The 139,287-nt window shown below is 52.7% G+C and overlaps 5 protein-coding genes across 6 annotated transcripts; 3 read left to right on the top strand and 2 right to left on the bottom strand.

The window, feature by feature from the left end:
* Window positions 1–5,830: 5,830 nt before the first annotated feature.
* On the bottom strand, window positions 5,831–14,968 carry PRPF19 (pre-mRNA processing factor 19). Its single transcript, XM_004585267.3, has 16 exons — window positions 14,794–14,968; window positions 13,211–13,360; window positions 13,024–13,100; window positions 12,367–12,508; window positions 12,214–12,287; window positions 12,037–12,099; window positions 10,430–10,471; window positions 10,258–10,332; window positions 9,988–10,063; window positions 9,758–9,867; window positions 8,632–8,787; window positions 8,442–8,511; window positions 8,144–8,229; window positions 7,735–7,905; window positions 7,518–7,623; window positions 5,831–6,336 (listed from the first exon to the last, which is right to left on the bottom strand). Exons 1-16 carry the CDS (start codon window positions 14,810–14,812, stop codon window positions 6,239–6,241), a joined length of 1,515 nt encoding a protein of 504 aa, XP_004585324.1. The 5' UTR covers window positions 14,813–14,968; the 3' UTR covers window positions 5,831–6,238.
* A 7,692-nt stretch (window positions 14,969–22,660) lies between these two features.
* TMEM109 (transmembrane protein 109) lies at window positions 22,661–33,669 on the top strand. Its single transcript, XM_004585265.3, has 4 exons — window positions 22,661–22,989; window positions 31,294–31,537; window positions 32,668–32,770; window positions 32,994–33,669. Exons 2-4 carry the CDS (start codon window positions 31,301–31,303, stop codon window positions 33,383–33,385), a joined length of 732 nt encoding a protein of 243 aa, XP_004585322.2. The 5' UTR covers window positions 22,661–22,989; window positions 31,294–31,300; the 3' UTR covers window positions 33,386–33,669.
* A 1,806-nt stretch (window positions 33,670–35,475) lies between these two features.
* TMEM132A (transmembrane protein 132A) lies at window positions 35,476–46,406 on the top strand. 2 transcript variants are annotated; one of them, XM_004585263.2, is made up of 11 exons: window positions 35,476–35,679; window positions 38,049–38,263; window positions 38,457–38,675; window positions 39,246–39,577; window positions 40,559–40,708; window positions 41,666–41,861; window positions 41,973–42,116; window positions 43,408–43,610; window positions 43,986–44,265; window positions 44,698–44,889; window positions 45,322–46,406. In XM_004585263.2, the coding sequence occupies exons 1-11, from the start codon at window positions 35,580–35,582 to the stop codon at window positions 46,372–46,374; spliced, it is 3,084 nt and encodes a 1,027-aa protein (XP_004585320.2). In that variant the 5' UTR covers window positions 35,476–35,579; the 3' UTR covers window positions 46,375–46,406. The 2 variants fall into 2 exon arrangements, with proteins under 2 accessions (XP_004585320.2, XP_004585321.2); XM_004585264.2 differs by having other exon boundaries at window positions 41,663–41,861.
* A 103-nt stretch (window positions 46,407–46,509) lies between these two features.
* SLC15A3 (solute carrier family 15 member 3) lies at window positions 46,510–58,399 on the bottom strand. Its single transcript, XM_004585461.3, has 8 exons — window positions 57,572–58,399; window positions 53,703–53,992; window positions 51,410–51,557; window positions 50,533–50,643; window positions 49,718–49,886; window positions 48,347–48,505; window positions 47,205–47,360; window positions 46,510–46,811 (listed from the first exon to the last, which is right to left on the bottom strand). Exons 1-8 carry the CDS (start codon window positions 58,109–58,111, stop codon window positions 46,657–46,659), a joined length of 1,728 nt encoding a protein of 575 aa, XP_004585518.2. The 5' UTR covers window positions 58,112–58,399; the 3' UTR covers window positions 46,510–46,656.
* Window positions 58,400–77,368: 18,969 nt separating this feature from the next.
* Window positions 77,369–119,034, top strand: CD6 (CD6 molecule). The gene is given in 14 exon segments (XM_058662979.1): window positions 77,369–77,770; window positions 107,923–108,033; window positions 108,649–108,969; window positions 109,309–109,620; window positions 110,249–110,551; window positions 111,651–111,716; window positions 113,059–113,199; window positions 113,576–113,674; window positions 114,949–115,071; window positions 116,853–116,924; window positions 117,133–117,387; window positions 117,500–117,549; window positions 117,551–117,602; window positions 118,090–119,034. Coding segments are annotated over 14 exon segments (2,031 nt in total). The 5' UTR covers window positions 77,369–77,709; the 3' UTR covers window positions 118,155–119,034.
* Window positions 119,035–139,287: the final 20,253 nt, after the last annotated feature.

Genomic DNA, 139,287 nt, shown 5'->3' with positions numbered 1-139,287 from the left:
TCACACAATTAAAAAAAAAAAAAACTTTCGGGCATGGCACAGTAGCCTAGCAGCTAAAGTCCTCACCTTGAATGCGCCGGGATCCCATATGGGCACAGGTTCTAGTCCCGGTGGCCGCGCTTCCCATCCAACTCCCTGCTTGTGGCCTGGGAGAGCAGTCGAGGACGGCCCAAAGCCTTGGGACCTGCACCTGCATGGGAGATCCAGAAGAAGCTCCTGGCTCCTGGCTTTGGATTGGCTCAGCTCCAGCCATTGCGGCCACCTGGGGAGTAAATCAGCAGAAGGAAGATCTTCCTGTCTCTCCTCCCCTGTGTATCTGACTTTGCAATTAAGAAAAACAAAACACCTTCTGAAATGCAGGTTAAAGATCTGCTCTGAATTGTCTACCGGTGGGATCTTCGACTTTCTGCTCCCATCTGCCATGCGCACTCTCCTGGAAGCTCCTCCCCCTACCCCGCTGCCCTACTGCCCGCCCAGCCCAGGGTCCCCGGAACCTGCCCTCGTCCCTCACCGCAACACACAGGATGTGTGGCTGCCGGCACCTCTTCCTGGCGTCACTCACCCCACTGCATGTGTCTGCCCTGTGCCCACCTAGGGAACTTCTGTTTCTAAACGCTGCCGCCTCCTCCCTGCTACCCTGATCTTCTGGTTTTCAAACCAGCTGCAGGAGCGCCCTCCAGCCCCACGCTGTTTGTCTGCAGACTTCTGCTTCCCCATCTAGCTAGGTCGCAGCCACTTTGTCATCCCGGCATAATGACGAAAGACAGAGCCAGTCCAAACCTTTATGTCATGGATGGGAAGCACTGAAGGCCGCCGTAACCCCTCACAGGCGCAGGGGCTACCAGTCCAGCCAGAAGCAGGGAGGGCAGTCGCCAGCGTGCACGGCACACGTCAGTTCACGCAGTCCTCCACAGCACTGAGCGCGTCTTCAGACGCAGAAACAGCCAGACACACACTCCAGCGAGCTGCAGAACAAGGCTTGCAGACTCCACGCAGAGCCCTGACTCTCCCAAGAAGCTCCGGAGAGGCTAGCAGCTGCCCACACCTCTTAGCTGATGACGGGATAACCAAGTGGCTTCAAGTCCCAGCTCTGTGACTTCCTGGGTGGTCCTAAGCCCATTTCCTCACCCAGAAAGGGTGGATAACAACACCTTCTGGCAGCAGCACCCTGCGTCCCCAGAGGAGCTCCGCCACTCAGGCTATTAGGGACATGGGTGTAGCTACACTGCCCCCCAGGGGACCTCTTTGGTTAGTACCCCAAAGCCAAGAACAGCACCTTCAAGAGGGACAGGGTGCCTGTAAGATGCCAATAAGCACACTTTCCCTTTGGTCCCTCAGGACTACCGCAAAACTCATTAGCTTAACAATGAGTCTAACAAGGTGAGCCCTTTAACATCTACTAATCCCAGGGTTCTGATATTGTGGCACAGTGCGCTAAGCTATTGCCTGTGATGCTGGCATCACCTGTGGACACTGGCATTTACTTATGGTCATCTCATGTGGTCATTTGCTGGTTTCTGCTTGGCCCAATCCTGACTATTGTGGTCAGTTGGAGAGGAATGAATAGGTGGAAAAACTGTCTCCTCCCCTCCACCTCTTTCAAAACAATTTTTTAAAAAACAAAACAAAACTAACAGTTCAACCAAGAAATGGTATCTGTCCAATCAATTATACAGAAAATATGGCACTTGTTTACAATGGAATACTACACAGGCATGAAAAGGTTGAAATGTTGGCACTTGCAAAAACACGGATGGACCTGCAGGTCATGATGCCAAGTGAGCCAAGCCAAGCACGGACAGGCTCCATGGGACTAACACTCTAACGCAGCCGTACCGCGGGGTGACCGTGCTGCTCAGGCACTGTGTGTGGCATTCGGGGCGTTTTCACTACAAAGCAGTGTTCAGCGCTGGCAGAGGCACACTGTCGTGACCGTCACTGCATCACACACACAGGTACAGTTCTTGAACACCTCCCTTGGCGGCTGTCCTGAAACGGGAGATCTGAAGAACGGGCATTTCTAGCTCTGGAGCCTCGGAGGGCGTCGGGGGTATGCTGGCACTGGGGTCTCACAGCCCTACCCCTTGCCCCAGGCCTCCCCGCCACCACAGCGCCCTTAGCCAGCCTCTGCTGTTGTCACAACTTTGCCTACTGCCTCAGTGGAACTGAATAATGGGCCTTTTCTTAATTTTTTTATAAAGATTTTATTATTATTATTGGAAAGCCGGATATACAGAGAGGAGGAGAGACAGAGAGGAAGATCTTCCGTCTGATGATTCACTCCCCAAGTGAGCCGCAACGGGCCAGTGTGCGCCGATCCGAAGCCGGGAACCAAGAACCTCTTCCGGGTCTCCCACGCGGGTGCAGGGTCCCAAAGCTTTGGGCCGTCCTCAACTGCTTTCCCAGGCCACAAGCAGAGAGCTGGATGGTTAGTGGAGCTGCCGGGATTAGAACCGGCGCCCATATAGGATCCCCAGGCTTTCAAGGCAAGGACTTTAGCCGCTAGGCCATGCCGCCGGGCCCTTTTCTTAATTAAAAAAAAAAAAAAAAAAAGATAGTACCTTAGAGGGACTGGCACTGTGACATAGTGGGTAAAGCCACTGCCTGTGGTGCTGGCATCCCTGTCTGCTCCCTGCTGATGAGCAGCAGCAGATGGCCCAAGAACTTGGGTCTTTGCACCCATGTGGGAGATCTGGAAGAAGGTCCTGGCTTTGCAGCCCAGCGGTGTGGCCTAGCGGCTAAAGTCCTCGCCCTGAATGGCCCGGGATCCCATATAGGCGCCGGTTCTAATCCCAGCAGCTCCACTTCCCATCCAGCTCCTTGCTTGTGGCCTGGGAAAGCAGTCGAGGACAGTACAATGCTTGGGGACCCTGCACCCACGTGGGAGACCTGAAAGAGGTTCCTGGTTCCCAGCTTCGGATAGTCACAGCACCGACCGTTGCGGTCACTCGGGGAGTGAACCATCAGACGGAAGATCTTCCTCTCTGTCTCTCCTCCTCCCTGTATATCTAACTTTGTAATAAAAATAAATAAAAAAAGAAAAAGCTCCTGGCCTCAAATTGACCCAGATCCCACCACTGTGGTCATCTGAAGAGTAACCCATATGATGAGGAGCTCTCGTCTCGTCCTCTCCGTAACTCTGCCCTTCAAATATATATATATATATAATTTTTTTAGAGTACTTCAGAGGGCCCTGTGCTATAGCCTTGACTAAATCCTCACCTTGTATGCGTCAGAATTCCAGTTCTAATCCCAGCTGCCCCACTTCCCTTCCAGCTCCCTGCTGTGACCTGAGAGGGCAGTGGAGGACGGCCCAAAGCCTTGAGACCTTGGTACTTTCACGGGAGACTCAGAAGCAGCTCTAGCTCCTGGCTTTGGATGGACTCAGCTCTGGTCGCTGCGGCCCCACGAGGAGTGAATCAATCAGTGGATGGAAGATCTTTCTGCATCTCATTATCTTTGTAAATCTGCCTTTCAAATAAAAATAAGCCTCTTTAAAAAGTTACTTTAGGGCCCGGCGCGGTAGTGTAGTGGTTAAAGTCCTCACCTTGCATGCCCGGGATCCGTGCTAGTCCCGGTGGCCCCACTTTCCATCCAGCTCCCTGCTTGTGGTCTGGGAAAGCAGTTGAGGACGGCTCAAAGCCTTGGGACCCTGCACCCACGTGGGAGACCTGGAAGAGCTCCTGGCTTCAGATTGGCTCAGCTCTGGCTGTGGCGGCCACTTGGGGAGTGAACCATTGGATGGAAGATCTTTCTGTCTCTCCTCCTCTCTGTATATCCGCCTTTCCAATAAAAATAATTACTTTAGAAATGGCATCTAAAATACATAAAACTGGTAAGACTATGGGCCCGACACAGTAGCATAGTGGCTAAAGTTCTCTCCTTGCACACACTGGGATCCCAATAGGGCACCAGTTTGTGTCCCCCCTGCCCCGTTTCCCATCCAGCTCCCTGCTGATGGCCTGGGAAAGCAGTGGAGGATGGTCCAAAGCCTTGGGACCTTGCACCCATGAGGGAGACCCGGAAAAAGCTCCAGGCTCCTGGTTTCGAATCAGCTTAGCTCCAGCTGCTGCAGCCTCTTGGGGAATGAATCAGGGGGTGGTAGATCTTCCTCCTCCCTGTCTCTCCTTCTCTCTGTATATTTTTCCAATAAAAATATTTACATCTTGAAAAAAAAAACCCCTGGTAAGACTATATATTAAACTGGTATAGCCATAAAAAGGGGGGGTGGTGGTGGCCAAGAATTGGTGTTGTGGTAAAACGTTTGAAGCCAGTGCCGCCAACACTGCCTCCAGTTCTGAGTGCCAGCTCCTGCCCCAATCGGCCCACTTGTGATCGGCCTGCTCCCAGCGTGTGGGGAAGAGCAGAGCCCTACACCCGCGTGGGGGCCCTAGCGAGTTCCTGGCTCCAGCCTTCAGCATGGCCCAGCATGGCTAGTGCAGCCTCGCTGAGAGTGAACCAGTGGACGACTTCCATCACTCTTTCAAATAAAAAAAGCCCCTGTGTCCAAACTGGTCCAAGGTAGGCTGGCTGGAAACCTGTCCGTACTCCCAATAGCTCCTCATAAGCCCATCTGGGGCGTTACCCAGGGGACCCAAGAAGTTACATGCACACACCATTCGGTGAAGCTATTCACAAATGGCTAAAACCATGACTCGGAAGTGTGCATCCCAGGTCACATGCACCTGCAGGGAAAGCCCTCCCTGGTTAAATAGTACAGAAAACTGGGCTACAAAGTTAAATGGCTTCTTTAGTTTTTTCTTTTAAGTATTTATTGAAAAGGCAAATTGGAGAGACACAGCTCTTCCACGAGCTGGTTCACTCCCCCAGTGGCTGCAATGACTACAGATAAACTGAAGCCAGGAGCCTCTTCCAGTTCTCCCTCAGGGGTACAGAGTCCCAAGGACTTGGGGTTACCCTCTACTGTTTTCCAAGGCTATAAGCAGGAAGCTGGATTGCAGGTAGAGCAGCCAGGACTAGATTCAGCACCCACATGAAATGCCAGCACTGGCAGATTATCCCATTAAACCACCATGCCAGCTCTATAAAGTTTCTTTCCTTCAAGTTTTTCCAGCACTTTGGCTGTTCAACATCCTGACCCAAAGGAAACCCGGCCCAAGCTCCCTTGACCATGGAGCACTGACCAGCAAAGCCCCCAGCACCACCCCCACAGTATGCACTCACTACACCTCACCCCACGGCCCCTCCCAGGTCCCTCTCCCAATACTACCTCTAACCTAGAATCCCAGACTCCCACTCTGTCACCTCATACTCTCAGCCCACACCAGTTCCATATCCCCCGGGGACAGTCCTTTCCAGGTGTACTTACAGCTCCTTGGTCAGCACCCAGTAGTCACCCACCCTGGGCAGAACTTCAGCTACCTGGGCCTCCCAGTTCCTCTCTACACCGTCCACCCCAGCCTCAGAGCCTCCCCATTTGTTATCTGACTGTCCACGGTCCTTAGCAGCCAGCCAATGACGTCATTTTAGTCCAGTCAGCAGGGGACGGGTTTCCTGGCACCTACGGCTGAAGAACCCCACGGACAGGCAGGCCTACACCAGCAAGGGAAGCTCATCCTCCTTGCTCCTCCCCCCACCCGCCTTCCCTCTCAGGCCAGGGGCGGGGGGAAGCTAAGCCCATGAGGCAGGCAGTAACACGGCTGACCCAAGTCCTGGATCACACGTCCAAGCCTGGTCTTTTGATAAATGGATGACAGGTTTGTGTTTTATGTCTGCAATGCAGTTTAAAAGAAAGTCTGAGCAGTGCCAACTGCTGTGTCAACGTGCCCGAGCCCTGCGGCTCCCAGCCCTCACACACACAGGGAGGTCGTCAGGCTTATTGTCTTTTTTTAATGAAACTAGATCACTGCTTACAAAAACCTTCAGGGGCCCTCACGCCCACCCCCTTCACAGTTCCCCTGGGCCAGCCTCTCCTGCTCACAGGAACTGGAACAGTGCATGAGTGGAACGACCACCCGCTCAGAGGCCCCGGGCTCCGACCCCGAGCCTTCGCAAGGTGACAGTTCCTGCTCCCAGAGCCGGTCCAGTCAAGCTTGGAGGATGCACGGATGCGGGTGGTCCCTGCCGCGGTGGCTCTCAGGCCACCACCCCGACCAGAGTGACATGATGTGAAAGTCCCATCCCAGGGATGCCCCCCTCCCAAAGCAGCTACCCCCACCCCCCACCCTCACTCTACCCCACTACGAGATGAGGCCACTTCCGTCAGAAAGGACATGGCCTACAGGCTGTAGAACTTGAGGCTCCTGTCCATGCCTGTAGAAGCAATGAATTTGGCGTGGTGTCCGAAGGCAACCCCTGTGGTCAGGCCGCTGTGCTCTGAAGAGAGAAAGGAGAGGCAGCTGTGAGGTTTCTCCTCCTCAATGTACAACCCTGCGCCCTGAGGACAGGCTCACACGTAAGCACTCTGCCCTGTCCAGCAGTGTTCACCTGTGGGCTTTCCCTGCTGCCCACACTCGTGAGGGATCACACCCACCTGCCCTGCTCACCGGTCACCTCCCGCTTCCCGCCGCACTGGCACACAGCAGGCACACCATCACTCAGGGCAGGAGGAGCAAGGACAGGGATGTCCGCCTCCTCATCTCAAGTTTCTGGGCAGATGCACTTGGGCTCCACCTGCTGGTCTGGATGGTCCTCACTACACTTGTAACTAAACGCCTGTGCCCCTAGCAGGGTGGAGATGACGGGCACACTGCTCATGGCACTTGACGAATCCATGAACCTTAGGCCACAACCAGCTCCTCCACTAAAAGGTAGCCCTGTGCTACCAACAGGCCAATATACCCGAAGACCAGGTCAAACCAGCTGACCTCGTAGGCAGGCTCAGGCAAAGACGGCTGTGGGAGCAGCATTCACATCCTGCCCGAAACATACTACCAAACCAACTCCCCTACCACAGAGCAAGCAGCCACCTCCGGCAGCGGAGTGAGCACCAGCCCCCAGCCTGGCCCCTCAGCACCTGCACTGAGCGCTGCCAACAGCACCATGGAAAACATGAAGGAGTGAAGGTTTTGAAAACCAAGTAGGCCACATGACCACAAGGTTAACAGCCCTGTCACCCACCACTTTCAGCTTCTCACGCCTTTCTTCTCTAGCACTCCTCACTGCATCTCGCCAAGCACTTCAGAAGTCATCCTTCAGCCCTTCCTAACCTGACCAGATGCCGTTTCAGGGCAAAGGTCTATGAATGTGGTGCGGAGTAACAGACAAGTGCTAGCTGTGTGCTACACATCAGTGTAACCCACAAATGCCGCCATCTGACTCACAACACCACACTCAGGCAGCCTAGACAGCGGGAAGGCTGGTATTCACCAGCATTTACAACCACACAGTCTAAGTCCTGAGTCCGTTTCCTCAGCCACATGTACTCCAACCTCAGGCAGTAACTGACAGCTGACTCCACAAATCCACAGCCAGTCCTGGAGGTTCCTAAGCCAGTGGCTTCCCCATTCCCCTCGGCCCGAAAGCCTCAAGCCCCCAGGAGCAGGGCTAGCCTCTACCTGTGAAGTGCAGAATCTCCGTCCACTGCTTGCAGATGTAGATCTGGACGTCTGTGCCCCCCAGGGCCAGGTAGGTGCCACTCTGGTCAAAGATGAGGGACTTCACCTGCCAGAGCCACAAGGACAGTGGGTCACACAGGGCACAAACTGTGGGGCCAGAGGGGAGAGTGCTTCAAGTGGGGAGGAGCAACAGCCAGGAGCTGAGGGAGGGACACACCTCAAAGTTGTTGTCCAGCTGCAGCGTCTTGAAGTTCTTCAGCTTGCGCAGATCCCAGAGTTTGACTGAAGAGTCATCAGCTGCCGTGGCCAGGTAGTAGCCGTTCTCGGAGAAGGCAATGCTGGTGATGGGGCCTGAGTGACCAGGGAAATTGGCCACATTGGTGCGCTCCTACAGGTGGGAGGTGGCAGCAAAATGCATCACACTGGGCCCGACAGGAAGAAAACAGGGCTCGCCCACCTTCCTCCTCTGTCCTCCAGGGAAGGCCAGCGAGCAGAGCACACACACGCAGCCAGCCTCTTGGCGGCCCCAGACACCCCAGGACTCGGGGTTAGCAACAGTGAAGCAGCCTTTGTGTCACAGGGATGCTCCCCAGCCCTGGGCCTCAGCTAGAGCCCGCGTGGCCTACCTTCAAGTCCCAGATCTTGATCTGAGAGTCCATGGTTCCTGTTCCGAAAATGAGGCCATCAGGGTGGAACTGAGCACAGGTGAGAGCTGGGAAGGAGGGAGAGGCACCTCAGGCTGGTGCACAGCACTAGGGGGAACCGCCCCCCGCCTCATCTTCCTCACTGGGCCCGGCAGTCAGACCCCAAGCGGTACTGGTGCTGAAATTTTTCAAACGGACTAAGGAGCACAGGCCTCCACACAACATAAGAAGAAATGATAAACGGCGAACACAAGGGCTCAGCGGCCCCGAGGCAACTTACAGCAGCCGGAGGTCTCATCCGTCACCTTGGTGAGCACACGGCCTGTCTGGATGTCAGAGAAGGCCCAGTACTGAAACAGATAACAGGCCCAGTGAGAAAGTGGGGCCCCCCACCAAGACCAGCTCCCACGCACAGCGACCATTCTCCTCCTTCCCCGCGCCCAAGCTCAGGGCCCTAGCCGGGCTCACACCTGGTCGTCTGAAGAGCTCAAGAGGTAGTCCCCGGTGGCATGGAGGCTGAGGCCTGTCACAGCGCTCTCATGCGCCCGTACAACCTGAACGCAAGAGGCGTTCGGAACTGACCAAATCCTGATAGTGGCATCTGGAGAGGCGGAAAACACCAGATCCTAAAAGGAAAAGTAAAGAGACCAAAGATCAGCAATGAGGACAAAGGCGAGACGACAATCTCACAAAAGGAGACAGACCGGCCATGGCCACCTGCTTGTCAGTCCTGTCCATCCTGGAACCATTTACCCACCCGATGGTACCTAAGAGAACCAACCACAAACATTGTTAAAATGGCCAAGGAGGGGCCGGTGTTGTGGTGTAGTAGGTTAAGCTTCTGCCTGCAAGGCCACCAGCCTATATGGATGCTGGTTTGAGTCCTGCCTGCTGCACCTCCCAATCTAGCTCTCTAACACATCTAGGAAAGCAGTGGCCTAAGTGCTTGGGACCCTACACCCATGTGGGAGACTGGATGAAGCTACTGGCTCCTGGCTCCAGCCTGGCCCATCCAGTCAGTGACTGGCATAAATGAGGGACTAGATCTTTCAAAATCTACTTTGAACTGAAGGAGCCACCGGCAGCTAGCTGCTGGCCATGTACTGCGTGAAGCAGACCCAACACTGCTCAGGCGTAACTCACGCCCCGGAGCGTCTCTCCGAGGAGCTTCAGGGGCAAGTGACTCTCCCAAAGACCCGGGACAGGAAAGCACTCACACAGCAGCCTGACTAACCCAGGCCTTAAGCGCCGGCAGCTGAAGACAACTGCCCTTCCTCATAACACCAAGGAAAGAGAAAAACAGTGCTTTGGAGCGCTCTGAAAATTTACATGCATTTCATGGAAAATCCAGTATTACTCTTAAGGTCCAAGGAAGAGGCTGACTCTCAAGTTATCCTTCCTTTTTTCCTCTAGGTTCCAGAACACAGCTCTAGGAGGGCCCAAGTGAAGGGCAGTGCCCAGGACACCCCTCCAGTCGGCTTTCTCGGCCCCACCTTACAGGGTGATGGGGTGGGGGAGGATTTGTTCCAGGACCCTAAACCACTGAAATAGGGCACAGGAGAGAGGGCCACGGGTGACTAGCAGGAACCTCCATACCTGGGAAGGGTGGAACACCACACTGGTGACTTTCTTAGTGTGGCCTTTGAGGGTGGCCAGGATTTGTTCAGAGCTCTTATCAAAGACAACGACGTTTTTATCCGCCCCACCTGAGGAAGACCCAAACAAGATCCAAAAAAAAAGGTACAGTGTCAGGCGCACCAGGATTTCCCATGCACCTTCCCTCTGCTCCCCAAGCCGAGCCCCACTGCGCAGGCTCCGACTCTTACCAGTGAGGATCTTGTTGGTGTCTGAGGGGCAGAGATCCAAGGCGAGGATCCCAGGAATGCTGGCACTGTGCAAGCCCTGTGCAGAGAGAGCCACACCAAATCCAGCTGCCCTCCCCTCACTGCCCACGAGTGACTGCTTGCTTTCTGCCTCACTGTCGCTACCTGGAAACCCAGAGCTGGGCAGGAAGAGCAGGTCTGCTCAACTCCACCGCCGAGGCTCTGGGAGCCCCCAGGGACTGCCCTGGAAGGAAGGGGGCCGCAGCCACTTACCACATGGGATGCCACCTGCCGGTATTTGCTGAGCTCCTCTGGCTTCACCAGCTCCTCAGGCACAGTCTTCCCTCTCTGAGCAAATGAACATAAGCCAAGATTCAGTCACCCAGTGCGCCTAAGGTGTCAAGAGCCTCACAACAACCCCTGCTGGCTCTAGCACAGGACTCACCTTCTTACGCTCCGTGGTCAGTACAGTGGCCTTGTCTTGAAGCTGGGGGAGAAAGAACGGACTCAGTGTGAGACAAATCAGCTTGCCAGGATGCTGGCATGCCTGTGGGAGCTTTCATAAGCATCACGGGGAACTGGTGCCCCAGGAGACTCCTGCACCTCATTAGCGTGCCGGTTCAAGTTCCGGCTGCTCAGGCATGGCGATAAGCTCAGCCACTCAGGGATACACCAACAAGCCTCACGAAGAAGGATCCCCTAAGTAAACAGAGCCCTGGACATGCAGCCATGAGCCTCGCTCTGCCTCACAGGAGCCAGATCTTTTGAACCCAACTCTCCAATTCTTCATCTGTCTAACAAATCTAACTCCTATCCTGTCTCTCTCATGGGGAAAAACAAAACACAATGAATTTATAACAAGGGCTCAAAGTTGTACTTTTCAGTAAACACATTCCTTAAATTCCCGTTAGGTCTGGGAAGGTGCTTTGACTCCCATTTTAAAGGCAAGGGGGTGGGAGGGCCTGATGTGGTATCCTAGCAGACAAAGTCCTCGCCTTGAATGCCCCAGGATTCCATACAGGTGTCAGTTCTAATGCGGGTGGTCCCACTCCCCATCCAGCTCCCTGCTTGTGGCCTGGGGAAGTAATAGAGGACGGCCCAAAGCCTTAGGACCCTGCACCCACGTGGGAGACCCAGAAGAGCTCCTGGCTCCTGGCTCCTGGCTTAGGATCAGCACAGATCCAGTGGTTGTGGCCGCTCAGGGAGTGAATCATTGGACGAAAGATCTTCCTTCCTGTCTCTCCTCCTCTCTGTGTATCTGACTTTCCAATTAAAAAAAATAAATAAATAAATCTAAAGGCAAGGGGGCATTGTGGCATAGCATTTCAAGCCTCTGTCTATGATGCTGACACCCCCTGTTGGTAAATTCGAGTCCCGGCTGCTTTACTTCCTGATCCAATCCCTGTTCATGTGCCTGGAAAAGAGTGGGATACGGCAGATGCCTGGGCCCCTGCGCCTACATGGAAGACTGGCAAGATGTGGTTCCCAGCTGCGGCCTGGCCCAGCCCTGGCTATAGCGGCAATCTGGGAAGTAAAACAGCAGATGAGATCCAGGCATGACGACCCTATAGCTAAATCCTTGCCTTGCATGTGCCAACATGCTTATGGGCACTGGTTTGTGTCCTGGTTGCACCACTCCCATCCAGCTCCCTGCTTGTGGCCTAGGAAAGCAGTAGAGGATGGCCTAAAGCCTTGGGACCGTGTGCCCACGTGGGAGACTTGGAAGAAATTCCTGGCTCCTGCCTACAGATCAGCGCAGATCTTTCTCTTTCTCTCCTACTCTTGCCTAGTCCTTTCTGATAAAACAAATAAATCTTTAAAGAAACAGCAGACAAAGGATTTTCTTTCTCTTCCTTCTTCTCTCTGTATTTCTGCCTTTCAAATAAACATTTTATACAGTTAAAAATTAACAAAATTGAAACATAGGCCTTGGCAGTTCCAGAATTTATACCATGTGCAACTCCACTAGAGTCCCAGATAAAGCGAATTTCATCCACATTGGATTCAAGGTGTGACAGGTGACAGCCATTAGCATTCCTGCCAACATCTTACCTTCTGGATAATCTCCGGGGTCATGCCCACCAGCTCACCCAAATCCATGGGCTCGCCTGCACCCTAGAAAGAACAAGGCGGTGTAAGAGCAGAGAATGGCAGCAACACCTAGCTGGAGAGCTGGGCGGGCAGCCACTGTGCACACAGGGACGGCTGGCAAGCAGCAGGGACACTCACCACCACACTTGGCTGCGAGCTCGGCACAGCCTGGGGCACGATGAGACCGGCCTGTGGCTTCAGGGTAGCCAGAGCTGAGGGAGAAGGTCACGTTAGAAAAGGGCTGTGACAAAGCAGGGCCGCCGTGAGCAGGGGAACAGGCAGAGACCGTACCTTCTCGGGCAGCAGTGACTTCCTTGGTGAGGCGGGCAATGACACGGCAGGCGGCATCGTGCTGGTAGAGCGCGTGGGACAGCTCCTGTCGGGTGGTCTGCAGCTGCTGGCGCAGGGTGAAGCTGTGCAGCATGACCGCATCCTGGGAGAGGGAAGCACACGGTGAGGGCCGGGAGAGGTGGCCTCTGTGAGGATGCCGTCTCCTAGCCTGCTGCCCAGACCAACACCAGCGACCCGAGCCACACGGGAGTGGCCCTGGATGTGCTGGCAGCTCTCCTGAGCTCCCACCCTCACCAAACATGGGCACACACAGGAGTGGGAGCCGGCTCTCACCCTTCTGGCAAAGCATGGATGTCACACCGTGGCCCCTCTACAGGGGCAATGCTGCTTCTATGGATGGACCACACTCCCCGAGGCAAGGACCACTGCTGAGGAAAACTGGCCCTGACATCACCAGACTGGAAACCCCAGAGGTAAGGACTACTCCGTGCAGAAGGAGCACTACACTCAGTCACCTGCTCATGAGCACGGGGACCCAGAGCAGTGTGATGCCAAAGCCAGGCTCCTCCTGCGTCCTCCTCCCACCCCTGCCCCCAGGGACCACGCAGGGACACACTCTTCTCCCAGTGAGAAAGACTTTAGCTTTCTCCCACTTACCCACTCGTCCTGCAAGGCTTTCAGGATGGCCGGGATGCTGGTGGCTGAGGGAGGCTTGGGCCGGATCGGGTGAGCAACTGCCAAGATAGGTCAGTCAGGTGTGAAAATCGGCCACTCAGGTCCCCGCTGCCCCGCTCCCCTCCGATCCTGAGCCAGGAAGCCCCATCCGCGGCTGAGCAGCGGGCACCTTTGATGTCGATGAGCTGCTCCTCAGACAGAGGCTGGTTGTTAATAGGGTCTGTACCATTCTCAGCAATGTACTTCTCAATGAGCCGCCGTTCGTAGACGTGATTGGACACGGGGGACACGCACGGGTGCTCCGGCACCTCGTTGGAGACTGCGGAGACAGGCAGGCAGCGGGCTTTGGGTGAGAGGCAATCTTGGGTCAAGAGCATCCCTGCTCCACACAGGCAACTACGAGGATGCACCTGACACCAAGCCAGTTTGGGGCAAGCCCCTGAAAGTTCTGCAGCTACACCCTAGCTTCCCCATTAGTCTCCCAAGTCTGATGGACACCAAATAACTCCCACACAGCTGCTGTAGCTCAGCCTGTAAGCCCAGCAGAGAGCTGCGCTCAGTCACCCTCCACACCATGCCAAGTCACGTCTGTGCTACCCACCTGTCTACAGCCCTAACTGCATCAGGACACAAAGGGATTACACAGTTCGCAAGGTGTTCACTGTGAGCCAGGCAGTTCTAAGCCCCTCACACGAGCCCGCCCTCCCATCACAGACATTATTAGTACACCTGGTTAGCACTGAGGGAGGCAGGGTGTAAGGAGGTCTAGGGGAACACTGTGCACTAACCCCACACGCAGGGCCTCAGGAGCAGGCTGACAGGCAACGCCTCCTGGCCTCATCTCTCCCAAACGAGGCAGCAACAGAACCAGCTCATCTACCCAAACACCTTCCCGAAGCACTGGAAGGCTCCAGAACGTGTCCTCCGGGATCCCAATCAGACCGGCTCCGGCCAGGGGCCGGGGCGGGTCTAGAGGCTGGAACACTCCATGTCCTGAAAGCGGCTCTGTGACAGCCTGCACTGTCACTGCCCTTTCTTCATCACACGCCTGTGCGGGTTCTTCTGGAACCTGTGCACTCCTCGCGGGTGCGCGGTGGGATTCCTGCTGCACCCGGCTCTGTGCCTGAGCGCCTGTGGGCTGCCAGCGTGTCTCACCGACTCCATAGCTGGCCCCTCGGCTACCAGAGGACCATGCTGAGCGAGACACGGGGCGCCTAGCGGGACTGAGAGCCAAGGAGCCGTCACCGCGAGCTCTAATTCTTCCAGTGGGCGGGAGTCCCTGGTCGGCTCCCTTCCCTTCTCTTTGAGCTAATGCGGGTGAATGCTGAGAAGGAAAGCATGCCAACAGAGAGGGAGGGAGAACGGGTGACCTAGATTGCTCTGAGGGGGGAGGGACACCTGCCGGCCATAATAAAACACCCGGAAGCGCTGGGAGCACCCAGCTCCATCACCCAGCCCTGGCGGGTTACTAACTGTGCCCCTTGCCGGGTCTCAGGTGTAAAGCCCGGATCTTTTCCTTCTCCCGGAAGGAATGCCACCTTGCGATTACGGCAGCCCGTGCACGGAGGGCTTTCCAACAGGCGTGCTGTCCGTATCGGTCGCGGGGCGCCCTCGGCCAGCCGGGCCAGCCTGCGGCGCGAGGCCTCTCCCCCACCACGCCGGCCGCCAGCTCTCCCGGCTGCCCGGCCCGAGGCGCCCGGGCGACTGCCCCGCGGAGGCCGCCAACCGGCCTGCGCACGAGCGCGCACTCACTGGAGCAGATGAGGGACATGGCGCCGACGCAGCGCTCCGCGGCGGCTCTTCACGGGCCTCCGCACGCCCCACGGGCCCCACGCAGCCACCCCGCGGAGCGATGCCCGCGCCCCGCGTGCCGTTTCACGTGCGAATGTGGCCGCTCGCGCCCGAGCCAGCAGCACCTAACGGAAACTGCCCTCTCCCGGCGTGCCACGGGACAGGAAAGAGCCCGCCCCGGAAACATCGGCTCTTTCCGGATCGACTCGGCTCCGTCCGGGAAGCGTTTGTGGGAGGGGGCGGGTCGCAGGGAGGCCAGCCGAAACTACACTTCCCATACTGCATCGGGAATGTGGCGGGCTAGCCGTTCGGCGGCAATCATCAGTATTTGACAGTCACGCTGCCCCGACCCATAGGAATACAGTCTTTGGTAAGATGCAGATTGCTCGGGTCGGCGTTAGGACAGGTCCCCACGTAATTCCGAGGCAGGTGTTTTCTCGGCTACCCTGAGACAGCGAGAGAGAGAGAGACTGTGCCCGCAATCTCTTGAAGACAGCGCAGGATTGTTGCAGATAGCTGCAGTAACACTGGCCAGGAAATCGCTCTGCTCCTACTCCTGCTACCAGTGTGTTCTGTGATCTTAGATAAGTTATGGGCTTCATTGCCCCTGTGTGTTCCTGGTGCCTTGCAGCTAGGAGAGTGCACGATTCCTCGCAGGAATCAATAAGATTATTCTCAGGAATCATGCAGGGCACCAGACAAAACAGCAAAATGGCAGGTGTGGTCGATTAAGTGTTCTGCGCTGAGCTTTGACAGGTGGGCACGGTTTCAACTGCCTCAACTGACTAATCCTCCAACTGCAAGCGCCAGCATCCCATATGGACCCTGGTTCAAATCCCGGCTGCTCCACTTCTCATCCAGCTCCCTGCTTGTGGCCTGGAAAAGCAGTCGAGGACGGCCCAAAGCCTTGGGACCCTGTGCCCGTGTGGGAGAGACCTGGAGGAAGCTCCTGTCTCAGGATCAGCTCAGCTCCAGCTGTTGCAGCCCTTTGAGGAGTGAATGAGCCAGTGGATTGAAGATCTTTCTGTGTCTCCTTCTCTTTGTAAACCTGCCTTTCCAATAACATAATAAATAAATAAATATTTAAAGATAGAAAGGTATTCTTGGAGGAGCAACTGTGTAAACAGGCTCAAGGAGAGGCATGAAGCTACGGGCACAAGGTACTGTGGCAGAGGGACGAAGAGTATGGCTCTGCTATGAGGGAACCTCAGCTCCACCCAGCTGGCCCACAATACGAGCTCCTCTTGGCCTTGGTTTCTTCCCCTCTGAATAGAAGGAGTGACGACAAGGGTATGCTTCTTGTTAAAGATTTGTTTGTTTTCATTGGAAAGGCAGAGTTGTACAGAGACAAAAGCGAGATCTTTCATCTGCTGGCTCACTCCCCAGATGGTTGCAACAGCTGGAATTGGGCTGGCCCAAAGCTTCTTCCAGCTCGCTCATGTGGGTTCAGGGATCCACGAGCCATAAGCAGGGAGCTGGATAGGAAGTGGAGAAGATGGAACTCAACTGGCACCTATAAAAGGATGCTGGTACCTGCCACTTGCAGAGGCCTAGCCTGCTACTTCCTCCCCCCCTCTTTTTTTTTTATAATATATTTTACCTATGGCTCAACTAGCTAATCCTCTACCCGTAGTGTCAGCAACCCATAAGGGTGCTAGTTCTTAAAACAGCTGCTTCACTTCTGACTTAACTCGCTGATACTGAGAAAGCAATTGAGGAAGACCCAAATCCTTGAGAGCCTACACCCAAATGGTTGACCCGGAAGAAGCTCCTGATTCCTGGCTTCAGATCAACTGAGTTCTGGCGGTTGTGGCCCCTCGGCGTGAATCAGCAGATGGAAGATCTTTCTCTCCGTGTCTCTTTCTCTCTAAATCTGCCTTTCCAATATAAATAAATAAAAAAATAAATACATAAATAAATAAATAAATAGGCATATGTTTAATATGAAGATGCCAAGGCTTCTGCTGTGGGCCCTGACAAGCCAGAACAAGCAGAAGCCTTTTTTTTTTCATTTTTATTATATTTTTGACAATCTTTACATAGTTAATTAGGGTAAAAAGGTTCAAGGGCTATAGGAAAGTGGGTAAGACTATTATTTCCATATTGTTTCCTTCATGTATCTGAGGTAAAGGGGGATATTAAGGGAGAAGCCAGTTTCCCACCCACTCCAGATCCTGGATGTGGGGCATGCTCTGAGATACTTGCTCAAGTGGTTTTGATAGTTCAACAGTTATGAATTGCTGCCAGTCTTGCCACTCCAAGCACAATGAGATCGTTGAAGAATACACTGATGACAGTCCATCATAGAGTCTCCGTTTGCCCAGTATTTCACTGCCAACATATAGCTGAGGTGGTTCATTGACCTGTTCTGTCCTCTGTCTTTTGATGGTTAGGGTTCTGAGTCTGGCAGTTCAATTGGGGGGATCCCCAAAGAAACTTTGTCTGAGGTGTTCCCAGGTCAGATTCTTCTATGTACTAACAAGTACAGGGCACGGTACAGTCCATCGCCCTGATCAGCTGGTGGTTGTAATTGCTGGGTTGGTTCTGTTTTCAGCCCTGACTTCCACTGGAACCAATGGGTGTTGCAGTTCAGCCTGGTTCTGCCCAGCACATACTCAGCCCTCACATAAACCAGTGGGTGCTGCAGCCTAGTCAGAGCGACCCACAGTAACCCCCACCAGGCCCGCCCCCTACCCTGGTTTGCCAGTATGTGTAGCAGACTAGTCCAGTCTGTCCCACATCCCATTTGGCTCTCATACATGTCAGTGGGTATTAAAGCCTAGTTCCATCTAACCAACTCAACTATCCAGCCCTCACGGATGCTGTTGGGTGCCTCTCTGTCTAGCCACCCCTGCCTCTGTCCTAGTTTTCGTGCCCTCCTGTGGGAGTGGTGACCCAAGAGGGAGGAGCCCACTATTTCCCTCCCAGGTCTCTCTCAATCCCAGTTTATGCACTCTCCAGGTGGTTCTGTGGTTTGACTTGACAGAATTAGCCCCCAGTGCCAGCTTCTGCCAGCTGATGCCGTGGCTAAGCCCAAACAACCCTCACCCACTCTAATTTTGTTTGCACCAGTAGGAATAATCAGCCTAGTCTGGCTTTTCCCTGATCTAGTCCACATGAGGCGCACAGGTGTTGTAGCCCTGTTTATCCTGGTCTGCCCCCATCCCAGCTCACACTCTCCAGTGAGAGTAGCTGCCGAGCAAGGGAACCACCACTTATTCCCCCTGCCGGCTCTGCCCCCTCCCTTCCTGGTTCTCATGCATGCTGGTTGGGCGCTGCGGCCACATCCGGTACAGGTAACCTCGCCTTGGTGTTCTGTATTGTGGACTGGTTTTTGTCGCGACCGAACCTGGCTCAACCCACACTCTGTTCTGGTACTCGGATTTGTCAGTGGATGATGTGAACTGATTCAGCCTGGACAAGCAGAAGCTTTTATGATGAGGTTTCATGTTGCTAAAACCAAACTGAATTGTGATCTGATCTTCCAGGCCATCACAGGACTGACGTTACAGCCATGGCCCCAAACAAACCAGTTTGGTTCCTAAACAGGGCAAGTTCCCAAACAGGCATGATGAGAATTCCAAAAATCCTTCTGCTTTTCTCCTTACAAAAAGCAACCTGCTAGTGAATCAGTTATTTTGTTGTTCAGTCTCCCTGTCTCCGCCCTCAAAGGAAAGTGGGTGGACCATCCCCTCTTTATCCTTTGTTTCTGTGTTTTTTTTTTTTAACTCTATGAAGCTGACTTCCTCTACCCAGTCCCTTGAGATTTTGTTCCAAAGACAATTAAAAATCTTTGAGCAACATTGTACTCTTGTCCTTAAGCCCCTGGGTTTGTAATGAGTTAGTGCAGCAAAAGTGGAACTCTGCCCCCACACAGATAAAAGAACATCCTGATTAGCCTCCCTGCCTCCAGCCTGGTGGGTTTCTAAATGGGTTCGCCTCCTCCTCCGGGTTTCTTTTCCTTCATTAGCTGCCTCTGGCTTTGTCAGGCCGTGTTCTGATCACTGGAGCCACAAAGAGGGGGATCAACAGGATGCCTGATCTTGACACATACATGGTCTGCAGGAGGAGAGGGCACCCTGACAATCAGAAAGTGTTGTGAATAAAGCAAACTTGAAGGCGCAGCATTGTGGCAAGGCACGTTAAGCTGCTTTTTGAGACTCCCCACATTCCCTGGCAGAATGCCAGTTCATGGCTTGGCTGCTCCACTTCTGATCCAGCTCCCTCCTAACTGCACCTGGAAAGGCAGCAGATGATGGCCCAAGCGTTGGGGTCCTTACCACCCATATGAGAGACCAGGCTGGAGTTCCTGGCTTTGCCTTGGCCCAGACCTGACTGCTGCAGCCTTTCAGGGAAGCGAACTGTTATGGGGTGCAGCCAGTGATAGCCAGCACCCATTGACAGTGGGCAAATGAAATTTGGCTGTGTTCTGTACCCTCTGTCCTGAAGGTGGGTCCTAACAGCAATGGAATGTTCTGTCCAGCAGGACAGTCAACGGGGTCGCAGCCAACCTAGGAGAGAATGAAGGGACAAGAGACACCAAGAATGGACAGCAAGACAGTAGGTCTGATCAAGCTGTCAGTTTATTGATTTCAACTGAGGGTTTTTATATTCTTCAGTAACTAAGGCTCAGGGAAAGAGAAACTGGGACGCAAGCCATGGCCTCAAGACCGATTGTTCTTGAGCAGCCACCATATCAACAATAGTAACCAACATATCGACAATAGCATAGGTAATCAGTAACAAGATGTTGGTAAGTACAGCATCAATCACATTCTGAAACAGTTGCTAGGAACAATTGAAGCTAAGCGTGTGATTAGTTTCATAACTTCTTTCCCAAGCATCTAGCCAACCGGGGGTTTTCCACTGTCCCATAGGTCTATATTCAAAATGGCTTCAGTGTGGCTATAGTGCATGGCTCCTGACAATGGAATGTTAATTCCATCCTCAACCACCCCACTACATCCTAAATTAGCCAGGATGTTGGAAGTTCAGTTAGTCTAGGTGTTTTTAGCTACAAGCCCAGTTCCTGTTCCTGTCCATCCCAATAAGCCCCTTTAAAAGGCCTGTGAAGCAGGGGCTCGCTCTCTTTCTGGCCAGGTGCTTCCATTACTCAGGCACCTTGACTCTTGGCTGACCCAGGACAGGTAATCCCCTGAGCATGGTCCCTGTGTACTGCTTAGGTGGGACAATGGATATAATAATGTTGTTTCTGGTTTGTGTGCTATCGGGAGTTCCAGGAGAGGTGAGGCATAGCAGTGGTGGAATGTGGGCAGAGAAGCCAGGGAAAGGTGAATGACTGCAGCTTTGTAAGTGTGTCCAGGTTATTTGATGCATGTCTCTTACGATAACTTACATTGTCAGGGAAGCTGGAACATAGGTCTTCAGCTTAACGGAGGGACTTAACGTAATGACCATTTGTTCCTCTTAGGGTTATGATTGGTTGGATTGCTGTATGGACTTGTGATCTGCTATTGTGCTCTATTATCACCAAGCTTGATTAATAAAGACTCCTTAATAAACCTTAGACATGTCTGGTATGATCTCACTTGCACCCTGCAACAGAACCAGCAGATGGAAGACCTCTCTTCCTCTCTCTCTCTTTTCTCTCTCTCAAGACACACACACACACACACACACACACACACACACACACAGAGAGAGAGAGAGAGAGAGAGAGAGAGAGAGAGAGAGAGAGAGAGAAAAGAGATACATTTTCCATCTGTTGGTTCACTCCCCAAATAGTGCAATAGCTGGAACTAGGCCAGGCTGAAACTAGGAGTCAGGAGCTTCTTCCAAGTCTCCCACATGGGGTGCAGGGGCCCAAGCAATTCAGCCCCACTGCTTTTCTCAGGCTCATCAGCAGGGAGCTGGACCAGAACTGGAGCAGCCAGGACTCAAATAGGCAGACAACCAAATGGGATAGGAACATTGCAGCAAGAGGCTTAACCTGAAATGCCAATCCCCTCAGAAAAAAATGAATCTTAAAAAATATAATAAAACTAACAGCAAGTTAGCTAGGAGGTACTGGGTAGTGGATGACTATTCAGGCAGTTTGGGACGTGCATTTCTTAGGAGGTAACACTTTCACTGAGACCCAGATGAGATAATGGAAGTCAGCCCTAACATGATGGGAGAGTGTGTTCCTGGAGAGGAAACCTGCCCCAGGTCCTGTCCCACCTGGCTCATGCCAGTCTCCACAGTCTCCCCTCCCTTCTCCAGCTTCACTGGACATTCAGTCCCCAGACAGACCCACTCTGGAAAGTTCCAGAATTTTTGCCTGGAACACTTTTCTTCACTCCCTTTCTTTTCTCCCTACCTTGCTGAAGTCTGTGATTCAAACTTTGGTCTCTCCTTGAATGTCAGTTCCTAAGGAGCCCTTCTCTGTTAATGCTCCTTCAAGCCAGTTTGAAAACAATGGTCACTGAGTGAGTGAGTGATGTGTGTCGGAGTTCTTGGCCAGGCTGTTGAGTTCCAGGGTGGCATGTCTGGTCACCTTCACTCTCACACAGAGCCTGGCACACAGCAGGAACTTCCTAACAGTGCTGGTTTCTGACAGACTGGCAGGGTAGGCGTCTCAAGTCATTGGATGTGTGGTAGGAAGTCAGATGGATCGGCTTGGGGTGGAGGGGGTCCCTTACACCTGAAGTGCTTAGACTCAATCGGGCTGACAGCAGAAGGGCATTTGCTTTCACTGAAATTAGTAAAATGCTAACCAGATTTCTAGAAGTTTCCGCTGGAAGATACTGGATGGGTTAGGATGAGATGGAATAGAAGAAAAGAGCCCACAAGTGTGTTGGAAACTTAGTCCCTCCCCAGCGCTGTGGCATGAGAGGGGAGACGTTTGAAAGGTGACTGGGTCTCAAGGGTTCTGTCTTTGTGGATAGGTGAACCTGGGCATGGGTTAAAGGATCCTGCTCTCATTTTCCCTGACATTCTTACTCTGTCTTGCCATAAGGCGCCCTCTACCATGTTGTGATTCAGCTCTCACCTGAGGCTGGTACCATGTTCTTGAACTTCCAAGGCTCAGGATTATGAGTTAAACTATTCAGGCATAGGAACAGAAAACATGGACGAGTGTTGTTGTATAGCATTTGAAGCTGCTGCCTACAATGCCAGCTTCCCATATGTGCACTGGTTTGAGACCCTAATGCTCTACTTGAAACCTGGCTCTCCTCTAAAATGCATGGGAAAACAGTGGAAGATGGCCCAATTGATTGGGCCCCTGTGCCCATGTGGAAGATCTTGGCATCTACCTTCAGTCTGGCCACTGTGGCCGTTTGGAGAGTAAACCAAGACAGAGAAGATCTGTATCTTTCTTTCAAACAAACAAATCTTAGAAGCAGAAAACAAAGATGCCTAGGAATTAATTCTTGGACAAAGTTTAATTACCCGCTGTAGGATATGCAGCCACTGTATACTGGGCATTGGTGACAACAGCAAAGCCAGAGGTGTACCTCCACTGGGCAGCTTATGGCTGAGACAGCAAGGAAGGACCTCTTCCAGGCCGTCAGTGTCATGAACCCGCTGCTCAGGAAACGCACAGGTTTCAGGTTGTACAGAATAACTTTGTGTCCTCCTTACGTCTAGGAAATAAACTGACAGTGGGTGACCAGCAGAAAACCACTTTCATCACGGTCTAAATACACAAAGCCTTGCACTGATTACGTCTCTGTGGGAGAGATGGAAACATTGTTCCCTCTTTATGCCTTTGTAGAGCGGAAAGTTGAAGGAAGTCCTGGATGAGAACTACATTTCCCTCCGTACCCCGGAGGGGGCGGGGAGCACACGCCGCTTGGCAGCTTCGGGGCTCAGGGGGCGGCGGGACGTCGACCCCAGTCCAGGACCCAGTGGCCCTCTCCACAGCCCAGACCTGACTAGCTTCGTTCCCCTTTCGTGCCACAGCCTTCCGCTGCCGCCCGGAGCTCCCGCTCGCATTCTTCCCTCGCTGTGGGAACCTCCGGCGGGCGGTGCAGCGGGCCGGGAGCCAGCGAGCTCGGCGCATGCGCCCCCCACGCCCGCTCGGCCTGCTCATCTCCCGGCGCCTCCCGCCTTGCGCACGCGCACACTGCAAACCAACGCCCCGGACTTGAGGCGCGGTTTTGGTGGCGCGTTTCAGCCAAGTCGCACGTGAAGGAAAGCGGTGGCCGGAGCTCGGTGAGTCCAGCCCGGGATCGGGGCTGCGGGGGTGCAGGCGGGACCGGGAGGCGGCAGCGGTGGCGGCCGCTGTCACGGTGGAGCGGCGAGGCCTGATCCCGCCGGACTGGGCAGGGGTCGGACGTCCGCACGGCGGGCCCTGCGACTTGGGGACCCGATCTCGTTGCTACGCAACCGGGGGCGTCGTCACTAAGTAACCAGGGAGGCGCGCGTTTCCGGGGAGAAGAGGGTTCCACGAGCGTCCCGGAGGTCCAGTGGAGGCGGAGCGGCTTTCAGGCTGGGCTACGAGGCCGTCGGTGACCCTCGGCGCCTGCGGCCCCTGCCCCACGGCCCAACCTCCTGGCAGCCCTGCAGGTCCCGCGTCCCCCACCCACCCCCGGGGATACCCCAAAGTCTCGGGCCGCGCCACGTCCCTGGCCAGCGGCGATGCCAGCCTGCAGCCCTTGGCTGGGGACGCAATGTTGGAAATAGCACTCGCGACTGATACCCTGTCTGGAGGAGGCCTCGACGCGCCAGGGGAGCTGCCCCCAAGCAGTTGACGGGCAGCAGCTGTCACGGGGCTTAGCAGCGGCTGCCCCCGACCTGCCAGATCGCTGACCACCGTCTGCTCCGCGACGGCTTCGCCCCGTTTGCACTCAGCTGCGCTTCTCCAGTGACTGCTGTATATTTAGATCAAGTGTCAAAATAATCTCCCTCTCCCCACCTCTAGTTGTCTCTTTGTTTCTACTCTCACAGCTGCTTGGTGGACCTCCAATGCACATTGAACAGACACTTAGTTCTGAGTTAGGCGCTGGGCATTGCAAGAGAAGTGAGCTGTGAGGTCTGCCTCGAGGCGCTCCTGAGCGACACACCGCTCAGTGTTACTAAGGTGTAGCAGCTGTGAGCGGCACTCCGGCAGGTTGAGTGCTGCAACACCTCTGTAGTGTTTCCAGTTTAGCCAGGGTGTGCAGCAGTTCTTGGCTCGTCTTCACCCCGTTTGACGTTTGAGGAGTTCTGGGTTATCTTAGTTAGCAGGCAACCTGATGGGTTTGATGTGGCAGGATTGAACCCATCCTCTGTACACTGCTGTGCCTTGGGGGCTTTGCCTAGAACCAACTCGTCCATTTGCGGCAGCTGTTGGAAATCCCCAAGGTGCTTTAGAAACTCGGTCTGGGGAGTGTGAAGGAGTAGCCCCGGGTGGAGCGGACATGCGTGTTTCCTGGGCTGCAGAGGCAGTTCTGCTGGGTAGCCAGGGTTGAGAACCCGCTGCTGCTCCAGGGCATTTCGGAAGCAGGGATGGGGACCACCAGGGCTGGCTACTACAGCAGCTGCCCCTCCTGCTGTGGAGTGATTCAGAGCAAGAAAAGGAAGAGGAGGAAGAAGGCTGGCTGGGCAGGGGTTGTGTGGGCTGCCCCACCCTAGCCTTACAAGGCAAACCACAGCTAAACATATAGTGCCTCCCCCCACCCCCCACTGTACAGAAAGCAGCCGGTTCTCTTGGCCCCCTGCCTGAGCCACATTGCCGCCCAGCAGGGGGGGGGGCCCTCTCCCTGGAATGCAAGGGTGTCCTCCCACGTTGTGCTTGTTGGCAGGGACCAGACTGACCTGGGCCTGTGGCAGTGCAGGATGAGCCAAAGGACAGGCTGAGATCTATGCTAGGAGTTCTGGGGGCAAGAGCTGGTGTGCTGGGCGACACTGGCGAAGTCACTTGATCTCTCAGCGGCCATACTCTTCTGAGTATGGATAATGATACCCTACAAAGTTGTCCCCAGAGTTAGATGGCAAAGAAACAAGCGCTTCGTCAATTATAAAGCACTCCACCCAAATCAGAATTTATGTATGTGAGGGCATTTCCAAAAAAAATTCCTGGAAAATGGAATTTTAAGAATATACTATATTGAGCCCAGCATGGTAGCCTAGTGGCTAAAGTCCTCGCCTTGCACACGCCAGAATCCCATATGAGCGCCGGTTCTAATCCCGGCAGCCCCACTCCCCATTCAGCTCCCTGCTTGTGGCCCGGGAAAGCAGTCAAGGATGGCCCTAAACCTTGGGACCCTACACCCATGTGGGAGACCCAGAAGAGGCTCCTGGCTCCTGGCTTCGTATTGGCTCAGCTCAGGCTGTTGCAGCCTCTTGGGGAGTGAATCAGCGGACAGAAGATCTTCTCTGTTGCTCTCCTCTTTGTATATCTAACTTTCAAATAAAAAAAAGTATACTTTGAGTTTATTTCGGTGCACTCTCCTAAAATCCACGTGCAGGGTTTTCATTGCACACACTTATACAATGTTATTGAAAACAAAAATTTCACCAAAACAAAAATTTGTTTTAAAGATGTATTTATTTTTATTTGACTGTTAGAGGGAGAGATTTTCCTTTTGCTGGTTCACTACCCCAAATGGCAGCAATGGCCAGAGCTGGGCCCATCTACAGGGTCCCAGGGACTTCAGGCTATCCTCTACTGCTTTCCCAGGTCATAAGCAGAAAACTGGATTGGAAGTGGAATAGCCAGGATTTGAACTGGTGCTCATATGGGATGTCAACACTTGCAGGTGGCAGATTAGCCAGTTGAACCATCACATTGGCCGCTACTTTTGTTCTTGATTGCAGTGGCCTCTTTCTGTTTTAAAAGTAACTGATCTGGCTGAAGTGAGGAGGCATCCGAGGCAGGTCAGATTCATATTGAAAGGGATTAAACTAAGAAATTGGAAGTAACTTGAAACAGACCAGCTAGTCATTGGCGTTTGTTTTCTCCTTGCTCCTAAGTCTTGCATGTGGTTTCTGATACACCAGCGACAGTCGGCAGGCAGGGTCATGCCAGTCTCATCGAGGAGGGTTTATTTCAAGGTCCCCCCCGCCTCCTGGGAGTCAAAGCTGGCACGAGGGCCGCAGGCTGCTGTGGGAGGAGGAGCACGTGGTACCCTGACCTTCTGGGGTGGAAATGTGACATCCGATTCCTCCTGGTGGAGGTCCTTGGATAAAGGATCCAACCCAAGATAGCAACCATGTACTTCAAGGCCCCAGTTTGGTTATGGCCCAGATAGCTCAGGAGCTGGCCATGCCTTCCCGTCTCCGAGCACTGGCAGGCAGGAACCATCTGGCACTACATGTGTGCCAGGAAATGGAGAAGGCTTTCCTAGCCTGAGTTCCCTGCACACAGATTGCATGTCCCACAGCCCTGCTTGATCCTGCAGGCCTCAGAACGGGCTTGGGCAGCTGTTTCCGGGCCAGCAAGTACCCCCAAAAGCTTATTTTTAGAACTCTTTCCTGGACCCGCCTCCTTTCCACTAAGCGAGAGTGAGAACCTATTTCTCTTCCCTCCTCCACCATCTGGATTTTTGCCCAACTCCCTGTGTGCCTTGGTAACTGCAAAGAGCTTCAGATACCTGTCTGCCCATTGCTCAGGGCATGGCTTAGAGCTTCAGGTGGACCATGGGAATGCCTTGGAGCTGCAGCCCTGAGCCAGGAGGAGCACAGGGGTTGGCAGGTGTTTCGGGACATTTCTCAAGTGCAGTAGCGAATGGAAGGGCGACCTGCAAACACCATTCTTGCCTGCTGAGATGAGTCAGTACTTGTCGGTCCTTCACTCGCGTGTAGCTTCACGTTGTGGGGAAGATTAGAGCACAGAGCCTGGGGTGGGAAGGTGACCTTTCACCCGGAGGTCGCTGAGATCATTGATTGGTAGTTTTCAGTGTATCTTAGTTCAGGATAGTCTATTAAAAAAGAAGTTTTATTCATTTTTTTAATTGGAAAGGCAAATTTTCAGAGAGAAGGAGAAACAGGAAGATCTTCTATCTGCTGGTTCACCCCCAAATGGCCACAGTGGCCACAGCTGATTCAATCCAAAGCCAGGAGCCAGGAGCTTCTTCTGGGTCTCCCACATGTGCACAGGAGCTCAAAGACCATCCTCTGCTGCTTTCCCAGGCCATGACCAAAGAGCTGGATGGGAAGTGGAGCAGCCAGGACTAGAACCTGTGCCCTTATGGGATGCTGGCACTGCAAGACGAAAGATTAGGCTGTCGAGCCATGAAAGTGTATTTTGGCATGACTTTCTAAATCACTCCTGAGACTCAGGTTAGAGAAGGTACAGCAGAGGGACTGTGAGGAAGGGTCCAGTGTGGATGTATCTGGATTCAGGTCCTGGTTTCACCATTTCTTGCTTAGCCTGTCTCAGTTTCTAGTCATCCCTCCCCACTGTCCGACCCCAAGGCCGTAGTGAAGACCAAATGAGATAGTCCTAGCCAAATCTCACTTTTCAGAGTGTCTTTTTTTAAAGTCTTTGCCTACATTGAGGGTGGACGGTCTGTGGTTGTGATCTCTCTCTCTCTCTCTCTCTCTCTCACACACACACACACGCACACACACACACACACAATCACACACGAGTTGTTTTGGATTTCATCCACAGTTCCTGGCTCACAAGTCCCATCGCCTGTTCCCTAAGTGGCTGAAGCAGGAAGAGTACTTTTGTTAAAACATTTGTCCTTTTGTCCTTGTGGCTAGCAATAACTTAGAACAGTGGGGGAAAGTCTGTAATAAACTCTTTCAAACACGCCTGAGCTTGGGTTAATGAGGCAGTCTTTGGAACTGGTCTCTAAATAGCCCCAGGCACCAATCTGACCTCCTGGAATTGGGACTTAAAACCTCACTTCCCAACCTCCAGGGAGAGAAGGAGGGTTCAAGGGTTGAGTAGCTCGCCAGTGGCCAATGACTTGGTTGGTCCAGTTTTTATGAGGCAGCTTCTTTGCAAATCCAGAAAGCACTGCGTTCAGCAAGCTTCCAGAGGGCCAAATGCGTGGAGATTCCTGGAGGGGGATGCTTGGGAATGGGCCTGGAAGCCCCTCATCCCTCACCCCATACCCTGCTCTATGCAGCTCTCATCTGGCTTTTATTTTTTTCAGCATCCTTTGTGCTATCTTTACAATATACCAGGAAGTGTAAGTAAGTGTTTGCTTGGGTTATGTGAGCTGTTCTAGCAGATTAAATAGCCCAGCCCCAGGAGGGGTCTGTGGCAATCTCAGTTTATAGCCAGTAGGTCAGAAACCCGATTGGCATCTTTAACTTGCCACTGGGATCTGACCTGGTCTCCTGGTGGATGGTGGACGTCCACTCATGCTCTTGGCAGAATTGATTGCTTGGTGTGTGCAGAAACCCATCTCCACTCCAGCACATTTAGTCTTCTGTGTTGTTGAGTGAGGGTACGAGAACAGGGCCTGGCATGATAGCATAGTGGTTAAGGTCCTCGCCTTGCACGCGCTGGGATCCCTTATGGATGCCAGTTCTAATCCCGACGGCTGCGCTTCTCATCCAGTTCCCTGCTTGTGGCCTGGGAAAGCAGTCGAAGACAGCCCAAAGCCTTGGGACCCTGCACACCCGCATGGAAGACCTGGAAGAGCTCCTGGCTCCTGGCTTTGGATCGGCACAGCACCGGCCGTTGTGGCCGCTTGGGGAGTGAATCATCGAAGGGAAGATCTTCCTCTCTGTCTCTCCTCCTCTCTGTATATCCACCTTTCCAATAAAAATAAATAAATCTTCAAAAAAAAAAGTACAGGAGCAGCTAAATGTGGGACCTCCTCTTTGCACAGAGGAAGCCCTGTGTACCTTGACTTTGAGTGAATTTGCGATTTGGAAGCTAAAGCTTGGGTTCAAATCTTGGCCTTTCTACTTCTCAGCCCAGTGACTTTAACTTCTCTTGATTCTTCCTGTCTGTCCCAATAGGATGAGGAGGAGTAAAATAGCCACTTCTTGTGACGGTCCTTCAGGGTCAATGACAGGTGCTCAATTGCTCTTATTTGAGCACACAACCAACCACTTTTCCTTACCCCCATTATATGGTGGTAATCCTCCCTGTCTGTGCTAGCCCCAAGTGGCTTTTTCTTTTTTAAGATTTATTATTATTGGACAGGCAGATTTACAGAGAAGAAAGACCTTGTATCTGCTGGTTCACTCCCTAAATGGCTACAACAGCCTGAGCTGAGCCAATCTGAAGCCAGGAGCCAAGAGCTTCTGGGTCTCCCATGCAGGTGAAGAGTCCCAAGGCTTTGGGCCGTCCTCGACTGCTTTCCCAGGCCACAAGCAGGGAGCTGGATGGGAAGTGGAACAGCCAGGACACAAATCCATATGGGATGCTGGTGCTTGTAAGTAGAGGATTAGCCAATTGAGTCATCACCCCAGTCTCCCCTTCCTCACCCACACACAAAGCCACTTTTTATATTAGTTTTATCTTTTGTATTTCACTTTAATTTTTGTTTTCCTCTTGTGTCTGCAGGAGGCAGAGGAGACAGGGCCACTCTGTGTTGTCAAACTACACTGGAGCCCAGATATGGGGTACAGTCTGATGACACCTTAGAGATGCTGATGTAGGGAAGACTGTTCCGAGGGTGTTATTTCAATGGTTTTGATAGTTCTGAGACACTGATGGATTCATTGTACCAGGGCTGAGAAAATCTTTCCAAGGTCTGTTGGCTGACCAAATCCACCTTATTGCATCCAGAGACCCAGGAACATGTTACAAGGTTTGGCCAGCAGAGTGGTCCAACTGGTTTTATTCTCTATCCTCTGACAAAGCCCTCAATGTCCTCTACTGGCTTAGGTGAGCTTGCTCTCCACTGCATAGGCGTCAGCAACTGAGGAGACCCAATCCTAATATTTGCACTCCAAAGACAGACCATATATATTGTGATTTTCCCCATGCCAATGTTTGAGTCCATCCATTTAGTTGGGGAGTCCTCCAAGAAACCTCAACTGGAGTGACATTGGAGTTGACTCTTGTGTGCGCCAGCCAGTGTAGGGTCAGGTGTGATCTGTCACCTGTACCAGCCAATGCACATACTGGTGGATGCAGCTAGCTGCCTGGTCAGTTTCACCCATAGGCCCAGTCTTCACGCACAGTAGCAGGTGCCACAGCCAAATTGGGGCAACCTCCAGTAACCCCCACCAGGCCCACTCCCAGCTTCGGTCTCTGGCATGTATTGCAGCTTAGCTTGGTCCATCCCACATCTCATCTGACTCTCATGCATACTTATGGGTGCTTAGCTCAACCTAACCTACCCCCATCTGTGGCTCACATGCCCACCAGCAAGAGCTGCAGCCCAGCAGGGAAGTGCCCACAGTTCCCCTACTAAGCTTGTTCCCAGCCCTGGATCTTACTGTGGCCCAACCTGAAATAATTTTTACCAAGTCCCAGCACTTGCCAGCTGGTCTGCAGCCTAGCCTGGCTGGCCTGCTTCCATTCTGGCTATCATGCATGCTGGCAGGTGCAGCATCCTAGCCCAGCCTGGGTCACCCCTAGACTGGCCCATCATCAGTCTCAACTATCATGCTCAGCAGTAGAAACAGCAACCCAGTTAAGGGAGTTTTCAAAGTTCCTCTACCAGGCTCACTCCCAGCCTGGGTTCTTGTGCGTGCCAGCAGGTGCTGAGGCCCAGTCTGAGATGACCCACCCCTAGTCTCAGCATTCACCAACAGGTACTACAGCCTTGCTTAGTCCAGCCCGCCCCTAGTCCCAGCTCTCGTGGGTGCTATAGCCTACCCTCCGACCCAGCTCTCATGTGAACCAGTGGGTGCTGCAGCCTTGCCTGGCCTGCTTCATACCCATTCTGGCTCTCATTAGTGCCAGTGGGTGCTAGAACCCAGTCCAGCCTGGCCCAGCTTGGTCCACCAAACTCAGCCCACATGCCAGTGTGTGCTACAGCCTTGCGCATCCTGGTCTGTCCCCAGCCCCAGCTCTCACACTTGCCAGTGGGAGTTGCAGTCTAGCAGGGGAGTCCCCAAAGTTTCCCTACCAGGCCCATTCCCAGCCCCAGATCTTGCACATGCTAGAGGGTGCTTCAATCCAGCCTGGCATAGCCCACCTGCAGTATCAGCTCTTGTTGGTAGCGGTTGTCGACTAGCCCAGCCAGGTATGGCTCACACCCTGTCCTAGGTCTCCTGTGTATCAGCTTTATCTTAAGTAAATTATATACTCCTTGGGACAGAGCCTTAGAGGTTTATAAAATTCTTGTGTGTCCATAGCACCTAACACAGAGGGCTTCAGGTAACTGGCCCACAGAGAGCTCTTGTGCTTTTGAAGGGACTGAATAATGCTCACTAGTTATATGTGTGTGGTGAGGGATGTGAAAGAGGACCCGCTAAATCAGATGACTAAGTACTTCTGACATTGGAAGTCTCAGTTCCTCCTTTCTCAGCTAACAGCCCTTTCCTTCTTACTTTAGCTTGGGTGCTTGCTGGGGTAGGGGTGGAAGGTATTGGGGCAACTCAGAACCCGGGGAGTAGGTGTGTTTGCCGAGCCTGGCCTTCAGCTCTCACCCTGTGCCTCTCTCCTGGCAGATCCAGTATGGCAGGCTTGGGCAGCAGTGCCCCATGGAGCAAGTATCTGTTCAAAGCCCTCCTCATGGTCCTGGTGGCCGTGCTCCTGCTTCACTCAGCCTTGGCCCAGTCCCATCGGGACTTTGGACCTCCAGGTCGGCAGAAGAGGGAGGCTCCAGTTGACCTCCTGACCCAGATTGGTCGCTCCATGCGGGAAACACTCGATACCTGGATTGGGCCAGAAAACATGAACTTGATTTCAGAGGTAAGGAAAACGGTCTGTGTTAATGTGCCCGTTAGAGGAAGATAAGAGAAGCTGTTAGTGACCTTGGCCTCGTATCTTCCCCGTGGTATACTCCCTGGTGTAGAACCCAGGGAAGCCAGACACCACCTGCCTTTTGCCTCCTTATTTGATTCATCCCCTCGGGCCTTTCTGATCCACCCCCATCTTACCCTGACTTTTCCTTTTCTTTGCCAAAAAGATTGGGACATGAGCCATTTGTATAATCCCATGCCATTGCGTGACTACAAAGTCTGACTTTGGCATAAAGCAAAGTGTAAAAATTATTATTTTTGGATTTATTTATTTAAAAGAGAGATAGAGAAAGCTCTTCCATCCTCTGGTTTGGGACGCAATCCAGCTTTCTGATATTGGAATACTAGCATCACAGTGAGCAGCAGCTTAACTTGCAGCGCCACAACACCAGCCCCCCCCGCCACACACACACACACACACACACACACACACACACACACACACACCCCGTCCCTGAGTCTCGAATAGGCACAGTATCAAGAGGCGAGTCCATGCCTTCAGCTGTAGGTGTGGGGCTGCTCTGCCGCTTCACCCCGGTCCTCTCTTCTATTCACTGCCAGCTCAAGCCTGATGTCGTATCCCTTTGGTTGATCATGCTGAAGGGCTAAGAGGGTCAACTATAAAATGGTTAAATATGGGACCCCTGACAGACCTTGTTTCACTGAAATGTTTTAGCCCTTACAGATGTCCCTCATGCTCCTTCCTGCTATGTCAGGGACTTGCAGGATCCCAGTTTTTTTGGGTGACAGGTAAAGGGATTTGTTGACCCATACTCACATAAGTGACACGAGTACCCCTACTACTACCTCCAGAATAGCCCAGCAAATTGGTTGAATTAGATTCCAGTTATCCTGGGATCCAATTCAGGATCTTCTGCCTGTCCCTGTGTCCTGGAAGGTGGGTGTGGAAGGGCCCCTTAAGCTAGACCCAGGAGCTCTAAACCTCTGTTGTGGGCCCACCACCCTTGGCCACAGAGCAGGCCGGACATGTTCCTGCAGCCTGGCCTGGGCAGTGGACAGGCTTGGAGGAAGGAAGCGTGGTGAGTTGTGGACTCATCTCACCTGGTGCTGTTTCTCCAGACCCTGTCTCAGGCGATGTGGGCCATCTCCTCTGCCATCTCCGTGGCCTTCTTTGCTCTGTCTGGGATCGCTGCCCAGCTGCTCAATGCCCTGGGACTCAACGGTGAGTGATCTAGCTGGCCAGCCAGGGCTGCCCTGCATGTCCCTGTGTGTGCGAGTTTACCTTTGTCAGGATTTAGACCTTTTCCCCATGTCTCTGGGAGACTCGGAGAACAGGCTGCCCCTGTGCCAGGGGCTCAACACCTCCCTCCTTGGGCCTCCCGCTCCCCTTTCCCCTTTGCCACTTCTCTAGGTTGCCTGATGCTATATCTCTCCTCCTCTTCCAGGTGAACACCTCACCCAGGGCCTGAAACTCAGTCCCAGCCAGGTCCAGACCTTCCTGCTGTGGGGAGCAGGGGCCCTGGTCGTCTACTGGCTGTTGTCCCTGCTGCTCGGCTTGGTCTTGGCCTTGTTGGGGCGGATCCTGGGGGGCCTGAAACTCGTCATCTTCCTGGTGGGCTTTGTGGCCCTGGTGAGGTCGGTGCCTGATCCTTCCACTCGGGCCCTGCTACTGCTGGCCTTGCTGACCCTGTACACCTTGCTGAGCCGGCTCACAGGCAGCCGGGCATCCGGGGCCCAGCTGGAGGCCAAGGTGCGAGGGCTGGAGCGCCAGGTGGACGAGCTGCGCTGGAGGCAGAGGCGAGCGGCCAAGGGGGCTCGGAGCGTGGAGGAAGAATGAGGAAACCCCCCCGAAGGCCACCTTCGCCATACCAAAGAGCTGAGCTGTTCCAGGCTGGCACAGCCTTCCCGCCGGCCCCTGCCCATCTTGCCTTGTCCGAGCCCCAGATGAGAGAGGAAAAGTGTTGCTCTGTCCTCTGAGGGTCTCTCTCTCTCTGGGGCTGGCTCTCTTCAGCCGTTCTCTGCCCCAGCCAGGGCAGGTTGGAGCGGCCTCCCCTCTCGCCCAGCCTCTGCATCTGTTCTCAGCTCTCATCACTGCCATTGGTCTCCCCGTGACTAAACCAGCTTCCCACTGCTGCTGCCTGGCTTCCCCCGCTGCTGCCTCCTGATGCTCTCCCAATCCCTGGACTTCTACAGCTCCTGTTTGGCTAAGCCCAGCTCCTTCCCATTCTCCTCCTTCCGGCCCTGCGTGCCCACCAACCCACAGCCCTGGCAGCCTGCTCCTGTCCTTTTCATCGCCCAGCTATAGGGTAGAGGCAGGGGCTGTTGCGGGGGGGCGGGGCTGTTGGGGGGTGGCGGGAGCAGGTCCCCTGAGGCGCATGGGACTTTGGGAAGATGTATGGGGAGTCTTACAAGTGCCTTAATCCGAGCCAGCAGGGCCCTCTGCTGCTTGCCCACTCCATGCTGGACAGAGCAAAGTGTGTGGAGCCGCTTTCTTGTTGGGAAGAAAGCAGCCTCTCAGCATCTCCACTCGCCCAGGCAAAAGCTGGCTGCTGCTTCCAAGGCTTGTGTCGGCCAGCAGGGAGCCGCAGTGGCCCTCCCCCTGTCCTGTGGGGATGTCAGAGACCCTGGGGGAAGGAGGCCTGGGCTTCTCTCCCTAGTCCCTCTGACTGTAGTTGCTGGTCAGCGCCCACCCTAGGTAAAGCAGCAAGGCTACCCCACTGGCTGGCCTCTCCCCACCAGAGTCTAGCACCTGCTGGTTGGAATCCACTTCCTTCTTGAAGTGGAAATGGGTTTCCTCTGCCAGGCCTGGCACACGCTGGGAAGGAGACATGCTCGGTTCTGACGATTAAGATTTGATGTGGAATCATGGCCGCAGTGATACGTATTTTTTTTTTCCCAGCGCTTGGATGGTTTTAAATAAAGTGCACGCTATTTTATTATCTTGTTCTGAATAAAGAGTATTTACTCAAAAAGTCTGGATTGCTCTCCTGTCTCCCTCTGCTGACTGCCGAACCCGGTGCTGTAGCGCAGCTGCATTCTCGGCTTCTGCCGATAGGGGCAGTGTGCAGCTGGTAGATGCGGAGGGAGCTGAAAAGACAGGCTGGGACCCAGTACCTTCCCTCCTGCAGGGAGGATGTGCAGGGCCTGGCCTCCGGGTCGCAGCCCTTCCTGGAAGCCACCAGCACCGTGGGAACCTGGATGTGTGATAGCTGCTGGGTTGTCGCAGCCAGGAGAAGCTTTCCCTGCTCCCACTGGATTGCTTTTTGTACCCAGGAGATGGATTCGGGTTTTTTTTTTTTTGGAGGAGGCAAACTTGAGCCTCCCCACCCCCATAAGCTGCCCGCAGGGTTGCCAGGGTGCAAGCACATCTCCTGTTAGGGACTTCCCTTAAAGCTGCCTGGCAGGCATAGCTGGCAGGCCCCTGCTCCAGGCTTTCTCCAGGGAGCAGGGAGCAGGGAGCTTGGCCAGCCCTCCTGCCAGGGCTCCTGGGCCTCTCCCAGGGTGGGGCTGGGAAGCCAAGAGCCTTCCCTTCCAAACGTGGCCCAGCGCTTTGTCAGGGCAGGCCCTGGTGCTTGTCATTTGGCCCTCTTTTTCTGTCCTAGCAGCTCCCTTCCCTTGAGTCTTCGAATTCTGGTTCTGATTCAAGTGTTAGATGCCTTTACAGGTGAGCTGCCTGTGACACAGAAGAAGTGGTTTTTTCCTCCGTGGCCGAGAGCTTCCGAGGGGGGGGACATGGAGCTGGACACCGTGTGTCCCTCCTGGCTGAGGCGGGTCCCCTGGGAAAAGTGGAGGGGACGCTCTGGGCTTCGGGATCCGCGGGGCACTAGGACCCGGCGGGGCGGAGGGGGCAGCCCATGTGCTGCGCTCTACTCCCTCCCATCCCACAGCTCCCTCTCCATTGTCTGGGAACTGCAGCCGCGGGGCGGGCGCGCGGCTGGCTGGCTGGCCCGCGCGGGAGCGGGCGTGGGAGATGCCGCGCTGCACTACGGACACCTGAGCCGTCCGCCTAGTCCCCGTCTTCCGCGGGAAGGATGTGCGCCCGGATGGCGGGGCGCGCGGCAGCGGCACCCCGGGGGCCCTACGGTCCCTGGCTCTGCCTCCTGCTGGCCCTGGCCCTGGACTTTCGGAGAGGTCAGCCGGAGGGGAGGAGAGGGGCGGGGCGAGGGGCGGCAGGGCCTGGGCGAAGGCCGAGCTGGAGTGCTGTCCGGGAGCCTGGTGCCTTCGGGATCTCGGGCTGAGAGCCGGGTCACCTCGTAGCGTGCCCTCAGGGCTTCAGAGATTTACAGCCCCCCCCCCCCAACCTGAGGAACCTGACCCCAGCCGCCTGCCCCTATGGCTTCCTTCACTTCGCACCATCCGACAACTCCCGAGCGAGGCCAGCCTGGCCCAGCGACTCTGCTCCGGGTCTGCGCACCCTTGGCGTGCGCCCGCTCCGGCCGGGGCATCCAGCCGTGTGTCCCCTGTCCGAGGCGCGCCAGGGTCTCCACTGCATCCTGAAATGCCGAACGTAGAGCTGCACTCCTGTGGCTCCTTCTCGCTCCCCACCCCGTCCCCCCTTGCCTCGTTGCCCTACGGGAAAGGAACGCAGCTTCTTTTGCCAGGGATTTGGCGAGCTGGTCCGCCCCTTGCCCCAGGAGCTCCCCGACCTTGGAGACTCCCGGGCTGGCCCCATCCTCATCTTCCGGAGCCCTGGTGGGGGGTTATGCCCTTGAGGGAAGGGGCAGCGACTTTCCTGTGCCTGAGGGTGGTGGTCGGACCTGGGGGTCTTAGGGGTGGGAGCGAGGTGAATGATGAGGGGTGGGTGGAAGCGGGGCGGGAGGGGACAGTGAGACTTTCTCTGCCCCCCTCCCGAGTCCTCCCCTGGAGCTGAGCTCTGGGTGATGGGAGTGCGTGGGAGCCAGGCTCCTGAGCTTCTGGTAATTACAGAGGCTGTGGAGTAGGAGGACCCGGGGCCAGGGGCTACTCCAGGGGGCAGGAGTCCCTCACTTGTTACGCCTGGGGGGAGGGGTCAAAGGGAGCAGCTCAGACACTTTCTCCTGGGGGCGGGGGTCAAGGAGGAGATTAAAACCGGTTCCCAGCCTCCCACAGCCCCGCTGTGTGGCCCGCTCTGGGCTGCTCTCAGCCACCTGCTCTCCACCCGGAGGGACCCCAGGGGAGCCCTAATAACTGTTGCCATCAAGAGAGGAGGAACGCCTGGGCAGGTCCATTAGGCGACTGCCATCATCCCTCCTCCTGACCGCCTGTGGAAAGCCTTCCCCCCGGCCCCAGGGTTACCCAGTGCCTGTTCTACAGGTGAAGAAAGCCAGGCTCAGGCGTGGGGATGAGCAGCTGAGACCGAGGACAGGCCTCCACACTCCCAGGAAGTCCTCTCCCGGTTTGGGGAATTCCAGGATGAGTCAGACAAGCCCCCAGCTGATAGAGAACTGATCCAGAGGAAGCAGCGAGGGCTGCACGGTCTTAGGCAGCTGTCTGCCTCATGCAAGCGGGCTTCTGGAGAAGGAAGCAGCTTTCCCTCTTGGTCTTGCAGGAGGGAGGCACATTGGGGGTGGGAGTAGGGGGCAGCCGGCAGGGTGCAGGATGGAGAGAGACAGGTGGTGGCGGGAAAGGCAAGGTAGTCTGGTGGGTGGTGCCTGGCTTGTCTCCCTGCTCTGAGACCACAGGCAGCCAGCCTCAGCAGGACTAACAGTCGTGGAACCTGGTTCTCAGAGTTGCTAGTAATGAGAGAGCAATCGAGGCATGTAAAATGTTTCAGGTAGTATCTGCTTACAGTTCAAAGAAGCTCCTTACTATTGTTGGGTTCTAATACAGGCTCGGTGCTGCTTGTCCTGAGGGGGGACTGTTTTGACTCCCCGCCCCCCAGCCTTGTAGTTCCCACTTTAACCCCAGGACAGACGAGTAGCTTGGAGGACCTATCCAGCACCCCCTCTGGTCCCACCGGTGCATCTTAGTACCCAGTCAGGGCAGGGGATAAGGAGGGAGGCACACCTGAAAAGATGGTGTGGCTTGACTTGGCAATGTCACGGTGTGTTGGAGGGTGTGGGGGGAAGGGGTTAAAGGAGGAGAGGATGCCCAGCCAGATCAGGTCAGGGGGACCCAGGTGCCAGGAAAGGGTGTCTGCTCCTACGAAACCCACCTCCTTGCCATCTTGCACCACACAGACCCTCTCTGGGAGAGTACCAGAGACCAGTGGCATCCTGCCTCTGGGATGGCAGGGGGCTGTGTAGAGCAGACACTTAACAGGCTATGCTGCCAGGGAGGCGGCCAGGGCTGTGGATGGCGGCAGGAGTGGTTCGGCAGCTTGCATCTGGTCCTGGACTCAGATTCATATCGTGACCATGTCCCATGTTATATGTATAAGGCTGTGTGAGCCTTAGCTACATTGCCTGTGATGGGGGATGCCCCCCCACCAGTCTTTTTCTTGCTTGCCCACCACCCAGTGCTCCCATTCAGCCCCTGCCAGTTCTGGAACTGTCATCCTCTCTATCCCTTGTGCCTCACAGTGGGCTGTGACCAGGACCCCTCGGACCCCTTGTACCTGCCAGCAGCCCTGGAGCTCTTTGATGCCCCTGGGCACTTCCGTGTGCAGCAGCTAGGCCACTACCCACCAGCCAACTCCTCCTTGGGCTCACGTTCTGAGACCTTCCTACTTCTGCAGCCCTGGCCCAGGGCCCAGCCACTTCTCCGGGCCTCCTACCCACCGTTTGCCACGCAGCAGGTAAGGTGGTGGGGGTGGCTGAGAGGGGTTCTAGGGGCTCCCAGGCCCAGCTGTGCTCTCCTTTCCCAGCAGACAGAGGCTCACACATGTGGCAGGTTTCTCCTGCCCGGCTGAGGTTAGAAACCTGATGTTGCATGTTCGCAGATCTGTTTCCCCCCTCTTCTTGCTTGATCATTCCTCATTCTCTCTGCAGGTGGTCCCCCCTCGGGTCACTGAACCTCACCAACGGCCAGTTCCCTGGGACGTGCGGGCCGTTTCAGTGGAAGCCTCTGTGACCCCCACACAGCCCCATGCACGTGTCCTGTTCCACCTCAAAGGGCAGGATTGGCCACCGGGGCCTAGCAGCCTGCCATGTGCCCGGCTGCGTGCCACCCATGATGCTGGCACTGCCCACCGAGCCTGCCGTTTCCAGGTAGGTGGGCTGGCCCTGCTGCTTGCTGCTGCTGCTGCTGCTGCCAGAGGGTAGTTCCAGGGTGGAGACGAACAGGAACACCACTCCTGGAATGTGGGGCTCCACTTGCTTGCATTCGCATTAAAGCTCACTGTGTGTGATGTCGGGCAAGGGAATCCATCTCCAAAATTCAGTGTCCTCATCTGTAAAATGGTATAACAGGAATCCTACCTCTCCTGGTATCAGAATAGGAAATGAGACGAAGGCATGAGTAGCTCCTGCCGCTGTCTTGGAGTCTGGCCCAGGAAGCCATGGGAGAGAAGTGTTTCTCGGGCTGGGAAGACTGAGTTCCGGCTAGAGCAGGCCTGGGTTATCAAGCAGGGCTAGGATGAGGTGCTTTAGAGTGAAACTGTTCCCAGTGGTGCAAAGAGACGGTGATGGAGTCTAAGACCTAGGCCTGGTTGCACGCATCACCTGCTGTAGGTTTTAGCTGTGCCTTTCTTGGTCCCCTGGTACTCTGAGATTCCATCATGGGTGCTGGGACATCTCCCTGTCCACTCTGTACCATTGACGGCCTCTGTGTCTTTGCAGCCATCCCTGGGTGCCTGCGTGGTGGAGCTGGAGCTCCCCTCACACTGGTTCTCCCAGGGCTCTGCCACGCGGGCTGAACTGGCTTATACACTGGAGCCAGCCAGCGAGGGCCCCGGGGGCTGTGACCCCGATGGGGAGAAGGATGCTGTGGAACAGGCCCTCCCAGTGGGCAGTGTGGAGTTGCGGGCAGCAGACCCTCCGCAGCACCAGGAGGTACCTTTGGATGAAGCAGTCACTTTGCGGGTACCTGATGTGCCAATGAGGCCTGGCCAGCTCTTCAATGCCAGTGTCCTGCTCCGGCACAACTTCACAGCCAGCCTACTGACTCTGCGGTAAGCACTAGGACCTGGGGTGTGGGGAGGGACTGGGGACCTCTGCGGGACCACACCTGCTCTTCTTGGTGACCTTGCTGGAAACCTTGACCTCTGCAACAGGGGAGACCACCAGATCCCTCCAGGCCAGGCTGTGAGGGCTGGGACAGTCCTTGTGATGGCACAGCCCTGAATCCCGGGTCCAAAGTGGGAAGCCTCCCCTCACCCTGGGCCGCTCCATGAGATTCCTTTGTGCAATAGGGCTGCCATTGCCCACCCTCCAAGAGTGACTGCAAGGCTCCGGCCAAGGGAAGCAGGAAAGGCCAAGTTCTAGAAATGAGGAGGCAGGACAGAGGGTGGGCTCTTGCTCTCCCACCCCCCAGGAAGGATGCTGGCCCCAGGCATTTGCTGCTCTTGCCACACAAGCCTAGCCTGTGGACAGAGCCTTGTCCTCCCCTGAGGGAAACCTCTCCTGCAGCGCGCTTCCTCAAAGCAGCCCCTCCCTCCCTGGTCTAAACAACCAGGATTTCTAGTAGGACTCACCCTTCCCCATGCGTGGGTCTGTACGGGTCCCATCCCTGGGCGACTCCCCATCTCCTGTGCCCTCTGCTCACTGACACATTCAGGAAGCAGCCGTTTCCCGGACACTTCGTGATCCCAGCCCTGCGTCCCCACTCTGGCTGCATTCCGTGTGGGTGAGGCAGGCAGAAGTGTTGATATGACACAGCCCCAAATGAGCCTGGACCAGAACCCGGACGGCCTCGAATACCAGCTAAGACTTGACCTTCTGGGGAGTCCTAGGTCCTTGGGTGCAGGAGAACTAGCTGGTGCGATTGGCATCGAGGTGGGGTCCTTCTGTTTGGGGAATGGCCAGAGGGGATCAGACCAGAGCCAGGATGGCCAGGAAGGCAATTGATGGCTTTAGCGCCTTATCCTCCCCCTCGGATCCAGCCCACAGTTCAGAACCCACCCTGACAAACTGGACCTGTCACCTCCCCCCAGGATTAAGGTGAAAAAGGGGCTGCATGTGACAGCTGCCCGCCCAGTCCAGCCCACCCTCTGGACTGCCAAGCTGGACCGCTTCAAGGGCTCTAAACACCACACCACGCTGATCACGTGCCGCCGTGCCGGGGACACAGGGCCGGATTCCAGGTGCGCAGTGCCCTACCCCTGGGGCAGAGGAGGGACGGCTGGCGCTGCAGCGGTAGTGGACAGTTTTGGGGAACCAGGAGAGGCTGTGCATACTGCACCTGTATCCCCATGTGAGGAGGCACAGGAACAAGGTCTTATTCATTCAACCATCATTTATGCAGACCCAGGGACAAGTGCCTGTGAGTCTTGCTCTACAGCCTAGCATAGCGACCTAGTTGCTATCTCACAGCCACTACCCACCTGCCACCAAATGAACTCGTTTCTCTGGATCACTGATGTATCCTGAAACAGCCCAGCCACAGTTGTTAACATGTACAATCTTCTTAGTCATACCTTGAGCCTGGCTCGAGGTCATGGATGCTGTAACCTGTTTGAACGCTGCTTCTGGCACTTTCTGGATGAATAACCTTGAGCCCAGCCTCAGTTCCCTCACTTGCAAAATGGGAACAGACATGGCGTTGCTTGCAATTTGTGAAAATAAAATACTGCACTGCACAGCAGGCACCCTGGGCAGCTACTGGCTCGCAGTAGGTGTTGAATTCAAAGGAGCTCCATGGGTTACTGAGGGTTGAGTGTCCAGTCCTGGGAATTTCCCTCCTTGGTGGAAATGAATATCAGACATTTTTCCATCTCAATGGCTGTGGGAATCGGGGTCTGCGTGGATGAGACCAGGAGAGCCAACCAGGGTCCTGGGCGGGGGTGAAGTGTCTGCGAGTTTCTGCAAGAGGTCTGGAGTGGACCAGGGCTCAGGACTGTGGGTCCAGGATGCCTGACTTTAATAATCACCCTGTTGTTTCCCATTGTGCAACCATAGTACAGTTTTCACTCCTCTGGGCCTTAATGTTATCATCTGTGAAATGGGGGTAGTCCTTGTGCCTACCCTGTGGATGTAGGCAATGCTTAGGGAAGCATCTGGTGGCTGCAACTCACTCAGTTCCTCTCTCTTCTGGCCAGCAGTGCCCTTGAACTCTCCGAGTTCCTGTGGGTGGACTTTGTGGTGGAGAATGGCACCAGTGGGGGTGTGGCGGTCACTCGCCCTGTCACATGGCAACTGGAGTACCCAGGCCAGGCCCCTGAAGCAGAGAAGGACAAAATGGTGTGGGAAGTCCTGGTGTCGGAGCGGGACATAAGAGCCCTTGTCCCACTGGCCAAGGTAAGGGGCGCCTGGCTCTAGCTGGCAGGCTGGGGGCCAAGTCCCTAGGGGCTCTGTGACCTGGGGGCAGGTGAGGGAGCTTGGGGCTGAGCCCTCCCTGCTCCCCTCTAGGCCGAGGAGCTGGTGAATACGGCGCCACTGACTGGAGTGCCCCAACGTGTCCCTGTGCGTCTTGTCACCGTGGAAGGCGGGGGCGCCCTGGTGGAGGTGACAGAGCACATTGGCTGCGAGTCTGTCAACACACAGGTCTTACAGGTGAGTGACAGGTATCCACACAGGTCAGTGAGTGTGTGGTGTGTGCACAGTGCCACCCACATACAGGAGACCTTCCCTGTGAGGGCCCCAAGAGAAACAGCTTTTGGTGACCAGAAACCTTAAGAGTGTGGGTACAGGGGACCACAGCTTCAACTTCTTGCAGCCCTACCACTTCTCTTCATCCAGTCCAGTCTCAGGCCCCTCCACCTCCATTTTTCCTTGGCAAAGGAGATGAGCTAGAAAGTTCTAGTTTGAAGCCCACCTTCGTTACCCAGCTAGCTGTGTGAGCGTGGGCAAATCTCCTGACCTCTCTGGGCCTCATGATCCTGAGATTTAAAGATGTCTTTGAGTTGTTCCAAGAATGGCAAGCACCCAAGCCTGGGTCCAGCAGAGAGTGGGAGGGGAAGCCACAGCAGCTGCTGCTGTTAGGATAATAATATCATGATTATGTAGTGATAAAAATAGTCATTACTGTTAGTATTGGAGACTCCTCATGATCTGTGAAGTTCAAGGTGAGGAGGACAGCTTTTGCTGTTTGAAGTTCTAAGGGGGGAAAGACAGAGCCCATGAATCAGATTCTGGCTGCCTGCATGAAGGTGTGTCTGCCCAGCTGTGGCAGCATGTGGCTCTCATGCATGTGCTGTGCGGGAAGCTCTGCCTTGCCCTCCCACCTCTGTCTGCTTAGTTGGTTGTCAGGGGTCCCCCAAATCAATGTCAGAGCCTTGGAATACTGAGCAGCTAAAGTTGTGAGTTCAAACCCCTGTTCCATTATGTGCCATTAGCCAGCTTTCCCAGGTGAACCCCAGCTGAACTCAGGGCGTGGCCTGGTTCCTCCAGGAGGCGTGAATCTTGGGTTTATAGCAAAAGTCTGAAACCAAGGACAGTTGGTGCGTCTGGCAAGACCACCGTCTCAAACAATACAAAGGAAAGCCCTGAATTTCAGTGACAGCCCCTTTTGTTTATTTTCAGCTGTTTGAAAGGCAGAGAGAGAGACTGGGACAGAGAGACAGAGAGAGACATCTTCAACCAGTTGGTTCACTCCCTAAATGCCCACAAGAGCCAGGACTGGGCCAGGCTGAAAGCCAGGAGCCTGGATCTCTGTCCAGGTCTCCTGCATGGGTGACAGGGACCCAAGTACTTGGATCAGCTGCTGGATCAGAAGCAGAGGGGCCAGAAACCGAACCAGGCACTCCCAGACCCGATGTAGGCATCCCAAAGGGCAGTTTAACCCACCATGCACCCACCCCGTGGGCCATCTTAAAGCCTACTCATGCCCTCTGCCCTCCCACAGGTGTCTGAGGCCTGTGATGCCGTGTTTGTGGCTGGCACAGAGAGCCGGGGCGCGCGTGGGGTGCGGGTGGACTTCTGGTGGCGCCGGCTCCGGGCCTCGTTGCAGCTGACGGTGTGGGCCCCACTGCTGCCCCTGCGCATCGAGCTGACCGACACCACCCTGGAGCAGATCCGTGGCTGGAGGGTGCCTGGGCCAGCTGAAGGGTGAGTGCAGGTCTGCGAAGCTGGCAGGCATGGGCCCCAGCTGAGGTCTGACCCATCCTGCCCTCGACCACCTTACCTCCGACCACTCTTGTTGGCAATTGGCCACTCCAGGCTCCCCCTCCTGCCTTTCCACCACAGCCTTCCAAACTTCTTCATCTCCTGGATGCACCTGTCTGAGAATGGAAACCCCTGGGGTGCAGACAGGAGTTTCTGTCCACTGTTTACTGCATTGTCCACTTGGGAGCAAAAGGCTGTTCACATACCCATCCTCTGATCATGGGGCCTGCACATCAGCGCCTCGAGTGGGCAGCTGAGTTGAAAGAGCAGGAAGTTGTCAAAGGGTTCAGCGTCTCAGCCCTGGCTACCCCTCTGCAGGGATCCAGAGCCTGAGGCCCCCGCTACTGCTGAGGAGGCCGAGCGGCGCGCCCGCAGCTGCCGCCTGCAGTACCAGCATGCTGGCGTGCGCTTCCTCGCCCCCTTCGTGGCTCACCCGCTGGACGGTGGCCGCCGCCTAACGCACCTGCTCGGCCCCGATTGGCTGCTGGACGTATCTCACCTCGTGGCGCCACATGCCCGTGTGCAGGACCCTCGCATTGCCTCCCTGGAGGGCGGCCGTGTCCTGGTTGGCCGAGAACCTGGTGTCACCTCCATCGAGGTGAGCCAGCAGGGGCCGCTGGAGAGCAGGCTCCCTCTCCCCTCCCCTGTCAACCCCCCCCCCCCAGAAGGTGCTGGTGTCCTCTGGAGGTGTGTGGGAGGGGGCCAGGGTGTCCCTGGGGAGGCGAGTGTGCACATAGTGGGGGCTGCAAACTGGATGAGAATGGGGAGGCTGTGCAATCTAGGGAGTCCTCTAGGTGGGAGTAGGCAGGCACTAATATGTGTGGGGGCTCTCTGGAAAGAGAAGACAACTCCCCCCGCCCCCCGTGGCTGTGAGGTTGTGAGTCAGGTGTGTCCAGGGCTTAGAGTTCAAGTGCAGAGGATGGAGGGGAGCACCCTGGGGGAGGAGGCAGAAACTGATCCCAATGTAGGGAGGTGGGGAGCTGTCTGTGCAGGAAGCACCCCTCAACTTCCAACACCTTCTCTCCCGCAGGTGCACTCCCCAGTGTCTGACTCCATCTTGGGGGAGCAGGCACTGGTTGTAACAGATGACAAGGTGTCGGTGCTGGAGCTGCGGGTGCAGCCGGTGATGGGCCTCTCTCTGGCCCTGAGTCGGGGCACTGCCCACCCTGGGGAGGTCACAGCCACGTGCTGGGCCCAGTCAGCCTTTCCAGCTCCAAAGCAGGTGACAGCTGGAGGGTCAGGGGGATGAGGGCCACACCTCCAGCTGGGGATTTGTGGCAGAGGGGATGGAAGGAAGGGGACCCAGGGCCCGAGACCCCTAATGTTAGAATGAGGACGGACTCACTTCTGAGAGGTAGTGAGCTCCCCGCGGCTGGAGGTGACCAAGCAGTGGTCCTCCCTGAGGCTCGAGCGTGGCAGAGGGAGGTTGAGTAGATGGCTCTCACGGAGGAGGCCCCTGATGACTCAGGCTTCAGGGTTCAGTGGAGACAGGTGATTGACACACGTCCCCTCTCTCCCTGTGTTTTGTCCACCTGCTTGTGTCTCTGTTTTCTCTCTGGTCTCCTCCTCCGTGTGGCGTGTCTCTGTGGGAGTGGTCTGTGTGCATGCGTGCTTGCCCTCGCGTGTCTCTTGCTTGTGTCCGTGTGCCCCACAGGAGGTGGCCCTCTCCCTCTGGCTGGCCTTCTCCGACCACACCCTGGCCCCCGCTGAACTCTACGACCGCCGGGACTTGGGACTGTCCGTGTCGGCTGAGGAACCCAGCGCTGTGCTGCCAGCCGAGGAGCAGGGCGCTCACCTCGGGGTGGTGGTGAGTGGGGCAGGTGCCGAGGGGCTACCCCTGCACGTGGCTCTGCACCCACCCGAGCCCTGCCGGCGGGGCCGCCACCGTGTGCCTCTGGCCTCGGGTACTGCCTGGCTAGGGCTGCCACCTGCCCCCACGCTGGCCCCTGCCCTCCCATCCAGCCCCCCCGAGAACCCGGCCCCCACAGAGGCCAGCATGGGTGGTGAGCGGCGGGCAGCAGGCAGTGCAGGGGGTGGTGTGGGTGTGAGGGGCAAGTTTGAACGGGCAGAAGAGGGGGTCAGGGAGGAGGAGGGCAATGAAGAGGAGGAGGAAGAGGAAGAGATGATCCCTGCCCCTCAGCGAGTCACCGACCTAGAGCTGGGCATGTACGCCCTGCTGGGAATCTTCTGCCTGGCCATCCTTATCTTCCTGGTCAATGGCATTGTCTTTGTGTTGCGCTATCAACGCAAAGAGCCCCCTGACCAGGCCACCGACCCTGCCTCCCCTCAGCCCCACAACTGGGTCTGGCTGGGCACTGACCAGGAGGAGCTGAGCCGCCAGCTGGACCGGCGGCCCCTTGGCCCGTCCAAGGGAGAGGGGAGCTGCCCCTGTGAGAGCGGGGGAGGAGAGGAGGCTCCAAACCTGGCCCCAGGCCCTCCCAATGGCACCCCCAGCTCTGGGGACACCCCTAGCTCCTCTGGCACCCTGGCCCGCAAGGAAGCTGGGGGGCGGCGAAAGCGCGTGGAGTTTGTGACGTTTGCGCCAGAGCCCCCAGCGCAGCAGCCGGAGGAGCCTGTTGGGGCCCCTACTGTACAGTCCATCCTGGTGGCCGGCGAAGAGGACATTCGCTGGGTGTGTGAGGACATGGGGCTGAAGGACCCTGAGGAGCTTCGGAACTACATGGAGAGGATCCGGGGCAGCTCCTGACCCTCCCCAGCGGCCCTGGGCAGCAGGGACAGAGGTCCAGTGCGTTTGGCCTGCCCCTCCTGCTCCTCATTTGGTGCTAGTTGATCCAAGTCCCCTGCCTGGTCCCCTCTGCCCTGCCCCTTGTCATGGACTGGATCAGGAGGAAGGGCGTATGCCCCTTATTTATGAAAACCATGTAATGCTAATGTTGGGTACAGAATAAACTGAGAGGGAAGCCGTAGCTGGGACTGCTGCTGCCTGTGTCCATGAGAGAAGTGTGGGATAGACGAGGAGGCCGCAGGGTCAGCCCCGGTCCCTGCTGGAGCCGCTCTGGGAACCCGGGCCCTGAGCTGCCCTCTCATAGCGACCAGCGATCCAGATGAACACGAGGGCTGTGACAGCCTGGATGGCGGCCAGGAGGAAGAAGTAGAGGTCCATCCGGCAGTTGTTGATGTTCCCTGGGGAGAGGGCGGGGACTGAGGACACTGGGTGACACTCCCTCCAGCATCTGGCTCCCAAGGGTCCCCCAAGGTGTCCACAATCTCCTGGCAGGAAACTATACATCTTGGGGCTTGAAACATGCCTGTGTGTGAGACAGCCCTCCAGCAGCAAGGTAGGGTTCCACTGACTTCTGGTGCTTCCTTTTGATGACCTCTGGGGAAACTAAGGCCCAGGAGGCCAGGCCACACTGTGGGTGACCGGCCAAGTTTGGGCTGGAATCTCTTTTTTCAGAGGCCAGCCCACTGTTGCATCCTATCTTTGGTCAAAGCACATGGAGCTGCCACCCATTGCCTTTCCAAGTCTCCCCCACACCGTGACATGCTCCTGGGGAGACCTCCCACGGAACTTACCGAAGTCCTCAGGGCAGTGCATCCAGCCCCCAGGCAAGGACAGTAGTGCCACCAGGCTGGAGCCCAGCAGGGAGCCCACTCCAGACAGACAGAAGAAGATGCCCATGATGGCGCCCTGCATGGAGCGTGGGGCCTCCGAGTAGGCGAACTCCAAGCCTGCGGATAGCAAAGAGGGGGTGCTGTGGAGGAGCAGAGCAGGCGCAGGGCCCGGCCCACAAACCTGCACTCTGCCCTTGGGTGGCTGTGACCCTACCAACCCCCTGCACGCTCCCCCACACCTTCCTAGGTGCCACCCACCTGGCTGCAGAGCTGTCTCCCCCTGCCCCCTCGCTACAGTGTGGGGACCTCCAGGCCAGCACTGCCACACCCTCAGCCCTCTGCTCACCTTCAGCTTGGTCCTCTAGTTCATTTTGATTCAACCTCCACAGTGTCTTTAGATGTACTGCCTCCCACACTGAGCCTAACCCTGGTTCCTGCCTTGCCCCAGCAAATGCTGTTATCCTTAGAGGGTGGGTCCACCTGAAATACCTCAAATGGGGCCCTTTCCATGCCAAGCCCCTTAAGCAAACCTCCTCCCATTCACTCCCTCCAACCCCATGGCCTCCACCCTCCCTCCTTTTCTCCCCACACTTCCCACAAAGCCTGGGGCTTTGCATATGCCTAGCCCTCTAGCTGCTAGGTTCTTCCTGCCACCTGCTCAAGCCCAGCTCATCTGTCCCTCCCACCTCGTCCCCCTCTTATAGTCATGTGGCCAGCACGTCCCTGGGTTGATGCCCAGCAGGGACAAACAGATGCAAAAGCATTACTGCAGCCCAGAGTGCTGTGTGCTGGGGCAGAAGAACAAAGGGCAGGGAGGGAGAACCTCTCTAGATGCAGAATTGCAAGGGAGACATAAGGTCACCTCCAATCTGGAGCGGAACAACAGGGCGGCTGTGGGAACTGAGTGGGAGAAGTGCCTTGTTCACCTCCAAGTCCCCAGTGCAGCAGCTGCCACTACCCTGAAGCCCCCCTCACAAGCCACCCCTGGGAGAAGGTTCCCCTGCTCAGACGCGTTGCCTTCTCTGTGCAGATGGGCAACTTGAGGGTTGCACCAGACTCTCTTCCTGATGACTGCAAGAATGGGGAAGAACAACCCAGGGTACCTGGGATGCTGGCAAAAATCTCGCTGATCCCAATGAGCAGGTACTGGGGGATCTGCCACCAGATGGACAGCGGCGCTGCGTAGTAGAGGTCCTTCCCGATGAGCTGGGACACAGTCTCATTGTGGTGGACGTAGTACAAGCGCTCCCTCTCCAGGCAGCCTGGTTGGGGAGCATGGGAGATTTCTCTTAGCCTGTGGCACAGCTTGCAACATGATGGGCACAATTAAGGAGCCAAGGTTTGGGTGGCAGCCCAGGCAAAATACTGATCTTGGAGGGAATAGGAGGGTCATGACTGAAGTTCCAAACCTTTCCTTTTTGCCTTGGCTATTAGGAAGCCCAAAGTTGGGTTCTAAGCTCTGTGACAATAATTCTCACTAGTTGAGGGCCTGTTATGTGCTAAGCACTTAGCATACGCTCTTGGAACTGAAGAAAGTGAAACTTGGGTTAAGCGAGCAGCCTAGAGTCACAGAACTGATACGCAGACGGGGCTGGGTTTGAGCCACGTATGTTCGGCTTCCCAGCGGGCTTCCTTTCCATGGCTCACATGACTGCTCTGCTGCGACATAAGCTATTGGTAATGGTGCCTGTTGCTAGTGCGACAGTCAAGTTTAACCGCATTGTCTGCTTCCCTCCATTGCTTAGGAGATAGCTGGAATGTGGACTGGAATGAACCCTCTGCAGAATTGGGGGGCTTAGGGTTCCAATCCTGACCCTCCCCCTGGCGAAGCCATGTAATCTTGGGCACATAAATCATTTGAAGTCTCCAAGGCATGGTTCCTTTAGTCAAGCAGCGGGCAAACAACCCAGAGGGGTTTGTAAGGGTAAAACAAAACAACATGAATGAGAACACAGCTAAAACGCCTCTTGCTGGGTTTTCACACTCCAGGAAAGTGGTGTCCTTTGAGGTTTACTTTCTCCAGCTCTGGGCACACTCGGTGGACCTTATCAGCTTCATTTCATCAATCCTCACTGCACCTCCCATGAGGCTGGCTCCCTGTGCGAAAGGCACGGCTCAGAGACTGCCAAGTGACTTGGGAACCTCAAGTCACCAAGGAGAAGGGACCCAGGTTTGTTCAGCAGCATCAAAGGCTTAGTGAGCCTAGCCCTTTTACAAATGATTTCAAATCCTTTTGAAATGAAAGAAGAAAGAGTTTTTTTAGGTCCCCAGGTGCCGGTAAGTGGCTGTGTGTAATCTCTAGAAAATTTATCCAACACATTTGTTGAGGCCCGTGGGCATGAATCCCAGGAGTGAGGATAAAAAAGAAAGCATCTATCCCTGCTTTCCAGGTGCTTCCAGTCCCCTGGGGAACAGTGTGTCCCTCCCCCAGATGCTGGGCCAGTGCAGTCGGCTCCTCCTTGCCATGCACGCACCTGCTACGATGACAGAGGTAACACCAAAGAACATCCCCAGCGCCATCTTCTGAAGAGACGAGGGAAGCAGCTTGCAGCGCAGCAGTAAGGGGTCGACCAGGTGGTCCTTCACAGGGACCAGAATCAGCACCACCACTACGTTGGCCAGAAGGAGCCAGGCCTCCGGGATCTAGGCAAGGGGGAAGAGAGGCAGGCTAGAAGAGCAAAAGGAACTCTGGGCTGAAGTTAGAAGCCCTCAACTCCAGATTGACTCTGAGTGACCCAGGCTCAGCCCTTTCCCTGCTCTGGAACATACCCTCCTCAGCTGTATAACCAGAGGGTGGGATCAGATCAGGGAGGGAACATAGATACCTCTGATGTTTTCAACTTGTGTCAGCTACTTGGGACACTTGCTGGCTCAGCATGACAAAAGGGCATGATTGATTAGTGATGTTTGCCATCCGCAAGAAAAGGGCATCTCATGTCATTTACCTGCCATCTCTGAGCAACTCTGGTTTTCTGAGTCTGAGATGCCAGCGAACTAGCTTTAGAAAGTTCTGGAGAAAAGCAGAGCTGCGCCTCAAGGGGAAGAGGGACCTGATGGAGTCAAAGATAGATGGGAGGGTGCAAATTGGGCAATAGGGCCTGCTTCAGAATGACTCTGCAGGGGAGTGATGCTGGCTTGAGTTCTTTGGAACCACTAAGTAGGGTGTCTGAGCTGTGGTCCCACCCCCAGGCACTTTTTCTGTAATTTTGAGATCACTTTGAAACTGAAGGCAGGACATGGGAAGCAGAGGAAGCCGCTAGCCATCCTGACCCCACACCTGACCTCTTACCCTGTAGCTGCTGTCCAGGGCTCTCAGAACCAAGGAGCGGTTGCTGGGGCTGGCTGGGAAAATGTTCGGGATGTGCAGGTGAAGGCCTTGCAGGACATACGTGGACTGCATCTGCGAAGACAGAGGGCAGTGGGGCTGATTTGGACTGGCTGCCTTGCCTCTATTCCCTGCGGGCAGCAGGAGCACAGGGCAGCTGTCCCCTTTCTGAGCCTCAGGGGACAGCCACCTTCCCACCTTCCTTCTTCCCGAGAGCCTATGAGGCAGGAAGCTGCTCACCCTACTCTCAGCTGCAGCTGCCTCAGCCCAGAGCTCAGGCCAAGCCGGACTGATTCCTGTGTGTCTCCAAGGCCCAGAGTAGGTGGGGATAAACATTCGTTGGAAGAGGGACGGTGATGATAAGGCTGTACCCGCAGGGAGTTCTCATCTGACCCTGAAGCCAGGGTGAATAGCACATGTTGACACAGTCAGTAGTGTGACTCTGGACCTGGCTTCCAGAGCAGGGCTTGGAGACCCTCTGCCATGCCAGGCATGTCCCTTTACTTAACGACACAGGAGAGAAGGTCTGGGAGAGCACTGGGCCCCTTCGGGGGGCACTTACTGACTGGATAGAAGGATATCAATATCAATAGGCCCAGATAGATGGGATGACTCATGTAGGGAGCTGGGCCTCAGGCCCCCCTCTGGCATTCCTACTGCTCTGCCACCCAGGGGAGTTATTGTCAGATGGCATGAGCCAGGCCCCACATCTACTGGGACACAGCAGCTCACAATGCTCCTTCCCTTGCAATTGTGAAAGCTGAGACCAGGGAGGAGTCTGGAGAGCTAGGCCTTCCCCCTACCCTGACCCCCATCCAGAGCCAAAGGTCAGGGAGCTCACCTGGAAGTACACCATCCAGTAGGGCACGAGGGTCACCAGGACCGGCAAGATCTTCATCAGCACCTGGAAGTTAGCGATGTCCTCTGCAGCGGAAGGACCGGGCTGGGAATACCTCTGGTCAGGCAGCAGGTGGGTGCTTTGAGCATCTCTGGGAGGCCACGGGAACAGCAGATAAAAGCTACCATCATCCTCATTTCCGTGCCATCAGGGCCATCATTTTCACCTCCATGACCCTCTTCTCATTTGCTCCTACTGTCAACGTCACCGCTCGTTTCAGCCACCATCTCTGCCTTCCCCACCCCATCTCCTCCCCTGCTCTCATTGCCATCAATACCACCACCATCCTTATTATCACCACCTTCAGCGACGGCCACTGTCATCACCATTATTCATCCCCGCCCCCATCACTTGTTTTCACTGTTGGTACTACCACTGTCAATAGTCACTATCCTCTTTGGTCGCAAAGGAAGCTGAATGAGATCTAGTCCGTTCTAGAGCATAGACACTTTCAAGGAAGTGAGACCAGGGACCATGGCAAGCTGTCTTCAGGGTTTTTTTTTTTTTTTAAGGTTAACATCTTTCCACAGAATCAAGTCTCATATACAGAAATCCCCCCCACTGTTCAGTTTTGGCCTCCCCAGAAGGAAGTCAACTTCAGAACCTCCACCTGTGTGAGCAGGAAGTCAGCATGAAGAAACAGGGGTGGGAATACTTTAGGAGCCAGAGTGGCTCAGCCGCTGCTACAATTAACCCTTTGGTCTTCACTCCAAGGGGTTTCTGATCCCTTCTTGTCCAAGAGCCTTGAGGGATCCTTTGAGATTTCAAAAGAGGTCACATTTCAGTCACCTCCAAAGAAGGGCACTATCAAGTCTCCTCCCTCCCAGTATGTGATGTCATTTCCCCACGAAACCAGTAGCATTAATTTCTCCTGCCACTGGTTTCTGGTTGGCCCTCTGATTGCCTTGACCAAGAAAAGGAGGCAGAGTGATCTCTGGGACTTTGAAGTCATTCCCTGATCTTGAGAAGGCCCATAGCTTTTGCTTCCTCCATCTGGGACAGTCATTTCGGGAATGCCCCGTCTGCTTGCTATGAGAAATTCAAGTTAGAAGACAAGGCGGTGTGGCCTAGCAGCTAAAGTCCTCGCCTTGAACGCGCAGGGATCCCATATGGGTGCTGGTTCTAGTCCCGGCAGCTCCACTTCCCATCCAGCTCCCCGCTTGTGGCCTGGGAGAGCAGTCGAGGACGGCCCAAAGCTTTGGGACCCTGCACCCGCATGGGAGACCCGGAAGAGGTTCCTGGTTCCCGGCTTTGGATCGGCACAGCACCGGCCATTGCAGTCACTTGGGGAGTGAATCATCGGACAGAAGATCTTCCTCTCTGTCTCTCCTCCTCTCCATATATCTGACTTTGTAGTAAAATAAATAAATCTTAAAAAAGAAAAAAGAAGACAAGGTCACACGATGGGGAGCCCAGGTGCTCCATCTGATAGTCTCCATTGAGATTATACCAACTGCCAGCCATGATGGAAGTGAGTTGATGCCTTGAGTAGTGCAAGAATGGTCCAGCTGAGGCCAGTCACATACGGAATTGTGAGAGGATATAAAGAGGTTGCTTAGACCAGTGAGCTTGGGTGTGATTTGTTAGTCAACAGTAGATAATTACAATAATCAGACTCATATCTGACGACTCTCTCACCAACCGTCCAGCCATATGCCAGAGTGGGGAAAGTGTGTTTCTCACCTTTTCCATCCAGATCCTGTTGAACAGGGACACTAACCAGCTGCAAGGTCTGGAGACAGATGTGCTTAGCTCAAATAGACAATTCACTGGGGGAGAGGGCCAGAAAGTAGCCACTGCACACAGGCGAGCCCGTTGAGAGCCTCCCTCTTGGATGTCAGCTAATGAGGGGGAGGGAGCCAAGTTAGCCCATGGGTTAAGACTATTACGCTTAATGACAGGGAGTGTAGAATTGTATCATATCTCCGTGACCTTTGCTGATCCCATTACCTCCACCATCACTGCCTCTACTGCCATCGTCACTTCCATTACCAGTGTTGTCTTTAGCCCACACACCAACACCATCATCTCCATGTGTCTCACCAGAATCACTGTCAAGGCTGTGATGATCCTCACTGTCACCAACAAGACCCTGACTTCCACCATGATCCTCAATCATCACAAAGGACTGTCCACTGGAGCCGACCAGAGGGTCTGCCCTGCGGACCATGCCTCCCCAGAAGTACAGAGCTTCTGCAGGCTTGGTGGCCTCTTCCCTCAGAGGCACCCTCCGTACCTGGCAGCATGTCGTTGCCGCAGCCGAGGACAGCAGTTCTGGAGAGCCAGCTTAAGCATAGAGGACACTTGGCTGCCCACAGGGGGCTTGGTGATGAAGACAGGAGTGGCAAAGAGGAAGATGAAGAATGCCAGGCCCACACAGGCCACGGGGATGCTGTAGCCCAGCAGGAAGCTGACATTCTGCTGGATAAAGGCCACTATCAGTAGTGACAGCACAGCGCCCAGGTTGATGCTCCAATAAAACCAGTTGAAGAAGCGGCGAGTGGCATCGCGGCCGAGGTCCATCACCTGCCAGCCGGACAGGGTTAACAGTGAGGGCCACGCAAGTCCAGGGGAACTCTCTGTACCCCTCCCTCCCACAGAGCTACATCTCAGGTCACTGGATGAGCATTCTGGCACTTCCTTGGTCTCTGATCACTAAATAGACACTCAATAAATTGTTGATTGATGAGCAAACCTCTCCCTCGGAAGTCACTTGTTAATGATCACGACATTTGGGCACAGCTGTTTTTACATGCCTAGGATGCACATGGCTCTTTTTTATTGTCACCAAGCAGTGCACACAACAGATGTCTCTTATGCCATTCTGTTCATTTGGGGTTGATTTATCCCTTTGTCTTTGAGTATACATTACTTTTATAGCCAGAAAAAGGCCAATAAAGATCTCAGTTATGTTCCACACCATTACATATGATGTATGCATATTACTGAAAGAATAGTTACAAGTCTCATTGAGAATTTCCTCTGCCATTTGGAGAGGCAAGCAGAGTTCTGCATTGCCCCCCCCCCAACTTGCTGCTCTCTTTTGCATGCCTGAATGGCAGAATCATGGGAAGCAGACGTGGCTCTAGACATTGCCTGAGAGCAGATCTGGCCCTGGCGACAAAAATTACTTTTTGAAGCCCCCTAGCAAGGGCAAATGGGCAGAAAATCTTTACCCAGGATTTAGATCAATCTCCAACAGGCCCCAGGCCCCCTTCTGGTCTGCTGGCATGGGTCAACAGCACTGGCTGCTCCCCTCCCCTGACTCTGGTCACAGATGCCAACTCAGCTGGCTGGAGGATGACCTGGGTATCTGCATTTCTACAAAGCAGTGGGGACTGGAAGTCACTTATCCAGATATATGACTAAACTGACCAGCTTTTCAATAACTCCCCAAATATCAGAACTCATTACCCTCTCCCACATAGAGGTACATATTCCCACTAGCCAAGGAAATCTTACCAAGCTCTATTTTCTGCAGCTGTGCCAAATAAAGAAATGATCGATGTTTTACCCCCTTGCCAAACGGAAAAACTATAATCCATATGGAGGTGCTTAAAATTGCTTTGCTTTGGAGACTTGGAGAGGTGGGGAGTAAGGGTGATGGGGAGTAGGGGTTTGCCAACACACTGATAGTCCTTGCTCTAGACTTGAAAGCAGAAAATCGAATGAGTTTTATTGTGGGCAGCCCCCTCCATTTATTAATTGGAAGTAAATGAATGTGACAGTTACAATGCTGAAGGAGGGAGGACCAAGCAGCCCATCCAGGATATAAATGGGCGCTTCCAGAATGAGCAGACATTTTGTCCAGGATGATGGATGGCCCTTTCTGAAACCAGCAAGTGTGTGAAGCTTGCGACTCCAGGCTAGAGCAGTCGACCAGATGGTGCCAGCTTCTCTCACCCCCCAGTCTGCTATCTGACTGCCCTCTCTGGATTAGCAGCACCCTCCTCTTTGCTCTGGTACAGTCAATTCTGTTTCTACACTGCCACTGAACCATTTTGAAGGAACTCAAACCCGGTGATGCCCGTCCCTGTCTGCATCATCAGCATCTCCACGCTGTTGTGGGGTCAGGTGCCCCAACTCCCAGGGCAGCCTTTGAACCCAGGCTTACTCCAGCCGAAGTCCATGCAGTCCGACAATGGGAGAATTTGGGTGTTCTATCCATCTTATCTATGGGAGGTGCCACTCAGAAGCCTGGCCTCCAGTTCTACCACCAGGAGCAGGGAGAGGTGGAGGACACTACATGGCTGACGCCCTTCCCAATCAATGAGGTTGAGGGCACAGGTGAGAGGTATCACAGGGGAAGGGTAATGGGATGTCAATGACAGAACAGAATTAAGGGAAGACAGAAGATTCCCGTTGGCAGGGACTCAGGAAGACCCAATCCAGAAGAAGGTCTTTGATGACTGAGGCAGCTAGGGCTGCATTGGGGGCACCCAGAAGACTCTAAAACAGGCCAGATCAGTCACTTTTTTTGTCATGGACACTAGACACTGCTTGGTGCTGGACTTGGGTGCCAGCTAGACGAAATGATTCTTTTAAAAAACACTCCCTGCCTGGGCATTTGGGCTAGCAGGTAAGCTGCAGTCAGGAGGCTCCCATCCTACATCACAGTGACTGGGTCCGAGTCCCGGCTTCACTCTCTGACACCAGCTTCCCGTCAATGCAGATCTTGGCAAATAGCAGTGATGGCTCAGATAACTAGTTCCTGCTAGCCTCATGGGAAACCTGGATCAAGTGTCCAGTTCCCAGCCTGCAGTTTCAGTTACCTGAGTCGTTGCAGGCACTGGGAGAGTGAACCAGCTAATGGGAGCTCTGTCTTCCAAATAAGTCAATAAATAAAACATAATCCCCTTTGTGAGTGTAATATGTCCAATTAAAGAACATCCGAAAAACAAAGGCACCCAGGGGGCAACGTTAAACCTGCCCAGCGGCTTGGAAATTTTCCCCTGGGGTCAGCCTTGTGGCACAGTGAGTTAAGCGGTTACCTGTGATGCCCACATCCCATACTGGAGTCCCACTTCAAGTCCAAGCTTGAATGTTGCTTCCCAGCCACATTCTCTTAAGGCACCTGGAAAAAGCAGTGGAGGATGGCCTAGAACTTGGGCCCCTGCCACCCACATGGGAGGCCCAGATGGGATTCCTGGCTCCTCGCGTCAGCCTGGACCAGTTCTGGCTGCCACAGCCGTTCGAGGATAGAACTGAAGGATGGCACTCTGTTTCTCTGTGCCTCCTTTTTTCTTTCTGTCACTCCACTTTTTAAGTAAACAGATACGATCTTTTTTCAAAAATAAATAAAGGATTCTTTTCCCAGTTCCCCCTTTGGTTGACTCCTAGTCTTTTCATGCACCCTTCTGCCTCCTGTTTTTGCTCATCAACACCATCTGTGATTGCCTTCCTAATATTCCAATGTTAGTTTTAATTACTGTCTAATATCCCACTGGGTACAACTATCCACACACAGCCGTGCTGTTAGGCATTCACTCATTCTTCTAGCACATATTCATTGCTTTCCTCCTGCGCAACATGCTCTGGCCAAGGTGATACAGTAAAGCACACAGGTGGGTACACTCTCCCTAGGGCACTCAGGTCTACCTGGCAAGCTGGCAGCCTCACCCCAGCTCTAGAACACATTGGGATGGGGCACCTGCTGTCCTGAGCTTCTTGATCTGTTCTCTGGGTCACCCTGGACAAGATGACTGAAGTCAGGAAATCTCAATGTCTTTATCTGTAAAATGGGCATAACACTACTATCTACTTCATGGACAGTCAAAACACTTGAAGTGCTTGGCATGGGGCTAACAGTCGCTCCTTGGCCTTTTGGCTAACAGCAAGTGTGGCATGGGATATGCACACAGACCAAGGGCTGCCAACTGAGGTTTTCTCACTGATGTTGCCACAGGTCTTGGTTAACCTAGAACCTCATCTTATTTCAAAGACGAAACCCGGGTGCACAGAGGGGAAGTGGTTCGTCCGAGGTCATGCGTCAGGCCAAAGCCTCCTGACTCTCGGGGTCTCATGGCTGTGTCGGTTGCTTTGCAGTCCCAGCCCCTGGGCCTCCTGTCGTGGAGGGCAGGCGGGCCCTTTGGCCACGCCACTCACCTGGTCGGCACCAAAGGACGTGAGGTTGCTTCTGACGGAACTAGCAGCCAGCGCGAGGAACAGCAGCCCCATGTAGAGGGTGGGCGCGCAGTAGGGACTGGGCGAGGCGCGCCAGCACTCGGCGGAGGAGCAGGCGGGTCCCAGCTCGGGGGAGGGCATCTCGCCGCAGAAGGAGCGTCGGCCGTCGGGGAAGGCAGTGACAGGCAGCAGGCCCGAAGCGAACAGGTAGATTAGCAAGCTGAGCGCTACGGCGCGGTGACGGCCCAGGTACACGTCGGCCAGCCAGCCGCCCACAGGCGCCAGCAGGTAGGAGGCACCCAGGAAGACGAGTGCGGCGTGGGACGCCTGCTGGCCGGTCCAGTTGAAGTTCTTGCTGTTGAGGTAGAGCACGAGGTTGGCTGCGACGCCGAAGAAGGCGGTGCGCTCCAGCATCTGCACCAGCAGCACAGCACCGCCCGCCGTCTGACGCCATGGTCGGGGGTCCCGCGCGCGGCGCGCCACCAGAGGCCGCCGCTCCTCCGGGGCGCTGGGCCCGGGCATCCTGGGCGGCCGGGTGTTCGCCCCTCTGAAGCTCTGCTCTACCCACAACGTCCAGGCCCAGGCCTCTGCCTCTCCCCCAAACTGGCTGCCCCTCTGTTCTGGCCCTTGCGCCCTGTTCCTTCTTTCCTCTTCTAAGACTTGCTCCCTCCCTGTCACGACCAAGCCTCTACGACCCTCCTCATCCTGAGCGCCCAACTCACCGCTCCGCTCACGTCTAAGTCTTCCTTTCCGTGTCTGCTCTATCTGCTTCTCACCTCCCTCCCCGCTTCCTGAGCCGGGGTCCTAGACCCTTTGTCCTTCGTCCCCCTCCTCCTTTCCTGTTGCTCACCCTCCCTCCTTTCACCTTTCTGCCACTCTCTCCCTCAGAACCCCCCCCCCCTTCTTAGCTGCTGACCTCTCCCCTGTGACACCCAGGGGCCACCAGACCCCACCGGCCCTGCCGTCTCCCACCCTGCCAGCCTCTCTTTCTCTGTTAATCCCCTCTGCCTCTCAGTCTCTGTCCCTCTCTCTGCTTCTTGTGAAACTCTGAGCTCCCCAAGGCTTCCCTTTTCCCCGGCCCCCCTCCCTGGGTCACATGGTGTTTGGTTAGGAGAAGTGAAAGCCCGGGTCACAGGGCTGCCTCCTCCCCCTGCCTGCTACCTCCCTTCCCACCTCGGCCAGCCTCCCAGGGGCCAGCCTCCCAGCGGCCAGCCTCCCAGCGGCCAGCCTCTCAGAGGCCTACGGGAAGATTTCCTTTCACTTTCATTTCATTCCAGGATCCCTCCTTGGCTGCATCCTCTCCCACTCAGAAGCCACAGCCAGACTGTAGGCTTGGAAAGGCCAGATGTGTCAGGTGGTGGCACCTGCCCCTTTGGCAGATGTGTAGACTGAGATCCAGTGGCAGGTAGGGTAGCGGCATGGGTGAGGGCAGCTGATTGCCCGTGACTGAGCCAGGCTGTCCCAGTCCCTTGAGTGACGTGGTGAATATTTACAACTCAGCTGGGATTGTGCAAGGACTGTATTGAGGAAGGAAGTGAGGGCACCTTTGGGAAGTCCGTGGCACAGGAGAGAACCCACAAACCAGTTGAGATTGCATGGGGCATGGACCTCAGACTAAATCACAGTGGGATCTCAGCAGGGCTGCACTGGTCCTCTGACAGGCTGAGATTCAGAGCCTGCCCCACCCTGGCCCATAAGCCCAGTGGTGTCTGGCCCCACCCTCCTCTGACCTCATCACAGCCCGGAGACCCTGCTGGCCACTGAGCTGCTTCCGGCTGTGTCTTGTACTAGAACCACTCTTCCTGCCCTCGCGCCCCTTGCCCGGATCTCCACATGGCTGCTGCCTGCCTGTATTTAGGTTTCAGCTGAAATGTCCCCTCTTTGCAGGGACCTTCCCCCATCACATCCCCCACCAACCATGGGCCTGCTTAGTTGCCCAGTAGTCAGTCTCTTGCACAGTGTCCTGTGTGAGGGTGAGCAGGGCACACCCCACCCACTCTCATTCCCTGGCTTATTCCCCCCCCCCAACCCCCTGGGGAGCAGACCCTTCAGCCTGTCAAATACTGCTCTAACTTAATCCCAGTGGAATGCTAATTAGCCAAGGATGCTAAGTTTTAGTTGCCTAAATGCATGGGGAGAGTGTCCTGAGGCAAGATTGATAAAAAAGAATAAAAGCTACAAATACACTAAGGCTTGCAAAAGCTGTAAATACCACTAAGACTTTTTTTTTAAACACAAAAAAGAGTTGTTTTCTTTTACTTGAAAGGCAGAGGGAAAGAAAGTGAGTCAGCCCACGTACTAGTTTAGTCTCCAAAGGCCCATGACTTACAGGGCAGGGCCAGGCTGAAGCCAGCCAGAAGGACCAAAAGTCCAGGTCTCCCATGTGCGCGCCAAGGGTCCGACCGGCTGCATCTTCACTTGCTGCTTCTCAGGATGTGATAGCAGGGAGGTGAATCAGAAGTGTAGGAGCTGGGGCCTGGTGCAACAGCCCAATGGCTAAAGCCTCGCCTTGCACACACCAGGATCCCTTATGAGTGCTGCTCCCTTGTCCTGACTGCTCCACTTCCCATCCAGCTCCCTGCTTGTGGCCTGGGAAAGCAGTCAGGTCAGCCTCAGGTCTTGGGAATCTGCATCCATATGGGAGATCTGGAAGAAGCTCCTGGCTCCTGGCTTCAGATCGACTCAGTTCTATCTGTTGTGTACTTGGGGAGTGAAGACCTTTCTCTCATCTTTCCTTCTCTCTGTGTATCTGCCTTTCCGACAAAAATATTTTTTTTTCTTCCTTTTTTTTTTTTTTTTTTTTTTTAGAAGGAGTGCGGGAGCTGGGACTTAAGCCACAGCTTGCAGCTCAGTGCTGACGGCTGGACAGTGGCTCTGGATGAGACAGGCTGGGGCTTGGATTATCAGCCAGGTGACTGTGGTGATGGCACACGAGTGACATGAGAGCCAGCTGCTTCCTCTCTGAGCAAGGCGAGCAGGTTGGCAGAGGTGACAGGTCATCCGGACGACAGAGCTGGCCCGGCCTTGGTGATCAGGGGCTGAGGGATGCAGGGAAAGGAGAAAGCAGCAGCAAAGGACGAACACACAGCTCTCCCCTCCTGCCCAGTTTCTGTCTGCCAGGTGGGCAGGAGCCAGGGACCAGGTGGGCTCCCAGGGGAGTGCCCTGGGGACATGCCGAGCTTGAGGCGGGTGGGGGAGGGGAGAGGAGCGGGTAGGAGTGATTTGTTTCTTGCAGCCATGGATAGTAGTGGTCTGCAGACAGAAATGACTGTCACTCGGGACACGTATGACAATACCAAGTACCAGTGCAAGGAGCTGGAAAGTGTCATGGGGTGCAGCCAGTGATAGCCAGCACCCATTGACAGTGAGCTAAGGAGTTGATTAGGGCTCGCTGAGCTGGGCAGGAACAGGAACTGGGCTTGTGGCTAAAAACACCTAGACAAATGGGACTTATCTGTACCCAATATCCTGGCTAAATCAGGACGTGGGAGAAGAGTATGTAAGGCGAGGTGAAGGAGCAATAAAGGGAGACTTCGCAGAGACTTCTACCATCACTGGTCTCCTGTGGGTGCTTCGTCCCCAGACCCTCTCCCTGTCCACGTTACTAGCTCTGCTGGTCGGAGCAATCTTGGTCCCTGTGTACTGCTTAGATGGGACAAGGGATATAGTAATGTTGTTTCTGATTTATGTACTATCAGGAGTTCCAGGAGAGGTGAGACCTAGCAGTGATGGAATGTGGGCAGAGAAGCCAGGGAAAGGTGAATGTCTGCAGCTTTGTAAGTGTGTCCAGGCTATTTGTTGCGTGTCTCTTAGGATAACTTACATTGTTGGGGAAGCTGGGACATAGGTCTTCAGCTTAACAGATAAACTTAAGGGTAATGACCATTTGCTCCCGTTTTGGACTATATTTGGTTGAATTATGATTGGTTGGATTGCCATATGGACTTGTGATTTGCTATTTCTAGTACGCTCTATTATCACCAAGCTTGGTTAATAAAGACTCCTTAATAAACCTTAGACGTGTCTGGTGTGATCTCGCTCGCACCCCATAATAAAAAGGAAATTTCAGTGCTACAGTGACCCAGAACTGGAGGGGAAGAAGAGACACAAATCAGCATTCCTACAACTGTCCTCAGGGTGCAGTCCCCATTCCTCTGTCCAGCTCTCAGAGTCCTTCAGGATCATCTCATGGGCCACAGCCCACATGCCACCTGCTGCTGCGCTCGCTGCCTGCCTCCACTCCCACTCTGCCCCCCAGCTGGCTTCCAGCTTCTGCTCTGGAGCTTGTCTCACGCCACCCTTCTGGCTTAGCATACTCCAAGTCTTATTAATATTGGTCCCTCAGGACTTGGTAGATCGATGTGTCACCTCTTCTGAGAAGTCTCCCCTGATTTTCTCTGCCATGGCTGGATGTTGAAATAGCCTGCATACCTTCCTGCTTCTCTATAAGACCAGAGATTCTCTGAAGAACGATTGTGTTTTCCTCATTCTGTGCTGGTGTGTGGGCAGCAGGCCTGGCACACAGTGAACACCCTCTCTTCAAGGGAACCCACTCTGGGCTTGGGCCACCTGAGGCGATCTCTTAGCAGCTGTATGTTTTCAGCAAGTTCCTTCACCTTATTAGTGTCTCTGAGAAATCCAAGCTTAGAGGTGGTTTTGTAAAGCTCAGAATGAGATAGCCTAGCACTGCGACTGGCGGAGTGACAGCTGAAGACTTGGTGAGTGAATAGAGCAATTCGATAGCTAGAGATAATTTGCCGTGTACTGAATGCTATTCAGGGTACGGAGAACACAACAGTGAAGGAAGCAGGCAAAAATCTCCCCTCTTCCTGGTGGTCGAGTGAAACGGGCACATCAATGAAGACTAGAATAGAACAGAATGTACCAGGGGACTTTTGGAAATTCAAGAAAGATTGGACTAAAAGCCAAGTTTAGGGACTATCTTTTTTTTTAAGATTTGTTTTTATTGCAAAGTGAGATATACAGAGAAGAGGAGAGACAGAGAGGAAGGTCTTTCATCTGATGATTCACTACCCAAGCAGCTGCAAGGACTGGAGTTGAGCCTATCCGAAGCCAGGAGCAAGAAGGTTTTCATCCGGGTCTCCTATGTGGGTGCAGGGTCCCAAGGCTTTGGGCTGTCCTTGATTGCTTTCCCATGCAATAAGCAGGGAGCTGGATGGGAGGAAGTGGAGCAGCTGGGATTAGAATTGGTGCCCTTATGGGATCCCAGCGCAAGGCGAGGACTTTAGCTGCTAGGCTACCACGCTGGGTTCAGAGACTGATGTTTAACTTCATGCTTAAGCCACCAATTGGGAAACCATGTACCCAAATCAAGGCTCCAGGATTCAAGCTGAATTCCCAATTCCTGCTTCCTGCTAATCCAAACCCTGGCATGCAGTGGTGATGGCTCCAGTAATTGGGCTCCAGGCTCTGCATGGGAGACCTGGATTGAGTTCCTGACCCCAGATTTGGCACAACACAGTGCTGGCCATTGCAGACATTCAGAGAAGAATCTGGCAGATGTAAACTCTGCCTGCTTCTCTCCCTGTGTCTTCCTGGTTCCTAAATAGAGACATATTTAAAAAAAACACTAAGTTTATTTTGGTGTAGAAAATTTAAAATCATGCATATCATGAAAAAACTAAGCATGAATACCAATTTTGGGGGGGGCAAAATAAACTTATCTTTTAATTCCATATTTCCAAGAACAGTTTAAAGTACTTCCTTATTTCATGTTACATCTCATCAGGCTGTCATGAAATGAAGCTGGAATAAGAGATGAGGGTGACAGTGGATACATTTTAGGTAGCGTGCATGGCCACATCATTATCTGTTGTTATAAACTGGGGCTCTTAGCCTGGATGCTCTTGGTACTTTGGAGTGGATCAATTTTGTTGGAGTGAGGGGCTGTCCATCGGCTTATGGGATACTTAATAGTATTCATGGTCTCTACTCACCAGGTGTCACCTACACCCTCTATCCTTGGCTATGACAACTGAAAACATCCCCAGATGTTTCCAGACGTTCCTGGGGGCAAAATCATGCATGACTAAGGCCTGCTGGTCTAAGTAAGTGCCTGGTGAATGGTGAACCGCCCCTTCTCCCATGTATGTCCCTATCCTAATCCCTGGGCCCTTGTGGGAGATCTCCCCTGGATCCTTGCCAGCCCAACCCACGTGTGAAGCAGCAGGCACACATGGCACACTGTGTCCCCAGGGGAACCTCTGACAGGAGCCTAGGCTAACTGAGACCCCAACATGGCCTGTTCACTGGGCATGCAGCAAGAGTCATGGGCTGCACCCCAATCTCTCTTCTCTGTTTCTTTAATAAGCTGTGTTGGGACTTCCTTGGTAAACAACTTTAGGAAGTCAAATGTTACATTCATCCTGCTTTTCAGCAGGTAACAAGTTTGTCCTAAGACATGGCTTCCTGTGCTTCCTGACCTTTAACTTCATTGGAGGAGCCAAAAAGATAGACACACCTATTAGCCAGTCACCCTGTCAGGACCGCCTTTCTGCCTGCCCCCTTCTCCTACCCTATATAAGCTTGTGACTTCTCTCAAATAAATGGACACCGTACACCACCAGTTTGTCTCCAGTGTTTCTGCTGTGGAAGAGCACTGTCGCTTCACCCTTGGGTGGTTTCAGGGCCTGCTGAACAGAAGACACCTGAGAAGCCTTCTGACTGTTTTTGGCAAAATTGCAACAAAAATATTTTTAAGTCAAGCATCTTGAGGGGAGGGGCTTATCCTGACTCATCAAGGTGGACTCCGGCAGCACCCCTGTGGTTCTGGTAGAAAACAGGCAGTGGGATGTCACACAGATGTATGCAGAAGAGAAAGTACTTTGGGGATATCCCAGTAACCAGCCAAGGAGTGCCCAGGCCTCCTGCCACCACCAGAGGCAGCAGAAGTTTAAGATGGAGGTGCCCTGGAGACTGGAGGGCGGGTCGGCCTTGGACACGCTAACTCCAGACCTCTGGCTTGCAGCACTATAAGAGAACACATATCTGCTGGTGGAGTCACCGGGTTTGTGAGGATTTCTTGAGTCCGCCTAGCCCACTCACATGGAAGGAATACATGCCCAGTGACTGTGGCTTCACTGTGGACACCTGTTAACTAGTAGAAACTGACCAGGAGAGAGAAGGGCCTGGGAGTCCCACACCAGTGATGGGAGAGACACCAGAGTGCCCTTGAGGAGATATTTCACATCTCAGGCAATGCTCGGGGAAGAGACAATTATGTCGAGATGCTAGGTTTTGGCTATGAGCACTCTGGTTCTTCCCCCAGAAGAAGCTGCAGTTCTCCAAGTGAGACGCCCAGGCTTCCTGAATCCCTTGCAGAAATCTCTTCACGATCTCATCCTGGCAAATTTGTCCTTTTCACCAATGCGATGTGCCCCATGTGAAAGCAGTGAAGGCAAGATGGCCGATGCCTAGTATGACTGGAAGCAGTGGCCCCTGCTGTGCTGGTAACCCTTGTGCACTAGGAGGAAAATCTAGGGGGAGCTCCTGCTGGGTTGGCACCACAATGACTAAATCACAATCCCTCCGCACATCTTTCTAAATATGACAAAGGGAGAAAAAGGCAAGAGTTTGTCCTGCTTGCTTCCAAGAAAAACACTTGTACAAGTCTTTGATTTGCTGGCTGAACTCACTGCGTTGTGCTTTATTTTCAGGAAACACCATTTTTACTTGAAACTGTGGCTACCCAGACCTAATTTTTGTAAATGAGGATGTGGGCCCAGTGTGATGGCGTAGCAGCTACATCCTTGCCTTACACATGTCAGGATCCCATGTGGGCGCTGCTTCGTGTCCTGGATGCCCCACTTCCCATCCAGCTCCCTGCCTGTGGCCTGGGAAAGCAGTTGAGGATGGCCCAAAGCCTTGGGACCCTGCACCCGTGTGGGAGACCTAGAAGAGGCTCCTGACTTTGGATTGGCTCAGCTCCGTTCATTGAGGCCACTTGAGGAGTGAAGTAGCTGTCTCTCCTCTCTGTAAATCTGCCTTTGCAATAAAAAATAAATTTTAAAAAATGAAGGATATATGTTCGCTTTGGCAGCACATATACTAAAAAAATGAAGAATGTGAGCTGTCACTCAAGGGAAGCCACTAGCGGTATTCATTGTCGATGGTGAAATGGGAGCTTTTAAGTAAAAAAATCAGGATTTTGTGAAATTCGTCTTGGCCACCAAGGTCTTGATATGCTCCTGGTGCTGGAAGTCCCCTGATGGGCTCAGAGATGATGGCAGTGCCTGTGGTTTCTGGGTTCTGAGAATGAAGTGTGTTACCATCAGGGAAGGTCTGCCTACCTCTGTGAACCAGCTTGCCCCAAAATCCCTGAGGCGTGTTATTACAAAATCACACACGGGGAGGGAGTCCATTCCAAGTGCAAACCAAACCAGTGTATTTCAATTTAACTGTGGCATTAAAGGTCATTTATATGACTGCAGATTCCATATTGTAACTAACCTTTAGAAGCTCTTACTTGTCAAGTTTTTCTGTCGTACGAGAGAATATCTATAATTATCTTCGAAAGGCAATTACAATGCTCCTTTTTCCAACTGCATATGGGAGACCAGATTTTTCTATATTCTCCAACCAAAACAACAAATCTCAACAGATTGAATGAAGAGGCAGTTATGAAGATTCAACTGTCCTCTCTAAAGCTAGACATGCCAGAGAGTGGCAAAGATCGAAAACAAAGCCACCATTCTTCATGGTTTTCATGGGGTTTGAAATATATAACAATTTTTCCATAAAAAGAAGTATTTGTGTTGACATATGTTTATTTTGCTCTTTCCAATGAATTAAATATTTTAATTTTTCAGTTTTAATTTTTAGCCTGGCAAGCATTGGTAGATAGAATCCACTTCCACACAAGCTCTTTGGAGACCTTGATGATAACTTGGAGACTATAAAGACTCTTGTGATCAAAAGGTTTGAGACCTGCCACCCACTGAATTCTAGAAAGAGGAGATAAACCTCCCAAAGAGTCCAGTGGCTGCCAAATTGGGGATGATCTTAGGCGTTCCAAGGTCTAGGGTGTCCTAGGACCGTTGTCTCTGGGGTACAGAACAAAGTTGTATACCTTGCACTGCCATGAACATGAGCCACAGAGCATGATGGGCCTCTTCGGGTTTCAGAGCAGATACCAATCTTGGGATTCTGTCTGACCCACTTACCGTGTGCCTTGCAAAGCTGCCAGCTCTGAGTGGGGCCCAAAGCCAGAGATGGAGGTTCTGCAGCAGGTGTAGGCAGTGGTACAAGCTGCTACACCATTCTGGCCAGCAGACCCACAAATCCAATCTGCCAGCGACACCCATATGGATAAAGACAGCTTGTGTAGCCAAAAGTCTCTCTGGATGTTTCCAAGGAAAGATATTTGCAACACAAGCCTCTGGTGAGCAGTGCTAAAGCAAGGATGCTGCTGTAGGATATCTCTGGTCATGGGAAAACCATCAGCCAGAGTGTAGTGGGCTCTGATAGACTGTGCTTGGGGAATGAGTTACCTAGGTCTAGAGAATCCTAGGGCCCATTGTGAACCAACTGGCATTTTACACATCACGCTGTGAGATCCGGCGAGGGGGCAGCAACAATTCAATGGACAACATCCTGAAGTTTCAGGTCCAAACGGGACTGGAAGGCACAAGTGAGTTACATGGGCAGCCAGCAACCACTGCTACTGCAAATGTTTTTATCTTTCAGATCATGCCTATGACCTCTAGGAAGCTGCTTTCAACAGAGGGAAGGACCTTGAGTTTAGCTCACCCACGGGCAGCACAGTAAGTTAGTGCTGTAAATGGACAGAAGTTGCATTACAGCCTCTCTAGGTGACTTCCAAGGCCAATGATGAAAAGAAATCCTTGCAATGGATAAATAGATGAGAGTATGTTTGGTCTTCTGCCCTATGTAGAATAGTGGCTTGAGGTATAGATACATGGGACTCTGGAAAAGTGGCCCAGAAGGAGCAAGACGAGGAAATCAGGCAGGGACACCCATGCTAGAGGCATATGGAGGGCTGGTGTGTGTGTGTGTGTGTGTGTGTGTGTGTGTGTGTGTGTGTGCAGGCACAGAGTGTGCACCTGTTTCTGGGTTGTGTGCACCACAAGGCACGCCTACACCAACGCTTCGAACAGGGTACCTCTTCCTGTGGCTACGAGCCAGCGTCTCTCTGTTGGTCATCACAGTGCAGGTACAGTGGGTGGCAGGAATGGAGGCTCAAATGGAGGAGACCTTCTCAGGAACCACTTCGTTAGTTTAAATTGAGTATTTGTTCTCCATAGTGCAGCCAGCTCCACGCTGCAGCCTTTCACGGGCTGCATTTGCTTTTCTCGTGCTTGCTGTCCCTCACTTCTGCTCCCCATTGTCCCACTCCCAGAAAGCCTTTCTGCAAGCAAGCACTCAGCGTAGTGGGGAGACCAGGCTAGACTCTCTGTTTATAGTGGCAATTCCTTTGCATCACTGCTCACACCCCTCCCTCTGCTCTCCACCTCTCCATGTGATTTAGTCTTGATTTATGTTGAATGCTTACCACATGACCCTCGCATTACAAGACAAACTCTGTAAGAACAGAAATACTGATCTGTTGGGTCGAGGTAGTGTCTCTTGGACCTAGGACAGATGACTGAGTGATTAAGGCAAGGCAGCCACCTTTGAGTATTGAATATTTAAGCCACGGTAGACAGACTCTGGGCCTTGGGAAAGACAAAGCTTGGCTGTCGCTCTTTTGGAGGTTGTGCACTCAAGAAACTGAGGAGTGGATTGGACTGGGCCCAGGGCAGGGCTAGTTTAGAGTCCTTTCCCTGCCTTTCCCGGCAGGGGAGCCAGGTCTCAGCCCAAACGCTGAGCTTAGACAACCATTCCCATCCTTCCACAAGGGTTGGATTGCACACAGCTGAAGGCTCAGTGTCTTAGATAAGGCAGACCCCGGTTCAGAGCCTCACTGGGCTGCTTCTTAGCTGTGGGATTGGGGGCAGGCTACCCCTCTGTCTTCAGGGTCTTTGTCTGCAAGGCTGTGCAGGTCTAGGGGGCGCGGAGAGAGCTGAGACTTAGCAGGGTTGAGGGTAGAGGAGGGGAATTCCACCACAGGAAGTGCTGACTGGGTGGGAGCACGAAACTCTGCTGTCAGCCACATGGTGGGGATGGGGATGCTGCTCCGGAGTCTCTCCGCTGGTCACAGAAGCTTCCCTCAGGGATGCTCCTGATCCCATTCAGGGCTGGGTCAAGGTCAGGAGACAAAGGTCTGGAAGAAAAATGCCCGTGCTCTCCATGGATGCAGAGCCACTTGGTGTCCTTTGCAAATTGAGTTCGTAAGGTCCTGGTTCCAAGAGTTATAAATAAGCATGAGCTCACTGATTTGGCCATTCGGCTGACTGCATCTCCCAGCTCCTGTCCCTGTGTGAGCTGTGGGAAAAAGGCAATGAGAGGAATTTTGTCCCAGGAACCTGTCATGCTGCCCTGCTTTCCCGTGCCCCCTACCAGGAGCCCCTCCTGCCCCCTGCAGCCACCAGTTCTGGTGAAACCTGTCTGTCATGCTTGCTGTCCTGTTCTTCCTGCTTCATTTCTTCCTTTCCTGCCTTCTTTTGGATTTGCAGCAGAATCCCCACCGCCTCCCCATGTCTCCATTTTGTTTCCCTAATAGGTGGGCATGCACTCTTTTTTAAAAAAAGATTTATTTATTTTTATTGCAAAGTCAGATCTATCTATCTATCTATATAGATAGATACAGATACATATAGATATAGCTAGAGATATAGATATAGATAGATAGATACAGAGAGAGAGAGAGGAGGAGAGACAGAAACATCTTTCGTCCGATTATTCACTCCCCAAGGGACCACAATGGTTGGTGCTGCGCCGATCCGAAGCCAGGAGCCAGGAGCTCCCACGTGGGTGCAGGGTCCCAAGGTTTTTGGAGCAGCTGGGATTAGAACCTGTGCCCGTATGGGATCCCAGAACGTTCAAGGCGAGGACTTTAGCAGCTAGGCCACAGTGCCGCCCCTCCTTTTTTTTTTTTTTTTAAATATTTTATTTATTTTACTTGAAAGTCAGAATTACACACAGAGAGGAGTGGCAGACAGAAATCTTTCATCCACTGGTTTACTTCCTAAACGGTCACTATGACTAGAGGTGGGCAGTCCAAAGCTGGAATCCAGGACATTCTTCTGGGTCTCCCTTAAGGGTGCAGGAGCCCAAGGCCTTGGGCTGTCCTCTGCTGCATTCCCAGGATCAGAAGTAGAGCAGTCAGAACACAAAACAGTGCCCATATAGGATGCCAGTGCGTGCAGGCTGAGGACTAGCCTGATGTGCCGCCACGCTGGTCTCTGCACACACGTTTAAGTTTATAAGAATTTTCCTTCTCCCCAAATAATAGATCCTACTCTTGATAATTTCTCAATGCATTTATTTTTATTTGCTGCTCTTCATCTAGTTTTTAACAATAAGCTCATAAATCAGACATCATTTTAGTTTTTATATGATTAACACTTTTAAAAACATTTATTTATTTTGTTTATTTGAAAGACGGAGTGAAAAGAGCATTAATAGATGGGGCTTAAGCAAACCAAAGCCAGGAGCCTGGTGCTCCATCCAGTTCTCCCACATGGATGACAGGGGCTCAAGATGGCTTGGCCCTCCTGCCCTGTCTGCCCTGGAAGTAGAGCAACTGGGACTCCAGCTGGAGTACGCCACTGTGGGATTCTAGTGTCACAAGTAGTAGCTTAACCCACTGCCCCAGAGCACTGGCCCCCAGTTAATTCTTTCTAAATTGTATGTTTGCTATCTGAGTCTTATTTTCCTTATATTTGAAGAACATCCTTTAAACGTTTTCTCTAATGAGAGACCATATGTTGTAATGTCCTCTTTTTTTTTTTTAATCTAGTGAAGCTATCTGCCTTAGTTTGCTTTTATTGCTACAACAGAAGCCCGTAGAGAGTATTACTTAGTAAAACCATTTGTTTCTCATGTTTCTGGGGCTGGAAGGTCCAGTGTCAGGCTGCCAGTGCTGGGGGAAGCTCTCGTTGCTGTGTTAGCTGCTGTGTTAGCGCCTGCTGGAGGTACCACGTGCTGAGGGCTGAGGAGCTCCGGCATCTGCCAGCTCAGCTCCTTCCTCTTCCTCCCGCCTTCATTCTCCTACTTTCCTCCTTCTCCTTCTTGTTTACTCATGTGAAAGGCAGAATCACACACACACACACACACACACACATCTTCCCATCTGGTGGTTCACTCCCCAAATGTCTGCACTGCTCAGTGATGGACAACCCTGAAGCCAGGAGCCTGAAACTCCACCCAGGTCTCCCACACATGTAGCAAAGACCCCAGGATTTGGACCGCTTTCTGTTGCCTTCCCAGGCATGTTAGCAGGGAGTTGAATGCAAGTGAAGTAGCCGGGACTCAAATTGGCACTCCAGTATGGAGAGCTGGCAAAGTATGCGACAGCTTGACGTGCTGTGCCACAACACCAGGCTCCCCTCTTCTTCCCAGTGTGGGCCCCACCCTCATGGCCTCCCAAAGGCAGTGTTTGTATCAGCATGGGGAACTTGGAGATCAAGCTCCCAGCACACGAACTTTGGGTTACCCCTCACAATATGGTGGTATCTCTTCAATCTCATCCTGTCTTTTTTTTCCTTTAAAAGATTTATTTATTTTTATTGGAAAGTCAGACATACAGAGAGAAGAGACAGAGGGGAAGATCTTCCATGCAATGATTCACTCCCCAAGCAGCTGCAATGGTTGGAGCTGAGCCAATCTGAAGCCAGGAACCAGGAGCCTCTTCTGGGTCTCCCACACGGGTACAGGGTCCCAAAGCTTTGGGCCGTCCTCGACTGCCTTCCCAGGTTACAGGCAGGGAACTGGATGGGAAGTAGGGCTGTCAGGATTAGAAACGATACCCATATGGGATTCCAGCGCATGCAAGGCAGACTTTCGCTGCTAGACTATCACATTGGACCCTCATCCTGTCTTTTTTTTTTAAGATTTATTTATTTACTTATTTTTATTGGAAAGACAGATTTACAAAAAGAAGGGAGGAAGGGGAGAGAAAGATCTTCTGTAGGCTGGTAGGCTGGTTTACTCTCCAAGTGGCTGCAACAGCTAGATATGAGCCAATCTGAAGCCAGGAGCCAGGAGCTTCTTCTGGATTTCCCACATGGGTGCAGGGTCCCAAGGTATTGGGCCATTCTCGACTGCTTTTCCAGGCCACAAGCAGGGAGCTGGATGAGACATGGAGCAGCTGGGACATTAGCCAGCCCCCATACAGGATCACAGAGTGTGCAAGGTGAGGATTTAGCCAGTAGGCCATTGCGCTGGGCCCCAATCTCATCCTTGAGAGCTATTCAATGTTGATGGCTATTTTTTCACAGCACATCTTTATTTGGCATTTTCCAGTGAATTTTTGTTAATAGTGTGTCATGCTTTAGGATCTTGGGGCAGATGTCGCCAGGATTTAGGGGCTATCCATTCCATGGGAGAAGGACAGAGGAGAGATGGGAGCCAGCTCTGATCTTTGCAAGAATCTGTCCTCGACTGGTGGTTAGACCATGCTGAGACTTCCGACCAGAGGGACTTGGACACACGCTGGCACCACTTGCACACAGAGTCATCATCCCCTTTCACGGTCATTACCTGCTTCAACAGTGGAGGAGCATCTGGCTCTCCCCGCGGCTCCTGGTTGGAGAAGCGCCTGGCAAGGGGAGAACCTCCAGTCCTTGCCTGTGATCTTGACGTCTTCAGCCATGGTACTGACTCCTGGAGTGGGTGTCGGCAGGGGTTCTGGGAGACCGGAAGACACCCCGAAGCACCTTGTTATGGATATCCACTTCTGGCTTTAGTTGTTGATATTGGGATGCTCGCCTTCTCTTTCCCAACAAGCAGTTCTGCTATCATAAATAGTTGGTCAAGAGTTTTTCTTATTTTATGGGTTAGAAGAACGCCCAGAACCTGAGGACTGCATCATTCATGAACATTGGAAAATTTCCAATCCTCATAGGATCCTTGACACATTCAAGTCCTTGTTCCATCCGCTACGTCTCCATCTCCTTTAAAAAAATATTTATTTATTTTTATTGCAAAGTCAGATATACAGAGAGGAAGATCTTCCGTTCTTTGATTCACTCCCCAAGCAGCTGTAATGGCCAGATCTGCACTGATCCAAAACCAGGAGCTTGCAGCTTCATCAGCATCTCCCACGTGGGTGCAGGGTCCCAAGGCTTTGGGCCGCCCTCGACTGCTTTCCCAGGCCACAAGCAGGAGCTGGATGGGAAGTAGGGCTGCTGGGATTAGAATTGGTGCCCATATGGGATCCTGGCACATTCACGACAAGGACTTCAGCCGCTAGGCTATTGTGCCGGGCCCTATGTCTCTTCATATCTTTACTATTCCTGTTTCTTTCTCTCTGTGTGTGCTGAACTCTGGGTGACTTCTCCAAGCCTGTTTCCTTTTTTATTTTTCATTTTTATTATATTTTTGACAATCTTTATATTGTTAATTAGAGTAAAAAGGTTCAAGGGCTATAGGAAAGTGGGTAAGACTATTATTTCCATATTGTTTCCTTCATGTATCTGAGGTAAAGGGGGATATTAAGGGAGAAGGCCCCACCCAGTTTCCCACACACTCCAGGTCCTAGATGTGGGGCATGCTCTGAGATACTTGCTCAAGTGGTTTTGATAGTTCAACAGTTCTGAATCGCTGCCAATCTTGTCACTCACTCCAAGCACGATGAGATCATTGAAGAATCCACTAATTGACACAGTCCATCATAGAGTCTCCATTTGCCCAGTATTTCACTGCCAACATATAGCTGAGGTGGTTGATTGACTTGTTCTGTCTTCTGTCTTTTCTTGGTTAGGGTTCTGAGTTCATTTCGATTGGGGAGATCCCCAAAGAAACTTTGTCTGAGGTGTTCCCAGACCAGATTCTTGTATGTACTAGCAAGTACAGGGCACGGTACAGTCCATCGCCCTGATCAGCTGGTGGTTGCAATTGCTGGGTTGGTTCTGTTTTCAGCCCCAACTTCCACTAGAACCAATGGGTGTTGCAGTCCAGCCTGGTTCTGCCCAGCACATACTCAGCCCTCACATAAACCAGTGGGAGCTGCAGCCTAGTCACAGCGACCAACAGTAACTCCCACCAGGCCCGCCCCCTACCCTGGTTTGCCAGTATGTATAGCAGACTAGTCCAGTCTGTCCCACATCCCATTTGGCTCTCATACATGTCAGTGGGTATTAAAGCTTAGTTTGATCTAATCAGCTCCACCATGCAGCCCATACAGATGCTGTCGGATATCTCTTTGTCTAGATACCCCAGCCTCTGTAGTGCCCTCCCATGGGAGTGGTAACCCAAGAGGGAGGAGCCCACTATTTCCCTCCCAGGTCTCTCTCACTCCCATATTATGCACTCTCCAGGTGGTTCTGTGGTTTGACTTGACAGAATTATACCCTAGTGCCAGCTTCTGCCAGCTGATGCTGTGGCTAAGCCCAAACAACCCTCACCCACTCTAATTTTGTTTGCACCAGTAGGAATAATCAGCCCAGCCTGGCTTTTTCCTGATCTGGTCCATGTGAGGCGCACAGGTGTTGTAGCCTTGCTTAGCCTGGTCTGCCCCCATCCCAGCTCACACTCTCCAGTGGGAGTAGCTGTCCAGCAAGGGAACCCCCCTTTATTCCCCCTGCCGGCTCTGCCCCCTCCCTTCCTGGTCCTCACGCGTGCTGGTTGGGCACTGCGGTCACATCCGGTACAGGTAACCTCACCTTGGCATTCTTCATTGTGCACTGGTTTTTGTCGTGACCGAACCTGGTTCAACCCACACTCTGTTCTGGTACTCAGATTTGCCAGTGAATGATGTGAACTGATTCAGCCTGGTCTGCCCCTACCCATGCCAAATATATGCCTGTGGGAAACTTACCATGACCTGTTCTGGGCTGTTTCCTATCATGTTTCTTGTGCTTACCTGCCGGGTCTGTGTCCTGCCAGAGGAATTGCCCAGGCTCCTCCATCAGAACCTCTCCCATTGTCAGATTTTGCGCATACCAGTGGGTCCATGAGCCAGTCCTACTCAGTTCACTTCCTGTCCTAGTAGGAACAGTGGCTTTTCCTGACTGGCCTTCAACCCAAACTGGTGTTTGCTGTTGTATGTTTTAGCCCAGCCACGTCTAAGCCTGTTTCCAAGACACTAATTCTCCCTTCAGCCGTGTTTATATGTTGTATGATCTGCTCATTGAAATTCTAGTTTCAAGATTGTTTTCATATAAGTATTCCTTGACTTTTTCAAATATTTTTGTTCATTTCATTTTTGATGGCCCATTTTATTTCTTTAAGCATATGAAGTGTCCTTGTTTTATATTATATACACCTTTATTCTGAATCTAAGGTTTTTTTTTAAACATTTGACTGTGTTACCTATTGCTTTGTGCCACTGTATTTAAAGTCCCTCGTGACTTGAATTTTATGACTTTAATGTTAGCATGTGAGCTCATATTTCTTATAACTTTTTCTGTGGCAATTCTTTCAGGCATGCGTTGAGTTTTCATCATTTCTTGCTGCCATATGCCTAGGGAAACACTGTACTTTTCCTTAACATTTTATATACTGTTGTTCACTTGTTGATTGTTGTTTCCACACAGATGCTATGAATCCCACGTCCAGACCCACCTGTGGACCAGTGGAGCGTTTAGGAACATTGGGAGCGAAATTCTTGTTCCTTGACACTGCTGAGCTCGGCCAACTCTGGCTTGGCTCCCTTTGAGGAGTTCTTTTCTGAGTTCGCCTCCTGCAATATGTTGTGTTCTGGTGTTCTTTGCTTTGGCTTTCGGGGGGGAGTGTGTGTGTGTGACAGAGGTCTTCTCGTTTTGCTTTGTGACGTTTCTGAGGCTCTGAGGTTTGCCCAAGTCCATGAAACTGAAGTTCTTGGGGACTCGGGGTCAGCAGGTTCCTAAGGGAAAACTTCTGCTCCTGCTCTCTTTGGACTTGGACTTCATTTCTCGTGGTACATTCCTCAGTGGTGCCTTTGTAAGGGTGGTGGAAGCTGTTTTTGTTTGGTTCTCTTCCGCCAGTGTTTTTGCCTTAGAGATGCCTCAGCATAAACTGTCTATCATATTGTCAGAAACCAAGTCGAATATGGTTCGCTCAGGACCACGTGACCGCGTGTGTGTCCATTTTACCCCGGCTTGTGGTTTGGTCACTTGTTTCTGAATAGCGTTCTCCTTCCCCAAGGAATCCAGCACAAAGTTCCACTCACTGAAGCATGGTAAATTAAAATAGAATTGAATCAGCGAGCTGGCCACACCCATGCAACATCCTGTGTTGCTAGAGACCATCCACTAGAGGGCAACCTCAGCTGATGCCGAGCCTATTCTGCCCCTGGGCTGGACAGGGTCTAACCACCCCGGGGGTGTCTGGCTCCCCCAGGCTCCCAAACCCACTACATCAAACAACCCCTTGGGCAGGACTCAGTGAAGGAAAATATCTTACCCCTTGCACAAGTGGGGAAACAAACCCAGGTGAGGAAGTGGGCAGTGAATGACCAAGAGGAGGGCCCCAAGAATGGCCACAATCAACCCTCTTCAGGGTTCTGCTTGGGTAATCTATCTCTTCTTTCATTCAACAAGCATTTATTCAGCACCTACTGTATACCCATTGGTAATCAAACGCTTGTGGTTGCCGTTTTTTCCCAATGGCAACCTCCTGCAGCTGTGCTCCCATGCAGCCCAGTATTTTCCAGCCTGCCTGACCTTCTTCCAGCCCCCCACTTCTGCTGTGCGGCCCCGAGCCTCCCCCATCACTGCCTGTCAGAACCCTCTCCATTCCTCAGGTCCCATTCCCATGTCAGAATCTCATAGAGGAAGACCTAGCGCCATTCCTAGAGCAGAGGTGGGGTTGAACCCTTCTGTGCCATCTCTGGGGGTAGTCCCACCTGGGCCAGGGCTCTCCTTTCTGTAGAAGGAGGTGAGGGACCCACCCTCTCAGGCGCACCCCAATTTTCTTTTTGTCTGAGGAAAAGCTTACTTAGGCTGTTGGCTCTCAAGGAAGTGTGTTCCCACTGGAGTTCCCAGCTGCTCCACTTCTGCTCCAGCTTCCTGCCTAATGAGCCTGGGAAACATCATAAGATGTAACTCCTTGGGCCTTTGCTGCCCACATGGGAGACCCAGATGGGGTTCCAGGCTCCTGGTCTCAGCCTGGCTCAGCCCTGACCATTGCAGCTGTTTGGGGAGTAAACCAGAAGATAAAAGATCTCTCACACCCTCTCTCTGTAAGTTGGCCTTTCATTTAAACAAAATCTTTTTTTAAAAAGGTGCCTTGAGGGGTGTGTGTTGTGGCACAGTGGACTAAGCTACCACTTAATTTACTGGGGACACCTGCATCTCAGGTCAGAGTCTTGTTATTGCTTCGGACGCAGCTTCTTCTACACGGCCTGGGAAACAGATGATGGCTGAACGACCTGAGTTTCTGTCACCTACTCAAAGACCTGGATTGAGAAGGCTGCCGGCTTCAGCTTGGTCCAGCCCTGACTGTTGCGGACATTTGGGGAGTTAGGAACAGACGGGAGGTGTCACTTTGTCTCTTTCTCTGCCTTTCACACACACACACACACACAGAGTTTGTACCAAGACCTCTCCTTTCCTGTTTCCCAGCCACCCTTGCACTGGAGGACAAGGTCAACTTGGGATTTGATCTGAACAAAGCAGAATCCGTGGAATGGAACACAAGGAGCCGACTCTTCCCCTTCCAGCGTGTGCTGACTGCGCATGTACCAACAGCCCCTCCATTTCCCTTTTGTAGGAGATTCTGGGGAAGTGTGTGTCCGCATCTGTGTGTGCATGTGTGTCCATGGTATCTGACTCCGTGACTCTTGGGGTTCACCTGGGCTTGTGGGGGGGACTCCCAGCAGAGGCCTGCTGCACCAGCCTGGCTCGCAGCTGTACCAGCCTAGCTTCCTGGAGACCAAAACCACAAGCAGAGGGGAGAGGCGCAAGAGACGCTCTCGGCTGGGTTTGGTCGTCTGTGTTTCAGAGAGAGAGAGCAGCTGAGACAAAGGCACACGTTGGACTTGCGGGACGGGTGAGAGGGGTGCACCTGTTGGTCCCAGGATGGCGCTTCCCACTGGAGGACACGCTTAAGTGTCGGAAATGGCCCCGGACATGCGACTCCTGTTTATGCTGGCTGGATTGCTGACGGCAACTCTCCCAGGTAACCCACTCCTCTGTCACTTTCTGCTTGTGTGTGCCCTAGGACCCACCCCCCCCCAGTTGTCTCCTAGCCATGTTTCTGGAGTCATTTAGCCAAAACTGTATGCAGGGAGGTCTTGGTTCTGCTGGCAGCTGCTGCAGCTCAGAGAGGGGCCAGGGCTGTGCCTGGATGGTGCTCCAGTCCTGAGGGTCCCGGGAGTGAGACAGTGCGGGGTGCAATGCCATCCATGTGTCTTACCGATGAGTTTCCCCTGTGGGCACCAGAGCTCCTCCATTGTGGCTTTCTCATCACTTCACCAGAAGCAGCCATTTCCTTTTCCAAGAGGGAGAGTTTCTGATATCAGATTTTTAACATTGAAGCTAGGCTCGGGGCTTGAGAAGGCCAAGGAGAGTGAGTGGCTGGTGGCTTCAGCTCAGCCAGTTGGGGTGGCCAAGGGCAAGTAGAAGTGGCAGGCTTTTGAGGGCCACGTGCCAAGGCCAAAGCGCACTTGTGACTAGGGCAGGGGGAATGGGTGGCTACCAGGGTTGGTCCCTGCTGAGAGCTTGTGTCTGAGCTGGTCAGGGATGGGCAGAGGCCCAGAGAGCCGGCTTCTGGGGTGCTGTCCTGTTTAGGGGGTGACGAGCCTGGTGTGGAAGGAGCAGTGTAGACATGGGCAGTCAGGTGCTTTTGGTTTGGAGTGAGGGCCCTTATTGGAGGGGACATGGGAGCAGGTGGGCACACTCCTGCCCAGGGTTCCTCTCTGCCCCTGGCTGCAGGCACACACTGTGAGTCCCTGAGCTGCCCTGCTCCCATGTTTCTCTGGGAGTTGTGAGTTTGTTTGCCCCTCGGGCCTGTGGGGTTTGCCCTCAGCTTTGTCTCCCTCATTCCACAAGGAGTTCCCAACCTAGGACTTGAGGGTAGCACGGGTTTAGGCAGCTGGGGCTCCTTTCCTGTCTGCTCACTCTCCACTCTCTTGTCTTCTCTGGGAGTCTTGACCATGCCACAGCAGGCTTAAGGTTCATTCAGAGCTGGTCTTGCCCAGGGCCTTGGGCCAGCTCCTTGCCCGGCCTCCTATAGGAATGAGGGCCTAGGACTGAGCTGGACACTGGGCAGCACCATCTGTGCGGGAGCCAGGGGAATTGGCCTTGAATGGTGCCCAAAGGGAAAGGAAAAGGACAGCCCCCGTGGACCTGCTCTGCTGTGGGCATGACAGTTGCTTCTTGTTTTTGAAGCTGTGTTTGTAGTTGATGCGCTTTTTGTGCCTGATATCAACTGAATTTGCACCACAATTGCAGGTGGAAAGGGGGTATCATGTGCCCTAAATAAAAAGGAGAGGGATGCATAAAATATAAATGGAGGCAAAAATAAACAAACAAAAAAAACCCAGCGCCACCCTGTGTTCCATGTTAGCCCAATGAAGAGACCCCAAAGCCCTGGAATCTGCTTGGCAGGGGGATGGGTGAGGAGGGGACAACATCACACCAGCTCTAGGTTGTGTTTTCTGCTGGACCTTAGGGAAGGGCTGAGAGTGGCTGCAGAGGGAAGAGCCTCTGCTGGCCGAGGCGTCTGCAGTGGCACAAAAGTGCCCTGGCAAGGAACGCCTGTAGGTAGAGAGCGGATAGTATCTCAGGCAGGCTGAGCCACCGTTGCTGGTCGGTCTCAGCGTTTCTCCACCACCACTGTGCCCACTCGGGTCCAGAACCTGGCAAGCCCTGCCCGCAGGAGGCAAGATGAGCCTAGGTTTGCTCATGAGGGGGTCTCTATAGAGCCTTCAAGGAGAAAAAGCAAAGGTAATGATGACAATAATCATAGTAATAATAATAGTAATATTAAAAGATGGAGGAGAGGGAGCCCAGAGAATGAGGTCAGACTGGGGTTCCAGAGGCTTCACTCCAGGGGCTGAGTCTGAAGCCTGCGGAAGGCCGCCCGACCCTGCTGCCAGAGCTCTGGCCCTGGAGGAGTGTGGGCCACTTAGGACCGGCCTACCTGGTCTGGGCCCTCCAATGCCTGGGCTGACCGCCCCGGGGACGTGCCAGGCTCTCTGCTTCTCTGCCCAGATGATCTGGTTCCTGGGCTGAGACAGGGTGGCCTCCTTTGTGTTGGCGAGTGACCAGGACTCCAGGGAGCTGGGTCCAAGCCTCTGCCAGTGCTCCCCGGAGCCCTGGATCTGGGACCTTCCACTTCTGTGTCTCTAAGGGTGAAGCTATAGAGAGAAAGAAGTGGAAGTCCTTGATGAAGGAGGCTGGAGTGGGGCCCAGAAACCCAGGGCTGTGTCGTGTCCTGCTTCTGCTCCTGTGGCTGTGCTCCTTTCCTGCCCTGGACCTCAGTTTGTCCGGACTTGGAATGGGGCTGCTTTGGGAAGAGGGCCGTTCAGGGCTCCTCCAGTTCTGACCCTCCGTTGTCGTCATGAAGGTCTTTCCCACGGGGCAGTGCCCGTCCAGCTCCCTGACTCCAGCTCCACTGCGCTGTAGTTCTCAGGCGCTTTAGGGCTGGTTTTGTGTGTGGAAATCATTGCTTGTGGTGGCTTTAAAAAGATCTCATCCTTTAATGAACAAATTTAAAAATCTGTTTTTTCCTTAGCTTGAAAATTTAACATGTCAATCGCATTTTACGTAGAAGCTCAGTAATTTTTAACAATGACTTTCAAGGGGCCTTTGATTAATATTTCAGCAAATCAAGTCGCACAGTCTAAGCCTCTTTCAATAATAAATATCCCCTACAAGAGAAGCCAATTAAGTCCTTTAGATCCATGTTGTTCAACGCCGTAGCCTCTGGAAATGTGTGTTTAAGATGTGGTGGCCCAAGTGGAGATGTGTGATGTGTAATATATACAATAGATCGTAAGGATGAGTTCCAAAAAGAACATAATGTTGCTCACTAATAATTTTAGGTGAATGATACGTTGAAATGATAATATCCTCGAAGCATGTTGTGTTAAGTAAACTTGATTATTATAACGCAGTTTACTTATTCTCTTTCACCTTTTAGCAATGTGACCATTGGGAAGCATTAAATTATGTATGAAGACTCTTCAAAAAGTTCATGGAAAAATGTGCAGTTTGGGAACATTATGCCTGGATTTCAATTTTTTTTTTTTTAACAACAAATCTGACTTTCCACGGATTTTTGAAATCCCTTCTGTATGTAGATTGTGTTCTCTCTGTATCAGGCAGCACAGCCTAAACGGCATTTATAAATAGAATGAATTGCATTCTTAGAGAATGAGAAACGAAACTTTCCCAAGGATTTCAGAGAATGCCATTGGGTCTAAAAAAGTAGCACAAATCTAAATAAATGCTAAGTTTTCTTAGATATTCTAATGATGTTTACATAGTCAAATTTTCTTCACTTTTACACTTACTTGTTTATTTAAAGATTTATTTGTTTTTATTGGAAAGGTAGATTTATAGGGAGCAGGAAGGACAGAAAGATACTCCATTTGCTTGTTCAGTCCCTAGGTGGCCACAAGGGTCAGAGCTGGGCTGATCTGAAGCCAGGAACCAGGAGCTTCTTCTGGGTCTGCCACATGGGTGCAGGGTCCCAAGGCTTTGGGCCGTCCTCTACTGCTTTCCCAGGCCACAGCAGGGAGCTGGATGGGAAATAGAGAAGCTGGGACATGAACTGGCGCTGTATGGGATCCTGGCACTTGCAAGGGGAGGATTAGCTAATTGAGTCGTTGTGCTGGGTTCTCACTTTTCAATTTAAAGTATGAACTGAAATCAATTATCCCATGAGAAACTCCATAGGCTGAGTATTCTGGAACATCACAAGTATTGAACTTTGATTCAGCTTGCATTTAATGCCGATGCAAAGGGATACCCCGGTTTGTGCAAAATGGAGTAAAAAGTTAGAGTTGTTTTGAAGCAGGAACAAATTAGAAATTCAAACTTAGTTTCATCATCATGCGCATTTCCACGGACTTTCGAAATAGCCTCATGTAAGCACTATGGGGTTTCTTCTTATTTAGTCGTTTCTATATTCTAAATTCTAATCTTCTTGGACTAAAAAGTACTTATCTGTGCTCCCTGGGTTTAAATTATATAAATCTCACCTTCGATAACTGACCTCACCCCTGGGTTGCGTTAATCACACACACGGGTCTCCTGTTCTACTCTGCTTTCTTGCCAAGTTTTCCCAGCCTGGCTTGCAGATACCTGAGTGACATGGGACAGGTTCCTGACCCTCCTGGCTTGGTGTGTCCAGAAAGGGAGGTGACTCAACAGTAGAGCTGGCTCAATCGTGGCAACAACGGCAGTGAGGACCAGGGCAGCAGTAAGGCTCATTTAGCCACATGTGGATGATTATAGAAGGATCGAGAATGAGCGAGAAACACCTCTGTGCCCCTCTCATTAGGTCCTTGTTCACTGTAGCCTTGTTCAGAGGCGACACCAGCTCCATTACCTTATGGGAGAATCAGTAACTCCACTGGGCCTACTATGGGAGTCAAAGGAGCTGGCCTTCTCCCTGGGACAGGGAGGAACAGTGCGTAGTGTGTTGGAGGCTCTGGGACAATGGTTATGAGGGGGAACTGCAGCTGCCTGCTAAAAAAGGCAACTATACACCCTTCTGGTCTGGAAAGCAGCAACTTTACCACCCTGGCCATGTGCTCGGGCTGCACTGAGCAGACCCCAGGAAGCTGGCATTTCGGGTTCCAGCTCCGTCCCCAGTCAGCATCCTGTCCACCCCAGCACGGATCCACCTTCCTGGTGTTTGCTAAAATCAGCTTGATCTTTGCAGATTTCTCCACTTTTTCTTTTTAAAATATTTTTCTTATTTCTATTGGAAAGGCAGATTTACAGAGAGGAGAGATGAAGAGAAGAATCTTCTGTCTGCTGACTCACTCCCCAAGTGGTCACAATGGCTGGAACTGAGCTGATCTGAAGCCAGGAGCCAGGAGCTTTTCTGGGTCTCCCATGTGGGTGCAGGGTCCTAAGGCTTTGGACTGTCCTCCACTGCTTTCCCAGGTCACAAGCAGGGAGCTGGATGGGAAGTGGAGTAGCTGGCACCTATATGGGATCTGGGTGCACGCAAGGTAGCGATTTAGCCACTGTGCCATCGGACCAGGCCCTGCTGCTCTTTCTTAACCTTAAGGTGTCAACGTCTTTCTTCTTAGACGAAAGTGTATTAGCACGACTGTAAAGGGAAAGCAACTGCAAATTACTGGAAGGATAATACTGGTGGAAGTAAGAGTCACAGAAGCAGTGACATCATGAAATCCCAGCTAGGCGTGTTGCTGCCTTTTCCTGCTCAGAAGGGAGGGCTGTGGGTATGGCAGAAGCAGGAACTCTGACCCCGTGGCTTGACAAGCCTTTCTCAGAAAGGCTGAGAGGAGAGTCAAGGGGCACAATTCCCACAGCAAGCGAGTTGGTGGCATTCAGGGCCATGTCTGTAACCACGGAGTCATGGTGCAGGTTTCTAGCTGTGCAGCTTGCGTTTTCACAATGGGGATGCCCTCATTAGAGGCCTGGGCCTAGGGCTGCTGCCTGCTCAGAGGACCCCATGTCCGACAGCCTGCAGGCACGCTGGGCAGCCTCTGGATATCCCTGACGAACCATGAAACTGGGTCTGATCCCCAAACTCAAGTGTCTAGCTCTGGGAGATGAAGTCCCTACAGCACAGAGGGGAGCTGGGGGCCCTTGGCGTCAGGAGGTGGGGATGGAGGCTCGGGGCTTAGCTCTGGCCCTGCTTTGCTGGATCATCTCGTGACCTCCTTTCTCTGGCTCTAGTTTTCTCCCTGGAAAAACAGGACAATGAATACTGACATCCCGGTCTATACATTCTGTTACTTTCTGTTTGCTGCTCCGGCAGCCAGCACTTTGCTGTGTGCATTCAGGAATCCATGCAAGCTCAGCCTGACCCCAGGTGGTTTCTGTGCCTGTGTGCTAGAAACAAAAACATCCAGCTTACTAAGGCATGCTGGTGTATTTAGTTAACCAATCTAAAAAGGAACCGATGAAATGCAATGGTCAGCTTATGTTACAAGATCGTCCCTTATATATATGCGAATGAGAAACTCGGTGGTTAACATAGTGCTGTTTGCATAATGAGCTTGATTCCCCACATGGCAGTCTCACTTCGTAAATGAGGAATTGGAAGTTGAGTGAGGCTGAAAGACTTGTTCAAAATCTACAGCTAGCCTTGGGCAGGCAGCCCAGTGGGTTTTCCTCCATGAAAGAGTGACCTGGCCTAACTCCAGGCTGTTGCCCACTGGCCGGTATCCATTTCTGGTTCCTCCCCCAGGGCCACCTGCCAGAGTACAGCCTCATGACTGAGTCCCAGTACAGCCCGGAGATTCCTCTGAGATCCGGGTGTCCCCTGCAAGGCACCCGAGTGAAAGAGGACTCCCTCCTGTTGGCCCAGCCTTGCGGGGCTGCCTGGCAGGTGTCGTGCACACTGGGGCCAGGAGTAAGGTAAAGTTGCCGTGGTACCAGCAGCTAGGAGAAAGCTGATGGGCTCTGTCTATTCACATCTATTCAGCACCTGCTGTATGCTGGCTCCTGCATTGGCAATGAGATACGAGACAGGACAGTTTTCCCTTGAACGCTTCGTGGTGTCGTCGGGAAGATGCTGGGACACACCATGGTCTGCCTGGGCAGGTGTAATCCAGTGAGGACTGTAGCTGCCACCTGGTACAGGGGAATTCCAGTTCATCCAGTCCCACTCTGATACCTAGGGGAAAGCTGTTTCTCAGAAAGCATTGTCCCTGGTAGGGACTGATGCTAACTTTTTTTCCCAGACTTATTTGGGAGGCAGAGTTATATAGAGAGAGAATGAAGGAGAGACGAATCTTCTGTTTGCTGGTTTGGGGTTCCATGTCCAAACACCAGGGTCTCTCATACGGGTGGCAGGAACCAGACACTTGGGACGTTGTCCACTGCTTACCCAGCCACATTGTTAGGGAGCGGAGTCAGAAGCAGAGCAGCCGGACTCCCGCTGGGGCTGTGATCTGGGGTGCTGCACGGCAGGCAGTGGTTAATCCGCTGCATCACACTACAGGCTCCTGATGCTGGCTTTAAAATTGCTCACAAGTCTGCAAAACCACTCACCTGGGGGCGGGTGGTTCAAGGGAAGACGGGTGTGATAAGGGACAGCTTCCTAGAAAGGGGACACCACCCTGTCTCCAAGGGCTGCACTCTGAGGACAAGAAGCCTCTGCATGTGAAGAACGGCCCCAACCCTTGAGGCACAGAGAGTTTTGACCAATGAAGGCATGCGTGCGCTGGGAGGTCTGCCCGGCGTACTGCTGTCTGTGGGTCGGCTGTGCCAGCACCAGCTTCCTGGTCTCGGTGATGCACTCGAGTTACAAAACGTATCATTATCATCTGCCAGATTTCTTTGTGCCATTCATGGTGTTTCTCTCAAGTCTGTACATTGTTTAAAAAAAAAAAAAAACCTTATAAAGTGTTTACTTGAAGGGTGGAGTTCCAAAAAGAAAAGGGAGAGACAGCGATCTTCCATCTGCTTTTCCACTCTGCAAATGGCTGTCGTGACCCCAGGGCTGGCCCAGGATGGATGTAGAACTCCATCCACATTTCCCGTGTGAGTGACATGGACTCAGGCATTTGGGTCATCCTCTGCGGCCTTCCCGCGCACGTTAGCAGGGAGCGGGATGGGAAGAAGAGCAGCCGGAACACAGAGCAGCACTCTGGAATGTTGGTGTGGCAAGACAGCTTCAGACACAAGGGCACACTTGTGTGATGCCTGCAGTGGGGAGGGCCATGTGGCAGCTGCCCACCTCCTGTCCCAGAGGCTCTGTTGGGTGGGAGTGACTGCAGTACCAGCATAAACACGCCTGGCCCTGGGAGTGGCCGGCACACGGGGCACACCCAGGTGACACCTTCCTCGCTGCCGGCAGGGTCTTGCCATTGACGAGGACCTCCAACAAAGTGCTCTCTCTGTCTGTATCTAAACCTGCCTGCTCGTCGCAGCCCTGGAAGGTGCAAGATGCTGCCCCTATCCCTTTACTGATCAAGTCACCGAAGTCTGGACAGGCGAAGTGACTATTCCTAGGTTGCCTTGCTCGCAGACGACTTAGACCTTATGACCATAAGCAGAAATTGGACAGTTCTGGGGGAGGGCTGCCACTCCTCTCTGCAGTCCAGGGCCCTTCCCTATTCTATCACCCCATCCCTTTTCTATGGGGTTTTTCATCCGGGCCTCCAATTGGGCTGCCAAGGGACTGCACAGAGACTGAGCTCGGTCATGTTTGTTCCTGCTTAACTTCGCCTTTCCCTGCTGTAAGGCGGGGTCATGGTAACCCTCCAAGCCCAGGGCCGGGCTGGGCTCCATGGGACACTGCCTGTGACAGACTTACAGAAACAACAGGCTTTATGGAATAATAGGAGAGTCTCGGGGACATGACTGCTGCTAGGGCCGGGACAGGGCTCAGGAGGACAGCAGAGGGGAGCCAGGCTTCTACCCGCCATTTCATGGGCTGCTACAGCCCGCTGCCTTGTGCGTCATAGCAGAAGGAAGCAGCGTGCGGCTCCCACAGTCTGGCCTATGGGAGACGCTGGGCAGTGCGCTCATCTGAGCCAGGTCCCGGAGCTGCCCTAGGGTCTTCCCCAAGTGTCAGGGTGGGGGCATGTGAGAAAGTTCGGCCTGTGAGTTTTCAAGTCATGCGTGACTTCCATCATGGTTCTGAGTGTGGAACTGGGGTCTTTGTGAAGGGCCAACAGAGCCCAGGATGTCTGTGTGGGGCTGTGGTCAGAAGCAGATAGGGGCCAGGTTGTGAGAGAGAGGAGCTTCCTGGGGGTATCCTGGGTTGGAGGTGTGTGTATCCACCCCAACGTGAAGGGCACCTGCTGAGCCCTGTGCCAGAGAGGATGGCGAGGTGACGACACTGTGTCTTCAGGACACAGCTCTGTCAGAGGGGCCAACGCCCTTCAACAACGCCCCCAGTTGCGGTCAGAGCTGATGCCCGCCCATCCCATCCCAATGGGCCTTTGGGGAGGGGTTTGATCTGAATGTCAGGGCATTTTATGCAAGGGTATTCACTTCCTCTGGGAATGTCAGAGCAGAGGTGGGAAGCCCACGCCTCGCTCTGCTTCGCCTCCTTCCCGCCACGACGCTTGGATGAACATGCCTGTTATGCAGACTGGACACTCCCTCACTGTGCACCTGTGATGCCCATGAACTTGCCTGACCTCTGATTCTGGAATGTGGCTCAGCTCCCTGCCACCCCAGGGTCAGCTCTTCCCCTAGCTTTACAACTTGGACCATTCGTTTGCTGAGTTCCTGTAACGGGGTCCTGGTCACTGCTTTCAGTCACTGAGGATACCTGACCAACTCCTTGTCTTCAAAGAGCTTATGTATGTATTGTAAAAATTTATTTATTTATTTATATTGGAAAGGCAGATCAGATTTACGGAGAGAAGGAGAGACAGACAGAAAGATCTTCCATTCACTGGTTTGCTCCCCAAATGGCCACAACAGGCATGGAGCTGAACTGATCCGAAGCCAGGAGCCAGGAGCTTCCTCTGGGTCCCCAGTGTGGGTGCAGGGTCCCAAGGCTTTGGACTGTCCTCTACTGTTCTCCCAGTAGAAAAACAAACATGGGGCTGGATGGAAAGTGGGGCAGCTGGGACACGAACTGGCGCTCATACATGATCCCGGGGCTTACAAGGTAAAGGATTTAGCTCCTGAGCCATTGTACCAGGCCCAAGTGCTTCTGTTCTAACAAGGTGAACAGGTAAACAAGTAAACACAGTTTTCGAACTGTCATTTCAGAAAACAATACTGAGATATTAAAAAAGTTTGTGGGAAAAGTGAAATTAAAAGTTACATTTATTTTAATGCAGTTTTGAAATCCACAGTTTTCATGTGCTACACATTTTCCACAAACTTACTGAAGACGCCTCACTTGCATGGATTTCAAGACTTTTTGCACTTGAGCAAACTTACCTTTTACTTTCATTTTCTGCAAAAATTTTGAAAGATCTTCGTTTGTGCAGCAAGGGAGCAGAGGCACAGCCAAGCCCCTGAGGGCGCGTGAGCTGGAAAGCCAAGGTCAGCGAGAAGGACACTACAGAGATGATTTTTTTTTAAAGAATTATTTATTTTTATTGGAAAGGCAGATATACAGAGAAGAGGAGAGACAGAGAGGAAGGTCTTCGTTCCAATGGTTCACTCCCCAAACGGCTGCAATGGCTGGAGCTGAGCCAATTCAAGCCAGGAGCCAGGAACTCTTCCAGGTCTCCCACGCAGGTGCAGGGTCCCAAAGCTTTGGGCCGTCCTCAACTGCTTTCCCAGGCCACAAGCAGGGAGCTGGATGGAAAGTAGGGCTGCTGGGACTAGAACTGGTGCCCATATGGGATCCTGGCATGTTTAAGGCAAGCACTTTAACCACTATGCTATCGCACTGGCCCCTACAGAGATGATCTTAAAGCGGTTTCTCTTTGTTTTGTTTTACTTTAAACATTTATTTTAAAAAATTTAAAAATTGTCATCTGAACTCAGGTTTGGAAAACCTTACACTAGCTTGTGGAGGGATTTGGTGGGTGAGGACTGTGTTGTGAGGGAGGGGCAAGCACCTCCCCCTCCCCACTTCTGCAGGCACACGCTCCCTGGCCCACACACCCCATCTCACCATTTCTTTTGTCTTTCTTAAAGATTTATTTATTTTATTGGAAAGGCAGATTAGATTTACAGAGAGAAGAAGAGACGAAAAGATCATCCACCTGCTGGTTCACTCTCTAAACGGCCACAATGGCAGGAGCTGAGCTGAGCTGAAGCCAGGAGCCTCTCCCAGGTCTCCCACGCAGGTGCAGGGTCCCAAGGCTTTGGGCCATCCTCGACTGCCTTCCCAGGCCACAAGCAGGGAGCTGGGAAGGAAGTAGAGCATTTGAGACATGAACCGGCGTCCACATGGGATCTTAGGGCCTGCAAGGCAGAGATTAGCCGATTGAGCCATTACTCTTGCTCCAAGTCCACCAAGTTTGAAGTGATTATTTCTACCGGGACGTAACTGTGAGTCATCCTCACTGACTTGGCGAGCAGCAGCACCTGCGATGCTGGTTGATGGCTGAAGACACGCAAAGGAAGAGATGAAATCTCCAATGTCCCCAGCAGCAGAGCTGGGCCCTGAGCTCAACCCAGGTGTCAAAGCCTGGGCCCTGGAATCCTCCCCCACTGCCGCCCCACAGCCGGCTGGATGGGCACCCCGCTGCTCACCCAGCACAGCTTCCCATTCTGGAAAGAAGTTCTGAGGCAGTCTTGAAGAGGGTTAGTCAGCGCAAGGCAGGTGTGCTGCCGGCGCCCAGGCAGGGTCAGCCCTGACTCTGCAGTCTGCCACTTCCGCTCCGAGTGTGGGCGGGTACCACCGCCTCACAGGGAAAGTGGGTCAGCTCCTCTGCTCCGGGCTTCCAGACCGACCCAGGGCCTGCCCTGCAGAACCCGGTAGTTAAGCTGTAGTCGCATCCGCCTGGGCATAGCCTCAGAACCAGTGCCGCCAAGCCCACCTGGTTTTTACCCTTTGAGGCATCTGCAAACCGGTAGGGCGTCTTCCATCTTGCTCCCCTGATCCCCTGGGAGCTCTGGGCCCTGAAGGCTGATTTTGTTGCAGGTGCATATCTTAGTCTTGGTTAGTCTTAGACTTGCATAATTTAGTTTCTCAGGCAACACAAAACAGCCTGCTCACAGTTGGCAGGCTAGGAGCCCAAGCCCAGGGTGTGGACTTCCCTTCCTGTCCACCACCCCCTCCTGGAGGCGACCTGGCAACCTCGGGCACCCCTGGTTCTGTGGTTGCTTCCTGCAGACCTCATCCTTCATGGGAACATAGCGTTCTCCTGGGGTTGGCCTTTTTCCTTTGCGGGCAGACATGAGTGTTTTTGCATTTCAAGTTGGTGACTTCTGCCAAGGCCTCATCTTCCAATCAGGCCCCAGAGATCAGGATTTAACATGTATTTTGGGGCAAAGACAGAAGCCAACTCTTGGCAGTGAGGCAATGTGTGTGCTCCATCCTGATGGCTTGTTGCCATGGAATCAGAGAGATCCCGGTGTTGCTTGAGAGTGGACGTGTTGCTGCAGTGGGTGTATTCACACCCTCCTCCTTTCCACCCCGCCCAGGGCGGGCAGTGTTTTTCCCTGACCCTTTTCACCCCTCTTTGGGCTTTGGCCTAACCAGGGGGTCTTCGGCTGGGAACATTTTGTGTTGCTGTTGAGCCCCTCCCATTCCCTTCAGATGTCATCCCAGTATTATTTGCTTTTTCCTAATTCATTTATGGAAGAAATCTTTCTCAGGCTAGCACCATGGCGTAGCAAGCTAAGCCTCAGCCTGCAGCACCAGCATCCTTTATGGGTGCCGGCTTGAGTCCCAGAGATTCCATGTTTTTTTGCTCTTTTTATTTTTGAAGATTTATTTATTTTATTGGAAAGGCAGATCTACAGAGAGAAGGAGAGAAAGATCTTCTGTTCTCTGGTTCATTCCCCAAGTGGCCGGAGCTGAGCTGATCCAAACCCAGGATCCTCTTCTGGGTTTCCCACGTGGGTGCAGGGTCCCAAGGCTTTGGCCGTCCTCCACTGCTTTCCCAGGCCACAAGCAGGGAGCTGGATGGGAAGTGGAGCAGCCAGCATGCAAACCGGCATCCATCTGGGATCCTGGCGGATACAAGGCAAGGATTTAACCACCAGGCTATTGTGCCGGGTCCATGGGTTCCACTTCTGATTCAGCTCCCTGCTAATGGTCTGGGAAGGCCGTGGAGGAGAATCCAAAGCTGAGACCCCCCCATATCTCCATGGAGTACCCAAAAGAAGCTCCTGGCTCTTAGCTTTGGACTGACCCAGCTCCGGCCAGAGTGGCCATTTGGTGAGTGAACCAGTGGATCAAAGATTTTTCTCTCTCCTTCTCTCTATAATTCTGTATTTCAAAAAAAAAAAAAATCTTAAAAAAAAGTTTAAAATAAAATCAAATAAAGAAGTCTTTCTCCCAGGACGAGATCAGAGAGAGGAAGTGGAAGGGAAGTTGGGCCAGCTGTTCCAGCTTGGTGTTCTAACTGGGTGAACTGGTTCGTCTTTCAGGCTAAACAGGAAACCATTCATGGTCTATGGTCTATTGCATCCTGAAATCTCTGGAACTGAGTAACTTGTAACTGATAATATTTTGCATTCAGATGGTGAGATGGTACTCACACAGGGCACTTCAAAGAGTTCATGGGAAAACAGGATTAAAAATGAGTTTACTTTCATGCAAGAGAGTTTCGAAGTCCATGCATAGTCTATTCAAAATTCATGGTTTTCACAAACTTTCTGGAGACCCATCGTGCTGTCTTTTTTTGTGGTGGCTCAGCAGGGGCCTGCCCAGCCACCGAAATCCCCCGTCTTCACATTTCTGCAGCAAAGCATGCAGCCTTTCACATCACGTGGAATAAATGAACAGCCACATGTCGGGTCTGGCTGTCCACAGACACTCGGCCTGAATCTCAGAGACGTGGCTGTACGAGGTGAGTACACAATAGAGGCTACTGAGGCCTGGCCTGCAGAGCTTGTCTTACTGCCCTGAGAGCCCCTGGGAAATTGGGGCTGAATGGCCATGGATGTTAGCAAAGACCACTTGGGGTTCTGAGAGGCCAGAACCCACGATCTGGTATTAGGAGGAAGAACTGGGATTTGAACCTGTATGAGCCCAGCTTCAAAACCTATGCATCTCTCTCCCATTCTGCTGTGTTGCGGTGTCCTTTGGAGGCCAGCTTCTGGATTCTCTGCTCCCCAGGACTCCAGAGTTTGGAAATGAAGCCACCCACCAGTGCAGTAGCACTTCGGGCATACCAGGAGTGAGTAGGTAGAAGCCACTTGGCTGAGCCAGGTTTCACCCCGTGCAGTGGGTACCAGTTGCAGAAGCCTGTAATGCCCACTCGAACTTCCTGGAAAGTTCCAAGCACCCTGCAGGCTTTGGCACTGGCTGGACGTCTTCTTACCCAGGTTTAAAAATCTGAAGACTTTGCACAAGTGGGGGTGGCTGGAAAGGGGCAGTGATCGTGATGTTAGTCATCGGTGAGATTCAAGGGTAAAAAGCAGCCAGATCTCCCCAGCTTGCCTAGCAGGATGGGGGATCCCAGATGCCAGGTCACGGGCAGGGGAAGAAGATGCGCACACAGGATGTACTGAGAGACTGGAAGGCCACTGCCTGCGAGTTCTCCTCCCAGCTCTCTCTCGCCTTGGAAAGTTGCAAGGCCAGCATCACAGGTCCTTTGGTCAAGACCTGGGGCTCCACTTCTGTCCGTGATGTTTCCATCCTTGAAAGTCCTGCCTGTCTGCTCAGACCCTACTCGCCTGCTCTTTGGCGTCACAGCTGTTCCCTCCCACCTCAGCCTCCTGGGGACTCTTTTCTGAGATAGCACATACAAGTGACCAGAGCCAACCGCAAATACCTGTGTACCCTGCGTTAGACTGTGAGCCTGACGCAGAACCCAGCTGGGAGTAATGAAATGTTGCTTCCTTTATTAAGGAAAGAAGAAATGACTTCTCCTTGGCCAAGGGTTAAGAGAGGTGAGAGATGGTGGAAGGCTTAGAAGTTCAGAGGCCATTGGGATGCCAGCATCTCATACAGGAGTGCCTGGGTTGGAGTTTCCCCATTGCTTCAGATCCAGGTTCCAGCTCATGTGCGTCCTGGGAGGCAGCAGGTTGAGTCACCGCCATTCACGAGGGACACCTGGATTGACTTCTTGGCTCTCAGCTTTGGCCTGACCCAGCCCCGGCTGTTGCAGGAGGGAGAAACAAACTAGTGAATGGGATAGGGCTCCACCCCATCTCTGTCTGTCTCTCCGTCTCTGTTCTGCCTAAATAAAAACAAAAGAATAAGGGCCTAAGAGGACCGTACTGGCTCTCAGACAAATCTTGTGGGCCGACAACTTAGAGTGTGGGCCTGGGTATGGAGTGATCTGAAGTCAGATCCCCACTCCACCTGTTAGTTACTGTGACCTTGGACATGTCATTTTATGCCACTGAGCCTTCATTCTCTCATCAGGGAAACCGAGGCCTCCTGGTCTCATAAGGAAATAAATGAGTGCATGCCGTGTATGTAGAGCAAGGCACACATGGGGAACATCAGGTGTGATCTCCCTACCAGGAAAGCCCCATTTATATCATGAACTTGAACCCAGGGGACCATTGGATTCCTTGGTTGCTGGCGATTACCAGCCCCTGGCTGTTCATGACACAAGTGACCATAAGACACTGATCTAGATATCTCTAATGCTTTCCAGCTTCTCTTTGAACTTGGGTCTGAACCTGGATTTATTGAAAAAGAGCAGGTGGCTGGGAGTATGACCATGTGTGCATGGAGGGGGGTGAGCAGAAGAGACATGTCAGGTGCCCCCAGGAGCCACTCTGATCCCAGTCTGTCTGCTTGAAAATGACTAGTTCCTTCCCAGCATGCCTTCTCTTAGGGATCCTCAGGCCCCCCCGGAAAGGCCTCAACATCCTCCTGAGTTGGGGGACTTTTGACCCTCACCCATGCTCAGTTTAACTCACCAGAAACTGATAGTCCATCAACTCAGGGAGATGGCAAACAGGGGCCCCTCCTGGCAGCCAGTGGGTGGGGCAAACCCCCCGGGAAATCCTGAACAACCCAGCACTTTCAACTTCGTTCCTGCAGAAACCCAGTCCCGCCTTCTCACAGAGGGACCACACTCCGGGGCCTTTACTCATCCATCTGCTGTCTTGAGTTTGGAGCCAGGATGCCAGGTCTTGCCTAGCCTCCAAACCTTGGCTCAGGATGCCCTGCTGCTTTCTCTCAACTGCCCAGGTTGGCAGGATGGAGGGAAGAGAATTAGGGAGTAAACTTGAGTTTGAATACTGGTTCTGTCAACTCCAGGCGGGGTGACTTTAGGCTGGTAACTTGCCCTCTCTGAGTCTCTTTTTTTAAATGGACTTTGTAATGAAAGCTCCCCACCAGGTCCTCCTGAGGGGATACATGTGCTCATGGCAAAGGAAGTCCTCCTAAATGCTGGATCTGCTCTGGCTGCCCTGGTGACATGCGGCTTGGCCCAGAGCCCACCGTCCCTGCCGTAACTTCCTGGACTCACCACCACTCCTCTCCCTCCACATTCCTGGAGCAGGTTGTCTGTGCCTCTGTCTGAATCTGACCCATAGAGACAAGGCTTGAGGCAGCCCCTGACACCCAGGCCCCCCTTCCCTCTGTCTTTCCCCAGCAGAACCCAGCATGGGCCTGATCCCACGTGGGTGCAGGGTCCCAAGGCTTTGGGCTGTCCTTGACAGTTTTCCCAGGCCACAAGCAGAGAGCTGGATGGTGGATGGGAAGCGGGGCTGCTGGAATTAGAACCAGCATCCATACAGGATCCTGGTGCGTGTAAGGCAAGTACTTTAGCCTCTAGGTTGCTATTGTGCTGGGCCCCTTTTTTAACTTAAAAAAAAATATTGTTGTTTGAAAGGCAGAGTTACACAGAGAAAGGGAAACAAAGAGATTTTTTCCCCCATTCACTGGTTCACTCCTCAAATGCCTACAACAGCCAGGGCTGGGCCAGGCCAGGAGTCAGGAGCCTGGAGTTCCATCCAAGTCTCCTGTGTGAGTGACGGGGCTCAAGCACTTGAGCCGTCTTCCACTGCTCTCTTAGTTGGTTTAGCAGGGAGCTGGACTGGAAGCAGGGCAGCTGGAGTCGGATGGGTGCTCACATAGGATGCCAGTGACACCGGGTGTGGTTTAATTTGCTGTGCCACAACACCAGTTCCTGCTTTCATTTTTTTAAAAAAGTTTATTTTTATTGGAAAGTCAGCTTTACAAAGAGAAGGAGAAACAGAGAGGAAGATCTTCCATCTGCTGGTTTGCTACTCAAGTTGCTGCAATGGCCAGAGCTGATTTGATCTGATCTGAACCCAGGAGCCAGGAGACTCTTCCGGGTCTCCCACATGGGTACAGGGTCCCAAGGCTTTGGGTCATCCTCTACTGCTTTCCCAGGCCACAAGCAGGGAACTGGATGGGAAGTGGAGCAGCCAGGATACAAACCGATGCCCATTTGGGCTCCTGGGGCATGTAAGGCTAGGACTTTGGCTACTAGGCTGCCATGCTGACCCCCTGCTTTCATTTTGAAAAGTTTGTTTTTATTTTGATCAGTAAAAATTTATATGGTAAAAAATGTTAACAGAATCTAGGAAATCCAGGGGAGGGGAAACTTACCAGTATGCTTTCAAAGAGAACTATTTTGGAATTGTACAGGCATTTTGTCAGAAAACTGCAAATGCGGAGATAAGCCGTGAGAATGTTCTAACAAGGCCCAGGCGTCTCCACCAGCAAGGTGCAAGAGAGGTTGACTTTTTTGTCTTGTTTGTTCAGACCTGCAGCAGTCAGAGAAGCCCACAATGCTGGAGAAAATCTGCTCAATGTTCGCACCCCAAGCCTTAAAACCTACAGCCTGGCCTGGGCAGCTGGTCCTTCCACCCCTTTGTTTTCCATTACACCGTGATGTAGCTGTAATGCCAATGGGTATTGTGACATATGTCACATCGTATACAAATACAGACTATTGGATAGATGACACTGTTACTTCTGTTCTCATTGGTTTCAAGACCCCCCAAGTGGATAGTTTCGGATCTAGCTCATTCAGCCACCCGTCATCTGGTCTGTAACAGAGCACAGTATCTCTGCTTCTAGCTGGTGGGCTTTGGTGTTATTTTAGTTTCTCCTATTATTATTATTTTTTATCCTAAACATGTGAAGTGATAGAGAATTCTTGTCTAGAATTAATACATAAAGGTGTGATTTGGTTGTCAAATACGAACTTCAAATTTATCAGGATATCATCGGCTATTTTTCTTGCACTTTTCAAAAATTGTTATTGTCGTCTGAGAGCCAGAGAGGCACACACACACACACACACATACACACACAATACTTCCACTTCCATTTGTAGATTCAGTTCCTAAATGTCTGCCACAGCTGGGGCTGGGCCAGGCTCAAGTTAGGAGCCAGCAACCCGATGTGGGTGCAGGCACCCAGTTACTTGGGCCATCCCTGTGGCCTCCTGAGGTGTGTATCAGCAGGAGGCTCAAGGTGGGCATGGAGCTAGAACTTGACCCCAATATTCTGATCTGGGACGGAATGTGTCCCGCCACACCACATGCTGACTCCTAGGCACCGCACGTGCAAGAGTAGGATCTTTCTTTTATTTGCAATCTGCTCATGTCACTTATACCTATACACACACACACACACACACACACATCCACCACACAGACGCTTGGACTCCTTGAGGTCTCCTTGGACCCTGGGCTTTCCTTGTGACCTTCGGTCAGTCCTGGAGATGAGGGAGACCAGTTAGGTTAGGAAGGGACCCACTCAAGGTCACAGAGCAGCAAGGAGCAAGCCAGGTTTCAACTCAGGCACACTGGACTCCACCCCAGTGCTCTATCTGCGGCCAGATGCCTAACAGATGGTTTGCCCAGGACTCGAGGAAGGGTTCCTGCCAAGACTTGCAAAATGGAAGTGCCAGAGGCAGGGCAGAGATGTCCTCCTCCCCCATTCAGGACACTTGACAGGGGGTGGAGAAGATGGGGTAGGCGAAAGGCCAGTGCCTCTGCAGCGGCTTGTGACCCTCCCTCCTTGAGGGCTGTGTCTCTCTGAAGCATCTGGAGCTGTGGAGAAGGTATCATTTGGCCCAGGAATCTGAGTGAGCCTGCAGCCGCAAGGCTAAGATCGCAGGAGCCTCTGCTTTCACAGGCACTCCTGTTACCACGGCAACCACGGCCCGCATTTCCTCTCCAGGAATGCAGATGCCACACTGGCAGAGCCAGGGAAGGGAACAGCCAAGCTGTGGATCCCAGGCAGTGTCGCTGAGCATCACAAGAAAGATGGGGAGAGAAAAAGCAGGATTGTAGTCTTGGGGGAACTGTCCTCGTCCCTTTGGGGAGAAGGTGAGGGGTCCCCGGTCACCTGGTTGCCTGGCATGAAAGCACAGGGAGCCCCAGAAAGTTCATGAACATGGGAATGTAAGGTGTTCAATGTAGAGCATTTTTAAAAAAGATTTATTTATTTTTATTGCAAAGTCAGAGATATATATAGAGGAGGAGAGACAGAGAGAAATATCTTCCGTCCGGCTATTCACTCCCCAAGTGACTGCAACGGCCGGTGCTGTGCCAAACCAAAGCCAGGAGCCAGGAGCTCTTCCCGGTCTCCCACCCGGGTGCAGGGTCCCAAGGCTTTGGGCCGTCCTCAACTACTTTCCCAGGACACAAGCAGGGAGCTGGATGGGAAGCTGGGCTGCCGGGATTAGAACTGGCATCCACATGGGATCCCAGCACGTTCAAGGCGAGGACTTTAGCTGCTAGGCCACAGTGCCGGGCCCTAGAGCATTTTTTGAATCTATGCATGCAAGAAATCTTCAAAAATTTTATGAAAATATGTGTTAAATCTTTCAAAAACACTTTTTTGTATCACAATGGGTTTACCGTTGAGTTCCATTTTCCATGCGCTTTGGGAGGTATCCTGGTATACTCAGGGGCAGCCGCCTTCCCCTCCTCACCTGGTGCTGACGGAGGGAAAGGCCAAAGCCTCGGGGTGGGGATGACGGCAGGAGCAGCTGTCACCTCCCAAGTGCCAGCTTTTCACATTTAGCAGCCTTCACAGCTGTCCTGGCTGGCTGGAGGATTAAGCCCAGAGCAAGGTGAAAGCTGACCCCGGCGGGCTCGGCTTCCTCAGGGTCACACAGCTGGTGGGTCAGATCACTGCTTTACCCAGTCCCAGCATCCCTGCCCTGCTTGTGCAGAGAGAATGTCCCGGGAGTAGGAGCTCTGATGAACTGAGCCTTGTGCTGCATCCCCCATCATCGCACTTTAACTTAGCTCCCTAACCCCCAGCACTGGGAGGAAGCTCAGTAAATGTTAATGGAATTGAACACAGGCTGGTGACAGACTCATCTCTCAGCCTCCAGGAGAAGAAGGCTCACACGCTTTCACCTTCCTGAGTGGGAGAGAAAGACAGGAAAATTGAATCTACCCCGAGGCAGGCGGCCTTCCTGCAGCCACCACGGCCGCCCTTCACTTCCCCTTGCACTTGGAGGCGGGAGAGGAGGGATTTACAATCTGGACCTGCACAGTGGGAGTCTGTAGGGCCAGGTCCTCTGTGCTGTGACACGGTGACAAGAGAGAGATGAAAAAACTGACATGAATGTCGGCGGCCCTTTGGGGGCTGGGACTTGGAGATTTTGCTGGTCGCCTCGCCCTGTCCATCAAAAGGGTAGAGTTGTCCCTGTGTTCCCAGGCACTTGCTAGGTGGAATCGGACAATGTGAGGGAAAAGGAACCAAACAAAATTGTGTAAAGAGATAGAAGTGACTGCAACCTTTCTGGACGTGCAGTGCAGCCCGGGTATAACCTGGTCTCTGGCACGGGCGTCACTCATCTAGGCTGGTGGGGATGACACTACCCCAGGAAGCTCCACACAGCCTGGATGAACTAAGGGACACTCCAAGTCCACCCTCCCAATCAGGCCGTTAGCATGAGTCAGGCCTGGGCTGTTGTCCAATTTGAATACATTCGTAGCATCCTCTGCCCTTCACCCGGTGCTCTCAGCTAACGACATCGAGTGAACTCTTGTGAGAATGATTCATGGGAATCCCTGCATGCTCTGCCACTTGGGGACCCTCCCCCTAAATCCAGCGCTCTCTTGGTTGATAGTCCTTCCCATTTCCTCCTACTGTGGAAGTGACATAGCTGGGGGAGGGGGCTAGCTTGTTGCTAAAGAGTAGGACCTTGCCCTGTCCATGCAGTAGGGACTGTGGGACAACAGCCACTCAAACTCCCTACCCCAGCACAGGACCGGCTCCTCCCTGCTGCTCGTTTTTGGAGTTAGCAGCCCTTTCAGAAGTTAGTCCCTGGGAGGTGGGACTGGAGGGCTTGAATTATATCCCTATTAGGAGTCCTGGTGGGTGATCACTTCCAAGTTCAGGGAAATCGGCCCTGGGCTGTCGGAACTCCCAAGCTGTCATCCTTTGTGTGGTCACTCACCCACAGGAAGGCCAGTGAACTTAATCCCGGTCTGGTGGAGAGGAATGTCAAGAAGGTGGTCTTGCAGGGGCCAGTGGGTTAAGCTGCCATTTGCAATACTGGAGTCCCATATCTGAGCACCAGTTTGAGTCCTGGCTGTGCTGTTTCCAACCCAGCTTCCTGCTAATGTGCCTGGGAAGATATCAGAAGATGGCTTAAGTACTAAGTACCTGCCACTCCCGTGGGAGACAAGGATGGAATTCCTGGCTCCTGGTTTTGGTTTGACCTAACCCTGACCATTTGGGCCATTTGGGGAGTGAGCTGGTGGGTAGAAAATCTCCTCTCTCTAACAGTCTTTCAAATAAGAGCAGCAGGTGCACTACCAGGGGGATTGCCGCTGTATGGCTTGATTTCCCAAGGACTTTGGCGCATGCCTTCCCTTGGGTCCCACTTGCTGTAATTATTCAGCAGGATCATTAGCCTGGGCCATGACAGTCACTACGTTTTCTCAGTCTCAACAGCCAACAGAGCACTTGTTCACTTCTGAGAGAAGCTCCACGAGCTTTAGCTTGTGGGTCAGAGACGGCAGGGCGCAGAGTGGCGAGTGGACTGGCTGTCAGTCACTGCAAAAGCTCCAGCCCAAAGCGTAGGACACAGCACCCCTGTTCTCCTCCCCAGTGCAGCGCTGGCTTGTACAAATGGTGTAATGTCAAATTTTCTAGTAGTCACAATAAAGAAAAGGAAAAAGAGACAGGTGAAGTAGATTTATTGAAGACTTTCATATTTATTTATTTATTTATTTGAGAGAGATGGAGAAGGTACAAAGACAGGTCTCTTATTCACTGATTCACTTCCCAAACACCTGAAACAATCTGGCCTGGGCCAGGAAAAGCTACGAGCCCAGAACTCAATTTGAATCTCCCATGTGAGTGGCAGAAACCTGATTACCTGAGCTATCACCTGCTGCCTAGCAGGGTACACGTTAGCAGGGAGCAGGAGCAGGGCCAAGTGTTGAACCCAATCACTGTAATATGGGATGCAGTCACCACATGAAGGGTTCAAGTTGCTTTGCCTAGCACCTGCTCCTGAAGTTAATTTAGCTATATATGTCATGAACCCAGTGTATTAGAAATATTATCATTCCAACATACTAATACCATAAAAAGTAATGGAAAATTTTTATTTCTTCTTTTTTTTTACCAAGTCTTCAAAAACACAATGTGTACATTTAAAACACAGCTCTATTTGAAGCCTAAAGTTCCATCCAAAATAAATACCTATATTTAGATTTTGTGACATTTACCACTGAAAAAAGAGAGTCAGGGTCCTGGCACAATGACTCAATGGCTAAGTCCCCTGCTTGCACGTGATGAGATCCCATATGGGTGTTCGTTCATGTTCTGGCTGCTCCACTTGCCATCCAGCTCCCTGCTTGTGACCTGGGGAAGTAGTCAAGGATGGCCCAAAGCTTTGGGACCCTGCACCCACATGAGAGACTCAGAAGAAGTTTCTGTCTCCTGGTTTTGGATGAGCTTAACTATTGTGGCCACCTGGGGAGCAAACCAGCAGATGGAAGATCTTTCTGTCTCCATTGTCTTAAATTTGCCTGTCCAATAAAAATAAATGATTTTTTTTAAAAGAGTCACATAGCCAAGTTGTGCAAAACGTTTTGATGACAATGGCCCAACCTCTGTCCTGCTAGATGGGAGTGCAGACGCTCTCATCCGGCAGTTGTTGCGTCATTTTCTGATGATGCACAGTAATGGTTAAGAGGGTAGCTTTTAGAACAGGACTACCAAGATTCCAGTCTTGCCTCCTCAATCCACCAGCTCATTATGTAGTGTGGGGATTCGAACCAGTCCTACATGTAGAACCCTCAGATAAGGCATGCAGCATGTTTTCAAGAGATGTTGTCTATTACTCTGGATGTTGCTCAATTATCATCAGAGAAGGAAAGGACTGGAAGAGCTCCAAAGCCCCGTAAATCTATGGTTATGAAAGTGAGACAGTTGTTCCAGAGAAGGTCAAGGTCTCTTCCAAGGTCACACATCAAGTTAATGGCAGGAATCAACCTGCACCTGCCAAAACTCTGTCCGATGGTGCCTCTATTGTGGTCTGCATCAGTGCTAATATTTTCAAGAAACATCTTGACTCTGCCAGCTGCTGGAGTCTTCATTGCCTCCTGAGAGTGAGGATGGCTTTGGCCAACAAGGCTACATGGTCTGCCAGATTTTCCCTGTAGTTCAGGTGAGCAGAATGAGGGAGCAGTCAGGATTAAAACTCACTGAGACCCGCCTATGGGATCTTGGTGCATGTAAGGCGAGGATTTCAGCTGCTAGGCTACTGTGCTGGCCCTTGCAAACACTTTTAATGCACTGTCTTTTCCTAATTAGTCCATCACTTGGAGATGATTCAATTCTGTCCAATTTGGGGTTTTTGCTTCTGTTTCTTTTCTTGTTGGTGTTTTTGTTTTCCATTAGAAACAATGTTTCCAGAAGCTTTCTGCCTCTGACTGATTGAGGAATCGGCTTATTTAACCCTCATGATGTACATCTGATTCCCATTCTACAGAGGGGCTACCTCAGGTTCAGAGAGGCTTGTGGTTTGTCTGAGCCACGTGGTTAGAAGGAGCTTGGCTGCGTGCAATTCACAATCATGGACTTGAACTTCCATGTCACATTGGTGTTCAGGACTCCCTCCTTCTTCCTTCCTTCCTTCCTTCCTTCCTTCCTTCCTTCCTTCCTTCCTTCCTTCCTTCCTTCCTTCCTTCCTTCCTTCCTTCCTTTTTATTTACTTGAAAGGCAGAGTTACAGAGAAGCAGAGGCGAGGGAGATAGAGATCTTCCGCCCATTGTTTCACTCTCCAAGTGGCCACAATGGCTGGGTTTGGGCCAGACCAAACCCACAGCCAAGAACTTCATCCAGATCTTCCACGTGGGTGGAAGGGACCAAAGTACCTGGGTCACCTTCCGCTTTGTTCCCAGGCTCGTTAGCGGACAGCTGGATCAGAAACACAGCAGTTGGAACTCAAATCGGACTCTGGTAGGGAATTCTGCTGTCACATTTGGCAGCTTAGCTGGCTGCACCACCGTGTGGCAGCAGGATGGTTTCCCTAGGTAGGTCCCCAGAGGCAGGATTAACTGAATCCAGGGAACTTGCTTTGTTGTTGGAATCCTTGTTGTTAAAGCTGTTGACATGTGTACTCCCAAACACTTTCCCATGGCTTTTTTTGGAGTGTGTTCCGGCAGGTAACATGTACCACACTTCCCACACTGGTTCTTCTTTTTTTTTGTTTTAAATTCATTAATTACATTGTATTACATGACACAATTTCATAGGTACTGGGATTCTCCCCCCTTCACCCCAAACCCTTTCCCCATGGTGAATTCCTTCACCATGATGCATAACCACAGCTCAGGTTCCGTTGGGATTCCCTAATTACAAGCTCACACCATACAGAGTCCAGCATCCCATTGTCCAGTCAAGTTCAACGGCCTCTTAGGGAGGCCCTCTCAGGTTTGAAGGAAGGGCCAGCAGAGAGTCACCTCTATCAATTAGAAGCTCCAACATATCATCAGCAACAGTCCAGGTACGATGAGGCTGGTGCAGAGTCCACTGATTGACATAGTCCATCTTAGAGTTTCCCCTTGTCCAGTTTTCCGCTGCAAACATATAGCTGAGGTGGTTGATTGATCTACTCCATCTTCCATCTTTTCTTGGTTAATGTTTTGATTCCTCCATTTTGTTCAGAGGAATCCCCAAGGAAACTTTGAGGCATTCCCAGTCCAGGCTCCTACATGTACTACTAGTAAGCACAGTGCCCGCCACAGTCCATCACTCCGATCAGCTGGTGGTTGTAACCCCTGGGTTGGATCTATTCTGAGCTCCGACCTCCATTGGAACCAATGAGTATTGCAGCTCTCCCCGGCTCTGCCCATCACACACTCATCCCTCACCTAAACCAGTGGGAGGAGTGCTGGTTGCGTGCTGCATTCCCTACTGGCACAGGCCATTTTGCCTTGGCATTTTGTGTTTTGTACCCACACTGGTTCTTCTTGGCGCTCCCTCCTCCGAATGCCTACAGGCGCCGTTTCATCTCTGTCACCCACTCATTCGGCTCTCTGCCTATGCTTCTCTTAGCATGTCCAGTGAAACCAAGGGGCAGCAGGTGGTCTCCGCTGGAGCTGGTGGTGTTGCTGGTTGCTTGGAGCTGGCTGTTCTGTATCTTCAGTGGACCTTAAATCTGCATCACACAAAGTGAATGTCAGAGTCATGTCTTCTCAGGCTCTGGGTTGGGGGCCATTTTGTGCTCTCATCCTTCCTGGCTTGGAGTGTCCCTGACTACACTTCCCCTGGTCTTTCTTGGGGTCCCATCCCATGCAGGGGCTTCTGCGTGGAACTGGTCTGAAAAGGCACATGCCTCCTTCCTGTGCTGGGCAGGGCTCTCTCAGTTTTTTTCTTCTCCTCTGCTCCCCTCCATCAATACCCCATCTTGTGCTATCCCTTTCAGAATCTGGGGCACAGCTCAAGATGTTTTTGAGGCACACACAGGATAGATTCAGATAGCAAATGAACTGGGTATTAAGTAACACTGAGTCACTCGATAGTGTAATTTGATTAGTCTATTCTCAATGTCCCATCAGTCTTTTTTTTTTTTTCCAAAATAAATCTATTTATTCATTTATTTTGTTTGGAAATCAGAGAGAAACAGAGACTTAATTGCCCATTTGCTTGTTCATTCTCTCAGATAGCCACAATGGCTGGGGCTGGGCCAGCCCAAAGTCAAGAACTGGGAACTCAGGTCTCCTGTGTGGGTGATAGGGATCCAAGCACTTGAACTGTTAGCTGCTGCCTCCCAGAGTGCAGGCTTGCAGGAAGCTAGAGTTGGAGATGGAGCTAGAAGTCAAAAGCAGGCCCTGTGATTTGCAACGCAGGCCTCCGAACCAGCAGCTGCACTGCTAGGCCAGATGTGTCCCCAGGGGACCGAGGGTGACGCACCTTTTAACATGTCTAATAGGGTTTCCCTATTACAACACCTATTGTTATACCTACCTTCTATTTCAATCAAGCAATATAAACATCTCCTTACATGTTTTAAGATTTTTCCAATCTTTTGTCCATCAGCACATGCACCTAGCTTTGTTGGCAGAGGTGGCTGGAATAGAGGTTCTGGTCTTCCCACAAGCAAGACTTTGAGCTGTGAGACAGAGAGCAGTGGTAAGCAAGTAGCAAGATCTAATGAGTCGGGGCACCGGTTAGAACAGATGGGCACCTCTTCAGATGGATCTGGGAGTGCCTAGTCATTCAGACCTGGGTAGCAAAATCACAGGGTTTGATGGAGAGTACACCTGCTAGGTCAGGCGGGAGGCTCAGCAAAGGACAGAGAGCTGAGAGCAAACGGTGCGTTCAGATTGGGGTTTGTAAGTGGGTGGGATGCAGTTTTTCTCACTGTCCTCCCCTCTGCGCCCACCTTCTCCTAGACAAAGGGTTTGCTGAGTGTGACATGGGTGGATTTCCTTCCAAGGTCTTATTTTTTTTTTTTTTTTGTTTGGAAAACAAGGACATTTTATTGGTAGGAGGCTCATTCCAGGGAACACAGGGGGGAGGGGTGGAGATGAAGGGCACATACCAACTCAATTAACTTTCTTTTTTTTTTTTTTTTGTTTTTTTGTTTTTTTGTTTTGTTTTTTTTTTTTTTTTTAATTATTTATTATTTAACTTCAGTAATTACATTGTATTATGTGACACAGTTACATAGATACTTGGGTTCTCCCCACCCCTCCCCAAACCCTCCCACCATGGTGGATTCCTCCACCTTATTGCATAACCACAGCTCAAGTTCAGTTGAGATTTCCCCATTGCAAGCGTATACCAAACATAGAGTCCAGCATCTTATTGTCCCGTCAAGTTCAACGGCTTCTTAGGTATACCCTCTCTGGTCTGATGACAGAGCCAGCAGAGTATCATCCCAGTCAATTGAAAGCTCCAACATACCATCAGCAAAAATTTACATCATTATGGAATTAATTGACATAGTAATGAGTAACCAATATGTTAAAAGTAAATGCGGGTTCCCAGCCACCTTCTGTGACCAAGGTCTTATTACCTGATGTTATTGGACTGCATGACCCATTTGGCACTGGGCAAAGAGAATGCTCCTGGGGGCTCTCTTTATGGCTGGGACCACCTAGGAAGTTATGGGGGCGAGTGTGAGACTTTGTAGTGTGAAATCCCAGCCTGTTCCTGAGCCTGCTGCATGCCTTGCCTGGCTTTTTCCTTAGGCCCCTTTTAAATACCTGTGCTAATTTCTATCTTCTCACCTAACCGCTTCACACCAATGGGATTACAGTACACACAATTTTATAAACACAGCCTTTGAAAATCGTGCTGTACCATTGCTCTTTTTTTTTCTACACCTTGATTCTCTGACTCAGCACAGTGTGGAAATCTCTCTAAAGAAAGAGGTGTGGGCCTCTTTCTTTCCGAAGGACTGTGTCGGGTGTCGCACTGTAGCTGGGCCACGATGAACTCAGCAGTTCCCTTGTGGACACACGTTCACTTTGTTTCCAATTTTTTGCTATTTAAAAAACTGCAGAGAACCTTTAAAAAAATGTTTAGAGTGAGTGCACAGGAAAAAGCTAACGGTTCCTGTGCGGGTGAGTGTGGTTGCAAGTGAAAGGGCGAACCCATGGAAAGGCAAATGGGAATCACGGGACCAGCCAAAGTGATGGCCGTGCCTGCGAACTTGGACCCTGCACTGGGCCCTCGGTTGTGAACCGAGGCCTGGCTCCCAGGGGCTGGGGCAGGGCGGTGTCTGTAACTTCTGCTTTTGCTCCTGCTGTTCAGAAGCGAGAGACTACACGAGTTGGCCTCTCTTCTTGGGATAGGGGATGGGAGACTCAGAGAGCTAGCGCAGAGCAGAGCTGGAGCCCTGCACATGTGTGCGTGCACAGTCTATCACATCCTAGCACACGCAGTCACGCCCACGCACGTTCACACACCGCAGCCCACATCCCAATGCCCTCCCCTCCCCCAACACTTGAGAAATGCCGAAAACGACAGCAGAGCCCTGGGACCCGTTGCTGTGGGAACCAGAATTCTGCAGTCCTAACTTGTGGGCATCTGAATTCTTGCTCTGAATATTGCATTAGCTGCAGAGTTTGTGCTCTGAATTCTGAGTGATTCCCCTCCAGGGGGTCAGCCTGGGCAGCTGAGCAGGGAGCTGGTGAGGATGGGCAGTTACAGCCTCATTCCTTGCTGTCTGGGTGATGGAGTGGTCCAGATGGAAGCAAGCAGGAAGGAGGGCAGTGGCTGTAGGGGCCGTGTGTGTGTGTGTGTGTGTGTGTGTGTGTGTGTGTGTGAGAGAGAGAGAGAGAGAGAGAGAGAGAGAGAGAGAGAGAGAGAGAGAGAATGCTCACCAGGGTGGGAAGCCACTGAATCTTTTTTTTTTTTTTAAGATTTTGTTACATTTTTCTTTTAAATTTTTGAATTTTATGGTGCAATTTTGCAGGCCATTGAATCTTGCTGGGTCTTCAGCCTCTGTCATTCAAGCCAGGTGGGTCGAGGTGGTGACAATGAGACTCGCCCCTTAATCTTCTGGAGGAACCTAGTGAAGGTTGGTTTCCTAAGTCACACAAAATCCAAGTCAGGTCAGCATCCTCCTCTGTCTTCCAGCTGCTTCTGGAACCCAGGACCTTTTCACATCCTGCAACAGAGAAGGAACCAAGTACAGATGTTAGCTCTCCTCCCTGCAGTGGTTGGAAGGGCTCATGCATCCTTCTATGCAAGCTTCCACTGCCCCAACCCAGCTGCAGGGGAGATCAGACAAGGCCGAGGGCCAGGTCCCAGGGGGATACCAGGCCATTCTGAGGGCCTAGGTCCCATGTGCGGTGGGGGCGGGGCATGGAAAACCAGGGGTCCAGGTCCCAGGAGACAGTTCATAGCTTGGTTCTGCGCTTGCTTAATAGCCAATGGCCTGGGGGCCACTTTTCAGGCAGGGTTCCCGCAGGAAATAGAAGTTGAAAGGCAGCTTGTTCACAAAAGCACTCCTGAAACGCAGGGATCAGAGGCACCATGCTCGGGTCCTCAGGAGAGAGGACCCGGGCAGTCTATGAGACACCAAAGACGGGCATGAGGAGGCAATTACCTTGGGAGAAGCAGTGGCTTCAGAAAAGGCACAGCCTGCCCGAGGGACCTCATAGAGAGGAGTCTGAAAGCAGCATGCAACATCGCTGGGCTCTTGCCCTCCTGTCTCTGCTGGGGCTCGCACTGGCTGACATCAGCAAATGCCTTCAAAGGCCTATGAAGATGTAGTTCCAATAGAGCCGCCTTGTGGGACAGAGCAAGGAGTGGCTCTGGAGGCATGAACGGCCATCGTCTAGCGCAGCATCCCTTTATTTAAATGTAGTTTTTTAAAAGAAAATATTTATTTTTTTTCTTGGAAAGACAAATCTGTAGAAAGAGAGACAGAGAGAAAGGTCTTTCATTTGCTAGTTCTCTTCCCAAGTGGCCACAATGGCTGGAGACAGTCAATCAGAAGCCAGGAGCCAGTGGCTTCTTCCAGGTCTCCCAATCTGGGTTCAGGGTCCCAAGGCTTTGGGCCGTCCTCGACTGCTTTCCCAGGCCACAAGCAGGGAGCTGGATGGGAAGTGGAGCAGCCAGGATACAAACCAATGCCCATTAGGGTTCCCAGTGCATGCAAGGGGAGGGTTTAGCCACTGAGCCATGGTGTTTGGCCCCCATTTCCTGTTTAGACCTCCTTTTCCTAGTTTGTAGTAGAAGGGGAATGCTAGCGTCTGCCTCCCTGTGTGTGTGTGTGTGTGTGTGTGTGTGTGTGTTATTCCTCTTGAGTTAGCAAGTGCAAGGACGGTGGCCAGCCAACGTTAGTTTCTCAGTGTCTGCATGACTCAGCAGACCAGCAGCTCTCAGGGTACCAAGCGCCAGTTCTGCTCAAGCCATTCAACCTCACAACATTTTCCTGAATGTTACCGATAGTAAATAAGAATGCGCGGAAAGAGAGGCTGAGCCCCCCACCCGTGGTCGCACTGGCGGCTCTGGCCTTGGTGCCCATGTTGCTCCGCACTGTGGCTCCGTCTTGATGTCTGAGGACATGTCTGTGATTCTTAGACGATGTAGGGGGTGAGGCTGAGGGCTGTGTCCTTGCACAGGCTCCAGCCCATGCCCCCTGTGCCATCCACATCCAGCCCCACTCACTGACCATGGCTGCTGCTGGTTAATTTCAGGTCGCCCCCCTCCAGCACCGTTGGGCCGACCGGACACCAACAGTACACACAGCAAGCCCTTGGAGCCACGTGAGCCGACCCAGTTCTCCAGCGTCAGCTTATGGAGATCAAGTAGGTTGAAGAGGGAGAGAGACTTTGGGTGCACCCGGGAGGCTCCTGGCCTTGGGACAATACTTCTTCCCAACTCAGTGGTTGGAGTGTTGCCATTAGAGTCACAGTTCTATCACAGACACACACATACAGCCCAGGTTTTCCTGGAGACCTGTCAGGGGATTTGTGGAGAATCAGCTAAAGAGTCTGTGGTGGTACTGCAGGTGCTACCAGGCACCCAACAGGGAGGCTCATGAGGGAGCCACTCTGCCAAGCCATGAGCTAGCCCTGCTGACCCAGTTACAGGCAAAAATGGAAGGTGGTTGCCAAGTAGAAGCCCATCACCACCTGCACATCTGTCCTCCGGGACTTCGGGGTCACAGAGCTCAGAACTCTGCCCTGGAAACAGGGATGAGTGGGGTCTGAGGACCCCATCTTCCACTCTAAGGAGAGCTAGGAGGTCAGACCTGAAAAGGTGGCTCAGGATGAGCCCACACAATCCCATTTTACAGATTGGAAAGCTGAGACCCCCCCAGAGACCTAGCAGGACCTCGTCCAAGCTCACCCACAGGGTTAATAGGGGGAAAGGGCAGAGTGGAACTCCTCGAGGTCTCAGCTTGGGTCTGGCACTTGCAGGGCCCCGCCTGGTGAATGGGAGCAGCCGCTGCAGCGGGGTGGTGGAGGTCCAGCTGAGCTTGACCTGGAAGCCTGTGTGCGGGTCCCCGCCTTGGGACAGCCGTGCCGCTGAAGCCGTGTGCCGCGTCCTGGACTGTGGCGAGCCGGTCCTGGTCCCGCCTACCCAGGAGCTGCTCTGGGGATCCACTGGTGCAAACGCCAGCGGGGCCCCAAATACCACTTTGCTGGCGGTCCGTTGCAACAGTTCCGAGTGGCAGCTCTGTGAGGTGGTGGACCGGCCTTGCAGCACGGAAGGGAAGCCAGTCCAAGTCACCTGCGCAGGTAGGTACAGTGCTGGGTCTCCAGAGCACCCAGGTTCCCAGACCCACACGGATCTTCCACCCTTTGGACGGTGTGGGCCGGGTCTGCCCTTTCTGGGCTTGGGGTGTCTGCCTGGACCCTTCACTCCAGGTACTGCAGACACCGATAACCCGGGACCCTCAGGGCTGCTGCTCCACCGGGGCACGCAGCCCGAGTCTCCCTGCTCCACCTACTGGCCTGCCCAAACAGCCAGAGGGCCTTTGCTCCTGGTCTGCCCACCATGCCCTACCCTGCCCAGAACTCTTCTGCTAGGGCCCCCAGGTTCCGGCCCCATCCCCCACAGAACCCTCCCTCCCCCAGAGAACCGCGTGCTGCGTTTGGTGGATGGTGGGAGTCCCTGTGCTGGACGCGTGGAGATGCAAGAGCATGGCAGGTGGGGGACAGTGTGCGACGACACTTGGGACCTGGAGGATGCCCACGTGGTGTGCCGGCAACTGGGCTGTGGCTGGGCCATCCAGGCCCTGCCCGGCCTGCACTTCAGCCCTGGCCAAGGGCCCATCCACCGGGACCAAGTGAACTGCTCCGGGAACGAGGACTACCTTTGGGACTGCCCAGGGATGCCAGGAGACCACTACTGCGGCCACAAGGAGGATGCCGGCGTAGTGTGCTCAGGTCAGTGGGAGCACAGCCCAGCTGTCTCCAAGCATCAACACTCCACCCACCTGCTGGGTCCCTACCCTCGGATGCTCAGAGCTCAGGCAGGGAGATGAGACCCAGGCAATTCAGGGGAGAACGTGTTGGAATGTCCCCAGGGAAGCTGGGTGGAGTTTACCAGGGAAGCACAAACCAGGAAGGATGAGCCTGTCCACCCACTGGAGGAGGTGACCCTAGAGGTGACACTTCTCCAGAGAGGATGTGTCACCTGGTTTCCGGCTGTAAGAGGAGGACTAAGGCAGGAGACCCCCAAGGAGGCCATTGGCCCTTCCAGATGCTTCTTGCGGGATGAGACTGGTGGTGGAGGGAGTGTTAGAGCAGCTCCTGGTTGAGCAGGTCTGAGCAAGCCTCTGCGTTCTGTGTCTTAGTAAGATCCCAGTACTCCTGACGCTGCCGCTCCCTGGACCCCACCTTGAGCAGTGAGGATCGGGAGCCAGCCAGAGCAGATGAAAGGGGTACAGGTGCAGGAAGGAGACTGCAGATGCTCTTGAGGCCGATTGGCTGCAGTGGCCCGTGGTGTCTGCACTGGGGTGTGCTGACTGGTGGGTATTTGGGTTGCAAAGACGTCCTCATCTCCTCCCTACAGAGCACCAGTCATGGCGCCTGAGCGGAGGTGCCGACCACTGCGAGGGACAGGTGGAGGTGCACTTCCGAGGGGTGTGGAGCACAGTGTGTGACAGCGAGTGGTACTCCCAGGAGGCCGGTGTGCTGTGCCAGGCTTTGGGCTGCGGGACCGTGGTGGACAGGCCCAGGGGGCGGCCGCATTCGCTGGCGGGCAGGATGTACTACTCCTGCAAGGGAGGGGAGCCCACCCTTTCTGACTGTTCCTGGCGATTCAACAACTCCAACCTCTGCAGCCAGTCACACGCGGCCAGGGTCCTCTGCTCAGGTACGCTTCCCTCCCGCTACCCACACCCCTCATCACTCACAGAAATGACCCAGGGATTCCACCCAGGTGCATGGCCTGAGCTTGTAGCTCAAGAGCTACGCTGGCACCTGAGGGACCCTTAGCTGAGTCATCAGGATGATCTTTGCTACAGATGCTCAAACCCAGCCCCAGAGTCAGGAATTAAATATTGAGGAAGGTCTTACAGGATGCCAAGCCACTGTCACGGCTCACTGGCTCAGGAGGTGACATCTGTTTGCCAGCCCGGGGCTGGTAAGCACAGTACAAAACACAGTTAGGGCACAGTGATCGTACGAGCGATGATGCCTCCAGGGACCTTCATCGTGGCTAGGAGGGCTTACTCCAGCCAAGTCCCCTGCCCTCTCTATATGTGCCTCCCACCAGATCCAAGACAGCACGGATGGTAAGGCACACCAGGGTTACTGCCCAGAAGGTAAAGTCCGAGAGAGGTTGGCAAAGTGAACTCCTTGGATGCCAGCAAATGCCACTGCCAAGGGCATGTCCCCCACTTCTGAGATATCCAAGGCTGAACAGGGCTATAAGACCTAAATACATTCCTGGGATGTAGGCACCCCTGTGGAGTGCAGTGACCTGGTCATGCATTCCAGCTCTGCCATGAGCCAGCTGGGCAGCTTCACAGCTCGCCCTCACCTGCACCCGGACTGTTAATTTCATGAACAGGTGCCCATTGTACTCCCAGGATACCTGGGAGATCAGGTAACATCTGTGGAGAGACTCAGCAAGCTCATGTCTCTGTCAGTGTGCCTGTCAAATGGGGATGCTGACTATGATAATGAAGATGATAGAATAAAAGCGAGGCTTGAACAGAAAACGGATTTGTGGTGTGGGGCAGATTAACCTGAAGGAAGGATGATTCTTCTATTAGCTCCTGACTCTAACTACAGAACCTGCCAGCGTTTAACCCTCCACCTCCTGCTGGAGAAGGAGTGGGAGGAAGTCTCCTTGGCATCATGCCCCAGCTCCAGCCTATGTGTCTGCCTTGTTCAGGATCACGCACCAGGCCGAACACACAGTAGGTGTTCAGGATTTGTGTTGAGGGAGTGGGTGGTGCTTTCCGCAGGTTCGCGGAGTTTGAACAACCTGTCTACTTCTGAAGCCCCTGCAAGTGTCCAGCCGGCATCCACAGGTGAGTGTTGCTGGAGACATAGTCTCTCTGACATGCGGGGGCTATGTGTGTGTGTGTGTGTGTGTGTGTGCCTGCACATGTGTTGTGTGTGCACTTGTCCAGGGTGGGCAGTGGCTAGTGGACTTGCTTCCCAGGAGCCCTCTGGGCACTTTGTGCTGTTGTCCTCCTTCTGACAGCCCAGTGAGAAAAATACCTTCCTGTAGGGCAGAAGGCTCATGCTGGAGAGAGGCCAGATGATCCTGACCTGCCAGGCCATGGGGACCAGCCAGCTTTCCAGGCACTGGGCCTCATGCATGTTAGCTACTATTCCCAGCCCTTTGCTGTTCTCCACAGTGGCCTGGGAGAGGACTCCTGGAAGAAGCTGAGGCTTGGGGTGGAAGTGACAGCAGGGGTTCGCCAGAATCGTCATCCAAGCCCTTAACTTCAAACCCACATTGTTTTGTGTGCCAGTTGTATAGCCTGGCCAGCATCAAGCTCAATGCCTGGGCTTGGATGCTCCCTGTGCCTCTTGCCAGCTATGTGATGTTGGGCAACAATGAACCAACCAAGCCTTTGAGTCCTCAGCTACAAAATGGGGCTCTTCTTTGGGTGATCTAGTCCAGGCCCAAGATCCCTCCAGGTCCTGGCATAGCCACAGGGCTTGCCCCACATCCTCTGCTCTGACTCCTGGCTCCCTGTCCCCTGTCTCAGGTACTGCAACATCAGAAGGATGTGCAGGCTGTAGAGCAGGTGCCTGCTGGGTGCACCTCAAACACTAGCTCTTGCTGAGGTTGAGGTGGGATGATCCCTGTTGTTCCTGTGTCCATGCTGTCACTGTCCTTCCTCCAGGGACATCCTCAGGGGGATACTAGCTGTGCTGCTCGCCCATGGAGAGTAAGGTGCCCCCAGTGAGCCTCAGGCCCTGAGCCTCAGTGCAGGTCGCCATCACAGGTGTCTCCCACACTGGATAGATCTGCTTGCCTGTCCTCGAGGTACCTGAGGCTGCTATCATAGTTGTATCTTTAGGGTCTGGTGCCTGGTACACGGTGGGTGCTCAACCATGGTCTGTTGAACAGAAATGGAGTGCTACAGGGATAACAGAAATCCCTGTGGACTTAGAGCCATAGGACAGTTTCCAGTGGTCAACTCCTGTGGTTAATTGCTCCTTCACTCAGTATGCATTTGTGGAGCACCTGTTGTATTCCAGGCACTCAAAAGCAGATGAGAAAATCCTTTTAAAGGAAGAGAGGAAGAAGTTAAAAAGGAGGTGGGATTCAGCTCTAGGAAGAGTGGTAAGGCAGCAAAAAAAGGTGAGGAGACGTCTACCCATTCCTTTTCCTCTCTAACTTGGGGTTCTTTCCAGAACCTTCCGAGATAGTGAAAGTGGATGACAAGGACTCCCGGGAGCTGGCACTCCTCATCCCCTGCATCGTCCTGGGAGTTCTCCTCCTTGCCTCTCTCGTCTCCATAGCCTGCATCCTCTTGAGGATCAAAGGGAAGTACGGTAAGTGCAGGGCTGGGAGAGACACTGGGAAGGCTCGGGGACCCAGGCCGCAGACACTGGGTGCAGCCCTCCTAGGGCCTCATGAGTGTTGGTGGAATTCCAGCAGGAGTGGTGTGATTCAACAGTGACCCCCTAGTCCTGGGAAACACCTCTGCCTGCTGGGAAGGACTTTCCCAGTGTGTCCAGCGGAGGAACAGAGGTGGAACCACCACTGTGGGTCCCCCAGGAAGAGTAGCCCGTGTGCCCATGCCTCTGTGTGTGTGTGCGTGTATGTGCGTGTGTGTAGGGAGGAAGCAGATGGCTTGATGAGAGCAGGCAAGGTAGACTGGATAGGGCAAAACAATGACCTATAGACTCTCTGCCTCCCCTCCTTCAGCCCTCCCTGTTACCATGAACCACCAGTACCTGCCTACCACCATCCCAGCAGGGACCAATAGTTACCAAGCGGTCCCCATCACCATCCCCAAAGAAGAAGGTAGGATGTGCCCCACCCTGGGTGTGGGAGGTGGGAGGACAGCCAGGGCAGGCTTTCTGCTTAGGTCAGAACAGTGCCAGCCTCCTGGAGGTGAAACCCCTGCAGCCCACTTGTGGCTGTGGGATCTGGGAGCAGGTCCAGTGCCTCTTGAGCTGGAGGGTAGGTGATGTCCTAGCTCAGGCCACTAGACTTGTGAGTTCTGGACCAATACAGGCCAAGGGCAGTTTGGATCTCAGTTCTTGTGGAAAGCTGCCCAATCGGTACATGAAACATAGATTTATTTCGTGTTTTCCAAGTTAAAAGAAATTGGGCCAAGAATCCATCCTGTATGATGTAAAGTCTGAAAGCTCTTGGGAGTCACACATAGGAGCTGGAGTTTAATCACTTTGCATTATTAGTATATTTAATTATCTTCATCAAAAAGAGCCTGAAGACATGAAAACCTATATAAAACTCAACCAAATATAACAGATATTCTTTGCACACCAGAGCTGGACACTTGAGAAGAGAATAGGAATGCAGTATCTTTTTTAAAAAATTATTTTTTTATTTGAAAGGCAGATTTACAGAGGAAGAGAGAGAGAGAGATCGATCTTCCATCTGCTGGTTCACTCCCCAAGGGGCCTCAATGGTCGGAGCTGAGCCGATCTGAAGCTAGGAGCCAGGAACTTCTTCTGGGCCTCCCACATGGGTGCAGGACCCAAGGACTTGAGCTATCCTGCACTGCTTTCCCAGGCTTTGTAAGCAGGCAGCTGGGGCACAAACTGGTGCCCCTACGGGATGCTGGTAATGCAAGGTGGAGGATTAGCCTGTTGAACCACTGTGCCAGCTGCAGGAATGCCATATCTTGAGCAAGGCTCACGAACAAGTAGTCACTAAAGCGTCTAGAAGTTTAGAACCAAAACACCTGCCTGTCTGGGCAAGGTGAGAACCTCTGTGTGCCTCAGTTTGCTCACCTGTAAACCGGGGGTAAGAACCTCCCTACTCCACAGAATAAAGATATAAGTAAATGAGATCAGAGCTGTAAATGGCATGTTAGCATAGGGCCCGGCACACAGAGTGTGCTCCATAGAATGTTTGTTAAGCAAATAACTGTTGGTTAGCTCCATGAGTTTGAAGTAGAAAGACAAGCTAGGAGAACCCTCGCTGGATGGTCCTGTTTGAGATGGGCCAGCGGGTGCTGTCCTGCCCTGTCTGCTGTCCCCCCTCAACCCTCTCCCGACACCTTTCTGCCATCCACTGTGCTATAGCCACCTGCTCTGATTTCTCCCCAGTTCCCAAGCTGTCCATCCAGGTCCGGGCACAGCCTGCCGAGGACTCGAGTTCCAGCTCGGACTCAGACTACGAGCACTATGACTTCAGCACCCAGCCTCCCGTGGCCCTGAGCACCTTCTACAGTGAGTGCCTGGGTGGGCTCCCCAGGACTCACTTTGCCCCTGTCACAGGTCCTGCCTGTGACCCCTGCAGAGGGTGGACAGGATCCATTCTCACCCACTCTGTTGATTGACAGTGGACCCACACTGAACTTTCAAAACACTGCATGACCTGGTAGTCAGCTCCATGTCTTGAGGCATTTCTGTCTTGACCAGGCAGGGTCTTCCCTATCATGGAATGTGTGGAGAAGCTCTTTAGGAGGAAAAGAGGCTTATTTTGGCTCACGGTTATAGAGGTTCCCAGTTCATTATCAGGCGGGTGCCATGGCTGAGTCCTCTGGGGAGGCAGAGCATGCATGAAGTGGCCACATGCGAGCCAGGATGTGGTGGGGGAGAATGGCTGGGCCTAACTCTGGCCTTTGTTTTCTTTTCACCTGGAGAAGCAAGGAGACAGAGAACCCACCTGCTGATTCACTTCCTGACTGCCTGCAATGGTTCAGATGGGCTAGACCAAAGCCAGGGGCTGGGAATTCTGCCCTGGGCATCAGGAATCCAAATTGTGAGCCATTATGTTAATCACTGCCTTCTTGGGTCTACAGTGGCCCCACTTTTTTTTAGATTGATTCATTTATTTGAAAGGTGAGAGAGAGAGAGAGAGAGAGAGAGAGAGAGAGAGAGAGAGAGAATGCTCCGGGCCATATCTGCTTTTCCAGGTGCATTAGCAGGAAGCTGGCTCAGAAATGAAGTAGCTGTTGGACCATGCCAGTGTCCCAAGTGGCAGCTCAGCCTGCCGCACCATAATGCTGGCTTCCTTATCCCAACTCTGGCTTTCAGAGCCCTCTTGGGGGGAAGTACCTTCCAAAGACACGCCCACCCCTCCCCTAGGAGCCTAAGGTCCACCCATAGGGTCCACTTCTGGGAGTCCAGGCAAGAGATGCTGTTGGGATGGTCTGGGATAGTCTCTTGTTTGCCCACACCTCCATGTCCCATAGGAGTTAGCCCCACACACCCCATTGTTACACAGCTCCCAGCTCTTAGTGTCCTGTCAGGCCCTTCCCTCTATCCGTGGGGGAGAGGAGCAGCACAGGGAAGATGGTGCTTCCGGTGGGGACCAGGGCAGTTACAAGGAGGCAGGGGCCGACCGGAGAACCACACCGCTAGTGCGGAACCACTTCTCTAGCTCCTCCAAACCCTAATGGACATGTGTAGCCACACTCCTGATGTCTGGGGAGTCCACCTGGTCCACACAGTCAGGAATGGCCCATCTATGTCCACGTGCCAGAGCTGGGGCTGCCCCCATCAGCCCCATCCCAGCCCACCTCCTGGGAAAATGAAGCCTGTGGCCCGGCAGCTCTGCACGCAGTGCAGGCCAGGGCCGACTCCACCGTCCTGTCTGCCCAGGTGCTTCAGCCTCCAGGACTCTGCTTCTTCCCCGTGAAGGAGCCACTGAGACTATGACCCGTGATCCCAGACCCTCTGCAGCCACCATGCTAGTCTCCCTAGAGGAGCAAATAGCAGCGCTTTTCCTGAGAAACAGGAAAGAGCTGTTGGGGCACCAGGAGCAGGGCCAAGCCTCTTGCGAACTGCTTAGGTCAGAAGAGGGGCAGCTGGGGTGCATGACACCCTCAGTGCTTGACCCATCCGTGTTTCAGGACAGCCCTGGGTCAATCTCATGCAGGGTCTGCCTGGGTGAGCTGATGGGAAAGGCCATGGCCGTCCTGTGCCTGGGGCTGTCCTGCCACCCTGGGCTCCTGGGACAAGGAGGCTGAGCCTTCACCCTCCCCAACAACCTACTCTGCCTACAGATTCCCAGCGGCACCGGGTCACAGACGAGGAGGTCCAGCAGAGAAGGTTCCAGATGCCCCCACTCGAGGAAGGTGAGTGAGGCTGGGGAGGGATGTGGGGCAGGAGCCGTCTGGGTGGCAGGTATGTCTCTAGGTTGGGTAGCTCATTCGCCCTGGAGACTCACAGCAGTAACCTCTTGCGCTGGGTCTTTCCCAACTTTTACAGTCACTGTGGGCCCTAAGTTCTTCCCAGAGTCTGATTTGAAGACTCTTTGCTGCATGGTTTCCATTTTTTTCTCAGGACTCGAAGAGCTGCATGTCCCCATCCCAGCTGCCAACCCTGGACACAGCATGGCAGGCACTCCTTCCCTTGGCCCTCAGAGTCAACACAGAAGCCAGAGCGAGTCCAGCACCTCCTCTGGGGAGGACTACTGCAACAGCCCCAGCAGCAAGCCTCAGCTGCCTTGGAGCCCTCAGGGCTTCCCTTCAGAAAGGAATTCTCTTCTGGAGCAGCCCCCAAACCTGGAGCTGGCTAGCCCCCAGGTGACTTGCTCTGGTAAGCTGAGCTTCCCCAGCCTCCAGCCATTGCCCTGTCGTGGGCTGCGGGTTGCGAGGACCTTTCCCTGCTCTGAGAATTGCTGACCAGCTCTGGTGGGTTCTCCCAGCAGGGCTCCCGGCCGATGACAGCTCCAGCACCTCCTCTGGAGAGTGGTACCAGAAACTTCCAATCTCCGCCCCAGCTCCCTTCAGTGGAACAGTTTGGCTGTCCAGGTAATGGGGCAGGTGAGAAGGCAACTGGGGAGGACCTGGAGAGGTCGGGGGTGGGAGCGGTGGGAGCACTGTGGACATCAGCACAGAGGATGCATCAGCCCGGGGAGAAAATGGAGATGGGAGAGGGCGAAGAGGAGAGGGGAGGGAAAGGAGAGCAAGCTTGGGGGGAAGTGAGGAACTCAAACGTGAATTGGATGGAGAAAATCCGAGCAGCTGCTGTAGGACGAACTGAGCCCCCCGTTTGTGCAGGCGGGCGAGTAGAAGCAGCTGGTGGCCCCTGGGGGAGGTTGTAGCAGCAGAGGGGCCCTCAGCACCCAGATGTCCTCCAGCATGGGGACCCGAGCCAGCCAGTCAGGCTCTGCCAGGGACTGACCTGCTGGGACAAGGTGTCACACAGCAGCCAGGGGAGGGGACAGTGATCTGACCTGCTCTGCTCTGCCCCCTGGGGCAGCGGAAGCAGTGACTGGGCCTCCTCCTGTCCCCACAGGGCCTTCCGCCTCTCGGCCAGACTCCACGGATGAGGAAGACTATGATGACATTGGAGCAGCTTAGACTGGGGCCAGGCCAGGCTCCTCAGGGACTTCCCAGTGCTGGCCTCCTGCTCTGCCTGCTCCCTGCCCTGCCCTGCCCTGCCCGCCCCCACCCCTGCCCCGCAGCTCTGAGGCCTCCCTGGAGACTGCCCAATGGCAGCTCTGGAATGGAGAGGCCTGGCAAGCCCTGTTGGTCTCATGCATGATCATGCCAAGTCTGGGCCACCTCCTGCAGCTACCTGACAGTTACAAGGGACACTGCCTAGGCCCTGCTGTCCCTTGGTGAGAGGTGCTTTGAATCCCTGAGTCTGCGACAGCTCAGAGCCCAGAGGTACTGAGAGGAGATCCCATGTACTTAGGGGCTCTTGGCTGGTGTCACTCAGGTAGGGGATGCTATAGGAGGCCAGGCCAGGCCCTCCTTCAAGGTGCCAGCTGCACTAGGATGGCCTTCCTGGGCATAGGTGGCTGATTGCAGGCAGGATGACCATGTGTCCCGACACAGGGGCTGGAGTCTGAGGCCAGTCCTGCCTCTAGGGACCCTCTGAAGTCACAAGCCTGTGCCCCAGGGATGGTGCCCGGACAGCCGATCCTTATTCTGGGCTTCCTATAGTTTACAAAGATGGTTCCAGGCCAGTGTTCTCACAGACCTCAGAGTGAGGATTCCAATCAGTCCCTGTGGGGCAATAGCTATAGAGATATCTGCTAGGAAGCAGCCCCCGGGGTTGCACTGGTCCCTGTGTCCCCATGGGTCTCCTTTCATTGATGGACGTGTGACTCTGCAGTGCTGACCCAGAGCGGGAGTCCCAGAGAGGCCCGAGGGCTCAGGCTGGGGCCTGCTGTCCGTTCTGGATATCCTGAGATTAAACAGAATTGCTGAATAAAACTGGAACCCAAAGGGAAAAGTCCTTGAATTCTCATAGCACCCAGGCTGTGTGTGTGATTGCATGCATGTATGTCACAGGTGTGCGTATGTGTATGTATGTGTGTGTACGTGTGTGTGCGTGTGTGTGTGCGTGTGTGTGGCAGGCATGGGGTTTCCTCAGCAGCAGATGGGACAAAGAGTTGAGCTCAAGTCCTCATCTGGGAAGTGAACCCAGGAAATACCAGAAGGAAAATGAGTAAGAGTAGGATGTCAGGACCTGGAGTTCATGAGCAGGCTGCACCTGTGGGCTGCCAAGGCTCGATCCTGCCAGGAGACTCGGAAACACACTATAGGATTATCCTGGTAAGGAGCAAGGAACTGGGAAGTGGATGGCCCAACTCTGCCTGTCACGCGTTGAGGCTGAGAACCCATCCCAGAGTCATGGAGCTGCCCTGTGAGCGGCGGATCACTGAGAAAGAGTGACAGGCCCAGCCCGGACTGGATTGAGTGGCAGGCAGAGGGCCAGAGACACAGCCTGGATGAAGTCATTTCCCATGGGGAAGGTCCAGGCAGAGCAAGGCCAGGGCCTGCTCTGTGTGTGCACCTGTGTGCATGTGTGTGTGAGGGTCAGGGATGAGGGGAGTGATGGGAGCAGAACTGTACATCCATGCACAAGGATCAAGTGGCCTGGGAGGCTTACCATGGCTGTAGGGACAAGGCCCAGGACCTGTCCCCTGGAAGCCAGACTCAGAGGGAGCCCTGAGCACTCAGTAGCCGCTGCCTTTACTGCAGGCTGGCGTTGTTGCACTGGATGAATTCCCCCAGAGGCAAGACAATGTGTGTGTGTGTGTGTGTGTGTGTGTGTGTGTATTTGGGGGAGAGTTTTCCCAACCCAAGAGGCATTAGAGACAGGGAGGGAACCCTGGAATGGATCACACAGAGGGGTGCCCCCTCCCCAGCTTCTGCCCACCCACCAGGTCAGGGTGTCTCCCAGACCTCCTGGAATGGGGTCGAGGAGAAGGCTGAACTGTGGGTGTCCACTCGAGAGGCTGGAGGGACCCGTTTTCTGTTCACCTGTCCCAGAGGTGGAGGGGGGCAGGCGCTCCCCAGGGCAACCGTCACAGGATGTGGTTGGTGTGGGGGCATAGCGGGCCCCTCTTTCAGCTCTCTGAACCCCTTCTTCCGGGGCCCATTTTGGGGATTCCTAGGGGAGGAGCCACTGCTGGGGTAGGCAGGGCACACTCCCAGGCTGGGGTCTGGTGTCAACTCCCAGCTCCACTGCTCCTGACTCTGGTCATGCGGCCTCAAACAAGGCACTCAGCATCCTAGATTCTCTGACTTTACTCTGTCTGCAAAGTGGGCATGGCCATGGAGTGTGACTCAGGGGTGCTGGAAAGGGTTTGCGGCTTGGGGAGGAAAGTCCCCTCCCTTATTGGTAGATGTATGAATGCAGGTAGAGAGATCTCCCGAAACTGAGAGAGGCAGCGGACGAGAAGGACGCTGCCATTCAGGACCTGAGCTGGCAGCACGATCGATCGTTGTGGGGTATAGCCTAGGGGTATAGCCCAACAGGGAGAGGGTGACACTTCCTGAGTCTTCCCAAGTCCCCAATCCCAGGGGAATTGGCCCTTCCTTCACCTGGCCCTCTCCCTCCCACCAAACTAGGACAATCCAGGAGAAACTCCAGGGCCCGTGGCTCCTGTCCTCCCCCAGTGTTACTGGGGACAGCCTGTCTGATGTACAGCAGGTGACCATAAGGCTTGAGGCAGCTGATCCCTCTTGCTGCAATGCCTCCCAGGGACCCAAACCCTGTTCCCACCTGAGCTGGTCCTGCTGGAGGCCCGGAAGTGGGAGATGACTGACATCCGGGCTGTGGCCTACAGTCTCAGACCAGTAGGCGGCTCCTCCTCCACACTCAGAAGGCCTTGGGGGTATAAAGTCAAGGGGACATGGCAGCTAAATCCCATTCCAGAAATGTTGCTCGTGGGGTAAGGGATGCTGACATGAGGATGAGGTGCAGGGCAGTGGTGGAGGGCTTGGCAGCTGCAGAGGACCATCGGGAAGGCTTCCTGGGGGCAAGGCAAGCCCTGAGTGTCATGAGTGGGGGTGTCTTTGGATGGGACCAAGTTGGTGGAATGGCCCCAGTGGAGACCCAGCCGAAAAACTGCTCAGCTCTCTAAGGAAGAGGCTGGGATGGGTGCTGCTCACACCAAATCCATTTTGTGAGCCAGAAAGCTGAGTCCCAAAGAGGTAGGTACCCAAGGTCATGGCACTAGAAGGTGGTTGCACTGGGATTTGAGCATGCATGAAGCAGCAATGATAGTGCCTCTGGGAGTGGGGCAGAGGAATCTAGTGCCCCTGAACCCCCCTTTAGCCCCGGCCTGACTCTGGGATCAACCCATGCACTGGCTGCATTCAGCGATGCTGGACTCAGAGATGGGACCCATGCATTGCCTGAGCACCAGCTGAGATCTAGCTTTGTGCTGGGTTCAAGCGCTGGGGCAAGGAGAGGGACAAACCTGGGCCCTGGCCCTTGGGGGAGCCTGCAGTCTCTGGAGGAGCCCAGCACTACAGTGCATCACTGTGAGTGGGTGGTGACGATGGAGCATTTCCTGGGTGGCAGGCAAATACTATTTCAAGTAACTTTCACAAGGAGCACTCTGAAGGGCGTCATCATCCCTAATTTTCAAAAAAGAAAATGAAAGCTCCAAGAGGCAAGAAGCCACCCAATGTGTCATGGGTGCACAACACCAAAGCCCCAGTGTGAAGCCACTGGCCCAGCTCAGACAGGCCACAACACAAGTGTGTTTCGCCCAAGTGAAGCACAGTGCATCTGCTAAGCAACAACTGCGGGAGCAGTGGGGCCACACAACCCACCTGCACCCTCTGTGAGAAACTCCCAGCAGCCAGGTGGGAGCCCAGACCTGTTGCCTCCCATCCCCAGGCTGCTTACCTTCTGGGCATCTTGGCAAGAGGCACACTTTCTCATATGCTGCTCCTGTGGCGCAGACCTGCTGGGGCAGGGAAGGCCAAGCCCAGCCCTGGCACCTTTCTAAGAGGGCCTGCCTGCCTGCCTGCCTTCCTTCCTTCCTTCCTTCCTTCCTCCCTCCCTACCTCCCTCCCTCCCTCCCTCCCTCCCTCCCTCCCTTCCTTCCTTCCTTCCTTCCTTCCTTCCTTCCTTCCTTCCTCCCTCCCTCCCTCCCTCCCTTCCTTCCTTCTTCTCTTGCTTTCACATTTTAAAAAACTTATTTCTTTAGTTTATTTGAAATGAACCAAAACAGAGCTCCTCTCCATGGGCTCACTCCCAAATTCCCAGAACAGCCACAGCTGAGCCATATGGAAGCCAAGAGCCTGGAACTAAATCAGGTTGTCCCAAGTGGGCAGCAAGCCTTAGAGCGTGCGTGAACAGCAAGCTGGAATGTGAAGCCCAGCCAGGCACTTTCTTCCAGAATCTAGGTGATCCAAGCTGGAACTTAATTCCTACACCAAGCACCTGTCCCTTTCCCCTTCTTGTCTTTGTCTTACTTTCGGATGCAGAGTGCTCTGACGTTGTTCAAAACTCCTGCATTAATTCACGTCACTAAGGCCTCATCCACACTGGCCTGCCCCCCTTAAGCAAACACTCCAGTGTTACCCGCAAATGGACACAAGCTACTGTGAATTCCACCTGCTGGGCACCCCCTTCTCATACAGACAAGGTCATCTGTCTTCAACCCAAGATGCCTGGCACGTTTCACTTCTTGAGGGGAGGGGTACAGAGAACATTCCCAAGGGAGTAATGTGCTGCACCTGTTGCCCTGGGACCCAGCACGGAGCACAGAGGCTGGGCAGGGAGAGCTGGAGAAGCCGCCAACTCTGCTAGGGTTTGCTGGGAAAAGAATGACAGAGAGCAGACAGCTGAGCCTTTGAAGAAATGGGGAGTCTGCTGGACAGAGAAGAGAGGGAAGAACCTCACTGGGGATGTGGCAAGCAGGACGCACATTGTCGGAAGTGAAGCCTGGGTGGGGGTGCAGGGCTAACTTGCTCTAGGGTTTGGTCCTTGCTCCAAGGCACTGGGGAGTCGGAGCCCTTTCTAAGGCAGGCAGTGCTCCTGTGAGGTGGGTGGTCTACAAAGACACCTGCTGCAAAGCCGAGGATGGTTTGAGAGGCCAGATGCTCCCGGTGACCAGGCCTGGGGATGGAGAAGGATTCTGGGATTTGAAAAGCAAATGTGGCCATGGAAGATGATTTTCCATGATGACGATGATGGTGATGGGGACAGTGATGATGTCAGCTTCCATTCCCAAGTACTTGATGCGTCAGTCCCTGTACTGGGCATGTCATAGCCCCATGAGGTTCTGGGATTGACCAGAGTATGAGGGAAGAAACAGTGGCTTGGGAAGGTTTAGGGTTCTTTCCAGAGCCTCCATCTCCTCACTGTATGGCCGGGCACCGAGTTCTACTTCCCAAGGCCTTCTAAGGGTGGCTCACATATCCATGCCTATTGACTTTCATGTCTGAGGGCTCTGCCCACAACCACTTCCTATCCTCCAGATGTCTGCGACAACCCAAGGGACGAGGCCAGGGGGAGGGTTTCTGACAGGTCTGTCCACCAGGGCCCTGAAGACAGGGCTTCAAGGCTACCCCCACCCTCCACCCCAGGAAGCCTAGGCTGGGCCTTGCCTACTGGCTCTCAGCCTTCCCCACTACACCTGTCACCCTGTTGTTCAGCTCCCATCCCTCCCTCTCGCCCCCACTTGTGGTTTCCACATCCGTCCCTTGTGAAGACCCTCTCAACAGGGCTGAGAGGTGGGCAGTGGTGCCTGGAACCCATGCAGTACCCCGTGATATCCTCTGACTGTGGACCCCACTAACCACTCCCGTCCCTCAGTGGATTGTTACAGATAGAATGGTGTCTCCTCAGTCGGAGGAGCTGGGGAGACCCAACAAGGAAGGGACGAGTTCAAAGCCGCCTCAGTGGAAAGTTCATCTCCCGCCACATCCTTCAGCTGTTTACCAGTTTGACGGAGTTCTGGCATCCGGACATGAAAAGAGGCTCACCCCATTGTCGAGGAAGGACCAAAATAGCAACAGAGGAAGACAGCGAGGAGAGAGACGGGCAGGGGGCGATATGGCAGACATGGGGAATGACGAGGGCGCGAGAGCAGCCTGTCTAAGAGGTGGCAAACCAGGCAGTGCCTGGCGACCCTTCGCTGTGGCTGCCACTGTGCTCTGTCCCATCCTTCATCCCCAAGCTTCTCAGGGCCACATCCTCGTCTCTGTTATCTTCCAGGGAGGAGAAGTGCAGCCCCAAGATATCATGGAACCAGTTCAAGGCCACCCAGCCAGGACTTGGAAGCAAATGGACAGATAGAAGGCTGACGAGCAAGCAAGAGGGGTGGGTTGGAGGCTGAGGGAGGGTCATGACATAACCCCAACCGCCCAAGACCCTAGCTCCTTCCTGGCTTAATGACATTAATGGGACCAGGCAGAGAAATGGGAATGAGGTCTGGAGTGTGGACAATAGTATTCTGTCCATGCTGACTCTCTCGTTTTGTTCAATGTACTGTAGTTCAGTGAGAGAATATGCTTGCTCTTAGGAAATACACAATGAATAAAAAACTGACATATTTTTGGGACAAGAAACAGCATGCTTGTAAACAGCTTAGGAAAAAACTGATCTGTTTGTGGTGTTTGTGGTGTTTGTGTGTATGTGTATAGACAGGCAGGCGGAGATAAGCAGTTTGGGGGAAAGAGGTTTTTTTTTAAAACCCTCTTTTAAAAAATATTAATTTATTTTTATTTGAAAGGCAAGGCAGATTTTACAAAATGAGAATGTGAGATAGAGAATGTCTTCCATGGCTACAACAGGCAAAGCTGAGCCAAACTGAAACGAGGAACCAGGAGCTTCTTTTGGGTTTCACATATGGGTGCAGGGTCCCAAGGACTTGGGCTGTCCTCTGTTGCTTTCTCAGGATCTAAGCAAAGATCTGGATTGAAAGTGGAGCAGCTGGGACTCAAACTGTCACCCACATGGGCTGCCAATGCCACATGGCAAAGCATTAGCCTGCCATACCACCTTGCCAAATCCAAAAGGGAAAATTAATAGGAGGGGAGTCGGGGTGAGGATCATACATGATTTTTTTTGTATTATTCTTGCAGCTTTTCTCTAAGTCTGAAATCATATTAAAATTTGAAACAAATTTAAAGGCAACCTTGTGCTGCAGTAAAAAGTTTGAATGACTTGCTACCAATCGAGGGCCATTCTTTAAGTAATGATACCTCTCTCACTGGATCTATTTGTTTTTCTACATCTGAACTGAGGACTGGCCTGTCCTTGGTCACATGTGGAGATGGGCAAAGGGCACTTGTGTCCCTGTGTGCACCTGAGACCACTTGCTTGGCTGTCATGAGAAGGCCAAGTGGAGGTGACGTGGGAGATGCTCTCTTGCGATGTGAGTTAACGGCATTTGGAGTCCTCTCCCGGGTTCTGAATCTGGAACATTCATGCGGCACTGAGACGCAGCAGGTGCCCCCGTCAAGCAGCTGTCCATGGTGCAGGCCTGGGTGGCACTGGAGTGGAGGAACGTGCAGGGAAGAGCTGGCTTTTCTGGATCCCAACATTCCTGGGGTCCCCGGTCAGAGAGAGTGGTCTCAAGGCTATCAGGTGCCAGAGGATCAGATGCACAATAGGGCAGGTGAGGTTTGGTGAAGACAAAGATCCTCCACAGTGTGAGGGATAGGAGCAGCATGTGGAGTACCCTGACCACCTGGTCTGCTCCCTGCCCACCCCACTCTGCTTCTCATTGCCAATGAGGCTTCCTTTCCATCTTGCTGGAGGCACATTTCTTTTCCTTTTTTAAAAAAGATTTATTTATTTGAATGGCAGAGTGAGAGAGAGAGAGGGAAAGACATAGAGAAATATTTTATCTGTTGATTCACTCCCCAAATGGCCACAACAGTTGAAGCTTGGCTAGTCTGAAGCCAGGAACCACAAGCTTCATTAGGATCTCCCCTGTGAGTGCAGGGGCCAAAACACTTGGACCCATCCTCTGCTGCCTTCCCAGGCCTACAGCAGGGAACTGGATCAGAAGAGGAGCAGCCAGGATTCAAACCTGTGTCCATATGAGATGCCATCACCACAGAGTGTGGCTATGCCACATTGCCAGCCCTAGCAAACTCCTTGTCTAGCCCTGACTTCTTGCTTTATAGCACAGGAAAATCACATGGACAGGCCTGAGCGTCTCCTTTACCTGGTCTCCCCTGTCACGATCATCCCACCTCAGTGTGGTAACTGATCACGTTTAATGAGCCAATGTCGGTATTTCCTTAGTCAGAAGTCCAGACATCAGTCTGATTTCTTTAGCCTTGCCCAGTATTCTTTTTCCATCCCAGGATCCCACATCACATTTAATCACTCTGCCTCCTCAGACTGCTCTTGGCTGCAACAGCTTCTCACGTTTTTGTTATTTTTGACAATGATGATAGTTTTTTTTTAATGCCTGCATTTATTTATGTCAGCTTGAGTCACGGGTTAGCCACTTTAGGCTCGAGCCCAATACAACTCTCTTCTGTTGCTCAAGTTGTTCCAGCTTTAGCCATTAGGAGTTCCTTCCATCGAACCTGGAGACAGGTCCACATCTCCCTACTATGACAGTTTCTTAGAGCCTATCCCTGACTTTCTGGCACCAAAAGATGATCCAGGCATCACAGAAGAAGGACATTTTGAGATGGATGAATCTCGAAGTCTTTCTGCCAAGTGAAATAAGCAATTCAAATATTCTATTATTTCACTTCCACAATATATGCAGTGAAGACAGAGTCACCGGGTCAGCAGTAGAAGTGTGGTGGCCAGGGGCTGGTGACAAGGAGTTTGTGGTGTCACTGTAATGAGGCCTGAGTTTCCATTTTGCTGGGTGAAGCATTTGCAGGTGGCCAGTGGTAAGCTTCCTGAAGACCAGAAGCCACGGAACTGTGTACCTGAAATGGTGTAACTTATGTTCTATGTGCATTTTATCACTATGAAAAAGCTGAGGAAGTTGTAGGGCTGCAGGTTTAACCCATGTGGGAATGTTGGTTTAAGTCCCAGATGTTCTACTTCTGGATCTAGCACTCTGCTACTGTACCTGGGAAAGCAGCAGATGATGGTTCAAACACAAGGGTCCCTGTACCCAAACTGGAAACCCAGGTGGAGTTCCTGGCTACTAACTTCAACCTGGCTGAGTCCCAGGTGGGAATTTGTGGAGTGAACCTTTCTCTGTCTCTGTCTATCTATCCACCACTCTGTCTTTCAAATAAATAAACAAGCCTTTTTGAAAAAGGAAAAGTTGAGAAAGGGCCAATGTTGTGGTATGGTGGTATAGTCATTGCCTAGCACACTGGCATCCCGTGTAGGCATCAGTTTCTGTCCTGACTGCTTTGTTTCTGATCCAGCTCCCTGCGAATAGAGTGGGAAGAATGGTGGAAAACGGCCTGAGGACCTGAGCCTTTAACACCCCCTTGGGAAACCCACATGAAGCTCCTGGCTCCCAGCTTCAGCCTGGCCCAGCTCTGGCCACTGGGGCCATTTGGAGAACGAACCTGTAGACTGAAGATCTCTCTCTCTATTTCTCTCTGTCTTTCCCCCTCTTGTCCATAACTCTGACTTTCAAACAAATAAATACACCTTCTTCTCCCCCTACCCTGTTTTTTTCAAGTTGAAAAAAAGATGTTACAGACTCCTCTGGGTTATTCCCAGCTCTGATCTTAATTCCTGGTTTTCCTTTGATGAATAGTATTGACAACAAGATCCTGGTGCTATCTGTGTTTGTGGCTACTAGGGTGTGGAGGCTTCTAAGCCACCTCTCTGGGCTAGGAGCTGCAAGTGTGCATAGAAACCACAGTGCTGGGGCCATGGTATAATCAGTTAAGCCTTGGGCTGCAGCACCAGCACCCCAAATGGACTCCCCATGATCCAGCTCCTTGGCTAATGTACCTGGGAGAGTAATGGAGGGTGGCCCAGCTGTCTGGGCTCCCGTACCCATAAAGGAGACCCTGAAGAAGCCCCCGGTTCCCGACTTTGGACTGGTCCAGCTTCGGCCATTGCAGTCATTTAGATGAAAGGTCTGTCTCCGTTTTCCATGTTGGTCGGTATTAAGGTCAATGTGAGAACATATTAATGCCTCTGGTGTGACTCTGTCACCTTCCGGATCCTTCCAGGCTTCTCTTGATGATCTGCAGTCTCCCACTGCAGCCGTGAGAAACTGGCTCCTACCTCCCCAGCCCACCCCGGCCATTGACGGAAGTTTTCATCCTTACACCGCTTTTCTGTCTGACAGTTTTCCTGTCTTCTCCATCAAGGTTGTAAGTTCTTCAAGAGCAAGGCCTGAGCTTGTTTTTCTCTTTCAGTCCCTGCCCCTCCCCCACCAACATCTAGTAGATTATCTAGTAAACTATGTCACCTTCGCCTTTGCATTCTATTTTTCCATGACACTTTTTAAAAAAGATTTATTTATTTTGAAAGACAGGGTTACCGAGAAATGAGAGGCAGACACAAAGAGAACTTCCATCTGTTGGTTCACTCCCCCAGATGGCTGCAATAGCCAGGGTTGGGCCAGACTGAAGCCGGGAGCTGGGAACTTCATCCGGACCTCTCACATGGGTACAGAAGCCTCAGCTCTTGAGCCACTTCTGCTGCCTTTCTAGGCACATTAGCAGGGAGTTAAATCGGAAGTGGAGCAGCCAAGATTCAAACCAGCCTTTGAATGGGACGCAGGCATCTTGGGTGGCAGCTTAAACTGCCATGCTACAACGCAGGTCCTGTGACCTTTCTGCATCTCCTCATCTAACTAATACTGCAGGAGGGTCCATCATGGGTCATCTTTTTGTTTTTGTTTTGCTCATCTCTGGGGAAGCAAAGATGGGTGAGGTGTTGTGCTGGGTCCCCAGTTGCTCCAGGAACCAGTATTTGTGGAGCTCTAAGTACAGCATCATGGTACCTGTCTGAATGACTGGACTCACACGTCCTAAGAAGAACACTGTCTAGATGGGTAGGCAGACGGAGACGCCAGCTCCATGCATGCAGCGGCTTTGTTGTTGTTGTTCCTTGTGTTATCCCTGGTGCCTGCGGGTCAGTGTGGTGAGGAGTCACTCAACAAAAAGAAGAGAGGAAGTGCCTGCTCGCAACACGAGCTCACCTGCCCTCCACAGCCCTGGGACTTTGCCCCTTACACAGTTACCCCTGAACACCCTTCCTGCATGATGTCTCAGTCACCCACACCAGCAGAGAAATGGAAATTGGAGCCACGGCCACCAGCCCCCACCTTGTTAGCTACTTTCATGCTCTCAACACCTTGGGAAGGCTCACTCTGCAAAGATGACATGGAGATGCAAAAAGGCCAACTCCCGTGAGAAGGGGGGCTCACATACCTAGCGCAGCTGTGGCCTAGTGGAGAGCTCTCAGGAACCTCCCCACGCCTGGCCTTGAGCTCTGCACCTTTGAACAGCAAAGCCGTGGCAGGAAGAGGCCTTGAGTGGTTTCGGAGCCAAGGTCACGGGGCACATGCGCCCTTCCACAAGTGGATTGCCCAGCGCCTCTGTGGTCGCAGTGTGGAAGGTCTCTGGTTGATTGTCTCTCTCTGTGAAGCCAGCTTATTGACGCCTTTGATATTTCTATAAATAGGTTATGCAGCAAGTTGATCAGCTATGTCCTATGAAGACTTTAAAAGTTGTGGAAGTGGTTGCCACCGTCATCATCCATCACTGCTGCTTCAATTTAGCTTTCGTTATTATTTTTTCAAGAGCCAATGCCAACAATTTGCTGGTTTTCTTTTTTTGAAGATTATTTACTTACTTCAAAGGAACAGTGACACAGATGGAAAATCTGCTGGTTCAGCTCCTAAATGGTCAAACAGCTGGGGCTAGGTGACGCTGAAGCCAGGAGCTGGGCACTCAATCCTGGTCTCCCATGTGGGTGGCAAGGACCCAGGCACTTGAGCTTATTGCCTCCCAGGCACCTTAGCAGGAAGCTGGATGGAAGCAGAGTAGCTGGGCTCCACAAGCACTCCGCTATGGGCTGGGTGCTGCAATGCCCATCCCCAACCCCAGTGTATAACGGCAAGAGGGCTCAGCTCCCTCCTGCCTGTTCACCCTTAGCACAGGACAGGCCTGGGCCATGGCCTTTAGTGGTTCTTCGGTGCCAAGCTGTGGGAGTCCAGGTCCTGCCCCAGAGATGGAAGATCCCTGCATCCAGCAGAACCCTGCTCAAGATCTGTGTACCCCTTCTCTAAACTAAAATCCCTCTCTCCCTCATGTTTAATTAAGCCAGATGAAAAGATGAAATGCAAGTAAAAAAAAACCAGCTTGAGAGCGTGGTGGGAATCCTGTCATGTTATGCAAAGCCAGAGGGTTGGTTTAGTTCCACGTGACCCCTTCCTTCGTTTCCATTTGATTTGCACACGTCTGTCATACTTCTTTTCCAGGCTCCTCTGCCTCCCCTACCTACCCCACACTTGCTTCGTGGTACACTGTCATTTTAACCCCGCCCACTCTCCTGCTGTTACTCTCCCTCCTCCAGTCAGGAAACAGCATAGGAATTCACACCGGTGTGGCACCAGGCCTGCCCTGTGCCTCAACACCCTAGTCTTGCAGCCAGGGGCCCACCAGCTTTTCTTTGTGAAAGTCCTCCCACCGACTATGGTGCTGAGAGGAGAAAGCAAACGATGGACCACTCCCTGACAATAATGAAGGGACATCTGAATTTCCTCTAAGAGGAAAACGCCCACACGAAGACCTGACAGAACCTCACAGGAGCAGCAACACATTTATCAGTGCCATCTTCACAGCCGCCCCCTCTCCAGGGTCCGGTTCCGTGGGGTGCAGGGCACCTCTAGTCTGAGAAGCTTCCTCGAGCAGATGGAAGGGCTGCTAAAGAGGCCTTGGCAACACCGTCAAGGACAAAATGAGGTCACCTACTGGCACAGGACACAGGGAAGCCTCTTTCCCCCTGCTGCTCAATGCTCCTCCTTCTCAGGAGTTGTCACCATCCGACTGTCAGATGAGGAGAAGGCTGACATCATTAGGATTGACACTGGAACAGGTGCATGGCCACACAACAGCCAGTCAAGCCCACAACCAGCCCTTGGCTGCAGAGGAGGAAACCCCGGCTCAGTGGCCACGAGGGACAGCAAACTCATGGGCCACAGTCGGTGCCAGGGTGGAGGACAAACAAGCCCCACCTCCCAGGTCACGATTCAGCTGTCTGCTCTCAAATTGGAAGCCTGAGGGTCAAAGATGATAGAATTTTTTAATGAACAATATTTCAATCATTGATTTGTAGTTTCTTTAAAAGAAAATAGACAACTGGAAACGTTGGGTCAGGCATTTGGGGCAGTGGTTGAATTGCCATTCAGGACACCTATATTTCATTTTGGAGTGTTTGGGTTCAGGTCCTAGACCTGCTCGTGCTTGTAGCTTCCTGCTAGCACCCTGGGGGCAGCTAAACACAGCTCAGGTGTTTGGATCCCTGCCACCCATGGAGGAGTTCTAGGTTGTGTTCTCGGTTCCTGGATACGGGCTGGCCCAGCCATGACTCTTGCGGGCATTTGAGAATAAACTAGCACATGGAAGCTCTCTTATTTCTACTAAATGAATAAATTAAAAATCTTTTTTTTCTAAGATTTACTTCTTTTCATTGGAAAGGGAGATTTGCAGAGAAAAGGAGAGAGCTAGAAATATCTTCCATCAATGGTTTACTCCACTAACGGTTGTAATGGCCACAGCTGAGCTGATTCAATGCCGGGAGCCGGGAACTTCGGCAGGTCTCCCATGTTCAGGGTCTCAAGGCTTTGGATTGTCCTCTACTGCTTTCCCAGCCCATGAACCGGAACCAGTGCCCATATGGGATACTGGAGCGTGGAGGTAGAGGATTAGCCAGCTGACCCATTGTGTCTGGTTCCCTCCCCTCCCAAATTAAAAATCTTCAAGCAATCGAAACCACAAGTGTGGAACCTCAATGATCAGCTACCATGGCCAGGGGTGGATTTGGCATCCTGTTGTCTCTGGGCTTGGTGAGCCTGTCTCCTGCTCTCAGAGAAGCCCACTCGGGCTCATGAGGAAGCTGGTGTGACAGCCTCCGTCGGGGGTAAGCAGGAGGCAGCTGCAGACAGACCATGCACACCGAGCCTCCACCCTCACAGCACACCGGGGTGCGTGGGAGGCTGCGGGGTCTCCTCCCAGGGGACCTGTGGCACCGGAGCCTCAGGGTGTGGCCCGTCCCTGGTCTGCCTGGCACTCACGTGACACCTCCCAGCACTCCTTGCAAGCCCCGCCTGAAAGGTGAGCATCTTCCAGGCAAACAGCCAACCCCGCCGCCCCTGCCCTGTGCCGCTAGGCCAGACACCAGGGGTGCGTGCAGGTACACATGAGAACAAGGCTGTTTTCCGTTGGCTCCGAGTCCAGCTTCCTGGAAGCTACTACTACAGAGTTTGGAAAGTCTATGGGCTTAGAATGGGCTTGGGTTGGCCTCTAGGGACAGTGACGGGTGTCTGTGCCAGCACAGGTTGGCTTGTACAAAGCTTGATCTGCTCAATGCAGACTCCGAAATGGACCGATGCTGGGGTGACCCTCTCGGCAGAACTGCCATCAGCAACCCACGCCCCTGAGATTCTGCTGCCAACACATTGTTCCTTTCAGTTACGGGCGCTGCCTCCTCCTGGGGTCACTTTGAAAGGTAGCCGTCCCTGCACCTGGGAGGCAGCCACCTTTAACACCTGAGCGGGCATCGCTTTCCTAGGCTTCTTACGTTTTTAGAGCTGGTGGAAAATTGAGATCATTTCCTCCAAACAGCACTTTTTGTTTTGGTTTTGGTTTTTGAAAGATTGCTCTGCAGTCAAGAGTAGAGCTGGAGCCTACTGAGGCTGTCCTGCGCAGGCTCTCCCGGCCTTACCGGCACATTCTTAACTGCCAGCCTTAACACAGCCACTGCCATGCCTGCTGTGGCCGAGCCAGTCGTTCTCCGTGTTGAGGCTAGAATTTGAACTTCATCCACTCTGAATGTGTTGTGAAATAATCTTCCTTGTCCTTTTTATCCTCCCAACCATTTCAAAATGCAAAATCCCCTGAGTTTTCCAGCAACGCCACTCCAAGCACTGGACCCTGAGGAGGTCTCCCTCCATGGGGCCACAGCTGCTTTCTTGGGATCTAGCAGAAAAATTAGAGATCGTGGCCTTAAAGGCCCTCAGCAGTTTCCAAGCTATTTTCTCAAATGTTTCATCAAAGTCTTGATGAGGCAGGAAATGATTCATGCCATATTTTCAATACTGACATTTGAAAAGAAAGTTCCCAGCACCCTGTTAAATCAACCGAAGGAACTTGAGAACTGCCGTCGCCTGTTGTTGGAGTGTATGTGAGCATGCCAGCAAGCTGCAGGACAATCTACACCACTCAGCATCTCCATACTCCATTGTCTTCCGGAATTCTCAGCTCCTGTCTTATGCACAATGTTAGGCTAAGGTTTTGTCTTGCCTTTAAGTCTCTGATTTGTGAAAATCATTGTAAAAGCCTCTGAAACAAAAATGTGCACAAATCCAAGTGCTAACACACTGTCGTTTCTGCTGAGCATCGGGCTAGCTGACACTGCTACTACATCGTTCTTAGCACACCAAGTAAAATCATCAAACTTGAGATCAGAATGAGTAATTTTGATACAATTGATAATATCCCTATATTATCAGCCCCCCAAGCCCAAGTTGACTGGAAATCTACTTTAATGAGATATTTGTGCCCCTCTCACCCCCATGTAGGTATCGCTGTATCCATAGGTGGATAATAATTGCTAGAATGAGGCAGGAATTAGCATCACGTTTTTCATTTTTATAGCTATGAACACTGAGGACATGGAACTAGACATTTCTATGGTGATGTCACTATATATTTTTTCCAACTCTGTTCATGTTAGATTTTTTAAAAATCACAACATGTACTAGAATAGCTGATTTTTTTAACTTTTGAAGTGTTGTGTTGGTGCCAGAATCAGAAGCCATCTCACGTGCAAACCGTGCCCCTCTGAAGCCCGCCCGCTGCTGCACAGGCGAAGGGAGGCGGATACTCCTTGTCGAGAACCACAAAACCCTTTGCAAGATAGCTGTGGCTGGGTCCCAGCACAGACACCGCCGAGCTCCAGTGACCTTCTAGTAGTCCCGGGTCATCCGTGGGACCACCCAAGCCCTTGGAATTCCTCTCTGGAAAAGCTTGGGTGCCAAAAAAGAGGCCCCAACCTCTGTTTTCTTGGAGCATTTATTTTGTTTTTTACAATGATTACTTTAGTTGTACATGTTTACGGGGACCATGTGATAATTTAATACACAAACACGTGTGATGGCAACAGCAGGGTAGTCGGTATTTCCATCTCCTTAAACATTTTTATAAAACTTTTAATGTATGTATTTGAGCAGAGAGAGACAGAGTTCAGCCACCTGCTAGCTCAGTCCCCCAATGTCCACTCTAGCAGTTGGTTCCCTCCCAGGTAGATGGCGGGGACCCAGTTAGATGGACCCTCACCTGCCGCCTCCCAGTGTGGGAGCTGGGATCAGAAGCAGAGTTGGGGCTCGAACCCAGCACTTGCTTGGAAGATATGGAAGTTCCAAGTGGCTTCTAAGCTCCTGTGCCCAACATCCACCTTCTTTAAAACCATTTTTTTCCTTTTTTGCTTATCTGAAAGACAGAGAGAGAGAAAGAGAGGGAGAGAGAGAAAGTTTAACTAACACTTAACATATTTAGGGGGTTCAGCAATGCGGGCAGTAAGTAAAATGGGACCCTGTCATGTCAGGGTAATGCAGATGGCCCTTGATGTCTCTGCTGTGCTTGCCTTGCAAACCTGCAGCCGGGACCTTTGTATCTCTTCAGGGAGCTCACAGCTGATCCTTTGAAATGTCCTCATCCCAGAGGGCGTGGCCTGTGTTCCTGCCCCTGGGGTGCTGCATGGGCAAGTGCTGGGCAGCCCACAGAGGGCCTCATCCCTGCACCGGCCAACCCTCTAGCTCCTGCCGGATTTAGGCAATTTCCCTGATTCTGCCTTCCCTGACTCTCCCCCATTCGCCCTATAAAACACCTCATCCCTTCCCAGGAACCTGCAGAATCTCCTCCCTGCCAGTCCCAGAGCCGGGGCCTGCTTTGTTCATCTGTGAGGGAGCACGCAGCTCCCTTGCGGCTGGCAGAACCACTAATGGATGAAAACGCTCCTTCCCAGGGGACCGCGGAGCCAGGCGGGGGTTTGATGAGCCCTTTGCCAAGAGTGCTGCAGGCAGTCACAACGCAGATCACAGAGGCCCCGTGAGACCCCAGCAGCAGCCATGCCCCTGCCCCTGCTCCTTTCCCGCCCACCCTGCCCCTTCTCACCAGACGCCTCTATCTTGGAAGAGGATTTTTTTTGCTGGTGTTTGGATAAACCCTGTGGGTATGGACTGAGTCCTTGTCAGTTGAGTCCTCCTCTGCTTCAGAAGGAGAAAGAAGCAGGGCCTGGAAGAAACCTTTCCAGTCCCCTAAGGACCAGTCGATGCATAGCCAACATGTGGGGCCAGGGGCACAGGACTGCCCCAAGCAGAGGCCCCGCCTCTCTTTCCAACAAGCCTGTGTGGCCTGACACAAGACTGATGTGGCAAAGCAGACATCTGATGGACAGGGGTCAGCACCGAGTGCCTGGCATTGTACACGTGAAGCTGGCGACAGGAGGCCCAGGCGTCTATGTTAAGGTGCCCTGGTGGATCGTTCCTTGTGCAATGCTGCAGTGCCCTTGTCGGTCACATGTCTTGGACAGGTTACGGAAGTCGCCTTGTGCTGAGCACAGTCCCTAGGCTGGAATCCCTCTCGGGCAGTGACAGAGCCGTGGCCACACAGAGCCAAGCTTAACCATGGTCCTAACCTACCACAGCAGGTGCTTGGGCTCCGTGACACCCAGCGAGCCTGTACCCTTCCTTCAAGACCCCTAGAGTAGACCGACTTAATTGTGGGTGAGGGTTCAGGCTCTATGCCCTCTCCCTGTCCCCTGGAAGCAGGTGCTGGCAGCAGAAAGGGCAGTCCTTCTACAGACTTCTCCGTCCTGTGTAAAGATCAGAGGAAAGGAAGGTGGGAGGGAACCCTGTGGGCCACCACCCAGAACAGCACGCAGAGTCACCACAGAGACCAGCCTGCAGAGCCACCACGGGAACGGCCTGCAGAGCCCCCCACAGAGTGGGAGCGAAGGTTACCAGTTGTGGAGTGCGCTGTGCAGCGGAGGGGAGCAGGCCCACTGCCTCTTTGCTCTTGGTCTGAAAGCTGACACCAAATGGAATCAACACATTTTTAACAATCAACTTTGCTGAGATATAATCTCTACACAAAAAAGTGCTCTCCTTTCAAGTGGGCAGTTGGGCCCCGTGCAACCACCGCAGAGGAGTTCTGGAACGTCTCTGTCCTCGTGCCCCCTCTGTCATGCCCCACCCATCAGCTTGGTCCCTGGAGCTTAGGCGTTCTTGTTTCTGCCTTGTTCCCTCACTGCTATGCTCTGAGTATCAATGTGCAATTGTGCAATTGCGTGATCACTGGCTTGTTCTTTTTTTGAAGGTGAAAAATATGGCGGTGCAAGGGATATACATATATATGTATATATATGATATAACACTCATACGTGTGTGTGTATATATGAGGAATTCTTCATGAAGCTTCCTGGAAAAATAGAATTTAAAAAGAAATGTACAGGCCAGCATTGCGACAATGTGGGTTAAACTACCAGCTGACACTATTGGGATGCTGGTTCAAGTCCTGGCTGCACTCCAATTGGGGGAGCCAGATGGAGTTCCTGGCTCCGGGCTTCAGCTAGTCTCCGCCTTGGCTATTGAAGTCATTTGCAAGGTGAATCAGTGGATGAAAGCCGTCCTTCTTTCTCCATCCGGCTTTCACTTTGCCTTTCAAATAACTGTATCTTTACATGATAATAATAATTAGTAATAATCAAGTTTATTTTAGTGCTGGAAATGTCTGAGATCCATAGAAAGCTTTTTCATAATACACACTTTCTATGAACTTTTTGAATATGTAGGTGTGTGTGAGAGAGAGAGAGAGCGCGAGAGAGCATGAGGGAGAGAGGATGAGAGAGAGAATGGTTTCCGGTTTGGGGCCGTTGTTCCCAGGGATGGCTATTCGGGTGGTTTCCATTTTGGGGTTGTCATGACCTGTGCTGTCAGGATCATTCTGGTACGAGGCACGTGGGGATGATATTGCACTTTTCTCAGACAAATACCCACGAGTGGAATGAGGCGTGTTGGAGGAGGCGCAGGGTTAATTGTGTCGGAAGCTGTCAGACCAGTTTCCAACGTGCAGGGACCACGCTGACACAAACAGGACATTACATTTTGAAATCCTGTGACTGCCATTTTTCTTCAACTTCAAGTGCAATAAATACATTACAAAGTGTCCAGAATTAAATCATGATTATTCACGGTTGGGCCATTTGCTTCAAATTTAAAAGTTCATGAAACAGATTGAAGAAAAATATACAGAGTGTAGCATTTCAGAAGCATGGCTTATAAAATGTTTTAAAATAAATTTAATTGATGTTTGTTAAATTTGGGGGCGTCAAAGCTGGATCACCTCAAATGTTTAGGCATTTATGATGAGACGGGTACTTGACTTTCTTGCTGTGAAGGCTTCATTTGTTTGCAGTAGAAAACTTTAAAAATATAAAGAAAAGGATCGCTTAAAGTTCTAATCATCACAACACCATTTTTCCCCTCTGTGTTTTGTTAAGTGTTTGTGTGTGTTTATTAAGGTTAACTATACATTTTTATCTCATGGGAACTTTCTAGAATTCTCACCTTATAAGGGTACGTCCAAAAGTTTGTGGCAATGGAATTAAAAGATAGATTTATTTTGATGCAAAAAATTCTGAAATCCATGTGAGCTTTAATTGTGATATGTGTTTTCCACAAACTTTTGAAAGTAGCCTGCTACAAAAGCAGTGCTTCCTCATAGCAAAATGCTTTTCTGGTTCACAGGTAACGCTCATACATCTCTAGGGAGTGTGGGGTGACATTTTAATATAGGTGCACTGTGCTGGTCCAGCTGCGGCAGCAGTATGTCCACCTCCCAACTTCATTAGACTTGGAATATTCATGCTCTCGTGTGCACCCACAGATCTAGAATGGACTCCAGCTGCCCACTGGGCTGGGCAGCCCTAGAATTTACCCTTCTGCCTGTCCGTGTTTTGTGGGCCATTGTCCACCTTCTTCCCACACTGGGAAAATTTACCACCAAAATATAAATCATTAAAAATCGAAAATAGAAAGAAGCAGCTCGTTCCCAAAGTGAACAAGCTCCTGTGTGTCCCTGCGGCACGTTCACATCTCTTCAGTCGCCTTGTCACACGCACAGAGCGAGCCCTGAAGCTTCTAGACTCATCAGCCATAACACACTAGTTTGATGAGCACACCTTGCTTTTTTTGTCCAGTGATATGTCTTTAAAAGCAAGGCTCCTAATGTACATATCGTAGTGTATTGCATTGTGCTGCTTCATTCATTTCACACTGATTTGAGAGTGGATGTTTAGCCTAGTAGTTAAGATGCCCTTTTGCTGTCTTGGAGGTCCTGGGTTTGATTCCAAGCTCCAGCTCCTAACCATAAGTGCCCGCCAATGTACACTCTGCGAGGTGGCAGTGATGGCTCAGGTAAGTGGGCACCTGCTGTCTGGGAGAGACCCTGCCTTGCGTTCCTGGTGCCAGGATCAGCCCCAGCACGGCAGGTATGTGGGGACTGAATCAATGGATGACGGAAAGCTCTCCATTAGTCTGTCTGCCTCTGTGTCTCTCACATAAACATTTTTTTAAAAATAAATTTTAAAAGCTGTTAGTCAAATATTGAACACTTCAGTCGAGTCTGAGAGAGAATATGTCATGAAAACTATTCTTGTTTGTAACACTTGACTGTATCTCTGACCCCACACACACTTAGGATAAACTCCTAGAGCTAGTTTCTTGATCAGAATACGCATATTTTAAAGCATTGGTTTAAAGTTGTTACAAATTGTCTCCAAAAGTATTTTAGTTAATTTACTCTTCAGTTGCTCAAAATTCAGTTGAACTATTCCAAATCCTTAACTCTGCTTTATGGAGTGAAAGATTATTTTTCATGGTTGCATCAATTTATATGCCTATGACTGTAAGGGAAGTTGGTTCTTTTGTTTTTGTTTTTTTTGCTTCTTAAGATTTGTTTACTTTGCTTGAAAGTCAGAATTACTGACAGAGGAGAGAGAGGAAGAAACAGATCTGGGCCTGGCACGGTAGCCTAGTGGCTAAAGTCCTCGCCT

The sequence above is a fragment of the Ochotona princeps genome, chromosome 4 (genome assembly GCF_030435755.1).
Source record: "Ochotona princeps isolate mOchPri1 chromosome 4, mOchPri1.hap1, whole genome shotgun sequence".
Lineage (NCBI taxonomy): Eukaryota > Metazoa > Chordata > Mammalia > Lagomorpha > Ochotonidae > Ochotona > Ochotona princeps.
The sequence above is the reverse complement of the archived record's forward strand: the minus strand, read 5'-3'. Positions and strand labels throughout refer to the sequence as shown.

Bases quoted from the DNA above. Each gene is read 5' to 3' on its own strand.
- PRPF19 (XM_004585267.3), bottom strand. The intron at 12,100-12,213 runs GTGAGTGTCCCT...TGTTCTTTCTAG, and splicing joins GCTCGCAGCCAAGTGTGGTG to GGTGCAGGCGAGCCCATGGA. The intron at 7,624-7,734 runs GTGTGTCCCTCC...TGGCTCTGGCAG, and splicing joins AGCTGGACAACAACTTTGAG to GTGAAGTCCCTCATCTTTGA.
- TMEM109 (XM_004585265.3), top strand. From the start codon at position 31,301: ATGGCAGGCTTGGGCAGCAGTGCCCCATGGAGCAAGTATCTGTTCAAA. The intron at 31,538-32,667 runs GTAAGGAAAACG...CTGTTTCTCCAG, and splicing joins ACATGAACTTGATTTCAGAG to ACCCTGTCTCAGGCGATGTG. The intron at 32,771-32,993 runs GTGAGTGATCTA...CTCCTCTTCCAG, and splicing joins CAATGCCCTGGGACTCAACG to GTGAACACCTCACCCAGGGC.
- TMEM132A (XM_004585264.2), top strand. From the start codon at position 35,580: ATGTGCGCCCGGATGGCGGGGCGCGCGGCAGCGGCACCCCGGGGGCCC. The intron at 35,680-38,048 runs GTCAGCCGGAGG...TGTGCCTCACAG, and splicing joins GGCCCTGGACTTTCGGAGAG to TGGGCTGTGACCAGGACCCC. The intron at 41,862-41,972 runs GTAAGGGGCGCC...GCTCCCCTCTAG, and splicing joins CCCTTGTCCCACTGGCCAAG to GCCGAGGAGCTGGTGAATAC.
- SLC15A3 (XM_004585461.3), bottom strand. From the start codon at position 58,111: ATGCCCGGGCCCAGCGCCCCGGAGGAGCGGCGGCCTCTGGTGGCGCGC. The intron at 49,887-50,532 runs GTAAGAGGTCAG...CCCCTTGCCTAG, and splicing joins CCCTGGACAGCAGCTACAGG to ATCCCGGAGGCCTGGCTCCT. The intron at 47,361-48,346 runs GTACCCTGGGTT...TGCTATCCGCAG, and splicing joins GATTTTTGCCAGCATCCCAG to GCTTGGAGTTCGCCTACTCG.